This window comes from Gossypium raimondii, chromosome 13, assembly GCF_025698545.1.
Source record: "Gossypium raimondii isolate GPD5lz chromosome 13, ASM2569854v1, whole genome shotgun sequence".
In the NCBI taxonomy this organism is placed as follows: Eukaryota; Viridiplantae; Streptophyta; class Magnoliopsida; order Malvales; family Malvaceae; genus Gossypium; species Gossypium raimondii.
In genome coordinates, this window is record NC_068577.1 from 46,040,741 (window position 1) to 46,169,414 (window position 128,674).

Here is a 128,674-nt window from a genome sequence, read left to right on the forward strand (position 1 = left end):
TTTAAGGACTTTACATTATAAGTTCAATAGCAATTTAGCACTTACACATTAATTAGTCACTTTTACATTTTACGCGATTAAGTCCTTTAATTAAATCGGGCATTCAAACAATAAAATTTTTTAAACAAAAATTTAGCACACACAAATTCACACATAATAAACAAAGAAAATAATTTTCAAATATTTTTTCTGTCTCGGATTCGTGGTCCCGAAACCACTGTCCGACTAGAGTCTAAGCTGGGTTGTTACAACAAGATATTAATATATTAGCTCTTCTAGAGCTTTTGACTAATTTTGTACTATCAAATATTGGAATAATATTTGTTTGTTTTAGTACCAAATAAGATAAATACTTTCTATATATAATGATAGAATTTATTACTACATTCTCATACCCTTCCTTAAAGAATATTAACATAAATAAAATATTTAGGCATATGCCACATATGTGGCCAATAATCTTTCATATCACATTGATAACATAAGTTATCTTTACCCTTTGAAGAGCTATCTTGAGAACTCTCATTGTTCTCTTATTTATTACTATGTTCCTACTTTTAGTGGTCCATGATTATATATTTTATTTTCTTTATGTTTGCATTCACTTCAGGGAATGCAATAAATCTAATAGGATAGACTTCTAAATGCCTCCACTAATTCTTTATTTCATAATCACCATCGCAAAACATGCGTGAATTTCAAATCAAAATCTATCTATTTATGTTGTCATGATTAGTCTCCAATCAAATCCTCAATTACAACAACAATCATAACTTTATATTTTCATTTTTCATAATTGTTGTATACTGCTACATTCACTTCAGGGATTGAAGCAAAAATAGTGGGAAGAATTTTATAGTTTTTCATTAGTAACTTATTATTTTGCTTAGCCACTAGAAGGTATGAGATCGTTTGAAAATACTGTTAAAGTATTTTTCACAATATTGCTACTGCAGGAGCACATTAAATATTTCAATCATATAGTGTAATGTATTCCTTTGGGGAATATATATAATACAAATACATGAGTATCTCATATTATTTTTATATATGGTTTTAATGTAAAACACATGAAGGTTTTATTCAACTTATATCTTCTTGATCTAAAAACAATATTATATTTTACAAAATTTTTCATTACAAGGAGGTAAAATATTAGTTCTTAAATAGTTTTTACAGTTTGATGCAATATTAGCTCTTCAAGAGCATATAATCATTTTATTATATAACCTTAATGAATGATTAATTTATTTTAAATAAAATTTTATTTATTCAAATAAAAATAAAATGAATATGTATAAATGAAACATATATGACACGCAACAAATAATAAATTCATGTCACTAATAAATCATTGTGGTTAGATAATTTTTTTATATATCATAACACAACAAAATACAAAATATTATAATGTCAAATTAAAATAACTTTACAGCTATAACAATTTAAACATAAACATTTTCTAACCTCCACCTCTTATGACATAATTTCATCTCAAAATTTACAATGATATGAAATTATCACAGACAAGGTGAATATCCTAAAGTTCATGACAAGTAAGTATTTTTTACTCACATTCCGCAATAATCATATATCCTAATCAAAATCAAAATTAAACCAATCAATTCTATTAAAATGAAAAAATATTTATCTCCATGTAAAAATCCCAATAACTAAATGCGTGAAGGGTTTTATAAATTCATAGAGATACGTATAGTGAATTATATAAATTGAACTTTTAATAGAAATCAAATCAAATTTCAAAAGAAGTTGATTAGATTGACTTACGTTACCATGGATGAGAAGTAATGATTATAAACATCCTTTGTAATGAAGAGAAAGAGATCATCCCCAAGCAAATATCGAAAAGCAGACTTTGAGAGTGGATTTTATTTCTCGATTTCATATAAATAACGGTATCAAATCTTTCACCATCCTTAAGAACAAAAAGTAAAATAAGTTAATCAAAAAAATGATAACGTATAATGAAAGAAGAATGGAAAATAAAAATCAGATATGAAACATTAAATAAAAGAAACTTCTTGTAAAAACTTTGTATCTTGCCATCAAAGATATTGGAAACCATGGAGGATAAATTTGATCGTCGATAAAACGAACTACCACTTTGAGCAAGATCGTGCTGATAACGTGTTATAAAATAAAGAGGGTTGGAGCGAATAAAGAACAAATAAAATATAAAAGCAATAGAGAATATACTTTATTAATCAAAAGGGATGATTACAATACTTCATCAGCGTCTCTATTTATAGGCATAAGAAGTATAAAAGAAGTAGAGGTCTAATTCTAATAGTTATTTAAATTATATTAAAAATTCATCTTGATCATGATGGACATCCACTTAATAAGATATTCATAACATCCTTATATATAAATTATTAAAAAGGTAAAAGTGTAATAATAAATATAGGAAAAAATTATATATTTTATGTTGAAATATATTTTTTAAAGAATTATGCTTAAATATTTCACCTGACTTAAAAAAATTGAAAATGTTAAAGATAAGTAGCAAAAATTAGATTGAAGCGAAATGGGGGTTGGAATGAGATGGATGCATCCAACATTTATGAATGTGGTAGTGGTTTTCAAAGTTACACATCCATAGTGAAGTGAGACGAGTGGTGGAACAGAACGTGTCAATTGTGGAGTGGTAGTGGATTTAGCAATATCCGCCCCCACCCTGCTCCAATGTCATCCCTAATTGACACTGCTCCATCACCTACACTGTTTCACTATAAATATATAATATTGAAAATCACAACCATTTCTTTAAATGTTGAATGCATTTATTCTCGCCTCACATTGCTTCAATTTAATTTTTGCTACTTATATTTTCAATTTTTTTTAAAGTCAAGTAAATATTTAAACATAATTCTTCAAAAAAATATTAAAACATAAAATATATGTTTTTGTATAATATGTTATTACATTTTTATCCTTTTAATAGTTATATATATATACAAAGATAAAACAATAATTTTATATAATGGAGTAGGGCAATGCGGGGCAAACAATTACCATAATTGTTCTATACTCATTGTGGAAAAAAACCCCACTCCATCCCATCTCGTATTCACTTTTCAAAAAAAAAAATTCTATTCAAAGCAGATCGATTTAGAATTTAACCAATGGTTTGGGTTTGGTCACCCTTAATTAATATATACTGTAATGACCCGGTAGTCACGAGTATCGAAAAGTGTATTTTCGGGTCACCGTTTTTTAGAAAATGGATTCGTAAATATTTAATAAAAATATTTACGAAGTTAGTTGTGTGGTTAATTAGATTTTGATTACGTGAATTTGCTTAATTTAAGAGTAATTAGGTGTAAGGAATAGATTGCATATAGTGAGAAAGTTAAATTATGATTAGAGAAAAGTGAAGGGACTAAATAAATAATTAAACCTCAAATTAACAGGTGTGTGGTATTGATAATGACATGTTAATATTATTATATTAACATACATTTACAAAATTTAGGGATTTGAGTGAAATTAGATAGTTGGATTTAGTCTAAAGTGGAAATTGAATGAAAATATGGAATTAGTATTGAAGAAATAAAATTAGTTTCTGTTTAGGGACTAAATTGGAATTTAGACAAAAGATGAATAAAAATTGAAATATTCAATGTGAAATTGTATTGTATTGATGAATTTCCGTAGCTAACGCTGTACCAGAAACTTCGACTAAGAAAGGAAAAGATAAAGTCAATGAGGAGTAGCTCGAAAATTCTAGTTTATATTTCTATAATCCGAATTTAATTATTAATTGTAGTATTTTTATTTAAATGTTTATGGTAAGTAAATAAGGTAAGTGTTAGAATTTTTTATATTGAATTGAATGTATGTGAAATTGTGATTTATGTGATAATTGAGTATTGGATAATTGTGGCATTAGAAAAGTGAATTGAAACCCTATTAACTGTATTGGGCTGAGTCGGATATAGATGGCATGCCATAGGATTGGAAGAGTCCAGGGATACTTCGACTTTGAGTCGATGAGACACCGAGTGTCAAATTATTACTTCAAATAAATTTGATGAGGTACTATGTACCAATTTACTTCGGCATGGCCGATGAGACACTGAGTGTCAACTTATTACTTCGAATTATCTGATGAAGCACTGGGTGCCAAACTGGTGTGTTTTGGTTGGATCCGTGTATCCGTCCGAGTCCGTGTCATGTTAAAAGGGGTTATTGAATAAAATAGTGTTATGATTGATATTGAGTGGTGATCTGAAATATGGTTAGAGACATATGATTTGTGTATTTATGAATTGAATATGAATGAACAATATTTATGTTCAAATGATTTGTGTTCATATTGTGAAAAGCTATTTGAGATAGCAAATGATAAAAGTTGAATGTGTTATAAATACCTTATTTATGAATTGAATAATTGTATGACTATAGTTATTGTATGTTATATTATTTTACTTTTAAGCATTCGGATTATAGAAATACCACTGATTTTATACTCAGCGTACGGTTTGTTTTCCATGCGCAGGTTAGGTTAAAGTCAGATTGCCGATTCAACATCTATCAACGATCCCGAACTCAAAACGTGTTGATGTATATTTCTTTTTGTGTCGGCATGTACCTAGGATGTCTTATGCTTGTCATTTTGGGAAGTGAATGTAAATGATGTTATAAGATTATATTAGTTACTAATATACATGATTATACGTGTTAAGTTGAGGTTTAATATGGAATTTTAAGTTGATGCATAAGTGAGTGATATAGGTAAATTTGGGTTGAAATTGGTATGAATTTAGAATTGGCTTAAATGGTGTTTTATTTGATTGTTTTGATAATATATGTGAAGTACCTATGAGGGTACATTGGTTAGGAAACTAGGATGATTGTTTTGACATGTTTTAAATGTATTAAATTGTGTTTTAAAATGATTAAACGATTGGTTTTTGAGTTGCTTGGTGTTCAAGGTTGCAAGGAAGGGTAAACTTGATATTTAAGGTTCATTTTGATTCCACACGGCCAAACACACGGGCGTGTGATTGGACCGTGTGAGACAAACAACTAACACATGGGCGTGTGTCTCCTGTTTCTTTGAAAATTTTTGATGTTTTCGGAAAAAAATTCCTGGAGTACCCTATTTAGTCCTGATTTGTTTCTAAGACATATTTTGAGCATCGATGGCTCATAAAAGGGACAATATGATTAAATTATGATTTGTATGCTAGATGATTATATAATGCTTATATTTGATTTGAAAAGTCCAGTAATGTTCCGTAACCCTATTTCGACGATGGATAAGGGTTAGGGGGTGTTATATATACTATTACTAGTTTTTTTACCCGCATTTATTAATTAATTAGTTTAATAATTTCACATGGTATATTTGGTAATATTACTAAAAGTTCATTCCTTTTACAAAATAATAAATTATTACTTTGAGGTGTCTTTTATTTGTTACATTTTATATAAAATCTATAAAGATCAATTTACAATCGAAATAAATCTAGAAGAATAATGACACATGAGGGAGATTTGAACTTGTTTATACTATTATTTAAGTTCTTGAATGAGTTGGTGTCATATATCGTGTCTCAATTAGAAAATTTCCAAAATCTTATTCTTTTTACAAATTATCAAATATTAATTTGAGGTTATTTTTAAATATTTTATATAAAATATAAAAAAATTTGGTTAAATTCTACTATTAGTCCCTATACTTTTCAAAATTTGTAGATTTAGTCCATGTACTTTGATTTGAAATTTGAGCAATTTTAGTCCCTATTCTTTTCAGGTTTTGAAATTTTAGTCTTGACCCAAGTAGTAGCAATAAATTTGTTTGGTTAAATTGAATTACTTGTCATTTACTATGTATGCAATTGTAGATTTAATCCATTTACTACATAACATCCAACATAGCAATGAACTAAATATAAAATCCTTCCAAACTTCATAATGTCTTAGAACACTGAAATTCCTATTAGTAGTATTAAGAAAACGATAAAAGCTTGACCAAGCTCCCGCGACGCCAACCCGTTCAAGTCTGAAAACCACCTGGAATGCAATCAATAACAGAGTGAGTTATAAACTCAATGCATAAAGAAGTTCATTCAAGTGAAATACAATTGAAATATTATGCTCGAACCCCAAGGTTCGATTAAGCAACAAAACTCATTTTAGTTCAGATACAGAGCATTTTAGTTATAGAAGCAGAAGTAGTTTGGTTTTATTTACAGAATAGTTCAAATTCATATGCAAGTTTTCCTACCCCTAACCTCTACACATCATCTTCTGTCATCCCAACACACCATTAAGGGCGTTCAATGCCTATCCAACCCTACACACCATATAGTGTCTGTCTGACACGTTTATAGAGTTGCAGCTTAGGAGCCAAATCAGAATGTGTCAAAGCGCCAGATTCAGAGTTATCCACATTGTGGATTAGCCACTAGTTAGGAGCAGAGTACTTCCTTCTTCACAATATCCCAACCCATATATATGCAGTGTACAAAAATCCATATTTACAGATTGCAGTTCAATAACAAAAATAGCTATCACAGTACACATACAATTATGTTATACATATGTCAATCATAAAGCATTAGAGAGCCCTCATACAATCAAATTCAGATCGTTCATACATAGAGGAGGTTAGGATCAGAGTCGGCCACACACACGGCCTCAAAAAAATGAGATTCAAACCCAATTAATATGCAACATGGCCTAAAAACACGCCCGTGTGGTTCACACGGCCTGGACACACACCCGTGTCACATGCCCGTGTCCCGTTCCCTTGTGGTTCCAAAAAATAAACAGTGAGTTACACTGCTTGGACACATGCCCGTGTCCTTGTCCATGTGTCTCACAGGCTTGGGCACACAGCCATGTCCCTGTTTGTTTGGTCCTAAATCACAAACAGAGAGTTACACAGCCTGAACATACACACGTATATGTTGCCCATGTGAACCCTGCACTAATATGGTCACACACAGCCTAAACACACGCCCGTGTACCTTGCCTGTATGCCCCAAATTGATGAAAAGTGAGTTACACGGCCATCCACATGGCCTGAACACATGCCCGTGTGCCTGGCCGTGTGGCGTCGACTGTTATGTTTTTTGGCAATCGAAATTCGCAAAAAATGGGGTTTTCGACATGTACCTAAAGAGATTTTGAAGTAGAAACAACACAGAGAAATCCTGTAATCTAATTTAACCATTCCACAACCAATTAGTAACTATAACCATGAATCAACATACATTAACACTAAAGCAAACATGTCGAAACCTCGACGTTAACTTTCAATGACGAGCACTTACCGACAATTCGATAATGCTAAATCGACACAACTCGCGAATGACCACTTCCCTCTGTACTCACACCTAAGGAAGCAAAACGACTAATTATCAGAGAGTTTACGACAACAAATTAGAAATTCTCAATTGGCAATGCAACAGAAACTAACAAAACTTCATAGAAATTGAAGGATTCTGACATAACTTACACAGAAATCTTCCAATAAGTTAAGGTTCTCACTAATTCCGCTATTCACTTGCCGAACACAATCAAGAAGAGGAAACGAAAGAGCACAAAGAAAAAGAAAAGAAAAAAATAAAATAAAATAAAATAAAATAAAGAAGAGGAAGAAGAGCATGTCAGGAAAGCCAAAGAATAAATGTTTAAGTTTTTGTCTTTACCACCATCCAGTTTTTCGGCGACAAGAAAAAATTTCTCCTAACGTGTATGATGGGATTCGAACTCGAAACCAAATAGAATACAAACATATGTTTAACTAGTGAACCAACAGGCTTATTTTTTACACAGTTTTACACAAAATTGCACTTAACTACGTAACACATAGATAAGGGTTGTTTAAAAAAAAAACAAAACTTTTAACAATGTAACTCAAACTCCAGACCCTAAACACAAAAGCAGAGCACAAAACCAAAGATACAAAAATCTAATTACTGCAGATTCTCATAATTAACTTCTAAAATTTTGGGGCGTTACATACAAAATCCTTATATTTTTCGAATTCTGAAATTTCAATCTTAACAGAAATGATGGTGTTAATCAATTAACTAAAATTTTAGTGAATAATATGTGAAAATAACAAACTGGCATGGCATTAATCTTATAATTATATGTTTGTCACATCAGATTTTAAAAATAAAACTTAATAAATTTAACAATCATTGTTTGGTTGGGATTGAAAATAAGCTTAGATTTGTTAATAGCTGCGAGGTGGGAAGGTTAAGAGATAGTAAATAGGTTAAGTAAATATATTGTGTGAGTCCAGTGGAGATTGCATAGATCGTGAGCTATAATTGAGTAGAATAAGTGTTAAACTATTTTTAACAGTAAGTAATGTGTATGTTTCTGTGGGAAGCTGAGAATATTGGTGGAGCATTGACGGGTAGGGACAAAGGCAAGTAGAAGGTCACGTAGTTGACGTTGTGGTGAACCAAGGTGAGTATTCTGTGTACTGCACTTGAAAACGAAGTCGCGCATAACAGGAAGTCAAGTAAGACGTGCGAACCCTTTTATTTAATGTATGAACCCTTGCATGTACATACGAGCCCTATTATGTTTTCATGTGAACCCTGTGGTAATTTGATGTGAGCTCTGAGTTGTGATTTGCAAACCATAATTTTAAATTGTGCGAGCCTATATGTGAGTGCGAGCTCAATGTTTAAAGCTTTGTGATATAATTGGTGTGAACTATTATATATATTATATATATAAGTGTTGTGGGTTTTAATTTATATAATAAATATATACATGTTGAAAAAGGGGTTATGCCATATATTATAAATTCAAGCGGTGGTTTTATTATAAATCATATATATTATTTAGCTAAATGGGTACGCATACTTATATAATAGATAATCATGATGTAAAAAGGGTTTTGTGTAATGAATGCATGCGCAGGATTCTTTATAAACAATATATATATCTTTGCACTAAATGGGTTCTTGTATTATTTAATATATAAATGTATACAGATGGTGTGCGAACTTTAAATCTACTATGTTGTGTGTGTACCTATAATATTATGAAAACCCACATTATATGCCAACATATGTCATATGCGAACCCTATTGTTTTATGCTTGATGCTCTGTATACGCGAGCTTAATGCTTTGCGAACTATATTATGACATGTTGTGGTACTGCGAGCTTTGTTAAAAATTAGAGCCTAAAATTGACGTGATCTGTAAATGTGTATTAATGTGATATGTTGGCATTATGAATTTTTGAAACCATTGGATATAGTTGGCATGCCATAGGATTATGAGTGCTCACCCATATTATATGATAGGGCATTGTGCCTCGGTGATTTGAGGAGAAATAACGAGCAATGCACCACCACGGGGATTGCGAAGGTGAGTTTTTCAGAAAGTGTGAGCATTTGTGCTACACTTATATGGCGATTTGAGTGACTCTATGAGTCTTAGTGTGTTTTGGAAGATTCGTTTATCCAATGATTATATTATTTAATTATGTTTTCTTTTCATAAATTTTCAATATATCACTAAACTAAACGAGGTTGATTATATGTGAATTAATGACATGCGTATTGATTGTATGCGAACCACCTACATATAAAACCATTTATGTACGAACTATTATATGTGATCTGTCTGTAAGTGAGTTGTTTAGTATGTGAATTATTGATGTGTTTTCTTATGTTGTACGCATGTGTATTCACTGAGCTCTCCCAAGCTCATCTCCTTATTTTTCCCTTTCAGATAAACAGTTTGCGGGATAGCGAGGAGGGTGGTAGTTCAATGATCCATCGCACAAACTTATTTCTACAGTATGTGCACCGAGCTTATAAAACCTCAAGAAGGTAATGTGGGACATTCTCGAGTTAGAGACTTAGAATGGGACTTAGATAATTTTGGACAATTTATAAATCATTTTTCAAGGGTTGTAAATGGACTTTTTAGACTGTTTAATTTTTGGGACTTTTTAATCTCTGATAATTGATAAAAGTAACATATTCTAATTCCATTCTTAATTCGTTTTTGGATGAATAGTTATGCAAATTGGTGAATTTGATGCTCGTAATCTTTTGAATTCATGTTTCTATACTTAGGTGAGCATTTGGGAACAAAAGGAGCAAGAAACGAGTGAAAATCGGTTAAAAAGAGCATATTTTAGGAGCCACAAGGGCTGGACACATGGCCATGTGCCAAGCCGTGTCGATTTCGTAACCTGCTTCTAAAACATGCGGAAAAACGTAAATTTTAGGCTTTCTGAGCATTCTAAAGTCTATAAATACCAAATAGAAGAAGAGATACGGGATCCATCAAAGAATATTGAAGAAAACAACTTGAAGAAAACTATTGGAGTCAACTCTAAAGCAGATCTCCATCAAGATCGAAGACCTCCTTTTAATTTCTTTTGAAGTTTTTATGAGTTTCTTTATGTCTTGTGGTTATTCTGACTTTGAGATGTTTTTATTCAGAATTACAAACTAATTCTCTAGACACCTAGAGAGGATGAAACCTATGGTGAATTTTATTATTTAATTTCTGTTTTACGCGACAAATACTTTATTCTTATTCTCAGTTATGTGTGGTTATCTCTTGTGTTAATATTTATGAGACATTAATTCATGTTTAATGTGCTTAATTCAGTGGAGGAAAGTCCCTGTTTAAGAGTAGATCTAGCATAATTAAGTGGAGTTGCATGCAATCCTAGAAATAGGACGATATCAATCTACCGGATTAGAGCCAAATCTAATAGGAGAATCCATAGATCAAGTTAATGCGATAATAGGGGTTTTAATTAGAAAGAAATTTCAATTGATCAACCTAGAGTCAGTTGCTCTTACTCTCGAAAGAGATATTAGCATAATTTAGGGATTTCTACAGATCAAGATACCAAGTGAATAAATCGTTTAATTCAGATTCATAATAATAGATGAAGTCTAGGTGGATTCTTTCCTGGGTATTGTGTCTCTCATTGGTTAATATTTGATTATTTTCCTGATTCATTCTATGTTGAGTTCTTAGTTAAATTAGTTTAGTAATTTTAGTTTAAAACCTATCACTCCAAATTGTTGGCTAAATAATAGAAAAGCGGTAATTGCTAATACTTTTAGTGCTCGTGGACATGATATCTTTACTCACCATAGCTATTCTATTTATCGATAGGTGCAATTGCCTTTGTCGTATTTTTAGTTAGTCACGTGAGACACATCAACCTCCGTGTTTGCTTGTTTGGTTGAAACTGCTGCTTGAATCATATGATACTGCTTATATGAACTAATGAGACATTTTGTAGCTAGTAGAGCCTGCCGAAATTTAGGTACACCTTATTCCGCTGATTATATGACTTATTGTTTGATTTAGAAAAGCATACTGTTCAAACTAAATGCTTGTATGAAATACTCTGCATATGTATGGTGAATATAGATGGTTGTTGTGAACTGTAGATGTTTAATGGAGAGTCATCTCGATGGCTAATGTGTCACTCAAAATTTGGATTAGACCGTCCTGGCCAAGTTTAGGGTGTCACATTGGGCATAAATCTAATTTGTGTGTGCCAACACAAGTTTCTTCTGTCGTTGGCGAGGAACCCGAACGCCTACCCTCACTCGAGTCCTCATATAATTTCTAAAACACATAGCAATGGGGTTTACATCATTATCAATAAATAAGCTAAGAAATTTACCAAACTGTCGAGCCATTGCTTTCGAGAACAAACCATGCGATAGATTATGCACGTGTACCCAGAAATCGCAAAAGAACAAATGAACTAACATTAGATTTCCCCCTCAACCATTTTATGAACCAATAGAAAATGGGTATTGAAGGTCCATAGTCCCTCTTCTAAAACACGATCTTTATCAATCTCTTAAAATAATCTAAAAAGAAACCACTTGTAGACATAAAAAAATGTGCTAAAAAGTATATTTTAGAAAAAAACAAGTTTCGTGATATAAAAATATAAATATGTACTTCCTTTAAAGGTAAATTCATTAATTTATTCAATGAATGATGAATGGAACCATACAATTCAGGAAAAAAAATAACAAACACTCGTCATAGATAGTGAAGGATAAGCTCCATCAACATAACAAAGGCTTTAGCCTTAGCATCAATAGAACATCATGACACATTGAAAATTGGCTTTGTCACAACTCAAGCACGACATATCTAGAGTGATTGCAAGTATTTAATACGATAAGGAAATCAACCCCGAATAGTCCAAAACGGCAAGCAAAAATCGACAAAAGAATCGGGCATTCACCAAACTAGAGAGGACGACAATAAAACCATCCCCAAAATCACTTGTAAAACTAAGGTTACATGCATAAGTAAGACTAAAAAACGTGCTACAAGAGTAGACAAAAACTTCTAAAACTGAAAACTTATTAAACAATAGAAAAACAAACAAAAAAATATAAAACTTAAGATAACACGGGTCCAAATCGACTCGTGAAATCATTTATTATTCTGAAATACTCTCAAAACATAAACATATTAAGACGCTGATGAAGAGCCACCCACTTTCTAAGAAAAATTACTGGTGGCCGGTGGAGTTATAGTAAACGATAGAGCTGTCATCTATCCATCACAACTTGTGAAGACAACAAAGATACCTACAAAATAGATATGCAAACTGAAAAGAGAGAAGACATGTGGAGTGAATGAGAAGCAAAAAGAAAGACACGTTTGGTGAGAGGGAGAAAAAGACGGGCAATAGCCAGCCTGGAGGCTAGCACCACCGTTGCAAAACAAAAGATAAGAAGTAAACGGCTTGGAGGAAAAAAAAGATTTTTTTATATAAATATGTACCTAAAATGCTTAAAAATAAAATAAATGTGTTCAAAATATTTTTCGACAAGAAAAAAATGAAATTATTTAATTGCCTCGAACCATTTTTTTAATATGATATGTTTCTGATTTTTTAAGATGCCTAGTAATCTTGGAAACTATTAAATCCAATTTTTTTAGGATAAGGAGAAAATAAAAAATGATTAGTAATAAATAAAAAAACCCTAAAATTTTTTCTCTTTTTTTCTTGAAGCCGTTTGCTTCTTATTTTTTATTTTGCCTCGCGGCGGTGCCAGCCTCCGGGCTGTCTATTACCCGCCTTTTTCTCCCTCTCACCAACCTTTTCTTTCTTTCTTTTTCTCATTCACTCCACATGTCTTCTCTCTTTTTAATTTGCATATCTATTTTGTGGGTATCTTTGTTGCCTTCACAAGTTGTGATGGACAGATGGCGGTGTCTGCCGTTCGCTAAAACTCCATTGACCACCAGTAATTTTTCTTGGAAAGCGAGTGACTCTTCGTCAGCTTCTTAATATGTTTCTATTTTAAGAGTATTTCAGAATAATAAATAATTTTACGAGTTGATTTGGACTCGTGTTGTCTTAAGTTTTATATGCTTTTTGTTTGTTTTTCCATTGTTTAATAAGTTTTCAGTTTTAGAAGTTTTTGTCTGCTCTTGTAACACGTTTTTTTAGTCTTGCTTAATCATGTAACCTTAGTTTTACAAGTGATTTTGGGGATGGTTTTGTTGTCGTCCTCTCTAGTTTGGGGAATGACGATTCTTTTGTTGATTTTTGCTCACTGCTTTGGACCATCCGGGGTTGATTTCCTTATCGTATTAAGTACTTACAATCACTCCAGATATGCCGTGCTTGAGTTGTGACAAAGCCAATTGTCAATGTGTCTTGATGTCCTATTGATGGTAAGAGTAAAAGCTTTGTTGTGTTGATAGAACTTATCATTTATCATCTACTATGAATATTTATTATTTTTTTCAAAAAAAATAGTAATACATGTGTCCCACTTATTATAAAACCAACGTCAAGATAAAATTGATTAGTTCAAATGCTTTAAAATCAATCTTAGGTAAAAGGTGGTTAATTCATTAATAAATTTCTTTGAGGATTAAATTTGGCCAAGTATTTCTTTTTGTGTTAATTGTTTTGCTCTACAAATTCTAGAATAATAAATAAAATCATTGTTGAAAAATGGAAGATTACTTCTCATTTTATGCTTTTATCATGTATGTGTTTGTTAATGTGATATTTCATATATATTTTACAGATTTAAAGAAAAATAAAGATAATATTTCTAAATGATAATAAATTATCAAAATTTCATTGACAGAGTCTTCGATACTTACTTATTACAAATATATATAAAATATAATTCTTGAAATGAAATAAAATTGTCAAAAATAAAATTACATTCTCATATTTCATCAACTTGTCTGAAGAGATACCAACTTTTTGAATGTAAAAAAAATTCATGATTTTGCCGTGGGGAATTATTTTTAAATATTAAAATTAAACTCATTTAATCTGATAAGACTTTGAAGATGGACGTTGTGGATACTTCTAAACTTAGATTTTTATTTTGTTGAATTTGAAAATTTATTAAAATGACGGTATGGAGGCCATATCTTGTGAAAAACAATTTCCATGAATAAATGCTAAAATGTGAACTAGAAATAGTAGAAAGCAAACATGCATGGAAGCCATGAAATGACAAAAGTAGGTGGTGAATCATAAACAATTAAATTGATTTTAAAGAGACGAAAGTCATCAAGAGCTTTTCCTCCAAAATACCCTTTCTTTTTTTTGAACAAATCCGATGTTGGTCAACAATTTGAGTAAACAACTCAATTGCGAGTGAAGTTAACCATTTAAGGCCAAATCTTGGTTATAATTTGCGTCACTCTTGGAATTTATAAATAAAACAAATAGTTAGTGGGAGATTATTTTAGTCCAGGACCTCAACCAAATTAAATTGGATTGATTGATCCGATTGGTCGGATTGAGAATCGGTTAGATCAAGAATTAGTATGAATCAATTAAATCGACTAAAAAGTCAATTAAATTGACGATTGAACCAGTTAAATCGATTTTTTAATTTTTAATAAATCTTTAATCAAATCAATTAAACCGATCGGACCAATGAACTAAATCCTAAAAAATTACTATGAATGATATTTATAAATAATCTTCCAAATGAAACTATGAACAACCAATACTTTAACAAATAACCAACCAAACAAATCCATGGGTTAGAATTCACTTCATCTATTTCGTCATCTTTATATATATATATATATATATGAAAATTACAAAAGATACTTATAATTGGATTAGGAGCAAACTTTAAAAATATAAAATTAATTAAGATAAAATACTTTAATACATCAATCAATGCATAAAATTAATTATTAGTATGTTAAAATTACATCAATTTACAATATTTTAAATACATTAACAAAACTTGAATACATCAAAATATAATAAAAATAACAATTATACTAGTGTTTATATTATTTTTTGTGTATTAAAATTTGTATATAATTTTACATGTTAATAATTCATTTTATGTGTCTTAGATTTTATCAAACTCATGGCCAGGGTGAACAAAAATATATATTTATAAAAATATATTAATAAATGATTATTAGTTGAGTGGAAAGAATTTTCTATATGAATTTGTTGCTTCTAGCTTAATTCTCAAATAATATTTTTCAATTGTTTTATTTGAAGATTGTTTTATATGTAATTATTATTAATTAGTTTCAAGTCATACGTTTCATTATTTTTAAAATACACATTTGTGTTTTATATTTATAATTTCACGCATACGCATATAATAAGATTTCTAATAGATATTTATATGTTTGAGTCCTCCTATGAACGTGTTATAATCTAGCATGCATAGAAATGAATTATTATATAATTTTCAATACAATTTTTTTTAAAAATATGAACATTCTTCCGTATTTCGTTTCTTTTATCATGTGCAAATGATGGAATTACCCTCAACAACATCAAAATCTCATTGCTTAGTTGTCCTCTAAAGAATGAGTTGAAGCACTCCAAAGGTGGGGGATAGCTTTAGATAATGGTCATAGCTTGCTTATCTACCAAATACCACGGTAAAGCTGTAACAACTCCACTTACTTGTGTCTTTATATTAACCCTTTGAGACCCTTCCTTTAATCTCATCTTATAGTTATCCAGCTTGCTATTCTCAACATTCTTGTTTTCGACTTGATATCAAGATCAGTCCATTCCAAGTTGTAACATGGTTGAATATGATCAATACGATGCTAAAGGTAAGCTTCCTCTATGTCTATTAATAACCGAGTCTAAACGTTTGAAGGCTATAGCTTATAGTAGCAATTTTTTGGTGTTGAGGATAGCAGATATTCCCACCGTCCCAACGCCACCTAATCCTAATTGTGTAGCTCCCCAGATGGCATATCAACCTCCAAATCCTATGAGAAAAACCGAGTCCAAAGGCAATGGATTTTGGAGTGGATTGTAATCTCTCTCTCTCAATCTTTTGGATGCGTTAAAGACAAACTTACCAAATAAACTGATAGAGAAAGGATTATAAATAAAGAAATTGGATTTTTAACTTAAGATTTTTGGGTTTATATGCAGTTGTAGCGGCCTGTGTTGTTACTGTTGCCTGGACATGTGCTTCTAAGAAACTGGAGGCTTCACCCTGTTTCTTTTATTTGGTTTCAGTTCAATAGTAACATATTTTATTACCCTATACACCTTGTAATGTAAATAAAGCTTTATGTTTGTATTCTCAAATTTCTACTTCTATATCTTGCTTTACTTACTTCTCATAATGGTATAAAGTACTTACTTTTTCTCAATATATTGTCATTACTAGAATTAAAATTCTACACTTAAATCATTATTCGATTATTGGCAAAATTTAACAATATATACTGAAAAAAACATTTGAGTATCTATGTTTTTTTTTAAATTTACTAATATATGTTGTTTTTGGAGAGAGAAAGGAAAACCTCTCTTACAATAAAAACGCTCCCTGTAGGATGAGTTTTTACTTTACTAAAAATAATTTTTTTTCTTTTTTTTTCTTGTAGATGAAAATTAGAAGTTTGTAAATTTATTTTTTTCCGTGTTTGAGATAAACATTGTTATAGTTTTAAGGTATATTTGAATTTACGGTAGTGTCATGGAGCTGGTTGACCTACAAATTTCATCTACCATGTGAGTAAGGAGCCATCACCCGAGAAGTCGTATCGCGTTGCAACTCAAGGTCGTAGTTGACTGTAATTATACGGTCTCTAGTTGATGTGTTTATGTTGTCAAAGGATGGGGTATAACTGGGGCCCTGGTTGTCAGTGGTTATACGGGCACAACAAAGAGTTTTTCCTCATTAGAGGAAGATGCTTTATAAAACCCATACAGAAGTCAAAGAATAAAAATGTAGTGACACTTTAGTATAATTAAGTAATTCATTTTTCCATTACTACTGAAAGTGGTGACCCCGTTACTATAACCTGTGACAGAATTGGGGTGTAACAGGTTTTAGTAAAAGGGTCACTGCCTTCGGTGGAGATAAACAAAACGAATTACTTGATTATACTGGAAGGCCTCTATGTTTTTTTTGTCTTTGACTTCTATATCCTCCTCTGACGAGAAGAAACTCGTTTTTGTGCCTTCATAACCACCATTAACTAGGGCCCTAGTTATGCTCCATCCTTTGACAGTATAACCTTTGTAAACTTGAAGCATTAGTTACACTTCAACCCCAAACCGTATAATTACTGCCAACTTGGATCTCAAGTTGCAATGTGATCTCAGATTCTCAAGTGATGACTCCATACTCACACGACAGATGAAATTTCTAGGTTACCCAGCTCTAGACATCACCGTGAACCCAAACACAACTTAAAACTATGACTATGTCTCCCTTAAAGCCAAAGAGAAATAAATCTTTAATCTCGAAAATTTTAACACGTAAGAAAAAGAAAAAAATAACTTAAAGGAGACAGAGATATGATGGAGTAGGGGGTGAGAACGGCCATTTATATAGGGGATGGGGCGGGGTAAATTTTTTTTATTTTATCTTGAGAATCTCTGGTTGTAGTGTATGAAATTTATTTTGGGAATCCCAAGTTGCAGTGGGCTCAAAGGCAAAAGAAATCAAGTCAGGGTTAGGGTTGAAACGCCCAAAGAGAAAACGCTCCCTGTAGGGGACATTTTCAACCGACATGGCACTGTAAACTCTTAATGTAGGACACATATTACACTGAGACGTTAGACATGTGGCATGAAAACGTGCCCTATACGAAGCGTTTTCACTACCATGTCAGTTGAAAACGCTATAGAAAGATAGAAATAAAATGACCACAATTTTGGGTATTCACTTAATTTTGCTAGGTATAGGTGCTTTTCTTCTAGTATTCAAGGCTCTTTATATTGGGGGTGTATATGAGACCTGGGCTTTGGGAGGGGGAGATGTAAGAAAAATTACCAACTTGACTCTTAGCCCAAGTGTTATATTTGGTTATTTACTAAAATCGCCCTTTGGAGGTGAATGATGGATTGTTAGTGTGGACGATTTGGAAGATATAATTGGAGGACATGTATGGTTAGGTTCCATTTGTATATTTGGTGGAATCTGGCATATCTTAACCAAACCCTTTGCATGGCCTCGCCGTGCACTTATATGGTTGTTTTCTCTCTGAGCATTTCAACCCTAACCCCAACTTAATTGCTTCTGCCTCTAAGCTCACTGCAACTCGGGATACATGATATTATTGCTGCATTGTTGAAAATGTTATAGCAAAGGAGCGTTTTGTCCCCCACCATTTTCAACTTTAGACACTACAACCCGAGAATCTCGAGATACATGATATTATAGAACATGTTTTTCTTGCCTTACTAAAAATGCCCCATACGAAGAGTGTTTTCTCTCCCACAATTTTTAACTTTAACTGTGTACCTCAAAACCTGTGATACTCAGACAGCATGTGTTGTTACTAGAATCGTTTGATGTGCCTCGGGGTATTATTCTCTATAAAATAAACTCAATACATTCCCTTGAGTTTCCATAAGGATACATAGCATTAGGAGAAGAGGGTTGTCGTGAAAAACTTGAATTTTGACATAGTTTTCCAAGCAAAGGTAATTTATTAAATTACGTGTAGGTCTTTTAATTTGGGTGACGAGAATTATATTTTTACTATTTTCTCCGTTTTAAACATATGGAACAGACTATTTGGTTCAAGATTAGTAGACGAGTCAGAGCTATTATCCATTACAACGGTTGATTAAATGCTAAAAATACATATTTTATGTAATCTAGTTGGCCAATTTATAAAAATGCACCACTGATTTTCTACATTTTATATTGAATTTTATGCAGGGGTGCAATTTGGAGTCAAAAGAGAAAAATGAGAAGCAATTGGGCTAGATTGAAGAAAGGAGCAAAGAAGGCGGGCCAAAGAAGAATTTTTCCAAGATGTAATTAGTTGAAATTCTATGTTGACTTAGTGGGAGATTATGTAGGGATTTTTATATCATGGAATATTTTATTTCTTTGATTTTCTATGGTTAGTGGCTCTTAATTTGGCAAAGCCACTAGTATAAATAGGGGCTACTATGTTCATTCATTCATCAAGTCATTATTCAAGTTTTTAATTACCAAGTTTTTTTTAAAAGTTTTGCATCAAGTTCTTATCAAGCTTTTCATCAAGTCTTTTCATCAAGTGTTTTTCATCAAGTCATTAATCAAGTTTTCATCTTTGGAATACAATTCCTCCTTCCTTCTCACGAAGCTATTTTTTATTTTTGGTTTCTTTTTCTTTCAATTTATTAATTTCTAGTTTGTCACCAACTTAAACCATTTACAATTTTTTTTCGAACTTCCTTTTCATTTCCAGTAGCTAAACCATCCCACTCTAGTACACTACCAAAATTCCAGCCCCCATACTTAAACATGCCACCCATTCTTTTTACCCATTTTAACCTTATTTAATTTATCCAACTCCAATATGCCCCAAACCTTAGTTAACTAAATCCATTTCAGCTTTAGGTCGGAGTTAGCCTCGTCAAAACCCGTAAGTTACGAACCCAAGCAATTTAATTCCTAATTTTCAGTATTTTACTTCTCCGGATTAAGAGTATGACTTCGTCAACTCACAAAGTCAAATCAACACTAAGTCAAAAAAGACGTCGTTTGAGTTAGTGTGGTTAGGCGTACAATTGGAATTCGAAAGGATCCATAACTAATTTACACAAGGAAGAGTTGGTGTTGTGTAAATTAGTTATGGAACGCCCTATAACTAACCTTACCGATCGAACAACAATCAAACGCTCATGATTTAGAACTCCGATGCTTTATGCTCTAGAAGAGCTTTAGCTCAACCAATGTCCTCAACCACGGGACATTTAAATTCTAAGCATTACTTCCTTGACGAACCAAACAAAGAATCCCCACTTGGCACGCCAATGTGTTCACAGAAACCGATTAGACAATCGATCCTTTCTAATTCCAATCAGACGCCTAACCACACTAAATCAAACGACGCCTTTTTTGACTTAGTGTTGATTTGACTTTATGAGTTGACAAAATCATACTCTTAATCCGGAGAAATAATAAGTACTGGAATTTAGGAGTTAAATTGCTCGGGTTCGTAACTCACGGGTTTTGACGAGGCTAACTCCGACCTAAAGCTGAAAATGGATTTAGTTGACTAAGGTTTGGGGCATGTTGATATTGGGCATAGTTGGAGAAGGTTGAATAAATGAAAAAGAAATGGAAGTAAGTGGGTGAGGGTGACGCAAGGATTGGGTGCCAAAGTTGGAAAATAATAGATAGAAAAAATATAAGGTATTAATGTCAGCAACTAAATTTGCAAAAAGGAAAGAAAAAGATTGAATTCAAGAGATATAAGTTTGATTAAAAACTTGATGATTAAATAAACAAAGTAGCCCCCTATTTATACTAGTGGCTTTGCCAAATTAAGAGCCACTAGCCATAGAAAATCAAGGAAATAAAATATTCCATGATATAAAAATCCCTACATGATCTCCCACTAAATTACATCTTGTAAATATTCTGCTTTGGCCCGTCTTCTTTGCTCCTTTCTTCAATCTAGCCCAATTGTTTCTTTTTTCTTCTATTTAGCCCCAAATTGCATCCCTGCACAAAATTCAATATAAACATGGAAAAATTAGTTGTGCACTCTCATAAATTAACCAATTCAATTACATAAAATATGTAATTTTAGCATTTAATCAAATCCCCCTACTTAGTTCATGCTAGTCTTCGAGCATTTTGTATGTATCTACAAAAGGGAAAATTTCCTCCATAATAGGATTTGACCCCCATGGTTTGCACAATTCAACAATTTAGTCCTTACATATTTAGCTAGCCTAAGAAATAAGAATGACCTACCACTCATTTTATTATTTTTGTACTTGGGACACTTTCGAATTTTTTGACGCGAGTCATGATGACAATCCAAGCACCATGTTCCGGTTACTCGATTCGGATGTCTCTAAGCGGATTATTCCACCCTACTCGTGATAGCTTGTTAGCGAAGTGAGTGCAAAGAAATTGGACAGCCACAAGAACCTTTTTACGAGAGATGTGATGACAACCCAAGCACCATATTCCAGTTACTCGGTCCAGTGTACAACCCCAATTTTCACTCTTAACATTCATATCAGAGTAGTATTATTATTATTCCTTTTTTTTTTGCTTTAAGTCAAGGCTATTGAAAAGTTTATACATAAAGATCTAAATAGCTAAGTATGTCAAACCATAAGTGGACCATCCTAATTTATCAAGGAAATTATTTACCTTGCACGAGAAACATGCAAAAAGCGACAACGGATAAGCAAATTAGAATTAATTTATGTTCCCCACCATGGGTAGATTAAGGCGCCTTTGATGGGTGTCGATTCCACCAATATAATCCTACACCTAATTTGTAAATTTAAGCAGTTTAGGGTGTAGGTTCGATCCCTCAGAGACTGGATTTACTGTAAATTATTGCTCTCTTGGCCAGATTTATGTCGGGACAGTTGTCGTGCCCAAAAAATTTAGGGGGATAAAATTTGAAACCTAAAATAAATAGAAAAAATGCGTAAAAAGTAAAAGCTGAAATAATAATAATAATAGTTAAATAAATCAGAAGAAAAATTAATTAAACTTAGCTTAGCTTCAGGCACAAATTTTTCCTCGTCTTTGAAACGATCCTCGAGATTAGATGAACTCCTCTTTTTCAATAAGCTAGTTATAGCTACCAAGGACGCCTCGGACACCAACTCTTCCTTGTGTAAATTAGTTATGGAACGTCCTATAACTAACCCTTACCGATCGAACAATCAACGAAACGTTTGTGATTTAAAACTTCGGTAGCTTTGTATTCTAGAAGAGCCTAGCTCGAACCAATGCCCTCAACTGCGTGGGACATTTAAATCCGGTTACTACTTCCCTTGACGGAACCAAACAACAATCCACACTTGGTACACCAATGTGTTCACAGAAAATCGATTAGGAAATCGATCCTTTCGGAATTCCAACTGTACGTCTAAGCACACTAACTCAAACGACGTCTTTTTTGACTTAGTGTTGATTTGACTTTGTGAGTTGACGAAGTCATACTCTTAATTTTGAGAAGTAATAAATACTGAAAATTAGGAATTAAATTGCTCGAGTTCGTAACTCACGGGTCTTGACGAGGCTAACTCCGACCTAAAGCTGAAATAGATTTAGTTAACTAAGGTTTGGGGCATATTGAAGTTGGATAAATTAAATAAGGTTAAAATGGGTAAAAAGAATGGGTGGCGTGTTTACATATTGGAAGAGGGCGATGTTGGATTTGTTCGAATTGTACTCGGTGCGCCGGGTTTGTGAACGTTAGATTCCCGTGGAATCTGTTCTCCGGAAGCATGAATCATCTTCCTTGTCGAAATTGATGAACCGGCCAAAGGTGGCTGTTGGTGACCTCGGGTTCGTCTTTGCGTTGAATGTGGTTCAGCACCATCATTCGGGGGTCACGGAGTTCTTCTCGAAGGCCCCGGTTGTATTGGTTGATGTGCATGGACGTTTGGTCGAGGGGATGGGCGGTCTTGGTTGTCGGATGAGTTTGGTGGTTCGACAGGGCTATTTGGAGAATGGTCGGTCGAATTAGGTGGCTCATGGGGCTGGTAGACTACGACGATTGGAGTTGGGCTACAGTTTCTTCTAGGACGGCGCGATTGCGGCGATGGAGATGGAGGAGACTCGTCGGAGTCGATGGTGATAAAGGGTGGAACGAAGAAACGGTGTTGAAAGAAAGAGCGGACAAAGGGTGGAGCGGTCGTGGGTGGGGGCCATGTTAGGGTGGTTGGTTTGAAAGAAAGAGGTGGTGGGTGGTGGTTTTGAAGATGGTAAGGAAGGAACTTAGTAAAAAGAAAAAAAAATGGTAGGATTTGAAAAAGGGGTTTTAGTTTATGGCCGGTCAAATGGGGGTAATTGGGTATTTGATTGGCGAAAGTGTTTTATTTGTTTGAGGAGAGTGGTAGTGGAGTTTTAATTTCCTAGGTGAAAAAGTATGATTTGATGGGTGAAAGTTTTTTTTTTAATTTGAAAAGAGGTGGACGGTTGGGGAGAGAGGGAAAGGTTAAAATGGGGGTATGGGGTTCTAGTTTTCTAGGTGAAAAGATGGATGTGATAGGTGAAAGCTTAGGATTTGATAAATTTGGAAAAGGGGTGGACGGTTGGGGGTTTTTTATTATTTTTTATTTTTGATTTTTTTAATTTTTTATTGGGAAAGGTGGTTGGGGTGTTTTTGGGCTTAATTTTTGGGTTTGAATTTGGGTAGGTATGATAGGTTTGGGTTTTGGTTAATGGGTTAGCTTGGGTATTGGATTGGTTTAAATGGTGGGTAGGTGGAGTGGGCCTTGGTTGAAATAAAAAGAATTTTGTGGGCAAACATGGGGAATTTAATTTTGTCTTGGAATGTCTCCCTGCAAAAATAAAATAAAATAAAATAAAAATGAAATAAAATAGTAAAAATAAATAATAATAATAATAAAATTAAAATTAAAATGTGTGTTTTTTATTTCTTGAATTTATTAGCTAAGCTATAAACTCGAGAAATAAATTATTTAAAAACCAAGATTACGAGATTTAGTAAAATAGTCGTGATAAATGCACCAAATAAGTTCCCAGGAAAGAGAGGTGAGTCACAATGGACATTCTTAAGTACCAAGTCTTTCCTTAGATAGAACTGATCCTCGACATGCATTTCCATTTTCCGTTTTACTAAAAATTTTATTTGCATAAAGGGAAAATTTGGGTTGCCTCCCTACAGCGCTTTGTTTAACGTCATTAGCTCAACGACCTGTTATTCAAGTTCTAGGCTCCTCGAGAACAATCTCCTCAACTGCATGAGTTTGAAAATTCTGGTAGAAGGGTTTCAGTAGTTAACCATTCACCTTAAAGCACTTCCGGGTTTCTTCGCTTTGAATTTCCACTGCACCATTTGAGAATAAATTAGTAATAGTAAATGGACCTATCCATTTGGATCGAAGCTTACCAGCGAAAATTTTTAAGGTGGAGTCATATAGGAGAACTTTTTGTCCTATTGAAAACTGCTTCCTAGTGATTAACTTATCATGAAACGCCTTTGTCTTTTCTTTATAAACTCGAGCATTTTCATATGCATCGTTTCTAATTTCCTTGAGTTCCTAGATGTCCAACTTCCGAGACCTTCCTGCAGACTCCATATCCATATTACACTGCTTAACTGCCCAAAAATTCTTTGTGCTCTAATTCGACCGGGAGATGGCACGGTTTACCAAAAATGAGTCGATAAGGAGACATGCCTATTGGTCCCTTGTAAGTTGTCCTATAAGCCCAAAGTTCGTCATTTAGTCTTAAGATCCAGTCCTGTCTGTTAGGTTTAACAGTCTTCTCCAAGATGGACTTGATTTCTCGAGTTGGCACTTCTCCATAAGTGCACTTATGAGCTTATTGCAAAAATGAGTTCCTCTGTCACTGATTAATGCTCGTGGAGCGCCATACCTGGAAAAGATAAAAATTTTAAGAAAGTCAACTACGGTTTTAGCATTATCATTGCGAGTGGCCTTCGCCTCTATCCACTTAGAGACGTAATCAACAGCTAAGAGTATATAAAAATTTTGGAAAGAAGAAACGAAAGGTCCCATAAAATCGATGCCCCACACATCGAAAATTTCGCAAATATGAATGGGAGTAACGGGCATCTCATTTCGACGACTAAGGTTGCCAACTTTTTGGCACTTTTCATAGGGTTTGCAGAATAAGAAGGCATCACGAAATATGTTTGGGCAAAATAGTCCACATTCGAGAATTTTATGTGTGGTGCGTTTGGGTCCAAAGTGTCTTCCACACGCATAAGAGTGACAAAAAGTTAAGATAGACTGTACCTCTATTTCTGCTACACACCGTCAAATTACCTGATCGGAGCAATGCTTCCAAAGGTAAGGATCATCCCAGATGTAATATCGAGCATCCTTTTTTATCTTATATTTTTTAGACCTTGGCAATTCCGAAGGAACAGTACTTGTAACGAGGTAATTTACTATGTCTACGTACCAAGGATGAACCGCATTTGCTGAAAATAGGTTTTCATTTGGGAAGTTGTCTTTCAATGGTGTGTCGTCTACTGGAATCGGTAATCGACTCAGATGGTCGGCTACTAAGTTTTCGCATCTCTTTTTATCTCGGATTTCAAAATCAAATTCTTGTAGGAGTAGAATCCACCTGATCAATCGAGGTTTTGCCTCTTTCTTCCCTATTAAATATTTCAAAGCTACATGATCAGAAAAAATAATCACTTTAGTTCCCAACAGGTAAGATTGAAATTTATCTAAAGCAAACACAACAGCTAATAATTCTTTCTCAGTGGTTGTGTAATTGCTTTGCGCAGCATCCAAAGTCTTCGAAGCGTATTAGATAACTTGAGGCTCTTTCCCTATTCTTTGGCCAAGAACAACTCTCACACTTCGGTCACTTGCATCACACATGATTTCGAACGGGAAGTTCCAATTTAGTGGTTGTACTATGGGAGCAGAGACCAATTTCTGCTTCAACACATCAAATGCGTCTTTACAAGTCTGGTCAAATTCAAATTCTTTATCCTTTTGTAACAGACTGCAAAGCGGTTACGCGATTTTCGAGAAGTCTTTTATGAATCGTCTGTAAAATCCTGCATGGCCAAGAAACGAACGAATTTCCCTCACAAATGTGGGGTAAGGTAATGAGTTAATAATATTCGTTTTTGCCTTATCAACCTCAATTCCTTCTGAAGAAACTATATGACCCAAAATTAATCATTTGTCAATCATGAAGTGGCATTTTTCATAATTTAAAACAAGATTAAATTCTAGGCATCTATGTAATATTTTAGCAAGATTATCGAGACATTCGTTAAAAGAGTTACCGTATACCGTAAAGTCATCCATAAAGACTTCAATAATTTTCCCGATGTAATCAGAGAATATGCTTACCATACATCTTTGAAAAGTGGCCGGAGCATTACAGAGTCCAAACGACATTCGTCTATACGCAAACGTTCTGAAGGGGCATGTGAAAGTTGTTTTGTCTTGATCCTCCGGAGCCACCAGAATTTGGAAAAATCCCGAGTACCCATCGAGAAAACAATAATGAGTCTTACCAGCTAATCGCTCGAGCATTTGATCGATGAAGGGAAGTGGAAAATGGTCTTTCCGAGTAGCTATATTCAGCTTCCTGTAATCGATGCAAACCCTCCATCCATTCTGGACTCGGGTAGGGACCAGCTCTCCTGATGAGTTTTTCACCACTATCACGCCAGTTTTCTTGGGTACGACATGAACCGAGCTAACCCAATCACTGTCGGAGATCAGGTATATCATTCCAGCATCTAACAGTTTCTGGATCTCATTTTTTACTACCTCCATCATGGGTGGATTAAGACGTCTTTGAGCATCTCTCTTTGGTTTCATGTTACCTTCGATGGAAATTTTATGCATACAAGTGGATGGACTTAGGCCTTTAATGTTGGCTATTGTCCAACCAATAGCTTCCTTATAATCCATCAGAACTCAAACTAGACTTTCCTCTTCGTCTTTGGTTAGTTTGTTTGACACTATCACCGGTAATGTGTCTTTCTCTCCCAAAAAGACGTACTTAAGGTGGTCTTGTAATGCTTTGAGCTCTAAGGTTGGTAGCTGCAAAACCGAAGGCAACATTTTAGTTTGGGAAGGTAATAGTTCAAATTGGTTACCTCAATTCGTCAATGATGGTTGCGTCTCCAAGTGCTTGACAATTTCTCGCAATGGATCTTCTATAATTGATAATTCCTCGAGATAATTTAAAACATTCATGTTAATGCTTCTGCAAAGGACAGTTTTCAACTCATCAAAGTCATGATATTCAGAATAAAATTGAGTTAAACAATCCATAATATCGATACTATAAATATTTAATAGTGAGTTAGGATGACTCATAGCTTCGTAGACGTTGAATTTCACGATTTCAGTCCATTGTCAGTGTTCCGCTTTGAACGTCAATTTTTGCGCTTGCGGTACTTAGGAATGGCCTTCCAAGAAAAATATCAGATGAATTAGTTGAGTTATCGTCCTCCATATTAATAATGTAGAAATCTGCCGGGAAAACTAATTCGTTAACTTTAATAATGACGTCTTCAAGCAACCCTTCGGGATAGATGACTGACCTGTTTGCCAACTGGATTATTACTCCTGTCTTTTTCAAAGGACCCGCATTAATCAACTTATAAATAGAATAAGGCATAATATTAATGGAAGCCCCTAAATCACACATGGCTTTCTTCATGCCTACATTACTTATCTCACAGGAAATAGCAAACATACATTGGTCCTTGTATTTGGGCAAAACTTTCTTTTGTAGTACTGCAGAGACATTTTCTCCTACATTTACTCGTTTGTTACCTATTAACCTCCTCTTGCTAGTACACAATTCCTTGAGGAATTTTGCATAACGAGGGATTTGTTTGATAGTGTCGAGCAAAGGAATATTTACCTCCACCTTCCTAAATGTTTCGAGGATTTCTTTTTCCTCCTTCTCTTTCTTATTCTTTGCAAGCCTCCCTAGAAAAGGAAGTGGCATTACGACTGGTTTCTAAATTTTTAATTCCGATTTGACTTTTAAATCAGAGATTTCCTTTTCCATTCCTTGTCTTGCCCATGACTTTTATCTGAAACTGTTTCCAGAACCTTTGCGCTACGAAGAGTTATTGCACTTACATTCTGCCTAGGATTCGGCTCTGTCTGGGAAGGTAATTTACCTTGACATTCCAAACGATTAACTGCCATCGAGAGTTTACTAACTTGATTAGTTAACTCTTGTATTGATGCGTCTGTCCTCTGTTGATATTTTGCAGGATCGAAGGCAAGTCTTTCCACAACAGCTTCTAGAGATGTGCTCGGCTTGGGTTGTTGTTGTAGTGGTTACAAAGATCTCGATTGGTATGATGGATTATATCGGGGATTAGCTCCATAATTTAAGTTGGGATGATCCTTTCACTCGGGATTGTAGGTGTTGGAGAAAGGATCATAGCGTCTTTGCGAAGGTCTTGGAAAACCTTCGATAGCATCAACATGTGCCGTTGAATTATCATTAAGGATTGGGCACAAATCCGTCGAATGTTCAGACATAGTACAAATTCCACACAGTTGGTCAGATTTTTCTTTTCTGTAAGTATAGATTGAACAATATTAGTAAGCTTATCCAATTTATCTTCTAAGGATGAAACGTTTACCCCATTAACCCTTCTTGTCGGTTTTGAATTTGACCGATACTGTTGAGAATTTGCCGCCATGGTGGATATCAAATCTCTTGCCCTTTGAGGAGTCATATTGACAAGTGCCCCTCCACTAGTAGCGTCAATCATCTTCATTTCCATAGGGAGCAAACCCTCGTAGAAATATTGAAGAAGTGATTGTTCAGTCAAACTGTGTTGAGGACAACTTGCACACAATTTTTTGTATCACTCCCAATAGTCATAGAGCGATTCACTATCCAATTGGCGAATTCCCACTATGTCTCTCCTCAGTTCAGCTGCTCGCGATGCTGGAAAGAATCTGTCAAGAAATACACGAGATAAGTCATCCCATGTTGTAATAGAACTGGGGGGTTAAGTAAAATAATCATTCTCTTGCTATATCAATTAAAGAAAAAGGAAAGGCCCGAAGTTTGGTTTCATCTTCGGTTACTCCCTGAGGTTTCATGCTTGAGCAGACCATGTGGAATTCTCTCAAGTGAGTGTGTGGATTTTCGTTCTTCAAGCCTCGAAAAGTGGGCAAAAGGTGAATCAGTCCTGATTTTAACTCGAACAGGGTTCCTCCGATTAGATAGTTGATGCATAACGGTGTTTGCTCATTGGGAGCAGCGGATAGTTGACAAATGGTTCAGTTTGCCATCCCTTTTGGTTCACCGAGGTTGTCTTTTGCTTCTTTTGTTTCAAAAAGTGGTTCAGTCTTAGGTTCAACCACTTCGACTTGTTTTCCACGGTGAATTGCCTCTGCATGTTTAAGAGCTTCTGTCTCTTTTCGTCGTGATCGTGTTAATTTCTCGATCTCTGGATTGTATTCGAGATCTCCGGATGAAGATCTGGTCATGAAGATGATTTAAACAATTGTGAGTGTTGCCAGTCCCTGGCAATGGCGCCAAAACTGATGGTTGTTGAGTCCACCAATATAAACCTACGCGTAGTTTGTAATTTAAGCAGTATAGGAAGTAGGGTCGATCCCTTAGAGACTAGGCTCACGTAAAATGGTTGCTCTTTCTCGACCAGATTTGTGTCTAGGCAGTTGTCGTGCCCAAGAAATTTGGGGGGAGGATAAAAATTCAAAACCTAAAATAAACAGAAAAAAATACGTAAAATATAAAAGCTGAAAACAAATAATAAAAACAGTTAAATAAATCTGAAGAAAAATTAATTAAACTTAGCTCAGCTTCAGGCACGGGTTTTTCCTTGCCTTTGAACCGATCCTCGAAATTAGATGAACTCCTCTTTTCCAATAAGCTAGTTATAGCTACCAAGGATGCCTCGGACACCAACTCTTCCTTATGTAAATTACTTATGGAACGTCCTATAACTAACCCTTACCGATTGAACAACCAACGAAACTTCGTGATTTAGAACTCTAACAGCTTTGCGTTCTAAAATAGCATAGCTCGAACCAATGTCCTCAACCGCATGGGACATTTAAATTCAGTTACTATTTCCCTTGACAGAACCAAACAGCAGTCCCCACTTGGCACGCCAATGTGTTCACAGAAAACCGATTAGACAATCGATCATTTCGGAATTCCAACTGTACGTCTAACCACACTAAATCAAACGACGTCTTTTTTTGACTTAGTGTTGATTTGAATTTGTGAGTTGGAAAAATCATACTCTTAATCTGGAGAAGTAATAAATACTGAAAATTAGGAATTGAATTGCTCGGGTTCGTAACTCACGGATCTTGACGAAGCTAACACCGACCTGAAGCTTAAATGGGTTTAGTTAAATAAGGTTTGGGGCATATTGGAGTTGGTCATATCTTGAGTAAGTTGGATGAAAGAAAAATGTTGAAATGGTAAAAAGTGGGTGGCTTAATATGTGGAATAGTTTTAGGTTACACGGAATGAGAAAAAGGTTTGGAAAAGAAAAATGTAAGTAGTGTAGGTTGGGGACAAGCTAGAAATTAATAAATTGAAAGTAAAGAAACCAAAGACAACAAATAATTTTGAGAGACTGAAGGAAAGATTGCATTCCAAAGATGAAAGCTTGATTGAAAACTTAATTGAAAAACTTGATGATTAAATGAACAAAGTATCCCCCTATTTATACTAGTGGCTTTGCTAAATTAAGAGCCATTAGCCATAGAAAATTAATGAAATAAAATATTCCCATGATATAAAAAATCCCTACATAATCTCCTACTAAGTCAAAATAAAATTTCAGCTTGGAAAAATTCTATTTTGGCCCGCCTTCTTTCTCCTTTCTTCAATCTAGCCCAATTGCTTCTCCTTTTTCTCTTTTGACCCCAAATTGTACACCTATATAAAATTCAATATAAAATGGAGAAAATCGATGGTGCATTCTCGTAAATTAACCAATTAAATTACATAAAATATGTATTTTAGCATTTAATCAAATCCCCCTACTTAGTTCATGCTAGTCCTCGAGCATTTTGTATGTATCTGCAAAAGGAAAAATTTCCTCCATAATAGGACTTGACCCCCATGGTTTGCACAATTTAACAATTTAGTCCTTACATATTATCATCTCAAATAACCTAGCCTAAGAAATAAAAAGGACCTACCCCTCATTTTATTATTTTTGTACTTAGGATATTTTCGAATTTTTTGACGCGAGTCATGATGACAATCCAAGCACCATGTTCTGGTTACTCGATTCTGATGTCTCTAAGCGGGTTATTTCGCCTTACTCGTGATAGCTTGTTAGCGGAGTGAGTGCAAAGAAATTGGACAGCCACACGAACCTTTTTACGCGAAATGTGATGACAACCCAAGCACCATATTCCGGTTACTCGATCCAGTGTACAACCCCAATTTTCACTTTTAACGTTCATATTAGAGGAGTATTATTATTCCTTTTTTTTTGCTTTAAGTCAAGGCTATTGAAAAGTTTATACATAAAGATCTAAATAGCTAATTATGTCAAACCATAAGTGGACCAACCCAATTTATCAAGGAAATTATTTACCTTCTACGAGAAACATGCAAAAAGCGACAACAGATAAGCAAATTAGAATCAATTTATGTTCCCCATGTTGGTATTGGGCATAGTTGGAGAAGGTTGAATAAATGAAAAAGAAATGGAAGTAAGTGGATGAGGGTGACGCAAGGATTGGGTGCCAAAGCTGGAAACTAATAGATGGAAAAAATATAAGGCATCAATGTCAGCAACTAAATTTGCAAAAAGGAAAGAAAAATATTGAATTCAAGAGATATAAGTTTGATTAAAAACTTGATCGAGTTGCGTTCTAGAAGAGCCTAGCTCGAACCAATGTCTTCAACTGCGTGGGACATTTAAATCCAGTTACTATTTCCCTTGACGGAACCAAACAGTAATCCCCAGTTGGCACTCCAATGTGTTTACAGAAAACCGATTAGACAATTGATCCTTTCGGAATTCCAAATGTATGTCTAACCACACTAAATCAAACGAAATCTTTTTGACTTAGTGTTGATTTGACTTTGTGAGTTGACAAAATCATACTCTTAATCCGGAGAAATAATAAGTACTAGAATTTAGGAGTTAAATTGCTCGGGTTCGTAACTCAAGGGTTTTGACGAGGCTAACTCCGACCTAAAGCTGAAAATGGATTTAGTTTACTAAGGTTTGGGGCATGTTGGTATTAGTCATAGTTGGAGAAGGTTGAATAAATGAAAAAGAAATGGAAGTAAGTGGGTGAGGGTGACGCAAGGATTGGGTGCCAAAGTTGGGAACTAATAGATGGAAAAAATATAAGGCATCAATGTCAGCAACTAAATTTGCAAAAAGGAAAGAAAAAGATTGAATTCAAGAGATATAAGTTTGATTAAAAACTTAATGATTAAATGAACAAAGTAGCCCCCTATTTATACTAGTGGCTTTGCCAAATTAAGAGCCACTAGCCATAGAAAATCAAGGAAATAAAATAATATTCCATGATATAAAAATCCCTACATAATCTCCCACTAAATTACATCTTAGAAAAATTCTGCTTTGGCTCGCCTTCTTTACTCCTTTCTTAAATCTAGCCCAATTGTTTCCTTTTTATTCTATTTAGCCCCAAATTGCATCCCTGCACAAAATTCAATATAAACATGGAAAAACCAGTGGTGCACTCTCATAAATTAACCAATTTAATTACATAAAATATGTAATTTTAGCATTTAATCAACAGTCAAATTTGTGAGACCGAAATTGGGCCCATTTTTGTATCAGCTCAATCTGAAGATTCGGCTTTCAACCGGAGCATAACGTTAAAAGAGCTTTGGAAAAAGATTAGGAGCAAAGTGGGGATCCAAAGAAGAATTTTGACCTTTAAATGTAGATATTTGAAAATGAATTTTTGAGATCACAAGGGACAACGAGCTGGAGACGATGATCGAATCCCATTGCTCTATTGAGAATATTGTACTAGAGTTATATGCCCACTTCGTCAATATTAATGAAGGTGGCCTGAGCTTGACTACACTATGTATGCCAAATTCCATGCCAGATCAAGAAGAAGAAAGTCCGACCACACGATTGTGCGGTGAATTCATATCATTACTGGAAAGCTCCTACCAAGACACCCCGAAATCCTCATCAATGGCGAGGCATTCATTGATTTCACCCCTCGATTACAATTTCGGGGGATAACCGGGCATATTTGGTTAACAGGCCTATGACACACCCATACGACATTTTATGAGTGCCTTTGATTTTAACTTCAGCATGCTGATGTTCAACCCCGGTAACACTCACATGGGTACGCCATCAAGACTTTGGTGGGCCCAACATAAGTGATTTTGGGATTGACTTCGAATTTAGAAGAATGAATATCTACTCCAGAAAACCTTTACCGACGAGAGCACATCCAACCCTAGACATGCAACTGGGGTTAATAACGAAGGGAGACTCGTGGACAAAGAGAACAAAGAGGTGTCTAAAACCAGTAATGACCCAATAAAGGAGTCCATAGTGGATGGTGTGAAAATTGCAATAATTTCATAACCAGATATCATTCTTACTGAACCAAAAGACGGTGGTTTTGACGGTGAAGCTTCAAACATTGCTCGATGAGATTACAAACTTTGATTATCTACTGAAATAAGTTGTCTCTCTCGCAGTGTAAACGTTTTTACAGTGCCACTTATCATCAATTTGAACTTAGACAATCAATGAGTAAATATTTGCTTGTCACAATTTTTCTATGTATGCAAAACATTAAATATAGAACCACAAAAGATGTAACAGTGAAATGTGAAATTAACTTTATTTATTTATTCACTGTTCAAATAAATAGAAAAACAGTTACATGTTTACTACAATATGGACACATTTCCCAACACGATCAATTTTAAGATGAATGTGTGCGAGAATTATTCTTTTTCAATGTCACTCGCGAAAGCCTCGATAGTTTTAAAGTTGTCTTCCAACCATCCCATCTCGATCACATGTTCGACACCTTCCCTAGTAGTTACTTGCATGTTGCTCTCCAATTGGCACTCGCTAGTGGCCCCGTAACGACCTCTCCATCAACCGGTGACCGAGTTGTAAACTAACGTCCTCAAGTGTAATTGTACACTCACTATAGAGAAGATAAAATGTGTGTGTCTCCAGTTCCCTTCTTTTGACCAAAGCACTAATAAGTGGGGGATCCAATTTAGTCCCCCAAGCATGTGAGCCACGTATAAGAATCATGTATCTTGCAAGTGTCCAAATGACATGCGATGCACCTTCACTTATATTGTGTATGCTCGTCTCCAAAATCCAATCTTCGACCTCAGTATATAAACATAAAAAATTAATAATGTTAACAGTGTAATAATCAACTATTTAAAATTAAATAATTAAATAATATTTTATGCTTGTCGTCCAAACGAATAAGCTCATTTGCTATTTTACAAATTATAAGGAATAAAATAAAACCGAAGAGAATAAAATTCAAAGAAAGAGTAAAAAATAATTGAGAATTGAGGATTGAGAATTGAGAATTGAGAATTGAGTTGAAAAGAATGAAGTTTGGAGGGGTTTATATAGGAAAATTATGACTATTGGGAGTATTTTAGCCGTTGGAAAAGTTACCATTGGAAGGAAAACATGTCCTACAATGCATGGTTTCAATGATGTGGCAGTGAAAAAGTGCCCTATAGGAGGCGTTTTCATTTCTCTCTCTTAAAAACACGTCCTACATGCCTCCTACAAGGGGCGTTTTCACTACCACATTAGTGAAAACGCGTCCTGTAAGACGAGTTTTCCTTTCTCTCCCCAAAAACAACATATATTGGTAATTTAAAAAAAAAAAGACATAGAAACTTAAATATTTTTTTCAGCATATATTGTTAAATCAGCCAAAAAGAATTGCCTTTTCATATTTGAAAAAAGGTATTTTATTATTTTTATAATTTTGTTAAAAATTATATCTTTTAAAAATTTTAAGTTATAAGTATCAATATATCAAATTCAGGGATCAAAAGTGTATTTAAGCCAAAAATAAAAACAAAAGAAATTAAAGTGCTTAAAAAAATATATGGTACAATTTGACCTAAAATTTCATTTGAAATAATGATATATAGTGCCACACATGACTTATAGTTCCATTGTTAATAGCATTTAAGCGCTCAAATTGATCAAAATGCAATAAACCAATAACAAGAGTTTTTAAAATATGCCAAAGGTTTTTGTACTATTTTGAAATTTAAAATTTAATCTCTATATTTTAATTTCAAGGAATTGAATCTCTATGCTTTTTTATTTGAAAATATTGATCCCTTCGTCTAATTTTTCCATTTGTGGTTGTTATAAAAGATAAAATAACATTTTTAGCCCTTAACATTTATAATTTTTTGTTAATTTGGTCCTTACCCTTTAAAATTTATTATTTTTCCATATTTTGTCAATATGGAAAAATATTTAAAATTTTAAAAATAATTTTTCCATATTTTAGATAAAACATAAAACTATATATATTAAAATAAATATAAAATTATGAAAAAATAAAATTTATCTAAAATTCAAAAATAAATTTAAATATTTAAAAAAAATCAAAATTCAATGTTGTGTAAACTAGACCAAACCGTCCAGTCAAACTAGTTGGGCCCATAATTGACTAGGATATCGATCTAGTGAGAAGTAAAAACCATGAATTGACAAAAATTGGTTAAATCGAATTAAAAAACTAGTTGAATCGGTAGTTGAACCAATTTTTTTTAAAATTTTTAATATTTTATTTTTAATTTTTTAATAATTTATTTACTTTGAACCAATTAAACCGTTTGAACTGAGAACCGATTGGTTTGACCAGTTCAACCACTATTTATGGTTCCAAAAATATTGCCAAAATTTCAAAAAAAAATGTTATTTACTACTTGAATAGTAATAAGAGATATTCATGGTTCGTGTAACCCAACTAGACTGAGTAAATAATTTTTTTTTGAAAACTTGGCAATGTTTTTGAAACCAACAGTACAACCGGTTCAAAGCAAATAAATTATTAAAAAAATAAATATATTAAAATTTTATAAAAATTGGTTAACTTGTCAATTCAACTAGTCCATATTGATTCATAGATCAATCGATTTTTTACCTCTCACTAGACTGATACCCCAATCAATTCTTTATCTATCTGGTCCATTCCGATTTATGTCACATTGAATTTTTGGAATTTTGTATATATTTAAAATGACTTTTATTTTTGAATTTTAAATATTTTTATATTTTCATAATTTTAGTTTTTAAAATACAATTTTTTAATTTTATGTTTTTATTTAAAATATGGAAAATATTAATTTTAAATGTTTTATTTACTTTAAAAGGTAATGATCAAATTGATAAATAACTATAAATATTGAAGGATAAAAATATTATTTTATCTTTTTACAACAGCCACTAATGGAAAAATTAGATGGAGGGACTAAGATTTTTAAATAAAAAAATACAAGGATTCAATGACTCAAAATTAAAGTATAGAGACTAAATTTTAAATTTTATAAGAGTACAGGGACCTTTGACAAATTTAAACATTTTCTTTCTAAAGTCCCCTGCATTAAACGACGTCGTTTCCGTGGAATATACGTGTACGTATATGCGTCTTCTAAACCCTTATGTAAAACCCTAACTCTGGCTCTCATTTTCTTTCCTAGTATCATTCTTCCGTTTCTGTATTTCCATTAGAATAGTAGAAAAATAAAGGATTTGGGGCGTTCTCTCTTTAATTTAATTTTAATGTTCAGCGATAATTTAAAGGAGTGGTTTGAAGGTTTCCCAGATTTAGATAGGATTGAGTTAGAAGAGAGTGTATTTGCCGATATTGAGAACAGTATGGAGATTGGTAAAGAAGATAAATTTGACAAAACCCATGTAAGTGAGCTTGGCTTTAATGGGTCTGAGTCAGATTTTGATGGTTTCAAACCAATTGTTCATGGGTCTGCGCTGGTTGAAGGTGAGCCAGGCCGTACAGTGAAGGTAGAAGAAGATAAGTCAAAACCAGAAAGCAATCTGAATTTATCTATTGAGGAATCAAAAGCAGAAGGATTTGATGGGTTCAAGCCAATTGTTTGTGGGTCTGAGCCAGTTGGAGGGGAGTCAGGCTGCACGCTGAAGGTGGAAGAAGAGTCAAAACCAGAAGGGAATCTGAGTTTACCTATTGAAGAAGTGATTGGAAACGTTAGTTTGGTTGACGGATTAGAGAGTGGGAGTAGTAGTTCAGAGTCTGACAGTGAAAGTTCTTCTTCGTCATCATCTTCTAGTAGTAGCAGTGATGATGATAATGACGAGGATGAGGGGGAGGAGGACGAAGAGGAAGAGAATAAAGAAAAAGTGAAGGTGCAGGCTAAAAATGTGGATGGTGCAGATGAACTTGAAGAAGGTGAGATAATAGGTATTAATGAAGAGGTGGCCGTTGATGGAACTGACAGTGATGATGATGACGACGACGACGACGAGGAGGATGATGAAGAGGACGGAACAGATGAAATCCTTAGTGCGTTAGATATTGAACTTGATGAGGTAGATGATGAGGAGGAAGATGCTGGTGCTTTGAGAGGTCCCATCAAGTCTAAGAATGAAGTTGAGGTAAAATTGTAGCTTTGATTATATCTTTTAGAAGTTCCTTTCGTGCTTCTATTATATTCCTTAGTGTTGTGTATTCATGCCATGTTTGTGTACTTTGTTAGATCATAATCGTGGTATCTTATTTTTATATGAATTTTGATATTTTAGTATTTGTTTATATTCATTTTGAGATATTCATGTGTATTTGTATCATGTTTGTGTGCTTTTTATGTCTAATATTTCCAAGTCAAGCTGTAATGTGCTTCTTTCTGTTGTTTATTGGAGTAGTCTATAATAAGAGATCAAATTATTCTGTACTGAACTTTTGCTTGTTCAAAGATGTTTTGACATGCTTTTGGATGAAAGTTATTGTTTTTTGCTCTGCTGAGATTGCAGATTAAGTTCCACATGATGAAACCATGTCATATCTCTTCAATTTAATTGAGTCTGGCTCGTAGCAGATCTTTGCATCCATGTACTTTGATGTGGTAATCTTATATTAAACCTTGTTTACAAAATTGGCTAACTCTGGCTGTATATTTTTAACTCATCCAAGCTCATGATCATTAGACTTTATTGCACTCTGATTCTTGCTTGATAGAGGTCAGGCATTTCATCGCACTCTAATTCTCTCTTGTCAACCGCAGAAACCTATATCTAGAATTCTCTCTCATGCACTCTTTAGTTCTGAACTATATGATTAAAGTAGTGCGTAATAAATGCTGTTAAATTTGGTAGGTTCTTCCCCAAGTTCCACCACTGGATGTTGAACTGCAACCCCATCATCAGATGCTGCCTGTTGGAGTTGTTTTGTCGGTAAGGGCAAGTTGGAACCTCTGTTGCAAATAACAAAGGCCAAACCTTAAATTTTTATTTGAATTTTGTTAAACAATCACATAGCTATGTTCTCAGAGCTTGGTGATCTTTAATCACGAGGTCTGTCTAATGATGTTCCTTTGACTACTACAGGTGATTAGTACCAAAGTTATTGTTGAAGGAAGAGAACAGCACAACCCTCTGAATGAAGGTTCGATTCTTTGGATTACTGCAGACAGATCTCCATTGGGATTTGTGGATGAAATCTTTGGACCTGTAAAAAACCCATATTATGTTGTACGATATAATTCTGAGAGTGAAGTCCCTGCTGGGATCCATGAAGGCACTTCTATCTCTTTTGTCCCCGAATTTGCTAATCATGTTCTCAATGAAAAGAATCTTCACAAGAAAGGATATGATGCATCCGGTGAGAATGATGAGGAGTTATCAGATGATGCTGAGTTTTCGGATGATGAAAAGGAGGCTGAGTACAGGAGGATGCAAAAAATGACAAAGAGAGCCATGAATGACCAGAGAGTGGGAAACCGGAAAAGCAATAAAAAGAAAAATAAGAGTAAGAATGGATGCCGGAAAACTGATAAGAACTCATCCCAGCAAACATCAACCGGAATGGGTCAGCTTCCACCTAATCAGAATCAACATAATTTCACCACAGTCTCAGCATCTTTGGTTAATCATAATTGTTCATCTTCTGTCATAGGAGAACAAAATTTTGTTGGTGGATCTGGCTTTGTTCCACCATTTTCGGTCATGCCACAGTCTTCTGGTATTATTACACCTTCAAATGGAGTTTGGACTAATGGAGTGCCAGTCCAGCACCCACAAAATGCTATTTTTCCAAACAGGTTTTCTGCTGAAGGTATGTCATTGCTCTCGCAGAATTATCAACAGCAGCCTATTCCTTTGCCAACCCCAGCGATGCCGACCATGATGCCATATCAGCAGCAGCAATTTGATCCTAGTTCGAATACATTTCCTAATCTGGTGTTACCTGGTGGCCAGTCAAACTTATTTGCTGCACTAGCCTCTGCACCTTGGATGGGGATTGCAGGTCAAAATGGAACATTTGGAATGGGCATTCAGGGCCAACAATTCAACAGTGCATTACAAGGTATCTCGACAAATGGACCAACAATGGGTGGGAATTGTAATTTGCAACCTGATGGTGTTCAAGGCAATTTTGAATCATCCCAGAACTTTAACATGGGTGCATCATCCAGTCGTGGAAGAAAACCATATCATCGAGGCCGTGGTCGGTTTACAGGTGGAAGGGGTCATCAGCGATCTTAATGAACTGCAATTAATAAGACTGGGTGGAGACACAAGCCTTCGAGAGTGATTTAGGTAAAACTATATATTTGGATTGTAACTTTTTGTTGAATGTTTGCAGTAGTAATAGATTTAAGGTAATTAGCATTGCACCTTTTTTTTAAGATTAATCAAGTTCCAATTCCCATTTCTTTCATTGTCAAGCCAAAACTCAACACAATATGTAGGCATGTTGAGTATACTCAAACGATATATAACAGGAGAAGAGGAAGGCTGAGGGTAAGAATTATAATCATCCCATTTCTAGCTTCAAGCATATAACAAACTTTAAAATATGCCTCGTCATTTTTAGTACTCAAACCTAATTGAACCAAAAAAATTATATATAAAATATTCAGCCTTTTGTATGCTTTTGCAAATATGGCTCATCATTTTATTACTCAAACATAATTGAATAAAAAAAAATCCATATAAAATAATCATCGTCTTCTTTATGCTTCTGCAGCCAAATAAACTGATTTATTTCTTCATTTTCCTGAAATTAAACATTGGAAATAAATAATAATTCAACACTGAAAGAAGGAAGTTGTTGCAGAAAGGGGAGTAACAAGTAATTAACTACTGAATTTACAAAATTCGGAAGTTCACAACTTGGGACTTGGAAATAATAAAGCAAACCCCTAAGCAATGCCTCCAGTCACAAGCTAATTGATGTATCAGACCTACATATTCATGTCTGAATATCCATCGGCATAGGTGTTAGACATGAGTACTTTCGAGAACATCGAAGAGTCTGTGTATCATACCTGTAACCACTGTTTTACACTACCCAGCACAATTCTATCAACAAAACCCATCAGGTTTTTATTCTTATGCTTGGATCAATATCAGTTTCTCATTCAAAGATTGAAAACTTAAGGTGCTCGACTTAAAGAACTTTGGGATCATCATAAATTCTTGAATCAAACAAAAAAAAAAAAAGGCCAACCCGACCCCCCTGGAACCTAACTACAAATGCAAACTTTTGGTAGGGTTGTTAAAATTCTCCCATATCTTAACCGAATCCTACCAGCTAAAGATGATTTCAGAACCGACCATAATAGATAAGTTAATGTATAGACTACAAAGCAATCGAGCAGATCAGACAAATGCATGTATAACCAGGAATGCTCGAGTCAAATTCAGTAAATTTTTAGATTCAAATGGTTAAATGTATAAAGAAATCAACAAAATAGAGCAGAGTTCAAAAAATAGGCAAGTGTACTTGCCTGTTCTAAGCTGTTATCCTGCTCCCTTACTCAAAGAGTTCATTGCTAGTACATTCTTCTTACATAACTAGAATCATCGATTGCTTCATTATTGGCAGCAAGTTCAGTAAATCCATAAAGCCGCTCACTCAACGATTAGCATTACCCGCATAGTTTGCACGATTCTCAGTCATAGCACCATCAATTACTCGATCAAGTAACACTAGGCTCTCTGTATAATTACAAACATAAGTACGTCTTCCTTGAATTCCAAAATAATCGATTTCATGGCTCTCTGGATCACGGGAAACCAATCTTAGATTGTTGTAAGTTCTCAAGATCAAATCCCCATTTTTCCTAAATCCCAGAACCCTCGGCATTGGCTCCGTCCCCAGTTTTCCTAAACTGTACATCTTAGTCCATGTTTCTACGACACCATACTTCTTCATCACCCATATATCACACTCGGCATGTAAAGACCCCAATTCAATCACAGCAATTGATGACAATTCATCATATGGAATTACATAGATCTCTGACTGATGGGGCAAATTCCTCAATCTCTCAGGCAACATAATCTCTTTAAAAACATCATCCCTCATATCAAAACCCAAAATCAAAAGCTTACAACTATAACTCCCTTCATTATTCACTCTCTCATAAGCAATCCAATGAACAGTTTCATTCACATAAACCATGAAATCATCAGAATAAAGATCATATTTTGGTGGGGCTAATATTTTCCAGCAATTCCTTTTGAGTGAGTAAAGTTCAACCTCAACATACTTGTCTAGCACACCTTTCTTAGTGATTTTCAGAAGTTTATAGTCATTTTGCGCTGAATCAAATCCAAACCCAACGGATATTTTATATGGCAAACTAGACAAACATGGTTTTGGTAGCGTAATAGACTTCCGAATAATTGGGTTGCATAAAATGAAGATGCTATCGAAACTAAACTGAAAGTCCATCAAACAAAGCAACCCATTGCAAGCACCAACAATAGAATGATGGTTATCAAAAGGCATGTACTCTAACTGGGCGTACTTTCTGAATTCTTGGTCATCAGAATGCAGAGAGTATTCCGCTTCATGGCGGCCAGTCATGACAAAGAAGAGATTGTTGTCCTTTGTGCGACGAAGCTTTGACTGATGGCTGACATGGCTGGAAATAAAATATGGGTCCTTGATGAGAGAATTCCAGGCTTTAGAAACACACATGCATTTCCCCAGGGATTTCACAGGTAGTTTACAGAAGATTTCAAGGAAGATTTCTTCAGGGAAATAGTATGGAAACATTGCTAGTTTTGACATCATTTCTGGGTCTGTAACACAAAGCTCTTATTTTCCTTTTTTGTTTTTGTTTGGGCCGAGAGAAAATGAGGGAAAAGGGAAGGAAAAAGGTACCTCTGTTTACGGTTCTTACTCTTAGGTGGATGATGATGGGTTGCTTCACCTCTCTTCTAAGACACCTTCCAAATTGATTCGTGTAAATTACCTACTCCATTTAAGCTTTGCTGGCTTAAATATATTTTATATTAATTTCAGATAATGTAGATTTAATATATATATATATATATATAATATTTCTATTTTTAATTAATGAATTTAATCACTGTTTTGATTATTGGTTGAGTAAAATTTGAAATTATAATATTAAAAATCATTAAATTGGTGAATGGTAATTAAATTCACAATTTATGTATACAAAATTAATAATAAAATTTTATTTAATTGATTTAATTCATACTATTTGAATTAGTATTAAAATTTAAAAATTTAAAAGTAAAATTTATAAAATGAAATCTAAAACTTATGCATAGAATAGGAACTAATACATAATTTAACCTTTTATTAATTATTTATAAGAATTCATATTCAATGAAATTTTATTAAATACCATCAAATTTCATTATTTAATTTTTTGTATTATACTATACAAATTTAATCAAATTTATTTTAATTATTAATAATGTCAATATGTAACACCCCTACCCGTATCCGTCGCCGGAATAGGATACGAGGTATTACCAGATTTTACTGAATAAATTTTTTTTAACTCAATATAACCCGTTTATAAATATCTACTCTTCCCTAAAATTTTAAAACTGAGACCAATCCAACACAACCAATCCATTTCAAAATATTTTCAAGATAGATTTACTGTATTCATAAGATAATCTTATCACATACCAAAACCAAAATTTGTTAGCCATATTAATGGCTAACCATACATTCATTCCATATTAACATCTACTTTACTAGCTTATACATGCCATTGATTTCCAAAATAAAGTTTCTTTATGTACCGAGATCTTGAGGTTGATGGTGTGATGTGTCTCTGACCAAATCCGACCTCCGAGCTCTTAACTCTACAAACAGGTGAAAAAGAAACAGGGTAAGCACTTTGTGCTTAGTAAGCTCATGTAACAGGAATTATACTTACCTAATATTTTTTTATACAATGCAATAAACATTCATACATCCATTCAATACATTATTCCCCTATCATGCACAAACTCAACATTCAAATTAGTCCAATAATTTCCACGTATCAATAATATATATCATGATTGATGAGCTCATCAATTCCATGATTTTCATTTCCTTGTTATTTTTCCATATTTATCCCGTTGAACTACTTGGAATTTCGATGGATTTTCAGGGGTACACCTAAGTGTACAAATTCCGGGTCCGTCAATTCATATTCATGTGCGCACATTTCCATTTCAGAGAGCACACTCATGAACCTCATCCTTACAGTAGGATTACCGGTCGAGCTAAATCACAGTAATATAAACTCATAGAGTATTGTCGGGATTACCAGTCCAGGCTAAATCCCCTGCAACGACAATTACTCTAATGAGCTTGGATCTGAATTACCAGTCCAGGCTAAATTCAGACCCTAATTCAGATTATCCATCTGTGATAAATCCATTTACCACATATTCTTCGGGAGGGCTATATCAGAATAGGATCACCCGTCTGGGCTAGATCCTTTTTACCGTCAATTCCTTTTCAGGATCCATCGAATTTTCCTTTCATTCAACCGAGATTTATTTCCTCTTTTCATCAAGAATATCAATACTTCATCAATTATCATACAATAAACATCCAAATCATATTCACATCAATAACAAACATTTCAAGCATTTAGGAATATAATTCAAGTTACACGAACTTACCTCGATAATTGTTCGTAAACAAAAAATCTACTAATCCCGAACTTTTTCTTTTCCTCGATCTAGCTTCGTATTTGAACTTTCTGGATCCAAATAAATAAATTTAATCATTAATCTAATACATTTCATGTTCATGTGTAAGATTCTCTATAATTCCATTATTATTTATAGTGCATTCAAAGCTGTCTCACTGAGTCACAGTCACTAAATTATTTATATATTGAGCTACAGAACTCCAAATCAAGATCCGTTAATTTTCCATGAAACTAGACTCATATATCTTCTTACCATAAAATTTTCAGAATTTTTGGTGTAGCCAATAAGTACAGTTTATTCTTTAAATTTCCCCTGTTTCACTATTTGACAGTTCCGACCCCTCTTCACTAAAAATTAATTATCTCATTGTACAGAATTTATATGATGTTTTTGTTTGTTTCATCTGAAAATATACTCATTAAGTACTCTAAGCATATAAATTATAACTCATAATTATTTTTGTACAATTTTTAATGATTTTCCAAAGTCAGAACAGGGGAACCCGAATTCATTCTAACCTTGTCTCACAAAACCTATTATATCTCATGATTTACAATTCTATTGATTAAACCGTTTCTTCCATGAGAAACTAGACTCAATAAGATTTAATTTCATATTTTATTCATCCTCTAATTTAATCTCTACAATTTTTGGTGATTTTCCAAAGTTAGACTACTGCTGCTGTCCAAAACTGTTTTTGTGCATGATGTTAATTACTATTTTTCCCTAAACTTTCAATAAATGATAATTTTATCCCTACTCAATTAACCTTTCAATTGAGCTGATTTTTCTCAATTAACACTATATTCCATCACTTTAAACTACTTTATAACCTTTGGAAATCAGAATTTTAGCACTAGACTTTAATTCCAAACCTTTTCACAATTAGGTCCTATAAATCAATTTCTATTGAAATTACCTAATAAAATCATTTCATAAACAAATTAAAGCTTCAATTTCATGCTATTTCATCATGAAATTACAGCACTCAACCATAGTGACTTTCAATTTCATCCATGAAATCAAAAACTAATGAATTTAGTAATAAGACCTAGTTGTAAAAGTCTTAGAAACACAAAAATTATAAGAAAAAGGCAATGATTAACTCACTTGGTGCAAAAATTATGAAAAAATAGCTTGAAGAAACCCTTAGGATGTTTTTGGCTGATGAGAGTGCAGAAAATATGAAGAGAATTCTAGATATTCCACTTTAGTGCTAACTTTTAAAGCAAATTTTTGCAATATTCCAATTTTACCCTTAATTCTTCAATTCTCCTGATTTTTCTCGGCTATTGCCGCCCAAAATATCTCATTTTGGGTTTATCTGCAATTTATGTCCCTCCTCATTTAACAATTGAGCTATTTAATCCTTCTAGTAACTTTTACACATTTTTCAGTTTAGTCCTTTTTACTTAATTGACTACCCAAACATTAAAATTTTCTAACGAAATTTTAATACCATTTTACTAACACTTCATAAATATTTATAAAATATTTTTGACTCAATTTTACGAGATCGAGGTCTCGATACCTTATTTTTACCCAATTTCTTCAATACTTTCTTTTTCTAACTAACCACTAAATCAGTAAAAATTTTCTATCAATATTTTCATACGATTTTCCTATCATACCAATATTCATGCAAAAATATTAAAATAAATTTCTCCTTAAATCGGATTTGTGGTTACGAAACCACTATTCCGATAGCCTTGAATTTGGGCCATTACACAATAGCTGATTTTGTTTAACACATTGATTGGAAATCAAATCATTATAGCACGACTGGATTAAGAACTAGTATAGTTCAGATTAAAGTCAACAAATTGAACTAACTGGACTAAACTTATACATGGTAATTGCACATGGTGGGACTTGGAAACCCATGCATAAAATTGTGAACGGTGAGTCTCAAACTTAAATACCTAAGATGTAGGGCTTTTGCCTTTGCCAATTGAGTCAAGGTTTCATTAGGCCCTAGATTTTTTTTTCAAGTTTATCTTTAAATTTAGTAATTATTTTCACATTAGAGCATGCATTTTTTTTTGGCTAAGTTAACCCCTAAAGTTAACATATCACACTGAGATCTAAACTTAACAAAATATTTTACTTAAATTTGTTTGGGAAAAAGAAAATTGCATCCATTTTAAGTTATAAAATCATATTCTCCCTTAATTTTGTTTTTTAAGTTAATCCTATTTCTGAGTAATTGACAAATCAAACCTAAAAAGAAAAAGAAATTCTATTTTTGCAATGTATCAAACTGGGATTTTCATTAGAATTGGAATATTGGGGTGTCTTGGCTTTTCTTTTATCCTTCCTTTCTCTTTTGAAATTACCCCCAAAGCTGGCAATCAAATTTCAGTTTTTCAACTAAAGGATAGCAATTTTTAAAGCTACACATTTTTGTCTTTTAATTCAATGCTATCAAATAAGAGTCCAATTCAGCATTAAGTTAGATATCTAACCAATATTGACCCAATGAAAAGTGTTCATAGTTAGGTTAGTGAAACAAAAATGTGCTAATAATTGGGTAAGAAGATTATCTTGAAATTTTAAATATATATTTTTAAAAATACTAAAATAAAAAATACATACAAATTCATCAAAAACCCTAAAGAAATTTTTCTTTTTTTCTCCAAGCCGTTTATTTTTTATCTTTCGTTTTGTTTAGTGGTGATGCCAACCTTCGAGCTAGCTATCGCCTGCCTTTTTCCTCCTTCATCAACCCTTTCTTTCTTTCTTCTTCTCATTCACTACATATGTATTCTTTTTTTTTCAGTTTGCAGATCTATTTTGTGAGTATTTTTGATGTCTTCGCAAGTTGTAATGGGTAGATGACAGTGCTTATTGTTCACTGAAATTCCATCGGCCACCAGTAGTTTTTCTTGAAAAGTGGGTAGCTCTTTATCAACTTTTTAATTTTTTTCTATTTTGAGAGTATTTTAGAATAATAGATGATTTCATGCGTCGATTTGGACTCGTGTTGTCTTAAGTTTTATATATTTTTTTGTTTTCTATTGTTTAATAAGTCTCCACAGTTTTAGAATTATTTGTCTACTCTTGTAGCACGTTCTTTAGTCTTACTTATGCATGTAATCTTAATTTTACAAGTGATTTTAGGGATGATTTTGTTGTCGTCCTCTCTAGTTTGGTGAATGCTCGATTCTTTTGTCGATTTTTGCTCACTGCTTTGGACCATCCAAAGTTGATTTTCTTATCGTATCAAGTACTTGCAATCACTCCAGATACGTCGTGCTTGAGTTGTGACAAAGCCAATTGTCAACATGTCATAATGTTCTATTGATGCTGAGGCTAAAGCCTTTGTTGTGTTGATGGAGTTTGTCCTTCACCATCTACGACAAGTGTTTGCTATTTTTTTTCTCTGAATTGTATGATTCCATTAATTGAATAAATTAATAAATTTATCTTTAAAAATTTTATGAATATCTTATTAAGTAGATGTCCATCATGATAAAGATAAAGTTTTGATGTACTTTAAATTCTAATTGTTATTAGAATTAGATCTCTACTTCTTTTATACTTCTTATGCCTATAAATAAAGACTCTGATGAAGCATTGTAAATCATCCCTTTGATTAATAAAGTACATTCTCTATTACTTTTATATTTTCTTTATTTTTATTCTCTCCATCTTTCTTAATTTTATAATACATTATCAAGACGATGATTCTCTATTTTTTCAAAATCTTTCGAAGTTATCCCACAGATCAAATTCTTTTCACCTTAAACTTTCACCTTTACAACTTCATATTCGGGGTATTGAAAGATTCAATCTCAGATTGGATTATGATTTTTATTCTCGATCTTTGATTTATATTACAAGCATGGGTAAAGTATAAATTTGGTTAATTTTTTTATGTAAAAGACATAATCGTTGATTAGATATGTTTGCTATTAATATGGTATGTTTTCTCTATTTTTTTGGTAAATCATTATTTTTGAAGTTTTTTAATTAAGTTATATTATGCATAATATTTAGATGTTTTGATTATTAAATTTTGTTATTAAATATTCTTGAAATTTTAATTATGGTGAAAATTGTTGTTAACCTACTATTGTTGATTAAAGGGAAATTTGATAGGATCTATTGAGTCTTATTAACTTGCTAATGTTGAATGATTGTATGATATCTTTTAAATTGAACTTATAAATATTTTAATAGAGAAAGATAAGATTTTATAACATAAATGTGTATTGAAATTTGGTACAATGCGTATCGGATAATTTTCAAGCATCGTCCATAAAAATTTTGATTATTTATTAAATGATTTTACTATTAGATTATAAATTTTATTACGAAAATAAAGTTATTTTACTACTTGTAATAGTGCTCGTGATAATAGTCAAGGTGATGACGATGATGTTAAAAATCTTCAGGTATATTTTATTATGTTTTATTTATTATATCATATTTATTATAATTGGAGACTAATCATGACAACATGAATGGGTAGATTTTGATTTGAAATCTCACGCATGTTTGCGATGGTGATTATGAAATAAAGAATCTATTGGGATGTCTATAAGTCCGTCCTACTACATTTGTTGCATTCCCTGAAGTGAAAGTAAATATAAAGAAAATAAAAGATATATTCATGAACCACTAAAAGTGGGAACATAGTAATAAATAAAAGAACAATGAGAGTTCTCAAGATAACTTTTCAAATGGTAAAGATAAGTTACGTTATCAATGTGACTTGAAAGATTATTGGTCACATATGTGGTGTATGCCTAAATATTTTGTATCTGTTAATATTCTTTAAGGAAGGATATGAGAATGTAGTAATGAATTTTATCATTACAGATAGAAAATATTTATCTTATTTGGTCTTGAAATAAACAAATATATTCCAATATTTATAGTACAAAATTAGTTGAAAGCTCGGAAGAGCTAATATATCAATATCTAAAAACACAAAGTTTGTGATGGTTAATGAATTAGTTTTAAAAGATATTCATAATAGTTCTCATATTGAGATTGTGAATGAGGAAAATATTATATTTCATATGAATCAAAAGGGATTGGGTTATTTATATTTTGAATTGAACTTGGGACCTCTCGCACTTTATATTTGAAGACTTTGATATATTTCTTGAAGCAAATATTACATATAATTGTTTGAAAATTATATTTATTTATTGACTTAGTGGCATTATAGGCTTCACATTGATTTAGACATTTCTAGTAGTAAATGTCACAATAGTATTTATATGTGGATACAAAATAAAAGAATGACAATATAATTATAGATTGTCAAAATTTGTATTTACATTATTAGTACAATTGAAAAACATGATAAAGTAAACGAAGTTTACTAATACAAATACATTTACTATTTGGCGTGACCGGTTAAACCATCCTGAATCATATGTGATGCGAAAATTAATTGAGAATTTATATGGACATTAATTAAAGAACGAGAAGATTATTTAATTTAAAAAATTCTCATTTGTTGTTTGTTCTCAATGAAAATTGATTCTTAGAAACTTACTAGCTAAAGTTGAAATTTAATGTCTTGCATTTCTGAAATGAATATGGGCTCATTCATTCACCATGTGGATGGTTTTGATATTATATGATTTTGGTAGATGCATCTACAAAATAATCACATGCGTTATCAACTCACAACCTATCATTTGCGAGATTGCTTGTTTAAATGATTAATTTCAGATTATGCAATTAAAACAATTCATTTTGCTAATGTTGGTGACTTTATGTCACAAGCTTTTAATGATTATTGCATGTCAATTGGAATAAAAGTTGAACATCCTGTAGCTCATGTTCACACACAAAATAGTTTAGTTGAATCGTTTATCAAACACCTCCAACTAATAGCTAAACCATTACTTATGAGAACAAAACTTCCTATTTCAACATGAGATTTACATGTTGTAGGCATCAAGCTAATAAATTATACATACTCCCCATTACAATTGATTTTTGGTTAAGATCCAAATATTTCCCATCTTATAATTTTTGAATGTGCGGTATATGTTCCAACTGCTCTAACACAACGCACAAAGATGGGTCATAATAAAAGATTGAGAATGTATATTTATATGAGTCTCCTTATAATATTTTTGAGCTATTAATACAATATTTAGTCATGAAATGAGTTGTCAGTTTTCCCAACATTAAGAGGAGAGGATAAAAAGTTAGATTAATAAAGTACTTGAAATGAATTATCAATATCTAAGATCTTCGTACAAAGTAATGTGAACCAAAAGTTCAACAGATAATTAATTTTACTGCCAAATTCATTAAATCTCACATACCAGCTACAAATGCTCCAATACGAATTGATGTCCTAATAGGGCAAACTATTAGTGCAAAAGAAAGTAATCCATGGTTGAAGCATGAAAGACCGATCGGTTCCAAAGATAAAAATCCTCATAAAAGAAAAGGAGCAAACATTTAATATGGTCATATAGTAGAGGCGGGGGTTCTTGAAGAGACCCATGACATAACTAATTATAAAACTCAAGAAGAGATTTAGGTACCTAAAAGTGAAAATGAAAATGATGAAAATAAAGAGATCTCGATAAGTTATGTCAATACGAGAAAAAGATGGAACCGAAAAAAAAATGTAGTTGTTGACAACAATTTTGCTTATAATGTTACTATTGAAATAATAAAAGAAAATGAGGATCCTGAGCCTAAATCTATTGATCAATGTAAAAATAGAAAAGATTGGACTAAAAATAAAAAGATTGAGTAGTGAAATTTATATGAAAATCCCTGAAGGATTTAAAATCCCAGAAGGATATAGAGTTTCTAGAGAAAATTGCTTCGATCAGATTAAAGAAAAGTTTATATGGACTAAAACAATCTGGACGTATGTGGTTCAATCACCTTAGTGAATATTTGTTAAAAGAAGGTTACAAAAACAATTCAATTTGTCCATGTGTCTTTATAAAAAGGTTTGAATAAGATTTTGTGATAATTGTTGTTTTTATTGATGATCTAAATATTATTGGAACTCCTAAAGAGTTTTTTTTTTGAAAAAACCTGGCCTGCTTTATTAAGTAAATAGAAAACCAATTGTAAATAAAAATGAAACAAATAAAAGGGAAAAAGGCTGAGGCCCAAAGCATAAAATAAAACTCCTAAAACAATAATTAAACAGACCTAACAAACCCTAAAATTAACAGCCATACAAAAAAATGTTTAAATAAAGAATTTGAGATGAAAGATATTAGAAAAACAAAGTTTTATATTGGCTTACAAATAGAGCATTTAAAAAATGAAATTCATGTTCATTAATCAACTTATTGAAAAAGATATTAAAGAAATTTTACATGGATAAAGCACACCTATTAAGTACTCCGATGGTTGTACAATCGTTAGATGTGAATAAAGTTCAATTTCGTCCTTGCGAGAATGATGAAGAGTTTCTTAGTCCTGAAGTACCATATCTAAGTGCCATAAGGGCATTAATGTATCTTGCAAACAACACAAGACCTGATATAACTTTCGCTATAAACTTGTTAGCAAGATTTAGTTCTTCTCCAACACGTAGGCATTGAAATTAAACATGTATTTAGATATCTCAAAGAGACCATTGATATGGGGTTATTTTATTCAAATGATTCAAAATCCCTATTAGTCGGCTATGCTGTTGCTGAATACTTATCACAACCACATAAAGGTCGATCTCAAATATCATATTTATTTACATTTGGGGTTATTGTCATATCATAGCATTCAACAAAGCATACATTACTTGCCACTTCTTCAAATCATGCAGAAATAATTTCAATGCATGAGGCAAGTCGGGAGTGTGTTTGGCTAAGGTTATTGACCCAACATATCCAAAAGGTATGTAATTTGTCTTTACAGGAAAAGATGTCAACTATCTTATATGAAGATGATGCAACATGTATAGCTCAATTGAAGGGTGGTTACAACAAAGGTGATAGAACGAAACATATTTCACCAAAATTATTCTTCACCTATGATCTTGAGAAAAATGTGATATAAATGTTCAACAAATTCATTCTAGTGATAACTTAGCAGATCTTTTTACTAAGGCATTGTCAGCTTCAACATTTGAAAGACTACTACACAAGATTGGAATACGTTGACTCAAAGATGTAATGTAATGTTGCCATCAGGAGGAGTCTAAAAACAAGTTGTACTCTTTTCCTTTAACCAAGGTTTTGTCTCTTTGGGTTTTCCTGGTAAAAGTTTTTAACGAGGCAGCTTGTAATAAAAGATTGTGTGCTCTTTTTCCTTCATTAGGTTTTTTATCCCACAGGGTTTTTCCTAATAAGGTTTTAACAAAGCACATTATCTACCAATGGACATTCAAGGGGGTGTTATGAATACCTTATTAAGTGGATGTCCATCATGATAAAGATAAAGTTTTGATGTACTTTAAATTCTAATAGTTATTACAATTAGATCTCTACTTCTTTTATACTTCTTATGCCTATAAATAGAGACTCTGATGAAACATTGTAAATAATCCATTTGATTAATAAAGTACATTCTCTATTGCTTTTATATTTTCTTTATTCTTTATTTTCTATCTCTCTTTATTTTATAACAAAAAACTATTTTTCCTAAAATATGAAAAAAACCTTAAAATTCAAAACAAGAATAAAATTAAAAATATATAGGTGTTAACACAACAAAATTGACTTGAAAGCGAAACATATGATGTGAGATCTAAATGCAACCAAAATTTTTGTTTTTGTTTTAGTTTTAGACATTTATTATTTATTCATATTTAAAATATAAAATTTTAATATATTTTTCTGTATTTTATTTTTTCAAATTCTATATAATCTTTTTCTAAAACTTTTTATGAGAAGTTTTGATTTTTTTTAATTTTAAAGGGTTTTTCAAGATTTTTTAAATGTTCTGATTTTTTATTTTTCATATTTTTCGAGCAAATTTTTAAAATTTTGAATGGTTACTATCTTTGAATATTTTTAGTGCTATGAATATTTTTGAATTGTTATCTCTAACGGAAAATGATTAGTGATGACTGTTTTGTATTCTTGAAAGTTGAGTAATTGAATTGAAACTTAAGTAGTTGTTTTGTCAACTATCTCAAAATTGAGTAACTATTAGTGTAATTTATTCTTTAAAAAAACTTGAATAGCTTAATCAATTTTTAATAATTCTTCCGATTATATTCTTTAGCTAACTAATTCAATTTTATTTATTCTGAATCAAGGAAAAGTGTTTAAGGTTATGGAGAGCTAATATTGAGAAAATTCACGGTGCATATTGCCAAAAATATTCATACATCAAAGAGTTTACAATCTTGAATTATGAAAATTTATTTTACAAGTCCATGATATTAAATTTCAAATTACTTTTTTTTTTAAAATAAAAAGAGATACAATTAAATTTAAGGGCAATTTACCAATAAAAGCCTTTTTTTTCAAAAATTACCGAAATGGGCCCATTATTTTATTATTTACTAGAATGGTCCTTTTCCGGGAAATCACGTCCACGTCAGCGCGATGTCAGAGTACGCGCCAGGAAATCGCGTCCACGTCAGCAACTCGCGCTGATGTGGACGCGGTTTAGACCACGCGTGAACAGTACGCAACGGTAAAAAATTTGACCGTTGCCCCCCCCAATGGTAAAAAAAAACTATAAATACCCCTACCCATTTTTATTTTTTCACAAACAAATCCTCTCTCATATTTCCTCTCAATTCCTCTCAATTTCCTTCCAAAATTCTCTCAATTTCCTTCAAAAATTCTCTCAAATCCATATTTAATTTCAATTTCCTTTTTTAAAATAATTTTAAATTTTTTTTATATTTTTATAAATCGTAAAAATTTGTACGATTTTATCAATGGCCGCATCATTGACTCGTCTTGATAGGCATCACATATCGGTGGAACAAATGACAATGGTAAGTGTTAAATTTAATTTTTAAATATTATTTAAGAATTTTTTATTTATGCATTTTTAGATAATTATTAATTTATTATTTGTTATAAAAGTCTGAAGATCGGGTATTGGAATGCAATATCCGGAATATGCATGCTCCTCCATCACCGTTGGTAGAGAACTACCTGGGGGAAGCGGGTTTTTGGCAAGTGGCGACGGTGGGCCGGGGATGCAAGTTGGACCCGAAACTGATCAGTGCGTTGATCGAGAGGTGGAGACCCAAGACGCACACATTCCATCTTCCATGTGGATAGTGCACTATCACTCTAGAAGATGTTAGTCTGCAGTTGGGATTGTCGGTGGACGGGCACCCAGTCACCGGGTCTGCCCAATCTAGCAATTGGGAGGCGGTGTGCCACGAGCTTTTGGGCGCTATTCCGGAGAAAATTGAGGGAGGTAAGGTCGAGATGGGCTGGTTACGTGACACATTCCCTGATCCGGATGAAGATTCAACTGAAATTGAAAGAATCCGATATGCTCGGGCATACATTCTTCAAATAATTGGAGGTTATCTGATGCCCGACACATCACGGAGCCGCGTACATCTACAATGGCTGCTAAAACTCGTTGATTTTAGAGCAGCCGTTGAATTGAGTTGAGGGTCTACCGTCTTGGCAACATTATATCGGGAGATGTACGGGGCGACGCGACCGAGGAGAGCAAACATCGGAGGTTGCATGTCACTACTGTAGTCATGGGCACGGTTTCGCTTTCCATTTCTACGTCCTCGAGTGAACCACCCATATACATTCCCACTCATAATGAGGTAAATTTTATTATATTGCATTTTACAATTATTATGTAGATTTTTAAAAATAAAAGTATGCTAAAAATTTATTTAATTAGGTGAAACCATCCGGCAAGTTATGCTCGATTACCGTCCTCTCTTGAAGATATACGACTTCTATTGGACCAACGGTCGGAAGCAGAAGTAAGTATTATTGCAAATAGATATTTCCATACATTCGCTATTCGATTGATATTTAGTATTTAGTATTATGTATATAACTAATATTTCTATCATGTTTATATAGTTTCAATGGACACCATACGAGGATCCGGCAATTCGAGCAGTAATCCCGGAAGAGTTTTTACAAAATCCACAAGCTTGGCACATGAAAGTCGTGTTGGTTAACTACGCAACCGTGGAGCCGCACCAGATAGACAGAGTGCTACGACATTTTGGATGTAGACAACCGATTTCGGTGGATCCTGAGGAGTTTGACGATCAACACAAAGTTGACCTTCGGCAATTGAATACGGATTGGCCGAGATACTGGTCTGAGTACATGGAAATGTGGGAAGATCGATATGAATATCTACCTACTCGGGAACCAATCATCGTTCCGGAGTTATCATGCGTTCCAAAATACATGCCATGGTTTAGGATCCATGGCAAGCCATATTTACTGACGCCAGAGGAAAGGCAGCGGCAAATACGTGTCGAAAGGGTAAGGCGCGGGCCTCTAAATCCAAGACGACAAGACGAAGGCATCCTCTCAACGAGGCCCAAACATTCACCCGGCTCATCATCAGCGGCCATAAGATTACCAGGCCCAACGAGAGCACCGACGCAGTCACCTGACGCAGCAGTTCAACCGATGATACCCACGCAACCACCTTTTCAGATGATGCCAGGTGTGTTTCCTAGCCCTTATATGTACCCTAACCCTTATATGTATCCTTTTCCGAGTCCTATGGCAGGTTGGAGCCAAATGCCCGGTTCAGCTCCATTTCCTGTTATGCCGAGCGGATCGCCGATGTATAGGCGGTGCGCGCGAGGATCGCAAGGGGACCGTCGGGGAGCTCTCCTTTTTACCAATCCCCACCAACGTATGGGTTTCAAACACCGTCGCCGTTCTTGATGCAAACACCTCCACATACACTATTCTTTGAAGGTGGATCATCGTCCCAAGTCCGACAACCAGATGCCGAATCGGAAGAACCAAAATCTCCACTGGAGGAACAACAATCGCCGCTGGAAGCTAGACAAAGGAGGAATCCAGCGTGTAACCGTCGACGGCCGCCATGTGGCACTGAATCCCCCGGGCATAGACATTGATTACCGTAGTTAAATTTATTTGTACAAATATTTAGCTCCATTTTGATATTATTTTATGTAAAAAAATAGAAATTTTTTGAGTTATTTTGATATTATTTGATGTAATAAAATAGAAGTTTATTTGATGTAATAAAAACCTAACCTAATTTAACCCTAAACCCTAACCTAAATTAATTAAAACTCTAACCTTAACCTAATTTAATTAAAACCCTAAACCCTTAATTAAAAACCCTAACCTTAACCTAATTTAATTAAAAACCTAACCTAATTTAATTAAAAACCTAACCTAATTCAAACCCTAAACCTAATTTAATTAAAAACCTAACATTAACCTAATTTAATTAAAACCCTAAACCATTAATTAAAAACCCTAAACTTAACCTAATTTAATTAAAACCCTAATCTAATTTAAACCCTAAACCTTAAACCTAATTTAATTAAAACCCTAACCTTAACCTAATTTAATTAAAACCCTAAACCTTCAATTAAAAACCCTAACCTTAACCTAATTTAATTAAAAACCATAACCTAATTTAATTAAAAACCCTAGCCTAATTTAATTAAAACCTAACCTAATTTAAACCTAAAACCTAAACCCTAATTTAATTAAAGACCCTAACATTAACCTAATTTAATTAAAACCTAACCTTAACCTAATTTAATTAAAACCCTAAACCCTTAATTAAAAACCCTAACCTTAACCTAATTTAATTAAAACCCTAACCTAATTTAATTTCAAACCCAAACCTAATTTAAACCCTAAACCCTAATTTAAACCCTAAACCTTAAACCCTAATTTAATTAAAAACCCAAACCTAATTTAAACCCTAAACCCTAATTTAAACCCTAAACCTTAAACCCTAATTTAATTAAAAACCCTAACCTTAACCTAATTTAATTAAAACCCTAACCTTAACCTAATTTAATTAAAAACCTAGCCTAATTTAATTAAAACCTAACCTAATTTAAATCGTAAACCCTAATTTAATTAAAAACCCTAACCTTAACCTAATTTAATTAAAAACCTAACCTAATTTAAACCCTAAACCTTAAAACCTAATTTAATTAAAACCCTAACCTTAACGTAATATTAGATTTGGAAAAATGTTTTGTTGGTACTAACAAATAATAATTTTACATAATTTGATAATTTTACTAACCATTAATACAATTTTTGACTTAATAATTTTACATTCACATAATGTTAAATTTGGAAAATGTTTTATTGGTACTAACAATTAATAATTGTATATAATTTGATAATTTTACTAACCATTAATACATTTTTTGACGTAATACAATTTATCAATTAATAATCCCAGTCATCAGACGACTCCCCCGGTGTTATTGCAAATGCAATTGGAAGAATTCTCCCACCGCCATCCTGTGCCATTGCAAGCAATAGCCGATGAGTATACCTACCGAACATGAAGGTACCGTCAATTTGTACCAACAGCTTGCAGTATGGAAATGCGTCTCGGCATTGCTTAAAGGTCCAAAACAGGCGTTTGAACACTTGGCATCCACGTAGCAATCGACCGTTGTAGTACGCATGTTCCGTTTCAAGGTCTGTGATGGCACCGGGGACGTATCTCTCTAGCACCTGACACCACTGTCATATTTCATTATATGAGGCGTCCCACCAACTATGCTTCTTCTCCAATGCCTTTTGCTTAGCTATCCAAGCCTTGCGGTAAGAGGGCGTGTACCCCATTTGGCTACGGATATTGGCAATTAACACCGACACTGAAGTCTTAAGATCTGCTTTTATCGTGGGCAGTATCAAGCTAGCTAACATAGCTGAATCCATTTTGGGATGATCTTGTGAAACACCTACAAAGGGAGTACATTAAATAATGCAACATTGCATAATAAAAGTATTATTCAGATACAGTGAATACTGTACCTGCAGCACATGTATGTGGACCTTTGTACTTTTTTATCTCCCACAACCCTGTCCTTTTCCTTAACGAGGCGTAGATTTTCCATGAACATGTGTCGCCTTGCACCGAACACTTCGCCTCAAACTTATCAGATTTTGATTTAACGACGTGGTAGTTAACGCTATTTTTGATGCTATGTTGTTTCAAAGCACCAATAAAACTATCCTTGTTGGTAAACTGATTACCAACTTCAAGTTCGCCGAAATCTACCCCCGAAACTTGTACGATTACACAACCGGTGTGGTAGATCTGGAAACTCTAACGCATCATCTGCAGACAGATCGACATTATGCATGTGGGCTGGAGGTGAGTATGCTTTGAATCGTGGATTTTCTTCCTCATGTGAACTCTTGTCAGCATCTTCAGCTTCTGTTGGAATAGGCTCCGGTTCAGAAAATAAGCTAACTTCTGCACCATCCGGCCCAGGCTCTCAATGAGGATCCACATCCGAGTCATCTTCAAACCCACAATCATCTGCAATGTACGAGGTCCCCTCACCGGTTGACGTCGTAGGGAGTACATCATCCCTTCTTCTAGGCATTTGACAACGTCCCCAATTGGATGTAGATTGTCACCCGCTAGAACTTGATGCCGCTCCTCAGTACGTATTTCTAGCATCAAACATCGAGCCACCGACGTACATGTCCCATCCACCGATAGAGTGTCTTGCAGGGGATGTGCAATTGACACCGCTACCGAACATGGGCTGCTCTGTATTTTGTAACCCGTTGACCGAGTGTCGACCGGGGGTGGTGTATACATCTCGAACACCGGTCGCTGATACATCAGTTGGCGACGTAAATTGTACATATAACTCAATATAAGGTGCTCCACTAGCAAGATGAGTCTGCACCATTGCCTCCAAGCTACGATTACATTTTTATGTCGAACGAGTCATATGTCACCGGATCAATAGAAGAACAAAATTGATACGTGATAGACAAAACTTTCATTGGCGTCGTTCCAAAAATTTTACGCCTAATCCTTTTACGAAGTTCTGTCAAATCTATGTTCTGGTTAAAAACCAGTCGCACTGCATTCTCCGACAAAAAAACAACACCATTCTCGGTGTGGTAAACCTCACCATCGTAGTAAATAACAGCACTAATACGTTCACTCATATTTGAAACTCTAACCTTCTTAGCCTCTCTAAATTGTTTCTATTGTGACTTATGCATTCTGAGAACATTTTCTGCCTAATTTATAGCCTCAGCCCAAACATGCTACTGTAGCAAAAGCGCATCCACGAGGGTGCGATTTCACAAATTCTTCTCAAATAGCATCCTGCTAGAAGCGATTTTATATTATTTGTTCAGAAACGTCAAAAAAATTATTTCTTACATGACCTACTATAGCAAAAGCGCGCTAACGAGGCTGCGATTTCACAAATTCTTCTCAAATAGCATCCTGCTAGAAGCGATTTTATGCTATTTGCTCAGAAACGTCAAAAAAATAATTATTTCTTCCGTGACCTACTGTAGCAAATGCACGTCTACGAGGGCGGGATTTCACAAATTCTTCTCAAATACCATCCTGTTAGAAGCGATTTTATACTATTTTATCAGAAACATCCAGGACCTAAAAACCCTTAAAAGCCTGAACCCTAAACCCTAAAAGCCAAAAAAACCTAACGTGAGAAAAACGGCGAAATCGCGTCCACGTCAGCGCGATGTCAGTGTACGCACCAGGAAATCGTGTCCACGTCAGCGCGAGTTGATGATGTGGCAGCAAATCGCGTCCTTGAGGCGCGATTTGTCGCCACATCATCAAATCACGCCGACGTGGACACGATTCTCAGCATCAGACTCGACATCGCTACCGACGTGACACGATTCATGAGAAAAGGACCATTTCGATAAATAATAAAATAATGGGCCCATTTCAGTAATTTTTGAAAAAAGGGCTTTTATTGGTAAATTGCCCCAAATTTAAATCAGTACTATTCTACGCGTATTGCCTTTTAAATTATTATGTACAATTTTAAGAATTTTATCTTACGGTTGTGCCAAAGAAGAAACACTCAAGTTATTGTTGTAAGCTAATGAGGTCATAGTGTCAACTATACGAGCTGAATCATTCGTATAAATTTGAAAATTTGGTCGAGAAATAAGAGGATTTAAATAAAATACAAAACATGAAAAATAGGCTTCGATAAAATTTAAGGTCTATTTTTATATGGGTCAAGCCTTGGGCAAGATTTTTTTGTCCGAGTTCATCTTACCTTGGCTCGAATATATTATGTTATAAAAAATAAAAAAGTATATTTATATTAAATCATTAATCCAATAACAATTAAACTAATACTCAAATCTAAAAAAAAAACTTACCCAACTAAATAACCCAATCAAAAATATAAATTTTAAAAATTATATTTAATACAATAAAATATTTATTATATTTATTTGTTTTTAATATAATAAAACATTTATTATATTTATGATATTGTTTTTCTAATATAAATATTTTTCAATGTATTTTAAGTGTGGAAAATTTTTATTTTAATGTTTTTAGTGTATTATATTTTAAATAAAATTAATCTAAAAAATCAAATATGGATGAACTGGATTAGATCCCAGTTTACCTTTATGAAATTAAGCCGAACTTGAACAAAAAAATAAATCTACCTTTCGAGCCAAATCAAACCTGAACTTAAAATTGTATTATAAATTTTTAGTCTTTTAGTTTTGTTTGGTTTTGGTTGGATTGGGGCATTCCAGTTCATAAACTTTACCCACTATCATAGACGAACTTTCCCACATTTTCCCTTCTCTTTTCACAAATTAATCTAAATTATTTAAAGCAACAACAACACAAGCAGGTTGCAATCTGCAAATATCATTACATTTTAATAATATGCAAATTAATCTTCATCACATTCTTTGACAAAATCGCTTTTTCTTTTATTATAATAATTTTGTAAAATTTTAAAATTTTGTTTACATAATTTTTTAAATTTTAACTTTTTATTTAATATTAGTATTTATATATTTTAATATTTTGTATTTTCTAAATAATAAAATAAACCAATGGATTAGTTTGAAGTCGAATTTTAATAAAAGTTATGACAATGATTGGGACCCAAATATCTACTTCTATTGACATTATTTTTCATGGACAATATCGTAAATAGTAATCAAAATATTAGTGCATGTAGCTATGGTACGTTTTAGTATCAGAATGTTCGAATCTGATGCTTCATGTTGCCGCATGTGTTAACTGTATCAATTACAAGTACCACAATAATAGATAAATTAATATTTTAAGTATCAAAATAATTTTTCAAAAATAAAATATTAGATTAAAAATAAGGTTTAGTTTGAGGTAGCTTTTAAAATTTATAAATTTATAACATAGAAAATTCGATTATTTACTCCAATAATGTGAAATTTTAATTATCAAAACAGACATACTACAAATTATTTAAAAAAACAAGCAAAATAAACATTGCACAGTCATCATTACAAGTTATATAAAATAATAATTTTTTGGTGTAGCCCATTATATCGAGATAGTATCGGTATGTATTTTTTTTTAAAATACCGCAAGAAATATGAGTATTTTAGGTTTAAAAAAGAAAAAATTAATGGTGCTACCAAAAGTAATTTTTTTTTGGTTGATATTTGTAAAAAACATTTGAAAAGGAAAAAAAAAGGGCAGAAAAATAATTGTTTTACTAAATCTCTATATGGTTACACCACCGACAACAATGGTGAATTTGTCGATGATTTTCAATTCCAAGACCATATTTTGGATTATTTGACCAATGATGGTGGGAGGTATGCTAATTCGACTTTACATCGTCAGAGTCTTTCAATTCCTAGACCATGTTTTACCAATGAAGATGAGAATGAAATGTTTTTTTGGGGGCTTTGTTTTTTGGTTTAAAGAAAAGAAGGGAGGGTGATAGTGGTACAAGAAATATAATTTTCTATTTGAAAAACAGTGATATGGAAAGAAAATTATAAAAGACTATAATGACAATGTCGAGTTTTGTGGGAAAGGAAATTAAGGGTCTGTTTGATTGACGGAATTGATTTTCCGGAAAATCATTTCTAACTTTTCCAGCGTTTGATTGGCGGAAAATATTTTCCATTTGGAAAATGAACTCCAAAACAAGAGAAAATGGGTTACATTTTAAGGAAAATGTCTTACCCTTTCAATTTCTGTAAGACATTTTCCGTGCTCTCCTCTCTATCGCCTCATTCATTCCTTCCTTCATTTTCGGTAGAAAATTGCTTCTGTTTATCGATTTTCCAGTAACTTGTTTTTTTAACACAATTACAAATAATTTATTTAATATTAGTTTTTTTCAATTTATAACGATTAATATTGTAGCTTAATAATTGAGTATTATTATAAATAAATCATTGCAATATATGTAAAAATAATTTAAAATATAAAAATTTATTAATATATATTAATATATGTAAAAATAACTTTTCGGAAAATATTTTCGGAAATCAGTAAAACAATGAGAAAATATTTTCTAGTAAATCATTTTACAGAAAAGTAAAACATTTTTCAGAAATTATTTTACGGAAAACATTTTACTGGCAATCAAACAGACCCTAATTATAAATAGTTTTTCTTAAAGAGCTCAAGAAAAGAGAAAGAGCTAGCGTTACAATTAAAGTGGTGCAATCAAAAAAAAATTTTTATTTAAAAGATATGACAACTGGAGTAGTTTTTTCCTTTTTGTCTGATAAATTTTTAAAAATATTTTCAGATTTTTTTAAAAAGTTTCCTTTCCCATGAAGCTTGCCATAATTAATTTTACGTTCTAAAGGTTGCCCTGTAGCACAATTAAAGGAGAAAGAAAGAATTAATTATTTTACGTTTTCTACAGTTAATTTTACATTTTAAGGGTTGCCTGAGAGAAATAATTAATTATTTTACGTTTTTCATAAAGCTTGTCTGCAATTTATTTATTTTTATTTAAAGAGTTGATAACTGTAGCAATTTTTTCTTTTGTAAGGCAAAATTCTTTTAAAATTAAAATTGTATTTTTTTTAAAAATTTGGCTACACCACATTAATTGGGACTACTAACTCTCTCTTTTCTTGAGCTCTTTTAAAAAAATCTTTTTGCAATTAATTTCCTTTTCAATAAGGGTTAAATATAAAATTATTATTTAAACTTATCCACTTCTTCCAGATTAGTATTTATAGTTTTTTTGTCCCAAATTAGTACCTAAACTCTTTTTTCGTCTACTATATTGGAACCTGACACTAACACCATTAATTTTTTACTGACGTGGTAGCGCTGGTCAATCGCATGTTGCCACGTGACGTCCTATTATACTTATATTTTCTTTTTTATTTCCCCTCCTCTTTCCTTTTTAGTTTCGTTTCTTTTTTTTTTTCTTGTTATGCGTCTACATTTCTTCATTTTCTTTTTTCTTTATTTTGTCAACCCCCCTCAAATTTTCCTAATGTTCATACATCTTCCTTTTTGTTTTTGTTTGCAACGAAGAACGGCGCCAAATTCTTGGGTTTGTTTCCTTGGCTTTTTAAGAACCAAGTTGTTACCACTTTTCACCCCTTCTTCTACCATGTTGAAACTAGTCTCTCTTCTGTTCTCAAACTCCATTCTTCCACTTGATGACGACCCATATACATAGTACAAAAACTCTATTTCTGGAACCTATTAGAACCCAACTATCTTATACCTTAAGTAACATCCACTCAGAAGGACCGTGACTGCTACTGCTTTCCCACAAACTTTCACTTATTTTCGAGATATTGCTCACACAGCTGTAACACTGGCTTGTCGATAGGTCCCTTCTGCATTGACAAAGTCCATTAATTGCATTAGGGTATTCAGTAGAGGTTGCGGTGGAGAAAGCTCTCTGTGATGATTGTGAAACCAAATCTTGCATTAGTATAATCTGCAGCTATAGCAACAAAAGGAAAGGACCCCAAAAAGATTGTGATTAAAATCAAACAGTCCCTCCTTTCATCTGAAATAAAAATAAAAAAAATTTAATATAAAATATTAAGTTATAAATTCCATTTTATTTTTTGTTTTACCAATCCATTTTCAAGAACAATGGAGGATAACATTCAATTCAAATCCCAAATCTTTCACTATAGCACCAATATTTACTTAAACCCATTTCTCGAATCCACCATTTCCCTTCCCATTTTCATTGTTTCTCCTTTGCTTTCACCCAAAACCCAGATCCAAAAACCAATTATTTACGCATGTAATAGTCTGATTTCAGTGGTTTTCAAAACGATGGTTTCTGACAAGGGAGTCGGTAAATATTATTAATTTAATATTTATGAACATTTAGTAAAGTCATATTAAACTTTAGCTAGGAAATTAACTTCTGATGTTGCCTGACAGATCAGTAGCACCATTAAAAAATATATTTTTTTTCTTTTTTAACTCAAAATACTCGTATTTCTTGCAAGTATTTTTAAAAAAATACATATCGATACCGCCTGACACAGTGGCGGTACAAAAAAATATTTTTTTATATAACTTGTAATGATTGGGGGGAATTTGGGGGTGTTGCTTGACACTTCAGTGGCATCGGTTGTGCACTGTTCATTTGGCCTATTTTTGTAAACAATTTGTCGTGTGCCTATTTTGGTAATTAATTTTTTTTCTGCATTATTAGTGTAAAAAAGCCAGAAAAATCGAACTTTAACTCCTTAAAAATCATAAAATTTTAATTTAATTATTTAAAAAAATTATAAAGATATAAGTGAACTTACATTTTAGCTCTTATAAAAATATATAACTTAAGTTCAACCTAGAGGTGCTCATGAGTCAAGCCAGGCCGAGTTTGGATCAGACCCGTGCAAGGCATTTAGACCAATTTTCTAAGCTTGGGTCCAACCCGAAAAATGACTTACTTTTTTACCCAAGCCTAGCCCAATTTAAGAAAGGTAAACCCGAGCTCGACCAACCCACTCATATTTAATTTTTTTTAGATTAGTTTTTATTTAAAATAATTTTTTAAAAAATATAATACACTAAATGTACTAAAAAACGCTAAAATAAAAATTTTCTAATACATTAAAAAGTATTTATATTAAAAAACACTACCATAAATATAATACATATTTTATTATATTAAAAATAAAAATAAAAATAATAAATATTTTATTGTATTAAATATAATTTTTAAAATTTTATATTTCGAATTGGGTAAGCTTTGTTTAGGTTTGGATAATAAATTTAATTGTTATTGGGTTAGTGATTTAATATATATAATTGATATAATATTTTTATGACATAATATATTTGGGTTGGGCTGGATTCGGGACAAAAAATTTTGCCCAAGACTCAATTCATATAAAATGCAGGCCTTAAAATTTACCCAAATCATTTCAAACCTCATATTTTTATCTAAACCTTCCTATTTTTTAAATAAATATTTAGACCTAAACAAGTAGCTTCAACCATTAACAGGTGTAATTCAACCATCCAAAAAAATTTATCACGAAACAGTTATATAAGTTGACAGTCATCTACTTTTGTAAATCAATTGAAAATGTAAAAGAAAAATACTCTCCCAAACACTCCACTCACATCAACAAATATAATATTTTATCAATACATAAAGTTATGATGTTATTCATATTATCAAAATATATCCTTGCTTATAATATGTGTAAAAGATTGTAACACTGATGAATTTTATAAAATTTTAAAATTTTGTGAACATAAAAATATAATGTACAATTTAGGGATAGATCCGATTAACTAACGAACAAGTAATAATAATAGAAGAAATTGAGAATTGAACACACAAATTTAACGTATAAAAACCCCTCCAAAGAGGATAAAAAACCACGGGTAAAGATAATTTTACTATAATGGTAAAAGAACGAAGAGTACAAAGATGGAGATAAAAACTAAACCCCGAAATTCAAAAAAACAAAGAACCCTTAAAACGTAAACACAAAAATTCTCCAAAAGTGTTATTAGTTCTAATCTCTAATGGATGTATTTTATAAGGTTGTAAAAGAACCTATTTATAGGCTAAATTTATAGGTCAAATAATAATAAAATAATCTAGACTAATTAGAGTTTGATTTAAACAAATAAACAAAGTTTAACTGGAAGATTATTTCTCAAATTTGACCGAAATATGTGTCATATTCAACAAATCTCCACATTGACTCATATTTCCACAATGTCATCTTTACCATAGCGCGCCACAGGCCTATCTTGAACTATACAGGGAATTAACTGAGTCGAATCTTTGCTTAGAAACTGGAAGACTTTTAGCCTTCAACTTGTACACTGCCAAATCAAAACTAACCCGGGTTTGATTTTTACGAACATAGTGCCTTAACTTTTCAAAATATGCATCCAAAAGAGAACCTCTCTTTAACGAAACGGTCATACATTTTTCCCTCCTATGACCAAGTTACCTCCGCTCCACACGAATTAACTTCGACTCCGTAACAGACGAAGGACGTCCGATTTCATCGATCACTGTAGAACCTTACAGAATATAAAGACTACCGATTTTTTTACCTTTTAACAAAATGAGAGCTCTACGAGACACCTTAATGTCACTCAACTCGATGTTGATTCTGTAACCTTTCGAGTCTAAAATACTCAAGGAGATGACATTCTTTAGTAACTCAGGTACATACCTGACAGCTAAGAGTGTTCTAATCGTCCCATCGTGCGTCCTAATTTTAACAGTATCAATATCAATTACCTTACTTGATGAATCGTTTCTCATATGCACAACTCCACCTTCAACCGAACTGTATGCGAAGAATCATTCTCTATTAGAACACATGTGGAAATAACATCCCGAATCTAGGATTCACTTGGACGTAAGCTCGGAGCTTTCGCTCATTGACACTAACAAGAAATCATCATCGCTTTCATCGGCCAAATTAGCACCAGCTACATCTTCCTCATTACTCTCAACAACCCTTTTATTTTACAGTTTACAACAATATGCTTTGATGTGACCTAACTTCTTACAATAGCGACACCTTTTGTCTTGCTTCTTTGATCCTACCAAAACGGAAGCTTGCCTATCTGCCTTGCTATCTGAACCAAACTAATTTTCGAGTGTCTTTACTCAACAAATGACCCTTCACATCCTTGAAAGGGAGTTTGTCTTTGCCATAAATCAGGGTCTCCCTAAAAGACTTGTATGAAGGGGGTAAAGAACAGAATAATAACATAGTCTGATCTTCATCATCAATCTGAACCTCAACATTATTAAAATCATTGAAAAGGGTAATAAACTGACTGATGTGATCTCTAAGAAGCTCACATTCATTCTTGCAAAACATAAATAGACGTTGTTTCAACACTAAATGGTTATCTAGAGACTTAGTCGCATAAAGAGTTTCTAACCTTTTTCACAAGGCAGATGAGATCTTCTCCATCAATACCTCTTGCAATACCCTTTTCGTGAGGCACAATTGGATTGCAGACAATTCCTTTTCATCAAGCTCTTCCCATTCTAACTGATTTAGATTCTCGGGCTTTTTCCCGGTAACGACCTTTTTCAGGCTATCTGAACTAAAATTACCATCATCCGAACTTGCCACAGATTGAAATTCGTGACACTATCGAACTTCTCAAAGTCAAATCTTGTTGTTGTCATCTCTGAATGGGCTGATCTACGAAATTTAAACTAGCTCTGATACCACTTGTTGGGGATCTACCAGATTAAGTAACAAACAAGTAAAAATAGCGAAAGAAATTGAGAAATTGAACACACAAATTTAACGTGGAAAAACTCATCCAAAGAGGATAAAAAATCACGGGTAAAGATAATTTTATTATAATGGCAAAAGAATGAAGAGTACAAAGATGGAGATAAAAACTAAACTCCAAAACCCGAAAAATAAAGAACACTCAAAACGTAAACAAAAAAAATCTCCAAAAGTGTTATGAGTTCTAATATCTAATGAGTGTATTTTCTAAGGTTATAAAAGAACCTATTTATAGACTAAATTCATAGGTCAAATAATAAAAAAAATAATCTAGACTAATCGAGTTTGATTGAAATAAATAAACAAAGTTTAACTAAAAGATTATTTCTCAAATTTGATTGAAATAGGAGTCATACTCAACATACAAATTTAATCATTTATGTTTATTTATTTAAAATTATGCTTTGATCATTAAATTTTAAAATTTATTATATAATTATTAACATTATTGGTTAATTATCTTATAGTCATTGATGGTGTAGCAATAAACTAACATTTGAGAAAAAAAAACAAATCCAACAACCCCCATAAATATAAGTCTGTCTTTTCAGTCATATGGGGAACAAACAAACAACTATAAAGAAACAAACAAGAAATAGCAAGGATAAAAACAAAAACCAAAGAAAAGAATAAAAACTCCCTCGGAGCAGAGGAAAATGATTCATCAGCAGAAGGAGACCTTCCATCTTCTCCTCCAAATAGAAATCATCCAAACCTAGAACTTCGATCGTATTCCAGTCAAGAGGTCGCAAGCAATCGTCGAATCAAGTCCCTTCAGGAAGCTGTAATGACCGTCGATCTTTGTCAACCATCTCAACAGTTTTATGAGGTACATCTTCAAACTAAAAATGAGAGTTGCCCAGCTTAAAACCATTTTTAGCAATTGTATGAGCAATAGTATTTGAATCTCGATTTGCATGTTGAAATAAAACATAAATAAAATTAAGGGTCATCACTCTAATATTTTCAATAAAAATTCCAATCACAGATCTATTCGTGATCCCTCTACGAGCCTTCATTATAGTTATTCTAGAGTCCCTCTCAATCACCACCTATGAGAACCCCATTTCCTTAGCAAAGGTTAAGGCTTGAAGACATGCCAAAGCCTCAGACAAAAAAGAATCTACAACGTTACTATTCAGAATCGACCCACTTCCCATAACCAGCCCTAAATTATTTCTGATGACGAAACTTGAGCAAGACTGATGTAGATTTTGTTTAAATGTTGCATCGAAATTAATCTTTACAACCGCGCTTTCAGGGGGTAACCACTTGGACGACATGGATCTCTGCTTTTTAGGTAATCTCTCTTTAATCACTGAACTCTCCATTATAAAGCTCTCAATTTTTGTTCTTATCTCCTGAACTGATTGTTGTTTACCCTCCATCACAAATTGATTGCGAGCATGCCACAACAGCTACATCGTAGTCAGAATTTTACTACAGCCAATAACATCATTCGTCTGAAAAATATAAGCTATCTAATCCCACAAACTATCACAATAAGGATCTGTTACCTAGTGTAAACCCAATTGACCCTATACTTCATTTGCAAGTCCATACTTCAAAATGGCATGCATGGCTGATTTTGGAAACGAGCCATACCTTAGACATAAAGGAGAAGGCACAATTTGCCTATTGTATAGGATATAGGCAGTAGGAATCATATTGTGTAATAGTCTCCAAATAGTGATTTTAATTTTAGAAGGGATGTCTAGGAGCCATAATTTTTTGTAAACTGCACTGTAATCTTGGGAGCTTTCCTCAACCACTACGGATAAAATAGTCGCCGAATCTATCACCCCTCCAAACAATCATGGCTTCGTCAACTGAGCGGGAGAGAGGGATACACTTGATGGCCTCAGCTTCCTCCAAAGTAAACACAGTGGTAATGACTTCCTCTTTCCAACTTGAGTTGTGATCTATTAAGTCTGCTACCATAGAAACTATATTATTAACCACTGTGTTACTAATTCCCCTCGCCTATATAAGAAGCCAACTATCTCTCCATATCAAGTTATTTATACCCAAGCCCACTCTCCAGCCCACACCATCTTCTAAAACCTTTCTAGTTGCAAAAATACCACGCCATACATATGATGGGTTTGTTCCCAAATGAGCAGAGCAGAAGCTTATATGCGAGAAATATTTAGCTTTAAAGATACAGGCAACTAAAGAATCTGGTTTAACTATAAATCGGCAACCCTGCTTCACCAAAATGGTGATATTAAACTTACAGAGGTCACGAAAACCCATTCCCTCTTGATCTTTAGGTTTACTTAATTCAGACCAACTACACCAATGCATACCCTTACGAACAACGTTTTTCTGCTACCAAAACGTATTCATAATTCTTTCTAATTTGTGATAAAGAGTTTTGGGAAGTTAAAAGTAGGACATAGAATAGATAGGCAAAGCCTGTAACACTGACTTAATATAGACCTCTTTCCCTCATTGGGAGAGATAACGATTAGCCCAAATATTAACTTTAATAGGCATCCTGTCACAGAGATGAGAGAAAACTTCTTTTTTACTTCTTCCAACCAGTGTTGGAAGCAATCCCAATGTGTGCGATGTCATGTTTTCTTTTACCTAGTTCATTGTGTAGAGAACTAAAAGCAGTGATTGCACGATTCTAGTGATAGAAAAAAGCTGGAAAGATTGGGTTGCATTGGTGCTCTTGGAAATCCTTATGTATTTCAAAGAATGAAGACGGTATAGGTTTCCGAGATTTATCAAAATCTAACATTGCATTGTTAGCAAAGTAAAGTTGGAGACTGATGGCGAATCCTACTTCCCTAATGGCGAGACTATTTTTTAAAATTTAAAAATTCAAAAAATAAAACTATTTTTAAAATTTTAAAATCATTAAAAATATTTAAAATTATAAATTTTTTAAATTTAAAAAATTAATTAAATGTTAATGTGTTATCTACGTGCAATCCACATGTATGTCACATCAACAAAGTTAACAAACATTAACATTTTCATCCATTTTGATGTGATTTGACAAAAATACAAGTTCAATGGCTAAAAAGACAAAAAAAATTAACGAAAATCTAAAATAACTTTTTATAAAATTGAAGAGTCAAATAAATTACTATGAACTAACTACTTATCACGTTGACTACAATAATAATTTTCAAAAAGGTTAGTATTACTGTAGACTAATTTTCAATAATAATGGATAACATCCTCATTACGTAGGAATCCATTCACTCTATGAGAGGCAATAATAATAAGAAATCTTGGATGACCATTAAAATCGATTTGGAGAAAGCTTATGATTGAGTGCGTTGGGACTTTACCGGTGCCTTGCTTAGAGTTGTTGGTATTTCGGACTTTCTGAGGAAGGTTATTATGTCTGCAATATTGACCTCCACCATATAAGTTCTACAAAATGAGGTTCCAACACAAAAGTTCAGGCCGACTAGGGGGATCTGTTAGGGATGTCCTTTATCCTCGTATTTATTTATTTTGTGTATGGAACAGCTTGGACATAGTTTCCACTCGACAATTTTGAATGGCCAGTGGCATCCTATCAGATTGTTTAGAGTAAGGCTGGAGTTGTCGCATGTTTTCTTTACTGACGATTTGGTTATTTTTAGTAGAACGAATTTGAAGCATGCCCAACTTCTTAAAGAGATTTTGGATTGTTTTTGTGATCTTTTTTTGGTCATCATATTAACGCAAGGAAGACAAATATTTTTTTCTCGAAAGAAGTTGATGAAGCTCTAGGGATGGAATGAGTAGTCTGCTTGGTTTCTAAAGAGTGGAAAATATCGGTTCGTACCTAGGTGTTCCTCTTTTTCACTAGTCACCAATAGCACCCTTAGATTTGTGGTGGATACAGTTCATGGAAAGCTACGTAGTTAGTGTACAAGCCCAATTTAGCCAGGGCTCAGTGCACTCAAAACAGACAAGAAAAGAAACTAAAAATAATAAACTGACCAGCCCAAACAAAACCCACCTAAAACCTACCCAAAACCAAATACCCAAAAGACCCAATTACAAGCCCAAACACCCTGGCCCAACGAGCTAAACTAACCCAAAGACCAATCAGCAATAAAAACCCTAGGTACGTAGCACTTAGGTCTTCTGACTACTGCCACCGCCCTTGTCGCATCACCTCTGCCACCGACCCACCACCCCCACTTGCCCACATGCGCCATCGAGTGCCTGCAAAACAATAAAAGAGACAACAGTAGAAAGAAAAAAGGGAATCGGCTATAAAAGTCGAACCCTCCTGTAATTTTTTCTTCTTCTCCTAGTTTTTGTACGAACATTTTCAGAAATAATAAGGCAAAAAAAATAGACTCAGAGTGATTTCTTCGTTTCTTTTCGAATATAGATCTATTTTATTTTATCTTTTTGATTTTTTTTCGTACGTGTATAAACGAGTAAAAAGGAGAGTTTTTTTTACCTATTTGATGACTCTGGGATACTTGGAGTAGTTGGAGGGCGATTCGGCGAAAAAAGGCGAATATAGACCCAATGCTCCAGTTTTGGCACCACTTAGTCCAGATAAACCACTAATCCTGTATTTAACAGTGTTTGACCACTCCATGGGATGTGTGCTACGTCAGCATGACGAAACTAGGAGGAAGGAAAAAGTGATATACTATCCCAGTAAGAAATTTACTGACTGTGAAATGAGATACTCGCCCATTGAAAAATTATGTTGTGCCTTGGTCTGGACGACACGGAGATTGAGGTAATACATGCTCTATCATACGACTTGGTTAATTTCAAACTTGGACCCTCTAAAGTATATGATGGAGTCAACTGCATTGAATGGGAGGATGGCTAGGTGGTAGATCCTGCTATTCGAGTTTGATGTAGCCTACGTAAATCAGAAGGTTGTCAAAGGGAGCGCGATAGCAGAATTTTTGGCTAGCAGAGCTTTAAAAGACTATGAACCTCTGAATTTTGATTTCCCGAATGAAGATTGGATGTATGTGGCAACTGCTGAAGAGGATTCTCAGGAAAATCATCATTGGAAGCTAAACTTTGACGGAGCTTCAAATGCTGTAGGTAATGGAATTGGGGCAGTCCTTGTGTCCCCTAATGGAGATCATTATCCTTTTACCAGTAAATTGGATTTTAATTGCACCAATAACATGGCTGAATATGAAGCTTGTATTATCGGTATCCGGGCAGCCAAAGAGCGAACAATTAAGATACTAGAAGTATACGGAAGACTCTGCATTCGTAATATACCAGCTCCAAGGGGAATAGGAAACTAGAGAGCCAAAGTTAATCTGCTATCAAAAATTGGTTCTGGAATTGATCAAGGAGTTTGACAGTATCACTTTTCGTTATCTCCCACGAGACGAAAATCAGATGGCTGATGCTTTAGCCACTTTAGCCTCTATGATCCAAGTGAACAAATCAAAAGACATGAAGCCTATTCAAATCAGTATTTATGAGACTCCGACTCCTTGCTATAATATTGAGGAAGAGGAAAACGATGACCATCCATGGTATCAAGACATACTGCGATATATCAAGAATCGTGAGTACCCCGGCCATGCGACAGAGAGTGATAAGAGGACGTTGAGGAGACTGGCCATTGATTATGTCCTAGATTGAGAGATTTTGTATAAGAAAGGAAATGATCAAGTATTGTTGAGATACGTGGATGCTGTGGAGGCCGAGAAAATCTTGGAAGAAGTCCATGAAGGTATTTGTGGAACACATGCCAATGGCTTCACAATGGCCAGACAGATTATAAGATTCGGGTATTATTGGTCCACCATGGAAAAAGATTGCATTAATTATGCCAAGAAATGCCATAAATGCCAAATTTATGGCGATAAAATACACGCACCTCCTTCACATCTTCACGTTATGACTTCTCCATGTGGGGATGGATGTCATCGGTCCAATATCACCGAAGGCTTCTAATGGGCACTATTTTATCTTTGTGGTTATTAACTATTTCACTAAGTGGGCGTAAGCCGCTTCATATGCTAACGTCACAAAGTCAGCAGTAAGTTTTTGAAAAAGAAAATTATATGTCGATATGAGACACCTGAAAGAATTATATCTGACAATGCACTGAATTTAAACAACGGCTTAATAGCAGAAGTTTGTAGTCAGTTCAAGATTAGGCACCATAATTTGTCACCATCTCGCCCAAAAATGAATGGTTCCGTGGAAGCAGCTAACAAAAATATCAAGAAAATTGTAGGAAAAATGACTGAAACCTACAATGACTGGCATGAGAAATTACCTTTTGCTTTCCTCGCATATCGAACATCTATTAGGACTTCTACTGGGGCAATACATTTTTCTCTGGTTTATGGGATGTAGGCAGTTTTACCCATTGAAGTTGAAATCCCTTCTCTCCGAGTTTTAGCCGAACTAAAGTTAGATAAGGGTGAATAGATTCAATCTCGATATGATCAGTTGAACCTGATAGAAGAAAAGATGCTAAAAGCTATTCGTCACGGTCAGATGTATCATAAATGAATGACGCGAGCCTATAACAAGAAGGTTCGTCCCATAGAATTTCATGAAGGGGACCTGGTGTTGAAAAAGGTCCTTCCTCTACAAAAGGACTTTAGAGATAGGTGGATGTCGAATTGGGAATGACCTTATGTTGTAAAAAAGGTCTTTTCTAGAGGAGCTTTAATCTTGAGTGAGATGGATGGTAAAAACCTACCAAATCCGGTAAACTCAGACGTAGATAAGAAATACTTCACCTGAAGAAATAAATGGACCAAAGTGAAAGCCACAAAGGGCGCTTTGAATCCTAAAAAAAAAAGAGGAGAGGCTCAGGTGAAAAATCGCAAAAGGCACTTTGAGACCAAAAGGGATTTCAGTTGAAAACCTGAAAAGGGTGGCTCAAATGCATATCAGAATAGGGCACGAGGTAATCAGAATAGCTCAAATGTCGATCAAACTGGGCCATGTGTTGATCTTGTTGTACTTGAATTAACAGGAATAGGTAGGTGACGTCTTGAGGCATTGACAAAGTATTGTAGATCCCCTAAACACATATCAAATTCAGAATGGTCTTCAAAAAGTTTGTACAGAGAAGCTCATGCTACGATCTCTGATGCACCTGTTTTCATCTTATTCAGTTTGTATCTTAGCAAAATTTACTATCTTGATCAATTTATTCATTTTGAGCTTTGATCTCAATAAAGTTTCATCTTGCTCATTGTACTAATCTTTTTCAAGCATCTTCCACTAAAATAATGATTAATGGACTAATAATATTCAAGTAAAAGAAGTTTTGTATATTACTCTGGAAGTTTCTAAATAATACAGGAACCTAAAACTGGACTATTATTTAGAATGCACTAGGTTTAATGGCTGAAACGTTTAAGTGAAAATGGTCTAAAAGATTAAGACTATATCTTTGGATTTTGTAGCCAGAAACATTTATTATCATGCCAGTGATAAAGCTTCGCTTGCCAGGCAATAAGAAGAGGTTTTTTGGAAAACTTTCCATACTCTTGTATGAGCATGTGGTCGTGACACCCAAAGAGTGGTGTAAACTGCCAATACAAATAAAGAAAAGATAACCCAAAACTCAGGTCTTAGAAGAATAGTTGAACCTCGAGGCTACTGACTGAATGTTTCCTTGGTTTTTGTCAAAGGTACCACTCAAGCAAGAAGACTCTATGATACATCACTGATGAATTTTCAATGAACATTGAATAATGTCGTTAAAGGATAATTCTCATGGCATTTTGTATGCATGCATATACATTTAATGAGGAGATTTTGATTTATTCTGATCATAACATCCATCACTAGGCATAAATCGGCCCATGAAATGGATTCTACAGGTTATGTTCCCTAGAATAGATCGGTGAAACCACAAACCCTATACCATTGAAGTTGTAGTGGAATGGATTGAAGAAGATTGTAGATCTTGTCTTCCTATACTGGCAGTGAAGTAGATCGAAAGCACCGGCCTTATCTCCCTGAGCAGCAGTGGAGTTGGCAGTGTTGTGGATCCTGTCTCCTTAAGCAGTAGTGGAGCAGATAAAAGACGGTGAATCTTAACTTCCCGAGGTAGTAGGGAAACAGATTTAAGCCATCGGTCCTATCTTCTTCAGCAGTAGTGGAATAGGTTGAAAATTGCAGATCCTGTCTCCCTAAGCAGTAATGGGGCAAACTGAAGATGGCAAAGCTCATCTCCCTAAAGTTGTAGCGGAGCAGATTAAAGCCAACGAGTCTTATCTCCCTGAATTTGCAGTGTAGTAGACTGACTAAACCAAGCCTATCTCCCTGAAGTCGTAGTGGAGCGGATTAAAATGATGGATCTGATCTCCCTAAAGTTGCAGTGGAGCAGACTGAAGATAACAAATCTTATTTCCTTGAAGTTACAGTGGAACGAATTAAAGCTATAAATTACCGATCTTATCTCTCTGAAGTTGCAGTAGAGCAGATCATAACAAGTCTAATCTCCCTGAAGTTGCAATGGAGCAGACTAAAACCATGTACTTCGTCCTTCTGAAGTTGCAGCAGAGTGGATTGAAGCTACAAGCTGTATCTTCTTGAAGTGCAGTAGAATGGATTGAAGCAACAAGACAAAGTGGACTGGAAAAAGGCTACTTGAAGAAGAAAGGCACCAGAACAAGTCAAGAATCGACGAGACCGGGCAAAACTGGTATTTCTTAGTCTTTACTCTGTTCCCGTTACACGACAACGAGTAAAGAGGGGCAGCTGTACAAGCCCAATTTAGCCCGGGCCCAGCGCACTCAAAACAGACAAGAAAAGAAACCAAAAATAATAAACAGACCAGCCCAAACAAAACCCACCTAAAACCTACCCAAAGACCAATACCCAACAGACCCAATTATAAGCCCAAACACCCTGGCCCAACGACCTAAACTAACCCAAAGACCAATTAGCAAAAAAAACCCCATGTGCGCCGCACCTAGGTCTTCTGACTATTGCCACCGTCTTTCTTTTATCACCTTTGCCACCGACCCACCACCGCCACTTGCCCACATGCGCCATCGAGTGCCTGCAAAACAATAAAAGAGACAACAACAGAAAGAAAAAGGGGAATTGGCTATAAAAGTCGAACCCTTCTGTAATTTTTTATTCTTCCCCTGGTTTTTGTGCGAACATTTTCAGAAATAATAAGGCAAAAAAAAAAAGACTCAATGTGATTTCTTCGTTTCTTTTCGAATATAGATATATTTTCTTTTATCTTTTTTATTTTTTTCGTACGTGTATAAATGAGTAAAAAAGAGAGTTTTTTTACCTATTTGACGACGCCGGGATACTGGAGTAGTTAGAGGGCGACTCGGTGAAAAAAGGGAAGCTTTTCAGCTTCTCGGCCGCCACATACAGCGGTGCCGGGGCCGATGGCCGAATTTTGGGCTAGTGCCCAGAGGGAGAGAGAGGGCTTGAGAGGTTTTTTGTTGTTTTTTTTCTAGAGGAAGGAAAGAAACGATTTTTTTGGAAATTTTTTGGCTTAAATAGCCGAACAAAACGACGATGTTTTGGTCGGCATCCTTAAACCCCAAAACGATGTCGTTTTGAGCCATCCGACCCGACCCGAACCGCCTAGGATTTGCGTGTTTTTAGACAAAATGGGCTATTTGCGTCCTTAGTCCTTTCGCTTTTGAGGCTGGTTACAATTGGGTCCTATTTTCTTTTTTAATTTTTGCCCAAAATTTTTAGTTTTTTTAATTTGGTCCTTAGACCGTTTTAAAAGAAAAACACCTGGAATGGTGTCGTTTTGAAATTTGGAATAATTTCTCATTTGGTTCCCCTCCTTTCACGCGCGTTACAATTTAATCCTTTGCTTTGTTTCCATTTTCAATTTCGTCCCTAAATTTCTATTTGTTTTTAATTTAATCCTTTTCTATTGTTATTTTATTATTATTAAACTAATTAGGTTATTATTATTACTAAAATTATTATTATTAGTATTAATATTATTATTAATATTATTGTTATTATCATCATAACTTATTATGTAAATTTTAAATATATGTGTCTTATTATGTTATTATTCTATAATTGCTCTCTCTCTATATATACACATATATACATATTTAATATTTACATACATATATACGCTTATATTTTTATATATTTTATAATTTATATATATGTATGTATTTATATGCACATTTTAAATTTTTTATATATGCATACTTACATGTATCCTTTTTTATAAATATATATACATATACTTATACATATTCTTTATATTTTAAAATCTATATTTTTCTTATGCATTTTCTATAGTTTATAATTCGTGTGTACATATATTTTATATATTTTACAATGCATACATGTGCATAATATATATATATATATACGTTTTAATTTTATAAATACACATATATATACACCTTTATATTTTTTTATATTTCATAACTTTATATACATATATATGTATACATACATACTTACATATATTTTTACGTACATAGAGTTTTCATATTTTCATAATTTTATGCACACACGTATATACCTTTTTACATTTTTATTCATTTTATTTATTTATTTATTTCATTTTCATTATTGTTTTGAAAGAATGCTTTAATTTTATTTGCTTGTATACCTTTGCTATGTCGTATGTTATTGATTTTTCCTTTTATTTATCTTACCTTTGTTGCTATTACTCGTATTATTTTACATCATCGCATTCATTTTTGTTTTGTTACGCATATTGACACCGTGTTTCATTTCTTCTATTTCGTGTTAGATTGAAAATCTCGTGTTTAGATTCGAGAAGGTCGTACCCTAACTTACTGGAGTTTTGATTTTCACAATAAATCTAAATACACAAATCTTTTCAAACTCAAGTTTTAAACGATCTCGGGAATTATGAAAAGATCTTGTTCTAACTTACGGGACATGATTCCTTTTTCTAAACCCGAGATAATCGAATATTCTTTCGAATAAGTGAATTTTTCGACATTTATTCTCGAATCAGGATTTCAAGATATTGTATCCTAACTTACGGGATGCGATTCTTTTTCTCGATTAACGTGAAGTATGCCCTATTTCTTTTCAAATATTTTTTGCATTTCGACAAAGGATCGTATCTTCAAAACCTCTTTAGAGTTCTCAAATTTCTGACACTAAGACACTAATTAATCAACTAGGTACCAATTTTGGGCGTTACGAGGGTGCTAATCCTTCCTTGTACGTAACCGACTCCCGAACCCATTTTTTATCTAAATTTCGTGGACCAAAATCATTGTTTTAATAAAATCAAATCGTTTATTAAAAACAACCACTTTCCGAGATGACCTGATCATACTTCATCAAAAAGATTGGTGGCGACTCCCATGTTTGTTTTCATTTTCAAAATCTAAGTCGACCCTGTTTTATTTCAAAAATGGTGTCAACAGTTAGGATGCCACACAGTTGCCTCTAGCTGGGGGAGTCTATTGGATCTGGTGCTTTAAGGGTAGTATTTTCGTCTAAGTACACTTATAATTTTTCGAATAGATTGGTTAATAAAACTATTCATGAATTACATCAATACTTTGTATATTTTCCTCACATGGTTTTTGCACACAAAGCAAAATGGAAGCAAATGTTGCTCATTGGTAGTTTATTGTTTAACTAATATTCAACGATATTACGTGGTTGAATCGTAATATAAAAAGACAATTTGTATTAGTATACAAACCAAGACATGTCCTTAGTTTAATCAGAAATAAGCAAACCAATTGAAAGACTAATATACCATCTATCAAGTCAAATTAGGGAGATACTTTGTCTTGGACATTGAAGCGGATGACTCCCAGAAGATAAAGACATAGATATAACTAACTGGACTGACAATACATCAGACTAGACCCAAGTAGAATAGATCCTGAATTCGTTTATGGATCTATTAACTTGTGACGTTAATAGTGTGACACACCAAAATCTTGAGTGGATGGTAGACTATGTATGCGTGACTCGTACACTTTGATGCAAGTAAAAGTCTGAGTTCTAATAGATAAGGAACCGAAAAATGGTGCATTGGATGTACAACTTCTGCAATATGTAGCACCATTCACAACAGTGGAATTCATAGCTCGATACATGGGTAAATGATATCCTCTCATAGGCATTTCATGGTTGATGAAAAGTAAATGTGGTCACGAGTCGTTCATCTTTGTGATGGATGACTTGATCACTATTTGATGGTGATTGACTTTTCATGAAGGAAGATGTAATGGTTACCATAAGATAAAATAGGATCATATTGGGAGAACGAACATTATCCCAAAGAGATTAAGGATATATTATGAGGGTAACACACTTATGAAAAGGTCATTAGACAATCACTGAATAATTGCTTTCGTAATGGTATGTCGTTAGGGAGAGCTTAGTTACGATACTATAGTGGAATGACTTTGTAACTAAATGAGTTTATAATTAATAGGCGAAAAGCCGAAACTTAATTACAAATCATTTGAGTCCTAATTACATATGTCCAATCGGTTCTTTGCCAATTCGATGAAACTAGAAATAAATTGCATGTTTGAATCAAAATAAACAGAATGAATAGAAACAGAGAAATGGAAAACATTCAAAAATGACTATGGTTTTCTCCCAAATGGAGAAATGGAATCATTTGAAAATGAATGTGAGTTTCTCAAAAAATAGAAATGAAAATGGAAATGAGAAATGATCCATTTGCAAATATATATATATATATATATATATAGATATATATATATATATGGATTACTCGAAATGATCGGAAGGAGGAGTTTATATTTTTAAGCAATTTTAAAGCACGAAAATGAAAATAAATCATTCGGTCATAGTGAAAAGTTGAGTTGTGAAATATTGAATATATTTTCTTGGAATTTTTATCAAGGGTAAAATTATCATATTTTTATCGGGGTAAAATTAGGATTAGAAAATTATTTAATTAGAAAATTAATGTTTATTTTGAAAAATAGAAAAATATGTATTAGGTTAGATTAAATTATAAAGTGCTAGGTTAAAAGTCCATAAAGCATATATAATTGGGCCCAATACATATGAGGGGAAACGCACCCTATTAGCCGCTCATCTTCTCCTAGTTGGACTAGGAAGTTGTTTTTCTATTTGAAATAAACCTCTACAATTCAACAACAGTTCTCCATTCTTTCCCTATAAATAGATGGCACCGGTAGAGCTATTTACATAACTTGGAGAGATTGTTACTCTACCGAAAAATAGAGAGAATTTATTCTCAACTATTGAATATATTTTTCCAAAATAACAATTTTACTGGTTTCTATTAAAAAAGAGGGAATTTTCGTTTTCACCCCAAAGATAAAAGAAAACATTTTCTAATCCTGTGTTTTGATTCAATTGGTTCGAGCCCACACTCGAAGCAATTCGTGGTACGAGAATAATGAAGATGATCGTTTGGTTGAAAGTCAAAAAACGTCAAGGATCCGCTATCCAAAACACATGTATGATTTCGGTTCAAGATTTATTGCTATAAATATCACAAATTGGGTCGATTTTTAAAATTTTAATTTTTCGCTATGCAAGAAAGCCATTTTCAAATCGGATTTTTTCAACAGAGCCACCTTAGCACAATCTGTGCTTCTATCCATTCCAAACTACTTTATGCAGTTTATAATGATATCTAAAGGTATTTTTAAGGAGATCGAGTGTTTGGCTAGATAATTTATCTGGGGATCTACGATGGAAGGAATAAATTAATGTTAGTTAACTGGGATTCAGTTTGTTAGTGTCGTTTTTGTGGAGGTCTTGGGCTTCACTGTTTGGAGGATTAGAACAAATATTTTCTGATGAAATTGAGGTTTAATTTGATTTCGAATGGTAATGCATTATGTCGGATAGTGTTTTGAGGGGTAAGGGTTCATTTCTTTGGAGGGCTCTCTCTAAAGTTTGGCCCTTACTTCGGGACAATCTAGTATGGTCTGTGGGGGATGGTAGATCAACTCGATGTTGGAAGGACCCTTAGGTTGTGAGTTTAGGCCCTCTGATAAGACAAATTCCTTCGTATGTTCACATGGAATCTGATTGCAGGCTTAATGAGATGGAAACGAAAAAAGGTGTTTGGAATCTCGATTTGTTTCATGTGTGGATGTTAGAAGTTATTGTTAAGCACATAGTGAGTATCCTACCTCCTCATCTTTCAGTGGGTCAGGATAGGATTACTTGGAGTCGTACCCCTACCAGATCTTTTTCGGTTAAGAGTGCATATCACATGATTCGAGATAATTCTTGAAATCCTAGAGATGGGTCTTGGAAAACTATATGGAAACTTCAAGGACCACAAAGAGTTTGTCTCTTTATGTGGCTTGTCTTTAAGCAACGACTACTCACAAACATGGAACGAGTTAGGCGTGGAATTGGACAAGATCCTTCTTGTCCAATTTGCGGTCATGGCTCAGAAGACATTCTTTATGTTCTTAGAGATTGCACTGCAGCGAAAGAGGTTTGGTTGCAAGTGGTGCCCGTAAGTCAAAGTAACTGTTTTTTTTCTAGCAATCTTGTTGAATGGCTAGTTTCTAATTTATCTTTTAGATTGGGTTTGCTTCCTGCGAATGTTGATCGGCCTTGCCTTTTTGGCCTAATTGCGTGGCGTCTTTGGAAGAATAAAAATTTATTCATATTCCAAGGCTTGTCTTGGAATGCTTCTAAGATTTTTAAAGTTTTGTTAAGCTGGGCTCAAAATTTTTTGTTTGCACATAAGAATAGCCCACCTGGTAAGCGTATTGGTATTCAAGGTCAATCATTTTTAGGTAACTTTGTTTATTTACATACTGATGGTGCGGTGAATGTAAGTACAGGGTCCGCCTTTGCTGGCGGTGTGTTGCAAGACCAATTTGGGGATTGGATTGTTAGTTTTAATCATGCTTTGGGTGATTGTTCAATTTTTGATGCTAAGTTATGGGGCATTTGGGATGGTTTACTCTTGTTATAAGAGAAAGGGCATGATAGGGCTTTGGTTCAAACTAATTGCTTAGAGGTGGTCAAAGCTATCTAAGAAGGTTACTTTGTGTCGTCGAATTCGGTTTTGCTTTGGCGAATTCAATAGGTGCTATAGAGTAGAAATTTTTGGGTGATAAGGCATGTGCCTATGAAGAGTAATCAAGTCGCCAGTCTTATAGCTAAGATGTCTTCTGATGGGAAAGAGGGTATACAAGTGGTTGAAGATAAGCCTAGGGAGTTAATTGACACTCTTGAAAAAGACAAGGCTTATGGTGCTTTTGTTCATTTTAATTTAATATAGTTATCTCATTTTATTATTTACCAAAAAAAGAGTTATTACTTACACTAAGTAAGTCTAATACATTAACCCTACATACAAAATTTAAAAAATGTTACTTACATGTCTTTGTTACTAAGTTAGGACTTGGTCCATTATTTTCTATCCATTAAAATTTAATACATTCATCACTGCTAATTAAAAGCAATGGTAATTAAATATATATTAAATAATAATGAATACAAAAATATGAGAGTAGAGCCAAACATATGATTCACGTGTCTACGTTTTGAACCTTTCTAAATACTATTTTATTTAATTTTAATAAAAATACAAAAATCAATATAAAAATTTTAAGGTAAACTATATAAATAGTCACTCAATTTTTATAAATTTTCATTTTAAGCACTTAAATTTCTTATCATTTTAGGCACTCCTATTCTTTTCATTTTAATCACTTAATATTTCTATTAACAAAAGTCTAAGTTGGCATTTTATAATTAATAAATAAATTATAAAATTTCTACATAATATTTTAAATTCCATATCATTAAGGGTTTAAAAATATCTCCCATATTCTTCATCTTTATCATTTCAACCACCACTCCGTCACCATACTCACATAACTCATCACTAGCTAAATTGGAGGTGCTCATGGGCCAGGATTAATCGGGTTCAGGTTGAGCTCATGTAAAGAATTTAGACCAATTTTTCGAGTTCGGGATTGATCCAACCCAAAAAATGGGCTTACTTTTTTGCCCAAGTCTAGTCCAATTTAAGAAAGGTAAATCCGGGCCCGACTTGGCCCACCTATATTTAGTTTTTTAGATTATTTTTATTTAAAATATTTTTAAAAAATATAATACATTAAAAATGCTAAAATGAAACTTTTCTAACACATTAAAAATACATTAAAAAGTAGTTATATTAAAAAATATTACCATAAATATAAGAAATGTTTTATTTTATTAAAAAACACAAATAAATATAATAATATTTATTGTATTAAATATAATTTTTTAAAATTTATATTTTGGGTTAGGTTATTTAGTTGAGTAAATTTTTTTTAGATTTTGGGTAATGGTTTAATTGTTATTGGGTTAGTGATTTAATATAAATATATAATTATTATTTAACATATATAATTAATATAATATTTTTTAGACATAATATATTTAGGCCGGGTTAGGCTTGAGCAAAAAATCTTGTCTAAGGCTCAGCCCATATAGAAAATGAGTTTTAAATTTTACCCAAACCTATTTTTTGAGTATCGCATTTGTCCAAACCCTCTCATTTTTGAGCAGACATTTGAACTTGAGTGAACGACCTAACCCATGAGCAGTTTTAAGCGGAACCACTATTTGCCTCAAATATCACCACCATTCCTCACCATACCATCACATCATTACCACCTCTTCTCCACTCTCAAACCCACCGTCAATACCTCATGAACCATGACAACCATCGTAAGCCAACCTAAACATAGCCCCATCAACACCACTATCCATCATTTAACCATCATACCCAAAGCCTTTACAATCCAAATCCTTTTAAAAATTAAACAAGTTCCAAATCAACACTTAAAATAATAATAATAAGTCAGAAAGAGAAAAAAAAGAATTAAAAAAAAAACTCAAAGGAGAAAAATTATAAAGGGCAAAGGAAAAATAAAAAGGAGACTCATCTAATAGAATCTCCTTCCAAATCCAGATGGTGGGTTTTACGCTTAGACTGAGAATAACAACATACCTTAGAATTGAGGCAACTGGACGGTCGGAGAATGAGATAGGAAGACATTACCTCCTAGTTTCAAGGCGAGATTTGAAGAGTTTGTGGTCGATTCACGCAAAACTAATATGAGATTTGAGACAAGAAGGAAGAGAGGAGAGTTTTGGTGTACCTAGTTGCCGGATAAGACCACCGGGACAGGTGGTGGCGACTAGGGGCGAAACTAGGGGTTGATAGGGGCACTGACCCCCCTAAAATAGAAAATTTTTCATTTAAGCTCTTTAAAAATTTTAAAATTTTAAATTAGTAAAGATAAAATTACGCTTTAGTCCCCTAAAAATATAAAAATTTGATTTTATCCTTTAAAATTATAAAGATGTAGGCTATTAAACTGATGAAAATTACATGTTTACTGTCATAAAAAATTATAATTTAATTTTAATCCTTACTAAAAAAATTATCTAATTTCATCCCTAGTGATGACGATAACAAGTTAAAATGCCATTTCTGTTTGACGCGAAGAAAACCCTTTTTTAAGGTGAAATTTCCATGTAGTATAATTTTAAAATTATTTGTTAATTATAAAATACCAGCTTGAACTTCTATTAACAGAAATATAATAGAGTGATCAAAACAGATAGTACCAGAAGTGGCTAAAATGATGGAAAAAGAATTTGGGTTTTCAAGACTAATATGAATTTTTTTTTAAAAATATTCCACTTACTTTTTAGATACGGGTAAACTACTAAAATAGTCACTTTTGTTTGTCTCAAGTTACATTTTAGTCACTTATGTTTGAAATATTATGTTTTAGTCGCTTACGTTATCGTGTTGTAACATTTTAGTCACTGAGCCATTAATTGCCGTTAACAGTGTAACAATAAGCTGATGTGGCACGTTAAATCATCATTTCAAAATTAAATTTTAGGTTAAATTCTACAATTGGTCCCTATATTTTTTTCATTTTGAGCAATTTATTTTTTTCTTTTATATTCTTTTAACTTTTCTTCTTTTTTTTCCATTCTCTTTTGCTTCTCCCTCTGTTTTCCTCCCTTCTTCATTTCTTTTAACGTCGTTTTTTTTTATATTTTCCATTTATTATAACTAGTCCACAAGCATAAGTGGGGAAAACAAATGGAAATTATAGAAAAATTACGTTAAAAGAAATGGAGTAGGGAGGAAAACAGATGGAGAAGCAGAAGAGAATGAAAAATAAAGGAAAAAAGAAAGAAAGTTAAAAGAATATAAAAGAAAAATATTAAATGGTTCAAAACGAAAAAATATGGGGATTAATTGTATAAATTAATCTAAATTTTTTGTTTAAAATGATTATTTAACATGCTACATCACCTTACCGTTACATTGTTAACGGAAATTAACGGCTCAATGACTAAAATGTTAGAACGTGATAACATAAGTTGCTAAAACATAACATTTCAAACATAAATGACTAAAATGTAACTTAAGGTAAATAAATGTGACTATTTTAATAGTTTACCTTTTTGGATACTAATAATAATAAAATCATTGGAGTAATTTGAATTGGATTATAAATTTTAACAAAAATTATGAAAATTTTTTACGTAATCATCCGACTTGCCCCGACCCACACGAAGACGTATGTCAACTGGCTTTACTTTTTATTAAGCATCAGAGCACTCCCCCTTTCCATTAACACTTTTCCACTCACCTGCACCACCAGCACTACCATTCGCCGCCGCAACAACAATGTCATCAGTAGAGTCTCTCATCCTCCAACTCCACGAAATCTCCGCCGTTAAATTTGGCAACTTCAAGCTAAAATCCGGCATCTCTTCCCCTATCTACATAGACCTCCGCCTAATCGTCTCCTACCCTTCCCTCCTCCGCCAAATCTCCCAATCCCTCCTCTCTTCCCTCCCTCCCCAAACACCCTTCAACCTCATCCGCGGCGTTCCTTACACCGCCCTCCCGATCGCCACCTCCATCTCCCTCGACACCTCCATCTCCATGCTCATGCGCCGCAAAGAAGTGAAGGATTACGGTACCGCAAAGTCCATCGAAGGCGTTTACGAAAAGGGTCAAGTTTGTTTGATAGTTGAAGACCTCGTAACATCTGGAGCATCGGTTCTTGAAACCGCTGCGCCGTTACGGGCGTTGGGAATCAAGGTGACGGACGCCGTGGTGGTTATAGATAGAGAACAAGGCGGAAGGCAGACGTTGGAGGAGAATGGGATTAAGCTTCATGCTCTGTTTACTTTAACACAGATGGTTAAGGTTTTGAGAGCGAAAGGGAAGTTGAAGGCGGAGATGGAGACTTTGGTTATGAAGTTTTTGGAAGAGAACAAGGAAGTGGCGGTGCCTAAGGTTGAGAAAGCGAGGGTTAAGAGTTTGGGGTTTGAAGAAAGGGCTAAGTTAGCTAAGAATCCAACTGGGAAAAAGCTCTTTGAGGTTATGGTTAAGAAACACAGTAATCTTTGTTTGGCTGCTGATGTTGGGACTGCTGCTGAGTTGCTTGATATTGCTGAGAAGGTAAATTGGTTTTAGTTTATCAGCGAAGTTTTGAAGTATTCTAGGATGAGAAATTTTTTTGTGTGTGTGAAAGTACAACTTCTTCAGTTTTTTAGGGAAAGTGATGGAAAGTAGGTTTTCTTTTATAGAATTTATACTTTGGAAACTTAGGCAGTGTTACTTACAGCATCATATTTAGCCGTATTTTTGTATCTTAACAATGTCTTTGTACATCAAATTATTATAATCATGGGATTTTGAGTTGTGACTAAGCTTTGATATATCGGGGTTAGAAACAATGTTAAGTTCGGTGTTAATGTTTAAACTTAGACTTGAGTCTTAAAAAGATGTCTGTTAAGTGGATTTTAGTTTGTATTAACTTGTTAGAAAGTCGTTTGCTCCATATTTGAACTTCTATGCAGGTTGGACCAGAAATCTGTTTATTGAAGACTCATGTTGACATATTCCCCGATTTCACTCCAGATTTTGGTTCTAAACTTCGTGCGGTAAGTCTCATCTGCTTATTGAATGTCTTGTGCCTATATTTTCCGAACTATGGCCATTCTTGAGAAATCATTTTGATTTTCTATGGAAGTATAACTTTATCATCCTTGCGTCTATTTTCAGTATTCAGGTTAAACCTAGTGATGAAGAAAGTTATTGATTTTCATTATAGATTATGTCAGATTGTGTGAACCGGTTGTTATTAATAGAGATGTTACTGCTAAGTTAAACTAACAGTGCTGTTTTTGACATTTCAACTGAAGATTGCAGAAAGACATAACTTTATGATCTTCGAAGACCGTAAATTTGCCGATATTGGTAACACAGTGACAATGCAGTATGAAGGGTAATATTCAGTTTCTGCAGCCTAAGTTTCCCTTTTCTTGTAGATGCCTTTGCTCTTGTCTTACTGCTTCTGGCACGTATGCTTTTGCAGTGGTATCTTCCGTATATTGGATTGGGCTGATATTGTTAATGCACACATAATCTCGGGTCCTGGAATTGTTGATGGTCTGAAGTTGAAGGTTGGTTATGATTGCCCAACAGTACTTTTTAGCTAGAATTAACATACAGAGTTAGAACTAATCTTTTCTTGGGGAAATTTTTTAGGGTTTGCCTCGCGGTAGGGGACTGTTGCTACTGGCAGAAATGAGCTCTGCTGGTAACCTTGCTAAGGGAGACTACACGGCTGCTGCAGTAAAAATTGTAGAAGAGCATTCTGATTTTGTCATTGGTTTTATCTCTGTCAATCCGGCATCATGGTCTGGGGCACCGGTAAATCCAGCATTCATTCAGGCAACCCCTGGAGTCCAAATGGTAAAGGGTGGTGATGATCTTGGCCAGCAGTATAACACTCCATATTCTGTAAGTATTTGGTCCTATCATTGCTCGTTCTACAGTTTAACTCTTCCTCTGTAAGGCTATTTTGTATATATGAATTTTCCTTGAAAATTCTTTTAAATGTGCTGTCTAGAAAATGACTAAGGTGAACGAAAATGTCTCTCTTGTCCTGTTGTGTCAAAACCCTGTATTTTTTCCCAAAACGCACTATATATTAGTGTGATGCTGGTTTTTGTCGATTCTAGTGGCGTTTTGCTTACTCTTATCGGCTTTAGTAACCGAAATAAACGATATTCCAGGTCATCTTTGATAGGGGTAGTGACATAATAATTGTGGGGCGCGGAATCATAAAGGCAGCAAACCCTGCAGAGGCAGCTCGCGAATACCGCCTTCAAGGATGGGAAGCATATAAAGCTAAATGCAGTTGAGAGAGATGTTTTAGGTTCTGAACCTGTTGCTTGAAACTGATACACACACTTCCCTAATAACAAACAGTTGAATTTTGTTTAATCAATAAGTTGACATGCTTGGCACGTTAGTATGCGGAATGCAATCCTTGAACCAGAGGTTTTGAGCTAGGAATACCCTTTAATCCTTGTATTCTGAGGCTATATATATATATATATATATTCACATGCATGTATATGTGCATTTTATTTTGGTTTGACTGCCATATTTGTTAAGCCGGACAGACCCTTGCATTATTTTCCAAACATGGATCCGAATGTGTTGTGAAAAATGATTTTATCATATATATAATATATATATAAAGTAAGGTATAGAAGCATTTTGGAAAACAATCATATGCACCAGCTCTTCTTTGGTTCTCAAAGGTTGAGTATTTCTCAAGTCAAGTTGGAGAGCTGGTGTGCAAAGCAAATCAAAGAAAACAAATTTATGTGAAAGTTTAAAATTACAATAATAAGTAGGCACTCTCATTGCTTCAATCTTCATTAATATTTAAATAATAACTAAACTTTTTTATTAATATTTATAGTGATTTTTATATAATAATATATCTTGATTTATTTTTGGAATAAATCAAGTACATTTTGTTGAAAGAAAATGTATTTCAAGCGTACCTTAACATTTTAATTATGTCTTTTTATCATTTTCCAATTTAGGTTTAGTTTAGTTTTGCTTCTCAAAAATGTTTTTGGAGTTAGCATACTAAATAGACAATTTTTGAAGTCAAAAGTGCTTTTAAATCTAAAAGTAAAAACAATTTTTTCTAGCTTCTGCTTTTGGCAAAAGCGTTTAAAACAATTTTTTTTAGCTTCTGCTTTTGGCAAAAGCGTTTTTAGAAACAAAGGATAATTTTAACCCTTACAAAGTGTTTTATATAATATTTATATTAGGTATGTAATTACTTTTTTATTGAAATTTATTTTAAATATATAATATTATATATTAGTTACATTTAATATTTAAAATATAGTTTATATATTCAAATTAAATTTTATAAATATTTAATATTAATTGCTTAAAATATTTAAAATTTATATTTCATATATTAAAATATTAACAACAAATTATAATAAATTATTTTTATATTTTTACTAAAATATCGTAATATTAACTAATTTGAACATTATTTAAATTCATATTTATTACTTTATAACACCATGTCTAAAATGAATTTTTTGTCTCAAAAATACTTTTTGACGGCAATACTAAATACTTAAATCTTAAACTAAACTTTTAAAAGCTTTCTCAAAATCACTTTTCTACTGTACTTTTTAAAACACTTCTTAAAAGCAATGCTAAACTAACCCTTAATTTTATAAAATTTGTATTCTTTTTTAAAAAATGTAAACTTTGATTTCTTAGAGTAACATTACTTATTATTTTAAAGATATTTTATTGATCAAATACTATAATTAAAAAATATTTTAGCAGCAATTATTTTTTAATTTAATGTATGGATTATTATGTTTTAATTTTGAAATTATATTAGTTGTAAAATAAAAAGGTTTTTAGTCAAAATTAGTTTAATAAGAATTAATTATTGAATACAATAATTGTATACAACACATGGTAAGAATATGTTGTTAGTTCTAGTACTTTGATAAAATTTGAGATTTAATCATTGTATTTAAAAAGTTAAAATATAAATCTTACTTTTTATTTAAAAATCAAGTCTAATCATTATCATAATTAATAGTTTAAGTTAGAAGTTGCCAACTTAATATAATAATAAGGTGGTTCTTATACGATGTGATTTATGATTGACGGAAAATAAACATATTAAGTTGACAAGTTTTGACGGAATCTATTAATGAAATAATAATTGAACTAGGGTTTTAAATTGAAAAAGTAAGAGGATTGGTTTTAACTTTTAAAGTATAGAGATTAAATCTCAAATTTTATAGAAATATATGGACTAACAACATATTTTTAACTTATATATTAATTTGTTTTAGCTTTTCTTTTAACATATAGATTCATATATTTGTTTTTTATTAGCAATCAAGGCTATTCAAATTAAACATATTTATTCAATCCCAAATAATCTCATCCCCGCCTCAATTATAAAAATAAAAGACTATTTGAAATTAAATAGTTTAGTCACAATTGCGGTCAACTTAGTAATGGAAGTCTAAGGTTGACTTTTTATTGGCCTAATAATAAATTTAGTCCTCCAATGTTTATACATTCTATCAATTTGATCTTAATCTAAAAACTTTAACAAATTTAACTTTCAATGTTTTCAAAATTTATCATTTTATTTCTAATTCTAAAAATTATAGCATATATTTAAAAATCTTAAAAATATTTTTGTATTTACTTTTCTTTTTACTTTTTATAATTTATATTTAGTTTTCTTGTTAACCATTCTCATTTTCTCATCAACCAAACATGTGAAAAGCTCAAAAATTAAAGCTATTTTTGATTCAATCTCTTTTGATTTAGTCTCCCTTTTTGGTTACATTGTTCATCCCAAATGTTTAATTAAAACCGGAAAAAATCTCAAAATTAACAAATTTATAAATTTAGAAAAATCATTGGGTTGACAACACCAACTTCAATGGCCTTACTCTTGGTTACATAGATAGTACTTGTTTTAGGCTCTAGTGTTTTTGTATTTTATCATTTCTAATTCAGACATTGGAGAGAGATTACAGGTTAAGACCATGCCCTTTGCTATTTCTAACTTCGTCAATTGAATGAAAGAAAGGGCAAAGTGGAATGTATCGTTGAAAGTCATTTTGGTTACAAAAATCTAAAAATAATTTTATCTTTACTTTTTAAGAATTTTAAATATAAAATAATTTTTATAATTAGGACTAAAATAGCAAATCTTGTAAACATTGACAATAAGACCCATGTTAGACTTCTCTTAGACAATTAATAAAATTACGATTAAAATATTTAATTTCAAAATTTAAATAACTAAAAAACAATAATTAATAACCTAGATACAATCAACTGAATAGTTCTTACTCTATATTTTAAACTTCATTGTTTTAAATTTCCTTTTACCTTTAAAAATACCTTTTAAAATCTATAATAAAGGTAACAAAGAAAAATTAATAGGAATGTAATTAAAATGTTTTATTTCAAATAATTAAATAATTAAATTAAAAATTAATAGTTGAGCGTGTTACATATTAATCTTGAATTTGGCCTAAAAATTCTACACGATTTAATCTGATTTTATGTAAAAATATATTCAAATTGGTGAAGGATTATTCCAACTTGTACAATGGATCTCCTTAAAATTTATATGACCAATTCTAAAATAGAGCAAGCTAATGGCCGACCCTTTTTCTCCAGGATTATTTTGTTTAATATCAAGTATCTATGTCCCCATAACATAAATTTTGAATCAGTGAATAAATAAAAGTACGAAGAATCAAATTATATTTATTAAAAAATAAATAAATTAATTTTGTACATTAAATCATCTTTTCGTCAAAAATTACACCCACTTCTATCATTAAGTAATGACATGACTGATGAAGCAAGTAGACAATGACACTTGACATTACAAGTATTTAAAAAATACAAAATAATTTTTTTAATAAAAAAATTAAAGAAGGTATAAAAAAATTATTTTCCAAATTTAAACACTACTTTATAAGAAATTATATAAAGTTATTTTGGGGTTTCCATGGAAAGGGAATTTAATTAAAGGGACTTTAATTTGTGTGGTTTTAAGATAAATGATTCCGTTTTGTGATAAAGCGAAGAAAAGTCACCAGCATTTACCTATATCTTCTCAATGAAATGAAAATGACATCCACATTTGAATATTCTGCTTTCATTTGTTTTTTTTTTTTTATATTCATATTTTTATATATACATTAGATACAAATATTTTAATATGGACTAGAAAGAAAAGTTATCAAATGTTTGCTCGTGCTTATATTTTGTAAAATTTTACATTTAAAGAGCAAAAAAAAAAAAAAAAAAATCAAAGCGTTTAGGCTAGGGTTCAAGGAGAGGAAGTGAGCAACCACATAGAAAGCATGATTATTGATTAATGAACAAGGAAATTCAATAAGGGTATACTATATTTGATGTAAACCAACCATAACCATTATATTCCTAAAACTGCGCATCATCATTAATAATAAGATTCTACAACAAGAAGGATTTCTATACAATATTTCACTGTTATTCCTACAGCAAATTAAATATAATATAGTATATATACATATGTCTATATTATCTATCAGTTTTATTCTTTTTTCTTTTTCTACATCAAACTATATGTATATGTATATGTATAACACTAGATATTAATAAAAATTTAACTATATCTATGGCTCAAGAGTTGAAACTTTGGTTCATCGATCTCTTTCCCTAACAACAAGTAGGTAAAACATACCACTGATGAAAGTTCCCTAAGCTAGTTTAAAATTTGGAATATTTTCTTCAAGGGCATAAAAATGGTAAACCTACTGAATACCCCAGTACCTGAAAATTCAATTTAGAGTGTACCAGTTGAGGCCTGGAAGTTGATATGAAGGTCGAAAAATCCCATCCTCCATTGACCCTACCATTGTTTGTTGTTGCAGGTGAGGGGTTTGAGGAAGCTGGCTAAGCAGGGTTGCAATTGAAATTGAGCCATTTGTGTCTGGTTTTTCCAGGCTTCCATCATTGCTATGATCCCCATGAAACGTCTTGCTTGTTGAAGGACTGGCTGTATCCTCATCGGTCCAGTAAAGCGATGGGACGGTACTTCTTTTGAGAGGGTTAACCATAGACAGGTCTGGCTTTGAGCTTGAACAACATCCTAAGTGAGACATCGAACCATTGTTATTCACCCCATCACTCCCCAGCATTCCATCAAACAGGTTATGTTCATGATTTTCAAGAAATGTTCCACAACTTGTGCCCTTTGTCTGGAACTGAAGACTGCCAATTGACATTGAAGTTGGTACTGGCCCACCCATATCATCCATGGCCTCATCTTTTTCATATCCCAAGGGTCTATTTGTGTTGTTTTTCTTGTAGATTCTACATAGCACCCAATCATCAAGCTAGAACGCAAGAAAATCAGGTTCCAAACAATCAAATTCAGATCAATAGAATAAAACCACTAACTTCATTTAGAACTGATGAAAAACAAAAAGATTACCCTTAGTGAGTTCTTCTTGTATCCCAAGTCACATCCAGGGGGTTTGTTGTTATTCTTATTATCAGGAAGCCTATATTCATGCATGATCCAATTTGTTTTGATCCCTTTAGGAGGCTTCCCTCCATAGAAAACCAGTGCCTTCTTCACACCAACCTTTTGTGTCCCTTTCGAGTTTAATACCGGTTTATCGGTTCCGGTAGCCTTCCAATAACCCGAAGTTGCCGCCCTGTTAGGCCTCGCTCCGTTCGGATACTTTCTGTCTCTAGGACTAAAGAAGTACCATTCACGCTCGCCAAACGTTGCCTTAGCTGCAAACCTCAAACAAATTCACCCAGTACTATTTTAATATACAAAATTGTTAATTTTCGGTCGTATCGCTAAAGATATTTGATAAAATGTTTTACCTGGTAATTCCCATGGATCAAACTTATACAAATCAACTTCTGCAATTATTGCAACCGGTAGAGGGGCTGAGGTAGCCTTTTTCTTGAGATAGTGGACGACTAGCTCTTCATCCGTGGGGTGGAACCTGAACCCTGGTGGGAGGTTCGGCTGCCGCGAGACGGTGGAGGAGTCGTTGCTTTCCATTGCTGCTACTTGTCACGATTAATTCACTGATGAAACCGAGAATATTTTTGGTTTGGATTCTGAAAGTTTACCAGGGAAGAACATCATACAGCTTGTGGTTTTTTTTCTTGAGAGAGAGGCAGCTGAAGAAATGGTTGCATAGTGTTGGCATGAACATTATTATTCTTGTAATAAAAAGGCTTTAATACACCAAACTTGGCATCTGTTTACTGTTTAATCCACCATATCCAATCTCGATACGACACGCCACGAGAAATTAAAAGGGTATTTTCATCCTTTATACTAGGTATTGGTTAGCTGAATCCATGCACAAACTGGTTGATAATTGACATGCAGCGGTTACCAAGTGAAAAATGAAATTGATATATATTCTTGATATTTATAATGATGATGATGATGATGATGACGTGAACTGAGGGCCCACCCAATGGTTGACCGACACGTCTAGTTCCCCAAGTGTGACAGGGATCGACACGTGGGGCATGGAGTATGGCCCACGCGATGCAAGGGATAATATGGAGAGATGAGATAATTGTGGAGGATTGGCAACAAACCTTTTTCTTTTCTTTTTACGCTTTCAGATGTCATGCTTTTGTTGTGCAAAATCCTACCACCAAAAAAGCTATTTTAGATGACTAATCTCTAGCCAGCACCACACCTAAAAAAAAAAAACCAGATCAGCCGTGGCCACTGGCCTTGCCTGTCTTTCTGGTAATTTGGTTGTCACTTGTTCGACTTTTGATCATGTTTTGTCGCGAAGACGAAGATTTATGAACTTAAAAAATTGTCTGCTCCAACATATATATAAATTTTCACAATGTCTAATCAATAAATATAGAGATAATTTTTTCTCTATCTATAATAGTGATTACCTTTTATGTTGGATGATTATTTATGTGTGTAAATTTTTATTCTTTAAAGTTAAAGTATATTTTATATTCCTATTCACTTTGTAGCATTAGAAATTTATCCCTTTATTTTTATTTTTATTTTTAAGAATTTAGTCTTTTTACTTTTAGATTTAAAATTTAAATCTAGTTGCTACCCTTTAAAATTCTTCTATTAAGTCCATTAATGTGACATTTTGAGATTAAAAGAATATATATTCACTTGGTAATCATGTAAAATAAAAGTAATGTTGAAAATACTAATATGAATTAAAAAAAACCTATTCGAACTTGTCATGATAAAATAATTTTTGTTGTTGGAATAGGCTTATTAAGAAAAATGGACATAAACATTTTGATTGAAATAGTTAACAATATTGGCTATTTAGACTAATTAATGACATTACAAAAGTAGAGGGACTAAAATATGTCAAAATTAAAATATATAGATTAAATATCAAGTTTCAACATAAATATAAGGGTCAAAACTAAAATTTGACTATTGTCTTATAATGTAAAAAGAAAAGAAAAGAAAAGAAAAGAGCAAGACAAACCCAAAAGAAATGGGAAGCCACTTATCACCTTAAGATCCTTAAGGCATTCAAATTACATATAAACACGTAACATTTTGATTGAAAAGATAATGATATTAGTTATTTGGACTAATTAATAACATTATAAAAATATAGGGACCGATTAAAAATGAAGTATAAAGATTAAACCTCAAAGTTAAACATAACATAGAGACTAAAACTGAAAACCAATCATTTTAGAAAAATGTAAAAAGAGGAAATCACACACGCGTGTCAACAAAGGGAAGGTCAATGACCTTCCTTTATATATAGTTATAGATTACAACTTATTGTATTGATATATCATTTTATGATTTGTTGATATAAAGTTTGAAAATGAAGGTTATGGAGGTTTGAAAAGGTATGAAGGTATTTGGTCAGAGTTTTAGTTGTATGTAAGTTACGCTTAGAGTCTTCTTGGAATTGATGAGAGTTTATTTAAAGGCAGAGCTTGGTATGGTGTCTCTCTAGGCATGAGTCTTATTGTGTAGAGCCATGGAGTGCAACTAGTAAAGCTTTGGAGTTTTTTACTAAGATGTGATGTGATGCGATGGGGTGTGGTTTTGCCCTTGTTGAGTTAGTGGTAGAGTCTTGAGTGACATTATTAGATGAGATTAAAGGTCTTTGAATGGACCTTGATGTGACCTAATGGCATATTACATGAAAAGCACATGTGAATCTAGTGAGCTCCTTTAAGAGCAAAGCATTCTTAGCCAAAATGATTGACTTGACAAGGTGGTAAGTCTAAGATGATTTAAACCATCAAGCAAACCAAGAAGTTATTTTTTTATGGTAAAAATAAAGTGTAACCCTTCTCAGGTTAACAGATTACAAATAACAATTCCTAATATAAATATCCTTAAATGTTCTCCTATGAGAATGTTTTCAATTTGCACCAGTGGAGTGTAGAACTAAACAAGCCTGAGATTGTCTCTAAAGCTAAGCATTTCCTTGAAGTCAGAAGTAAGATTATCCTTAATGTCTAAAGTGAATGTCCCATTGTCTCTTGGTTTTTTTCACACTTTTCAAGCCTTATGTAAGGCAAGTGGTGCTGAAGTTCTATGCCAACGTGATAAAAAGTATCATGGATAACAAGAGCAAGCTCTTTTAGAAAGTGTATGTGTGTAGAAAGTGGTACAATTTCAATCTTTCACTGATCAGGTAGGTTCTTAACTGCTACTTGAAACCTAGTGGAGATAGAGGAATTATTGAACACAAATATTATTATTATTACTAATAATGTCCATTGTACTTGGCTTGAGAAGGGAAGCATTAGAGCTTCTTCATTGACCACTACATATGTAGCCCTGTATGGAATTATTATAAGAAATTGAGTCCCCAATAATCAAAGAGATGAAGTGGGATAGAGGGCAACAACCCTGATAAAGAAGGTGGTGAAGATGGTGGAATTTGATCTGGGGTAGCTTGTGTTTTATCAGGTGGTAAGTCATGCTGAGAAGTTACATGCTAGACATATTTTATCTTTTCCCTATTTGATTTATCAAGTACTTATTGCACAAAATCTGCGGCTGGTAAGAGCTATTGAGCAATGTGTGAGAGAAATTCCTAAGTTAAAGTTCTCTCTAAAGTGGCTTGTATGTTAGCACAAATCCATCTGAGCAACCTAATGAAGAGCAAGTAGAACCTGATGCAACAACAACTACTATGGAAGCTGAAGTTCCCACTCCCGTTGGAACTTTGAGCAAAATTTTGGATTCAACAGGAGGAGGAATGATCATCTGAATTCCTCTATTGAATCTCATAATCAAGTGATTTTCAGGCTCAAAGTTGAAATCAGAGTAATCCAGCAGATTCGAGAAAGGGAGATTTCTTTGAGTAATTATCTCCATCACTCCTAATCTTTGCACAATTGTTCGCTCAGTCCAGTAATCTTGTACTTCTAATTGGATGGACTAAATTTTAATCCTCATATTATTGAGTATTTGTTTAGCCTTGGTCCAGTCCAAAGAATAATGATTTGTAATAGCCCGATTTTTAGTGGTGCCAAAAAAGACGATTTCAGAACCCTATTTTTGTAAATTGGGTTTGTAATAATTAAAAATAAATATTTACGAAGTTAGTATAGTAACATATTAGAGTTTGGTACGATAATTTTTTTGAATTAATTGTTAATTTAGGTATAGGGACTAAATTGTAAAAGTTTTATCATTGTAGGTTTTAATTGACCAAATACTTAAAGACTTACATAACAATTATTTAAAGGACTAAAGTGACTAATAGAAAATTTTAATTAGTGCATACTGGATGATGATGTGCATGTCATTATACTTAATTAATTTAAGTTTAAAGTATAATAAACTAATGTTTAATTAAGAAAAAACGTGATTAATTAAATTTTAATTATGTATATAAGTAAAGTGAGTGGGAAAAGATGAGAGTTATCATATTTCCCACCGTTTGTTGAGAAGAGAAACAAGAAAACTCCATGGTTGAAGGCTTGAAGCATTCGACCACACATTAGGTAAAATTTCCAAGTTCCCTTCTTATAATTTTTATGTTTTTGAGGTCATGTGAGCTTGATTTAGCTAGCCCATGTACCAATTTGTAAAAGTGTTAATATTTTTGAAAGTTCTCATTGTTGATTTCTTGAAGAAATTGGTGTTAAATTGATAGATTTTAAGCTTAGATTATGAAAAAGGACTAGATTGTAATGTTTAATTGTTGTTTTGTACATAAGGACTAAACTAAATAAATTGTGAAATTGAGGTGAAATTTCGGTAAAATTAGAGAGTGAAGGGTTTATATGAATGTAATCGAGGTAGATTTTCAAATTGAAGCTTAATTTTGAATGTTATGACTATTTCGATTTTAAGGACTAAATTGAATAAAATATAAATCTTTGGGCTTATCGAAAAATGAAACTATATAGGTTCATACATGTCAAGGAATAGTGTATAAATGTTTTGTATTGATGAATTGAATATAATAATTGTATAGATTAAAATTGGACTAAATAAAAATAATCGAGGAAAAGACAAAATTATCGATTAGTCCCTAAAGATTCAATTTGTTTGTTGTTTTGACTAGGTAAGTTCATATAGAACTTGCTGCTTTATTTTATGTTATGCTAAATGTTGTTTTATTTTATTTATGTGTTTAGATTGAAGTGAATCTGGTGAATGACTTATTTGGCTCAAAATGGATTGAACTGAAAATCATGAAAATATTGGCTATTTCCGAAAATGCATGGAGTACCAATAAGAATGTTACATAATTACAGGACTTGTAATGAAATATGTAAATCGATACAGTGTTTGTTAATGATATGTATACGAAAATGATGCCCGTGTAAACTTAGTAAAAGATTAGGATACGTATGATATGCCATTCGGGTTATACACGTAATTGATCAGGTATTTACATGTTATGAGATCTAGAATTTGTTTTAGATTCTCAGGTTATATGTATCGTTGGTTTAGCCTGGATGGGTAACCTTGATATGATGTCATATTGTGTGAGCAATTTCGTTAAATTGTTAGTTTGTGTGAGCAACCATGATATATGTCAGCTTGTCTGAGCAAAATATCTCTGTGTATTCGAGTCCATTTTACAATAGTTCCCTTGGGCGAAATTTTAAGTTAATGGAAATGGAAACTTGGAATGATTTAGAATTGTACTGCATATGTATTTAATTTGAGATGTGTTATGTGAATTCTTGCCCAATGTGCTTATTATGCAAATTGACTAACCTATTTGGTTGTATATGATGATATCTATTAGTTGCATCAATGTATGTCAAGGAAAACCATATTGATGCCAATGAGATTAATATTTTAGCTTGTTGAATTGGTTAAAGTAAGTAATGTAACTTTCATATGAATTTACTAAGCATTTTATATTCTTACCTAGTTGTTTTCCTTTATCCTTGTAGATCGTTACATTTGCGGAACATGTCAAGCCAAATCCATTTGAAGCTCACACTATCCTATCACCAAATCGATAGCTTTTTGGTCATTTTGAGTCAAGATTATGGTGTGTATATAGGGTTAAAGTGTTAATGAAATGATCATTTTCTAATTCATATGATATGGTATGTTTGATGTTGTGGAAAATGTGGAGTGTATGAAAGGTTTGGTATGTAAAATATGGTGTATGGATTAGCTATGCTTGATGTGGTTTAGTACATGATTTTAAACTTAAAAATGTCATGTAGATATGCTATGAATTACATATAGATGAAATGGTAAGTTGAGTGAATAAATGTGCTTATATGCTTAAGTGTTTGTAAGGAAAATGAGATGGCATGATTGAACTTGAATTGGCATTGATAAGATTGGTGTTTGGTTGGTTGGTTTCGATGACATTTGATTGTTTGTATCAAAATGGATAGTTTTGCAATAGGTTGAGCTTATATCGAATTGATTTTGATTAGAAATAGTTAAATGACTTGTTATGTATGGTATGAAATGTATGAGTTTGAAATGTTTTTAGGTGAGCATAATGGTTGGTTTGATTGGAAACTATGAAATAGGTACCAAATGACTCATTTTTACCAAAAACAAAGTCCTCGTCGAACGACCAGTTTTCCTTGTTGCAATGTTGACTGAAAGTATGTGACGTTGCGACGTCGAGTGGCCTAACGCAGTGATGTGACAAGCTATTTGCGACATTATGATGTGGAAGAGATGACATCATGATGTCGGCTCTGAAATTTGTAAAACTTTGCAATTTGGTCATATTTTGAGTTCGGGTTTATAAAAGAGCTTTTGTAAGCTTGATTAAAACCCAATTTTGATTGTTTATCCATAAATGAATGTATTTGACATTGAATTACATGTACTAATGATTATTTTTACTGAGAATGGACTGTAGTTGCTCCGACAATGAATGTGACATCCTGCAGCTTGGATTCAGTGGTTGAGTCAGGTGAGGGGTGTAACAGGATATTTAGCATTTTGATTAGCAAGTGTTTTGAACAAAAAAAGGGGGAGTAGAGTGGAAGCTAGTAGTTGAGTGTATAGTGGAGCTCAAAGCTGTTTGTCTATGCATGGTGATTTTTTTTAATTGATGAATTGTTGACTAAAGGTATTGGGAAATGTACCCATATTGTAGTAAACATGTAATTGTTTTCTATGTATTTGAACGATGAATAATAAAGTTAATTTCACATTTCACTGTTATATCTTTTGTGTTTCTATCTTTCATGTTTCGCATACATAGCAAAATTGTGACAAGCAAATATTAGCTCATTGATTGTCTAAGTTCAAACTGATGATAAGTGGCATTATAAGAATGTTTACATTGCGAGAAAGACCACTAAATTCAGCAGATAATCTAAATGAGTCTGTAATCTCGTAAAAGTATCAAAGTGAGTATTTAATTCAAATAATTAGAAGGATTATTATGTCATTTACAATTCCAATTGGGGAGATGGCTATTGTTGGCTATCGGAGAAGTTGACTCCACGGGTAGAGACATAGATGTATTCATTGAAAAAAAATGATACATTAGACTGGACACAAGATGAATTACTTCTGAATTCGTTTGTGAATTAATTCACTTGTGACATTCATTGTGTGATTTACCTAAATCCTGAGTTAGTCATTGACCATGAGTATGTAAATCATGTGATTTGATATAAGTAGAGGCTTATGCTCTAAAGATGATTGAGCCCATAGTCAGTATGTTGGGTACATGAATTGAGTATGGCACGACTTTACTAGCAACAATGAAATTCATAACTCGATTAGAAAATTAACAATATCCTCTCATTGGCATTATGTGGATTGATAAATATGGAACGTGGCCATGGGTTGCTTGTTCTCAAGCGAGAAATTTATCACAGTCATTTGTTGATAGTGATCATATTAATAATTAAAAAGACACAATGGTGACAATGAGATAAAATAAGATTGTATTGAATGAATGGATTTAACTCAAAGGAATCAAGGATATCATATGAGGGTAACACACATGATGAGATCATTGAACAAAGTAGCTGGATGAATTGTTTTCATAAAGAGTATATAATAAGGAGTTTTCAATCATGGTACTTTATTTGGACTGAATCCATGATTAAGTAAATTACGAATTATTGGAACGATTCATAAAAGATTTTGCACAAGTCTCGAAACCATTAAGCTAGTTTCTTCGAAAAGATGTTTCTTTCAAGTTCAATGAAAAATGCATCAATGCTTTCAATGTTCTAATGCAAAAATTAGTTTCAGCACCCATTATAGTCAGCCTTTATTGGAAAAAGCCTTTTGTGATAATGTGATGCTGTGATCATGCAGTTGGAGTAGTATTGGGACAAAACAAAGACAAGGTTTTTCACGACATTCATTATGCAAGTAAGACACTTAATATAGCTCAATGTAATTACACTACCACGAAGAAAGAAATGTTAGCAGTTGTATTTGCATGTGAGAAATTCAAACTATATTTTATGGTGAACCGAATTTATGTCTATACGGATCACTCAACATTGAAGTGTGTGATGAAGAAAAAAGAATCAAAAGCAAGACTAATGAGATAGGTGTTGCTCTTTCAAGAGCTTGATTTATGGATTTTGGATAGAAAAGGGACATAAAATCAAGTTGCAGATCATTTGTCACAATTGGAATTAGAAACTGAAGGAAAAAGAGAAATGGAAATAAACGAGAACTTCGTTGATGAGCAGTTATTCCGACTCAAAACAATTTCGAAAAGACCTTGGTATGTAGACATTGCCAATTATTTAGCCCAAGGTATTTTCCCAATGGATGTAACATAGGCACAAAAAAAAGAAGGTTAAGTATGATACCAGAAAAAATACATGGGAGGAACCATATGTTTTCCGGCAATATACCGATTAATTAATCCAATATTGTGTAGTTGAAGAAAATGTTTTAAGATATTCTAATGGGATGCCATACATCTTCATCCATAGGCCACTTCGGAAGCAAGAGAATGACACAAAGGTGCTATAATTCAGATTCTATTGGCCTACTATAAACAAAGACACGTATGAATTTGTGCAAAGATGTGATAAATGCCAAAGAAAAGGGAACATTTCGAGAAGGGATGAGATGTCGCAAAATGGGACTTTGAAAGTAGAGATCTTCGACGTTTATGACATATATTGTAACACCCCTAACCCGTATCTGTCGTCGAATAGGGTTACAGAGCATTATCGGAGTTTACATTTCAGAACTATAAAAAATTTTAAAACATTTAATTCATATCATCAATCACAGCAAAACCAATCAATAGCACACATATTGTCCCTTATACGAGCCTTCGAGGCCCTAAAAACACATTAGAAACAAAAAGGGACTAAATCAGAAACATATAAAAATTTTAAGGAAAAGATAAAAATTTACAAACTGCAGGGGTCACACGGCCGTGTCCAGGCCATGTGACTCACACGGCCAAGAGACACAGCCATGTCTTAGGTCGTGTAGGCAATCGAAATAGGGACACACGACCGTGTCCCAGCCTGTGTAACTCACTGACTTAGGTCACACGACCAAACCACACGCCCGTGTGCCAGGCCGTGTAAAACCTGGCTTTTAACTCTTTGAAAACTATAGGGAACACACAACCGTGCTACCTGGCCGTGTGTCACACACGACTGAGACACACGCCCGTGTCTCTGCTTGTGTGGACTAAAATAAACTATTTTACAAGCCATTTTCTCACCCTTTTCAACATGTACCTATAATCTCTTTTGCACATATACATAAGCCCTCAAAAGGCACCAAAATCATGCATAATCAAGCCAAACACATATGGTATAATAACATCCAACCAATATGCCCAAATGCACCTCAAATGACAACATTAAAACATGTATAACCATGTACTCAATTTGGCCAAAATAATTGATTAACTTCTAACTAAGTTTGCATCATTCAACAACATGTAAATCACTTACCAAAACATACCATTTGGTACCAATTGTACCACATAATCATTAGCATCAAAATACATATATGCTTACTATGACAAAACACCAATTCACAACAAGTTATATGTCATATCTAATATGCACATTCAACTACTTTTCTATCTACCATCATTCAACCATAACAAGTCATATATCAACTATTTCAAGGCTACTTATATATACCTTATAATATATATCATTTTACCAACACAAGGCCAAAATGCAAACTAACCAAATGGTCAATTCCACAACAAAAGCACATAGGCTAACATTAGCCAAAATACCTATACATGCCATTATAACCTTAACCAAGACATCAACATCTACCGATATAATCGCTGGATAGTGTGATAAATCTCCGACGAGCTTCCAACCTGATCGAGCTTCCGATAATCTAAAAAATAAAGAAAAACAACTACGTAAGCAATGAATGCTTAGTAAGCTCGTATAAACTTTAATCATATCAATCTATTTCCAATATGAAATTTATACATATCAAGAATAATCATATACCGATACCACACAATCCATGAAACCAAATTCAACAATTGACAAAATGAGTAAATCCACAGCATCACTTATACTTATTATCCCTAGCATAGTAGGATTTTAGACAACTTTAAACTCTTCCAAATTTCTTTATTTTCATTTGCATTTCATTACTGTCCACACTTGTTCCATTTGCATAACACACAAGTCATAAGCATATCATTTAACCATAGCCACAAGCTAATGCATTTAAACATATCCCTTTTCGAATTAATCACATGATAAGCCATTTCATAAGAAATTGCATAATTTAGACCTTACCATTTTTTCATGAGCACAAACATATTTTCATTTGAGCACTTACCATTTCAATGCAACTTATAAGTAAACAGAATACCATTCAACCAACAACTTAGCACTTGCCTAAGCATCAAACAACAACACATGTTAGCTTACTTGAACATATTTAATATAAATTCAACATTTGATAACCTTATTTTCTCATGCCACACCTGAGTTTATTACTCGTCTCCATTTACATAATTTTCATGTATCAACATATCAAAGATATTCATATATGTACATGTGATGATACATATCATTCTCTTACCATTTCTTTATATATATATCATCCATTTCAATATATCAATATATTTTGCACCATTATTTTCGTGTATTTCATATATATATACCTGTATTAGTTCGTATTGAAATCATATTGTCTCGTAACTAAACATTTCCCATTGAATCATTTAGAATATCGTTGGATATTCGAGATAGCTCACACATAGTGTGCTAAACTGTAATATGTCAATTCCTATACATGTATGCTCATACGAGCTATGAATCAGTATGCTCTCGTGAGCTATGAATTGGTAAGCTCATACGAGCTGAGAATCGGTAAGCTCATAAGAGATGTGGTGTGTCCGCAACACATGAAGGACCTCAAACAAATCGGTAACCCTAATGACATGTCATTTGAATCCTACGAATTCCTAAGGTTCAAACGGAACTTAGTAATTGTCGTACGTCGTTGGATTTACGTCGTTTCATAACACAGTAAATTACATAGTAACATATATATGTTTCTTTAATCACAATATAATCACATATTAATATTCAATTTAATCAAAATTATACAGAATACAGTTCATACGAACTTACCTAGCTAAATTGCAGAAATACCAAAGTTTAGGGGCATTTTGGTAATTTTTTATTTTCCTCGATTTTCCACCCGATCTTGATCTAAATTAATAATTTTATCCAATAGATTAATTTAGAAAATAAAATAATTCATTTCATATAATTTAGTCATTTTTGACATTTTTACAAAATTGTCCATAAAGTTTTACTTTTATTCAGTTTAGTCACTGAGCCCAAAACTTGCAAATTAACCATTTTTACCCAGAATTGAGCTTAGCCGAATGTTCATGGTATCCAAAACAGCCCATTTATGCAACAATTTCACATTAAATTCTTGTACTTTTATTAATTTAACAAATTAGTCCCTAATCGAAAAAGTCATCAAAATCACATAACAAAATACTTTTAAATATAAATCAACATTCCAAATTTATCATCTAACATAAAAAATCACAAGATTCATCAATGGAAACTTTCAAAATATTTAACAGTTTCAAAATCGAAGGTATGGGCTAGTTGGACCTAGTTGCAACGATCTCAAAAACATAAAAATAATTAAAAACGGGAAAAAAACGCACCTACATGCACAAGAGAGAGATGGCCGAATTTTGAAGCTAAAAAATGGTGTTTTTCTTCCTTAGACAATCGGCTAGGTGAAGATGGACAAGGTAATGGGATTTTTGTTTTATTTATTTTATCTTTTATTACTTAATTACAATTTTACCCTTACCTATCATTAAAAATAACACAATTTTCAAACCATGCACATCCACTATCACCTTTAATGGTCTATTTACCATACAAGGACTTCCACCTTAAATTTCTATAGCTATTTAATACCTTTAGCTTATAGAACACAACTTTTGCACTTTACGCGATTTAGTCCTTTTTACTTAATTAACTATCGAAACGATAAAATTTTCCAACAAAACTTTAATATCACCTTAATTACACTCCGTAAATATTTATAAAAATATTTACAGCTCGGTTTATAGAAATGAGGTCTCGATACCTCATTTTCTAAAACCACTTAAACTTAATAAATCATTAATAAAACAAAAATCACAATATCAAAAACCTTTTTAAAATCACAATTAATTTGTAAATATTAAATATAATATTTACAAACTTACTTGTCAGATTTGGTGGCCTCGAAACCACTGCTTCTAACACCACTAAAAAACGAGTTGTTACATATATTTTATGGGATTGTTTCCCAATTCCTTTGAAAACCAATATACTCCTCGCAAATGATTATGTCTAAAAGTGGGAAGAAGAAATTTCTCTACCAACTAATGATTTGAAAGCAATAGTGAAATTCTTGGGGAAGAACATATTCACACGATTTGGAACCTCTAGGGCCTTAATTAGTGATGAAGGCATAGAATTAACAGTGTTAGGCATCGAATACAGAATTCAACATATTTTAGAAAAGACAATAAATCCAAGTCGTAAGGATTGGAGCATGCAATTAGATGATGCTCTATGGGCTTACTAATCTGTATACAAAACACCATTGGGTATGTCATAATACAAGCTTGTTTATGGGAAAAACTATCATTTGCCAATAAAGTTAGAAAATAAGGCATATTGGGCAATCAAAGAAATGATTTTGGATCCAACCTTAGCCAATGATATTCTAGCTAAATGAATTAGAAGAGTTCAGATATTTGGCATATAAAAACGCCAAACTTTACAAAAAAAAGGATAAAAAGAGACATGACGCAATGATCAAATCGAAATCCTTCTCACTGAGACAACAAATATTACTTTTCAAATCTAGATTAAAACTTTTCCCAGGAAAACTATGGTCAAGGTGAACAGGACCATTTACGGTAGGTCTCATCTTCCCCTATGGCGCTGTGGAATTCACAGCCAAAGATGGCAGAAACTTCCTAGTGAATGGACAAAGATTGAAACGATATTTGGGAGGTACCTTCAAATTTGAGGTTAAGAAGAAAGCCTTAGAATGTAGCGCTATATCAGAGAGGAAGGGTGAGATATGGGAACTTGAAGAGCATTGGAAATTGACGCTGGACAAGTTTGAAAACATCATATAGATTAAGTTGCACATATTGTATATTATTATTCAGTAGTTAGACTTTAGAAGTTTATTATTAATATTACATGCCAGAATTAGGAGTGAACATGTTCCTGTGTGGAATGAAAGAAATCAAAGCCAATCGAGGGTAAGAACGAACGATCAAAGGACATCAGTGCACCAAGAAAAGGGGGGAGGCAAGTTCGTGTCGCAACACACCGAAGCCATGGCACAACGCGATTGTTTCAAAGTCAAATCCCTAGAAATCAGTCGTTGTGGCACAACATAGGACCTCTATGGTGTGACACGACATCCTCATAGCTAATATGGAAAATTTTAGTCGTCGTGTCACGTCGTGCACATGCTAAGGCATGACACACTGACGATTTTCAGTAGGGTTAGACCCATCATTTGGCTAAAATCCTGTTCGAAGCTCTATTTATACCCACCTCCTTAAACCCTAAAGACACACCATTCAGATGCCCTAAATGAGTTATAACGTCCTTCAGCCACTCATTCATCTTGCATAGCAGCTTTGTTCTTTCGTATTCCCGATCCTCAAACACTATAAGTGATTCATCCTCCATTCTCCTCTTCCTCGAGCCGTCCTTTACTTGTCTTCATTTTTTCTGAACATATAATCTACACCAGTGGAAGATCGATCTTCATTAGCAAAAACCCAAGGTTTTGTACTCTAACTCTGTTTTCAATTAATTTTAACTACTTGAATTGTCACAATTTTTTCAATGGCATCAAGAAAACAACAACGCACTATCCAGGCACCGATCAACTTTGATGATAATCCATTCACCAATTTAGGAGTGGAGAGATTCTATCTCAAATTGAGTGGTCGTTAGTTCATTTAAGAATGTGCATTCAACCCTACCATGTCTGCCTGTGACGAGATCTAGGATTTGGTGCAATGTCACCGCTAGAATAACTTTTGCGCCACATCAACCAAACCAACGTTCAACACAATAGTTTATGAGTTTTATACCGCTTTGAAGGATCAAAAAAATCATATACAACAGGGTGTGACGATTACCGGAGTCACCATTCAGAGAAAAGAAATGTTGATTACGCAACGAGAAATATGCTAATTTTATGATGCCCCATATTATTCCCATGATTGTCTAGAAAATATAAATTTCTGCACATTTGAGAACCCATATATGAAGGGAATAATTAATTATTTGACGGAGGATCATGGGAAGTCGACTCGCAATCCCAACACTGGGGTGCCTTTAAAATTCAACCCAACCATCAATGGTAAAAATATGTATAAAATTTATTTCCACCTGCTACACACAATGCGTTTGACATCACTGCATACAAAACGGTTAGGCTTTTGCGATTGTAAATAAAGTACAAATTAGTATTGGCCATTAGAGCTACGAAGAGATGATGAAATGTTTACGGAGTCACAAACAAAGTATGTATTTCTCGCACTTGAACATAGCATTATGCAGAAGAGCTAAAGTTCCCATGTCTTCTGTCGAACCATTCACGCGATCGACAAGGAGTGTAATTGGGGATAACATGTACGGACAGTTCGTTGAACTCCAAAGGAAGCAAAAATAAGAAGTTGAACAACAAACAGTACACAAGAGGGATCCCCAAAGGCCAAGTAAGAGGAAGACCGAAGCACAGTCATCACGAATGATGGAATTAACAGACATGCCAATCTTTGAATGGAAAACGCGTTGGATGCAAAACATGAGAAATATCCTGATTCGCATTGCGCAAAAAATGGATGGCCGACGGCAATGCCACTACCAGACATGTTTGTGTGATTTCCACCGCCGGAAGAAGAAGACAATGAGGATGAGTTGAAGCGTGATTTTGACTAATTTTGAACAATTTTTAATTTATTTTTAATTTGGGCATTGTACTTAAGTTTTTATTTTTTTGGGTATGATGGTTATTGGTTTATTTTGATTTTTTTAAAAAAACTTTGGTATTTTATATATATTGCATTTTTCTTAGTAGGAACCCCAAGACCAAAAAGAGGAGTAGTCCCAACAATTGAGTTACACATATCACGCCAACCGGGTAACCTCTTTTCTTTATATTTTTATTGCGCAATAGGGACAATGTGCAGAATAAAGTGTGAGGGGGTTACATAGGAAAATTTTAAAATTTTTATTTATTTCTTATAGATTTTTAGTTGTCAATTTTTTTATTGTGTGTTTTGTTTGTGCTTGAGCTTGTAGAAATACAAGTGATTGGCTAGGAGCATATACCTAGGTTGTTTGTTTAAATTGTAAATTTAGCACGAAATCAAATAATTTAGATTGTTTATATTGACTAATTAATTCAGTTTATTAAACGTAAATAGGATAAATAAATGAAATATACCAAGTGATAAATGTAGATAAGAATAGGTAATTATATTTGTAGAAGTATAGGATGTTCAATTAAAAAACAAAACTCAGTAAAATCCATGGTTATTGAAACAGAGGCAAGTATGGCTAATATAACCTTTACAAAAAAAAAGTGACTGAGAAAAATCTCAATTTGGCACAAATAAAAATAAAAAAATCATAAAAGGATTATACAGGAAATATTCTTGCATTAGAGTTTAAAGCATGAACAAAAATAAATTGAGTAGGAAAAGATATATGACTTGTATATACCCTACAAAAATAAATACTATATTCGTATATATATTTTGATGGACACATATTTAATTTTCTTTAACTTGTTTACTCTGTAATTTATTGAACTAATCTATTTAGGTGTAAATAACTGTGATTTGTTTAAATTTCTAGCTAGAGTTACATAATTAGGCAAATTTTCCTAGTGTCGATGTCCCGATCTAATCTTGTGTATCAAGTCGGCTTAAGTACATTGTTTGACTATAGTTTTTATTTTATTTTTGTTTAGTTTGCTTGAGGAAAAGCAAAGACTTAAGTGTGGGGTATTTGACCTGTCGTCAAATGTAGTAGTCAATTTAGGTTATTTCCGCACTTAAAGAGCTTATTTTCTATGCAATTCAGTATTTTATATTACGTTTTCGATATTTAGGACTTAGGATTAAATATTAATAAAATAAGTGTTTTTAGCACATTTTGTAAGTGTTGTGACCCAATAGACCGACACGAACCTTAGGTAGTACTAATTTATATAATTGGGTGTGTAGGATGAAGATTTATAGGCTCAATTGACGTGGAAGCAATGGACGAGTAATGCACAAGCTTCCCGTGATGTCAAAGTATGAAATGAAGGATAAAAGGAAAATTTTGCGTGTCATGTCGTGGCATAGACATTGCATGGCGTGACATAGGTCGATGTGATGCCCAAGAATATCAAGGATATTTTTGTCCACGCAATCAACTTTATACAAAGATGTTGAATGTGCCGAAGACCTAATTTGAGTTGCCAACACTTCTATAAATAAGAAATTAGAGGTTTGATGTAACTAAGTTGTCCTAGATGCACTCAAAAACCCTAATAGTTTAGGAGTAAGATTAGATTAATTTTCTTTCGGCTTTTCATAACTATTTATTTTTTCCTCTTGGAATCAGTTTCAATCCAAGAGTTTATTTATATTAGCCAAGTATTTTAGTTTAATTTCTCTTTTGATTTGATATATTTCTTTATTCCAATCAATTGATTTGCTACTCTATTCTCCATTCTATATCAAATCCACGATTATTCAAATTTATTTTCTTTTTCGATTCAATCGTGTTCTTCACATGATTTATTCAATTGACATCGAGATTATGAATAACATAAGTGGATAAATACCTTGGGGAAGATTAGTGAGTGGATGCGGATGTGATTAATGGAAGATTTAGGATTTCTTGAAAGGGTTAGTTGGTATGATTAAGTGTTCTTAAATCATTAGGATTGACAACCGAAGGAAGTAATCATATGCTAAACGAGGTCAGGAGATAAGTCAAACCGAGTAAATCGTAATTTATCTTGGTTGAGAAAATGAGGTCTAAAAATATGCAAGTATCAACCAATCAATTAGTTAATTAGAGGTTGGGAGGTAATAATTGGTTAATAGGTACCTAATCCACCTTAAAACCCTAACCTGAAGTTAATTACAAACCCTGCAGCCAGTTAATCTTCCTGATTAGTTTTGTGATTTTAGTCTTTTGTTATTTTCCTATTTATTTATTTATTTTAATTATTTAATTTTTCTCAATTATATATTTTTTGATATTTCATAATATAGGAATTATTTAGTACTATTTAGACTTATTATTGTAAAAAGGTTTTCATAGATTTATTCCATCCTCTCTTGGGTATGACTCTCAGAATACTTTTAAGTGTTTTGTTGTACTAAACTATATTACAATTTGACTCATGCAATTTGACTCGAGCTTGAGAAATCAGTAGACTTGTGATGAGTTTTTGGATAGGATCCTGACATTTCTGGGTTGAGATATCTTCATGGTGTTCGAAGATCTATCTCTTAGCTTCAAAACTCACTTTGAATCACTTGATTTTGGGTTCAGGAGCTCAAGTTATGACTGTTTTAGGGAAGACTGCGTGAGTGGAATTTTTGAACGGGATTATGACGAGAATTACGAGTTTCAGGCTTTTAATTCGAGTTTAAATCATATTGGGTTCGGGTTTTGGGCTTAATTTTTATTATTTATGATTCCAATATTGTATCTATCAGTTCTTATTGTTTTATTATTTCGACTTTTTAATAATTATTAAGTAGTTTAAGTTATTCAAGAGTTTTATGTCAACAAGAAAGTTTAGTTTAAAACTACTTATTGTTTAGATTAATTAGAGTTCTAGTATACTTAAGAGTTTTATTTAGATTTATTTAGCTAGCCTATATATAGGCCTTTGCATTGTACACAGTTCATTCAATTGATTATTATTTAAATTCTCTTTGAGTTTTTCTTTTCAAGAATTGTTCTTGAGTTTTCTTTTAGAAGAGTTTTAACAATCTTTTTAGACTATGGGGATCATCTTCAAACTTTTTTTTTGCCAAGTTTTCTTTCTTGGAGGGGAAATTAGAGCCACTTGAAGGGAGTTGTAGATTCTTCTTATTTCCAAGGCTTTTTAGGACTTTTACACTCCATGTTATATATTTTCCATCTATCTTCTTTATTTTCTTCTTTATTGTTCTTTTTGAAGACTAGGTTTGGCAACTTGCATAATAAGGCATTTTCTTACACACACACACGGGCAAGTGGCACGGCAATGTGATCACTATTATTTAAGAAAATTTTGGTCAACATGGCTACAACTTGTCACACGAGTTGGCCACATGCTCATGTGGTACTACAGATTTGGTCATTGGATTTTCCAAATGATCTTAGTCTCTGACATGGCCCAGCCACACGGCCGTGTGAACGTTTATAAGTTTTTGCATTTATGTCCACACGGCTTCAGTGAGATACACGGCCTTGATACAAAACCATGTGACTCCAGCTTTACACGGTTTGATTTTTTCACATGGCCATGGGACCCTGTTTAGTGATTTTTACCTAGTTGTTTAAAAGTTTGCAATTTAGTCCTTATTTGTAATCGAGTCAACATAAGAGCTTTCGTAAGCTCGATTAAAACATGAGATTGTTTGTAAATCATGATGAACATGGATTGTGAATGGTTTTTGTTAATTTATTAATTATTAAAGTTAGAAATACATGTGATTTGTTCTGTTAACCATTGTAGCATCATGTAGCTCAAGTCTAGCGACCAGATTGGGTGAAGGGTGTTACATTTAGTGGTTTTAGAGCTATAGGTTTAGTTGATTCTTGGATTAAATTAAGCTCACAAATGGGTCTAGAAGGTACATGCCAAGGTTGAGTCAAGTCTTGGTCAGAAAATTGGATGCTAATTACTTAATGTTTTTGCTTGTAGCTAAACATGTTTAGTGAATCGAGAAATGATGCTGCGCATGATGCTAATAGTAGCAGTCGCTCTGTTAAAAATGATAATCGAATCAAAATAGAGTCTTGAAATGTGGGTTCATCTAGTACTCGACAGCCTAGTATTGTTAAAAATAGACTTGAAGATTAAGGAGATGAAATTTTATTACGTAATATTGCACATGCTTTTCAACGATTGGTTAGGGCTACTCCCTCGAATACACAAACAACTGTAGTTCGATGAGCTCCAATAAAAAAAACTATGGAAATATGGTGCCACTGAGTTCAAAGAAGTAAAATGAGTTGATCCTTCAACAATCGAGATGTGGTTGGAAGCAACGAATTAAATCTTATGACAACTTGAATGCACTTATTTATGGATTGGGTTTTTTTTTCGTTTGAATTTAAGAAAAAGTATGTAGGTGAACTATACTTGGAAGATCAGAAACAAGAAGTAATGTTATTAAAGTAAGAAAAGCTAAATGTAGTTGATTACAAAAGAGAATTTCTAAGGCTTAGTAAATATGCCTTGAAATTAATTTCGATAGAAGAAGAAAGTTGTAAACGGTTTCTTCGAGGACTATGTGACGAGCTCAAGATTTCGTTGGTTCCATTCATGATAAAAGAATTCTTAGATTTGACGGATCAAACAAAGATGACTAAGCAAGCGATGAGACTTGATAAGAAATTTAAAAATCCCTGGGCTTCTAGAAAAAGGGTCAGAAACTCTAGCTCGCTTCCACTATCTAAACAGGTTAGAGAATCTCGAGAATATTGGAGGCTAGCTTTAAGATATGTAAGACTAGAAAAGAGCCAAGATAGACATTTGACAGTCTCTATGGGTAGTGCGAAAGGCCCTAGCAGAGATGATTATGTTCCGATTTGCATATTATGTGAAAAAAGACAAAAGGTGAACATTGGAAGAAAACGGGGCTTACTTTATATGTGGGTCACTGAACTATTTTGCAAGAGATAGTCCGAGAAATGATATTGATCCACCTGCTTCTACCCAAAGATTTACTCCATTTGTTAGGGGTTGAGAGATTAATCGTGGTGGTTTTAATTGAGAAGAAGACATGAATCATCTGTTCATCAACCAGAGGCCAACGAAACGGGCTTGTGTTGTTCGCACCCATGAGGAGAGCGATGCTACCGATGTTGTAGCATGTATACTTATTTTATTCTCTGCATTAGTTCATGCTTTAATAGACCTTGGTTCTTCTCATTCCTACACAAATCCTGAAATGGTTAAATCTGAGAGTTTGTGACCTGAAATGTCAAAAGTAGCTATGTCAGTATCAAGTCCATTAGGATAGACAATATTAGTTGATCAAGTGTGCAAGTGGTGTCCTTTATAAATTAAGAACGTACTTTTCCCTGTGGATTTGTTGATTATATTATTCGGTGACTTCAATTTGATTCTGGGTATGGATTGGCTGGCTGAGCATGGAGTGATTTTGGACTGCCGAAAGAAGCAATTTTCTGTTCAGAAATAAAATGGCGATATTATGGACGTGAAGGGTGTCGAAACAAATAGTACAACTCAGATTATTTTTTTAGTCAGGGCTAATAAGCTCCCGCATCAAGGTCGTGAAACTTTTCTAGCCTACGTTATTAACTCGAGCTTAAGTGAAGGTCAGATAAATAAAATCTGAATTGTGTGTGAATTTCCTAATAAATTGTCGGGATTGCCACCTGATCAGAAAGTTGAGTTCACAATTGAAGTCTTTTTGGGTATGACTTCGGTATCGACTGCCCCGTATTGAATGGTGCTATCTAAGCTGAAAGAATTAAAAGTGTAGTTGCAAGATTTGCTGGACCGCGACTTTATACATCCTAGTATATCGCCTTGGAGAGCTCTGATTTTATTTGTTAAAAAGAAAGATGGTTTGATATTACCAGATATTATCAGCAAATGTCTTAGAGATTCGTAGCTTCCGTGGTTTGGATGGATATTACTGGAGGTTTGTGAATGACTTTTCAAGGATAGTTGTACCGATGACGAAACTACTAAAAAGGGCATACAATATATCTTGAATGCATAATGTTAGAAGAGTTTCAAAAAGCTGAAAAAGATGTTGATCGAAGCACTAATTTCAATATTGCCAGAATCTAGAAAGAAATTTTTGGTTTTCAATGACGTCTCATTGTATGGTTTGGGTTGTGTTTTGATGCAATATTAAAAAGTGATTGTGTATGCGTCACAACAGTTGAACACACACGAACGCAACTATCCTATGCATGACTTAGAGCTTGTAGTTGTAATTTTTGGTTTAAAGATTTGGGGGCACTACTTATATGGTGAGAGGTGTCATATCTATACCGGTCATAAAAGTCTCAAACACCTCCTGACCCAAAGGGATTTTAATTTGAGACAACGTCTCTAGGCCAAGTTGTTGAAGGATTACGACTGTGTTATTGACTATCACTTTGGAAAAGCTAACTTAGTAGATGACGTGTTGAGCAGGAAAGTTGCAGTTGATCTACGAGCAATGTTTGCTCGGCTCAGTATTAGTAAAGGTAAAATTTTTTTAGCTGATTTGAGAATCAAACCGGTGTTATTTGATCAAATAGTTGAAGCACAACTTGTTGATACCAAGTTATCTAAGAAAAAAGGGAATGATATGATGGGGCTCGATTGAGAATTTTAGCTGAGATGATCATGGTTGTTTGAGATTTTATAATCGAATCTGTGTTTCCAATAATTCTGATTTAAGAGAGTTGATACTTCGTGAGGCTCATGATAACCCATTTCCTGGTGGTATGAAAATGTACCATGATCTATGAGAAACATTCTAGTGGCCTAGTATGAAGAGAGAGATTGTTGAATATGTTGCTAGATATCTGACCAGTTAGTTAGTTAAAGTGGGACATCGGGTTCCTACTGGGTTGGTACAGCCTATCTCGAATTGCGAATGAAAATGGGAGTGGATTACGATGGATTTTGTGTTTGGTCTTTCGTTATCTCTAAGTAAAAATAATATTATTTGGGTGATAGTTGATTGGTTGACTAGTCGGTCCATTTTCTGGCAGTAAAGATGGATTGGTCGCTTCAGATTCTATCTAAAGTTTATATTAATGAGATATTCAGACATCATGGCATTCCTTTATCTATCATCCCTGATAGAGATCCCCATTTAACCTTGAGATTTTGGAAACAATTGCACGAAACTAAATTTCAACACCGCATTCCATCCCCAGTCTGATGGACAATCTAAGCTAGTAATTCAAATTTTAGAAGATATGCTTTGTCACACCCAGTTTTATCTAAGTCAAGAATTTAGGAATAATTAAGGGCTAAATTGAAAGAATTCATAAGTTGGTGACTTCTATTAAAAAATAATGAATAAATTAGTATTTGATTTGGACATCGTTGACTTCTAATTTCATCTCGATTGGATTAAGACCAACTAGTTCTTTAATGGGAGACAATATGATTACCAATTAACAGTTTTTATATGGTTGATAACCGGGAGTGAAGGGTTATAAATAACAGAGAAATGAATTCTCGAGATGAATTCTTCTGAACCCTATTTTGATCTCTTTGTCATCTTCAGTTACTCTGAATAAGAAAAAGATAAGAGAGCTCTGCATGGGGCAATATTCATAGATCGAGTTAAGAGGATAGATAAGCAAGGGTACTAGCAAAATTCTAAGTCTTTTGGTGTTCATAAATTTGAGAAAATGGAGTTAAGAATTTGTATAAATTTTGAGAGGGTTTTTCAACTGGAATATTGAGTTTAACTTATGACCTTGGTTGTAATGCTTAGTTGCCAGGAGAACAGAAGCTCTGGCGTTCGAAAAAGATAAGCTGAGGAGGTAAAGAAGCATCATGTGAGTTTCTATACTCAATTCTTGGAATGTTGTATGGTTGGCATGTATCTTTGTTGATTTCAGAGAGAGTTTTGTGATGTATATTTTTGCTGATTTAGAATGTTATACATGTATACAGTTTTGTAGGTATACGAGTATTCACAAATGTATTTCGATATGCATGAAATGGTTATGATTCTATGCCTAAAAATTAGCGTACTCCATGATAACATGTTTAAGAAACACATGTATTGCATGTTTATAACGGTGGAGTACAGAGGGAAAATTATTGACGGGTTAGATAAAGTTAGGGTTTGACGATGTGGATGATTGGGCGAATGGTTTGGGAAATGAAGTTTCTGTTTACTATAATCCAAAATTTGCTCGGTGAAAACCGTGATATGCGAAGCTCTAGGCCTTACGGAGGGGACGCTATGGTGTTCAAGCATTAATTTTAGAAGTAAGGCTTATTGGATGGACTATAATGGGGTATAATTTGTAAAACCATAGCTCGGCTATGGAAACATAGAGAGTCCGCCAAGACATTAAGCATGGGTATAATGTATAAGACCATAACTTGACTATGGCAACATAGAGAGTTCGTCAGGACATTAAGCATGTGGTATAATGTGTAAGACCATAGCTCGACTATGAAAACATAGAGAGTACACCAGGACATTAAACATGGGGTATAATGTGTAAGACCATAGCGCAACTATGGCAACATAGAGAGTCCGTCAGGACATTAAACCTGGGGTATAACGTGTAAGACTATAGCTCAGCTATGGCAACCTGAAGAGTCTGCTAGGAAATTAAACATGGGGTATGTGTGTAAGACCTTGGCTCGACTATGAAAACATAGAGAGTTTTTCAGGACATTAAACGCTGGGTAGTTCGTCAAGACATTAAATGCTAGGTATTTCGTTGGGACATTAAATGCGGGGTAGCCTGTTGAGACATTAAATGCGGGGTAGCCCACCGAGATAATAAAAATGGGGTACTTTTCTAGGACAATAATCATGAAAAATCACACAAATGAGGAAAAATGGTTAGAAGAAAAATGCAAGTGTTGGTAGGCAATATCTAGCCATCAGGCTTTAGGAATCTGCTGAAAAAGGAAATAGTAATAGAAATGGGAAAAGTCTGTCAAAACGGTAAATATGAAAGCGGGTAAGGCATATTGTGGTAACCTAAAAAGAATCAAATATGGGAATGGCGGGACTGTAATGCCTTGTATATAGGCAAGTGAAAGAGGATTTATCCGAGGATCGCAGATAAAGATCCACCGTTAAGAACCATCAGAAATTGCTTAAATAAACTCTGTATGTTAGAGAGGTCTTGGAAGAGTAACGAGAGATTCACTCACAGTATAAGGCTTCGTTGAAGTAGTAGTTCATTCTGCGAGGTTCAATCGTATGTACTCTGTATAGGGTAATTTTTAAAGAGGGGTTAGCTAGAAAGAGGTACTAATAAGGATTATCCAATTGACAATTAAGTCTGTCAAGACTATTCCTCTTTGAGGAGAATCTATTACGAATATACCCTCTATAGAGTTATAGGAAACCATCATAAAAGGGAGATCGTAAAATCGAATGGTCACTTAGATAACAGTTTGTTGAATATTATAAGCCAAAACGATCTACTATAGATGGACATGTTACAACTTAAAAGCAAGGTATCGCAAATAAGGCGGATTACAAGAGAGTAATCCAAACAACATTTCAACCTGAGCGTACGGTAGAAGTAGAAAAGATGAAATATAGTTAAGCTTGCCCATGTGGCGTGGGTTTTTATGAGTGGCCTTATGAGTGGAATGCCAGTAAATACGATAGAATTAGTATGACATAAGAGAATCAGCTAAAAGGTACCATGTAATGGGAGTTCTATTAAGGATAAAGCGTATCATCAAACTTACATTCAAGGATGATGAAGTGGGTAACAACTCGTCAAGTTTTGAAATTATGGGTTTATGAGTCAAGGTAAGGGTAAACGATTTCAAGACTAGAAATGTATGGGAAAAGGGAAAGAATGTAAAATTGTGCAAGGTAGACGTAAGAATCCGTTAATATGACGAATTATCTAGAAATTGTTAAACCAACTGACTAGTTTTAAGCTTGACCAGGTAACGATCGTTTAGCTATCTATTCACCAATAAAGACATATGGAAGTCGTATCAGATTTTGCCACTCTAGATAGAATGCGAATATCTATGTAAATTAGGGAGTTAGCATGTTTATTTTTTATTTAGTTAATACCTCAACAAGATGATGGCTTAGTTATATATATTAGCAAAGAAACTCACAAATTTCTTTTGAACTTATGGGATTTTGGCCTATGTTTGCAAGACTCGTTGGGTGAATAAGGAACTTGAGGAGAGGCCAAGCCAGACCTTGTAGAACCAATGAACATTGTCAGTAAGATGTCATGCACATAAAAGGGGTACCTTCAAAGGCTTCACCTCGGGGTTAGATTTATTGTATCTAAGTAGTTTACTTATAACTTGAATTATCATGGTAGTCAAATTATGTTTGGTTTAAAGATCCTATTGTAAGAAATATTCGTAATAAAGTATTTTGGTGAATATTCTGATTAAAGTTTGATGTTAGACCAAACCGGTTCAATTGTGACACTCTATACCCGAACTTGACGATCGAGGCGAGTAATGGCATTACAATTTTAGTGGTATCAGAATACAATTTAGTTGGTCCTCTGGACGTCAGAATTGGAAAGAATACCCATTATATGCATGATGTTCTATCTGACTGGGTCCCTTGAGTCCTTATTTTTATTAACTTATTATGTGATATGTGTAAATATATTCACCTAAATTGGCGGACAGAGACGAAAGTAAAAACAAACGATTCAGGAAAACCTACAAATAAAAGATAAGTAAAGTGATTAAAAGGACAAGTAATGAAAAGAAAAAAAATTCATTAAAGAAAAGATACAAAAAATTTAAATATTGTTATCCGCCAAGTGACTTGCCGCCTCAATTAGGGGTGAGCGTTCGATCAAATCGAATGAAAAAATTTCGAGTTAATCGAGTTGACGAATCATATTTTATCATCCTAATTTGATTTGAAATTTTCTCGAATCGAGTCGAGTGAAATGAAATTTCAATCAAATTGAATCGAATATATTTGTTCGAGTTAAATTTTAAAAAATAATTTGGGTCCTTGTAACCACTATTACCCACCGTAATAAAATTTGTCCACTAATTTATTTATTTTATTAACTTTCATCACCTCATAATTTATTTATTAATCTTTTATATACTGGGTTAGCTTCTTTGCTTGTTTAGTTGTTTTAATTATCTTGATTCTTGTCACTATGTATTTTGGAATTAAAAAAAAATATTAAATGTAAAAATGTGATTTTTTAATAAAAATTATTTTAAAGATAAAATGTGAAATTGATACCAATATAAAATTTTAATATAATATTTTATGGCGTCATTAATAATTCAATTTTAATATAAATATCAATATTGGGTATCTATCGTATATTTTTCAAGGGTTTAGAGACTCCCCATTTTGCAACTGTGCCTTTTCATTAGGGCAACCTTCTGAAAGCCAATACCATATTCTAACCTTTTTTTTTTCGTAAACCTTTAAGGGTTTGAATTTAGACTTTCATGCGAGGAGGGAAAATGTAAACCCTTAACTCTGGCGAATAGATTTTCCGGAAGTCTTAGAAGTCGGACACACCATTGTCCGCTAGAATAATTGATCCTCTCAAATTCAACCCTCTTAGCTTCACTTCCATTTTGAAGGTCTCATCCAAGGATTTCCACACCACCCCCATTAAAGATTGAGAGGAAACTGTCGATTTTTTCAATAGAGGGCGGATAAATTGGGAATATAAGGGAGTTTGGGTTGAATCGTGGAATATTATTGACTAGCTTGCTAGAGCGATACCGTGAGGACGGTCTATCGACTGTATGGAGCGGAATCGTTACGATAATATATAGGTCTTTCGAGGCAACACCGTGGAAATATGTATATAGGTGTTTCGAGGTAACACCTAGGTGGAAAGGTTTATTGATTCCTCGAAATCGGGAGTATTGAGGGAACTGCACTCCAGTAGCATAATCGGAAAAAAAGAAAGAGGAAAGATAGGATGAAGAAAATGATAGGAGAAAAAAGTGAAGGATAATAGGTGAGCTGGTCAAGCAAAAGGTCTGTGGAATTATGAACTTCCCTTTTAGAGTTCTGGTTTATTTATAACCAAAAGCGTGCATGGGAAGTTGTGGAAATTTAAAGTATGGTAAGGAATCGTTTAGGTCCACCAATTCATGAAGGACACCTATTGACATTGGATGAAAAAAATCCTTTTAATATTCCTGAGGTGGAGGTATCTATCATCTGTTACCCATTAGCGTACATCCCTAAAGTAAGTAGAGCAAGTTCTTAGTCCATCCAACAACAACCCTTTTCTAGCATGGTTATTAAGCCATTGTTACCATTGGAGTGGAACTCCGGAATCAGAGTGGTAGCTCTAATACTTCGTCTAGGTAGTAGTAAAATACTTCATCAGTGAGCTTAGTCGCCTTGTGACAAGAAAGAATTGACCCACTAGATAGGCAGAGTTAATACATGAACAAGTCTAGGATTTGTGGGAATATCCACCAGAATTAGAATTAAGAAGATGCCACTCAAGTGATGTTCACCTAGAAACTCTATGGATTGGAGTGTATCCAACAACGGAGTGGTTTGATACCTGCAAATGAGCCAATACTTATATTTCGTTAAGTTATGATGGATCCACAAAGCAAACAGAGTGGGTATAAAGTGAATGTATGAAATGATAAACCATGTTGAAGGTTTCGATAAGAATGAAATGTGATTACTTCTGTGAACCATATAATGGTAGAGATGGGGAAGAGTTTCTTTAAGTCCGCCTCTGAGGTTGAGTGTGAAAGAAAATTTTGAGGATGGAAATTTTCTTTTAGGATGGGAGAGTTGTCACACCCAGTTTTCTGTAAGTTTAGAATTTAGGAATAATTGGGGGTTAAATTGAAAAAAGCTATAAGTTGGAGGCTTTTATTGAAAAATTAGGAAAAATTTAATGGTTGATTTGGACATCTTTGAGTTCCAGTTCTGGTTCAATTGGATTAAGGGCAATTGGTTCCTTAGTGGGAGACAAAATTATTACCAATGGCTCATTTTTATAGGGTTGATAACCGGACATGAAGGGCTATAAATAGTAGGGAAATGAATTCATGAGATGAATTTTTCTCAACCCTATTTTGTTCTCTCCGTCATCTTCTTCAGTTACTCTGAAGAATAAGAAGATAAGAGAGCTTTGTATGGGGAAATATTCATGAAGATCGAGTCAAGATAATAGATAAGCAAAGGGACTGGTAAGCTTTTAAGTCTTTCAGTGTTCGTAAATTTGAGAAAATAGAGTTAAGAATTTTCAGAACCTTTGAGGGGGTTCTGCATATTCTGGAAATAGAGTTTTTCAACTGGAATATTGAGCTTAACTTATGACTTTGGTTGTAATGCTTAGCTGCTAGGGGAATGGAAGCTCTAGCGTTTGGAAAAGCTAAGCTGATTGTTAATGCAAATTCTAGACAAAGCATTGATTGTTGATTTTCTTGGTTAAGTTCTAATTTAAGTATGATAGAGTAAGATTGTGCTAGGGGGGAGCTACAATTGATTTTGATGATTAGTTTCCTATGTTGTTTAATTTTGTTAAAAAAATTGCCAAAGAGGGAGATTTTTGAGTCAAGTTGTAATGGAACATTTTGAGTGGCATTCAATTATGGCCACTACCATCCAGCCTTACGATAGTGCAATAAAACTTGCTATATTTGGTGTTGACAATTTATTGAAATAAAATCTTTAGGCTATTAAGTGAGTTGATATTTTGAAGATATGGGAGACTATCTATGGAAACCAATCTGTTGCCTTATAAAGATTGGATTAGAGTAGATTGACTAATTACAACCCTTGAATTATAGAGAACCATTTAGGATTGAGTTAATAATTACATTGAAGTTCGAATCTCCATTGGATCATGTTTATTGGACTTTATTAACTTTTGCTATTTTGTAGTTGCTAAATTTAAGGATTGCATTGTATTCAATCACTAGTATGTTAGCAAACCGAAAATGGTATATATTGCGAGGGTTGTATAGGTTATGTATGAGAGCATATTGAGAGTACTTTATTTGTTCGGTAAGGAATTGATTGTGCGAGTGCAATTGAAGTGTAAACATTTACTGTTTACAATTTAGATTTTCAAGGGAAGAATTTAGAGGTGAGTGTTTCAGTGTTTAGGCACAAATGCGAGTTCCCTATACTTGGGGAATGATAGAGCATGATTTTCTTGTTGTATTGGTGAATAAAGATAACAGAATTACTCAATGAGTTAGGCTTTGCAGACGTAGAGAAACCGAATTGCATAAACAAACCTCGATGTTCTTTGTTTATTTTGTTTACACAATTATCGTAGTGCCAACGATAGTGGCCACCTCAGTTAGGTACTTCCATTCAACTTAGACAATTCAAGCAATTATCAACTTTAGGTTCCAACACATTTAAATACAACATTGAACATAATGGTTTAATTGCTTGAGATTTAATCCGCCGACCTCTGCTTTCTTTTTTTGACACGATGAAATCATGGGAGGCTTATCAAATGCCTTTGATACTGGCTCAAAAATTGTGGGTGAACCAAAAGGTTATTTTCTTCTTTTTTTCTTCAAAGTTCGAAAATAAAATAAAAAGTTGTAAATGCTTTTTCTTTTGTTACATTTTTATAGAAATAGTTAAATATCAATTTTAGTCCCTTTAGTATATTTAATTTTGAAATTTAATTTTTAACATAATTTGGTCTCTATATTTTTATAATATTTTAATTAGTCCAAATAGTTAATATCGTTAACTTTTGGTTAAAACATTACGTGATTATATATAATTTGAATATTCTAATAGTTTTAGAGATTGACACGTAGCTTCCAATTTCATTAGGTTTGCATCACTTTTTTTTACATTATTAGACAATGGTCAATTTTAATTTTGGCCTCTAAACTATGTTGAAACTTGAGATTTAATCTATAGACTTTAATTTTTTACATAATTTAGTTCATCTATTTTGTAATATCATTAGTTAGTTTGAATAGTTAATATTGTTGACTATTTCAATCAAAATGCCAACGTCAATTTTCTCAAGAACACTATTCTAATAGAAAAAATATTTTTATCGTAATGATTTTGAATAAGTTTTTTAAGAAAAATAATAAGTATTTTAACAACATTTTATTGTTATATAACTATCAAGTGAATATTTTTAAAAACATTTCCCACCAAAGAATTTAATTGAAGAATTTTAAAAAGTGATAGCAATTATATCTAATTTTTTAAAATTCAAAAAATAAAAATTATATTCCTAAAAATAAAAATATGAAACTAAACTAATATACGAAGTGTATAGAGATTTAAAGTATATTTTAACCTTAAAATTTTTACTACTAATATCAAACAAAAGATGAGATGAAAATGTTGGTTTGATAATTGACCAAAGGGCTCCATCAAGTGTCACTTCTTGTAGTCCATTTTATTGTAATCAAAGTGGTAAAACCCCAACATTAATCACCAAAGTCACGATCTCAACATCTCCCAATTTTCCTACAGGACCTACACCTAATCTTTCACATTATGACCTATTTAGAAACCATAAGGTGCGAAATAGTAAATAAATAAATAAATAAATAATTTTTATTATAGTAAAAATGTGCTTTTACTATTTTAATTAATTTATATCTTTATAATTTTAAAAAATTAAATCAAAATTTATTAATTTTACTTTTATTAATTAAAATTTTAAAATCTTTCATCATTAGTAACCTTTTTTTCCTTTAAAAAGTGTAAATGCCTGAGTAGTCCGTCCAATTAGCTCATTTTATTGTTTAAAGAAATATTAATTATGTCATTTTATGTTAACATTTATCTATTTTTAAATATATTTAAAAATTATTTTAAATTTAAGTCAAGATTAAAAACCGTCGTCCAAGCCTTCTGGTGGATAAATCCACGTTCATACTTATATATGTATTTTGTTTCATAATTTGTGGTGTGAGATGTTATTTTTAAACAACAAACTTTTAATGCGATATGCGATATACATGATTTTATACATTTATTTTTTTAATTCATTATATATTATATATTTATATAATTTACAAAAAAATATTTTTATTGATTAAATGAGGATTAGTCTAATTAATAATAAAAATAGATTAATTTTGAAAAATAATGGAGAGAATAAAATAATATTTTAAAAGTAATAGGAATTAAAAAATAAGAAAAATTGATAATAAAATAAATAAAACATAAGCATATAAAATACTAATTTACCTATCAATCACAATTATAATTTCTTTCTTCATATTATACTTTCATTTCATTTTCATTTAAAGTAAAAGATAATATATAATAATATCAAGTAAAATAAAATATATTGTTGATATAATTATAATTAATACCAACAATATACTATTTGATAATAATTAATTATATATGTCATATCTATATATAATTTATCTAAGGTATTTTCTTTATTATTTTAATTTATCAAAATACATTTCAATCCATTAATAGTATTGATATTACTTTTGTTACCATCTCATAATAATTCGTAATATATTAATAGAATTATTATTATTATAATGTCAATTTAATCAGTTCAAAATGTTTTCAAATTTTTGCTATTATTATTATTATTATTATTATTATTATTATTATTATTATTATTATTGTTATAGATAAGTTGGCCATACTTTCTATTTTGTGTTAATTATTATTAAGGTTAAAATATGTCATAAGTTTATGTACTCTTTATAAATTTAGAATTTAGTCCCTATATTTTTATATCCAAGAATTTAGTCTTTTATTTTTAGATTTCAAAATTTAGGTCTAGTTGTTAGCACTATTAAATTGTATTATTAAATATGTTTATGTGATATTTTTAAATAAAAACGAGCTTGGTAGCCATATAAATAATAAAATGATGTTGTAATGAACTTGAATTTAACAAAATAATTTTAACAATGTTAACAATTGAACTTAAATTTTAAAATTTAAAAATAAAGTAATTAAATTATTAAAAATAAAAATACAAAGATTAAATTCTAAATTTACAAAAATATAAAACTTATGGTATAATGATTCTTAGGGTATTGAAATTGTATCCACTTAGATAATTTTTCCAATAACATTATTTTTCATCTTATCCTGTTAAAAGTGATTAACCAAGAAAACAGAAACTCATACGTCTTAAACTCATCAATTCCTTATCCCAAAACCCTACAAAATTTTTGGTACATCAAAACCTACACTCTTTCTATATATAGCCTACATTATATATATAGGAATCTAGTTTAATGAAATATGTATGCATTTCTTGATGTATCTAATACGCTTAACTACATATTGCTAGTTACGTATAAATATATTATATACGTTAACTAGTTACGTATAAATATAATATGCGTATTTAATTGTTGAATGAGTTTTAGTTTGATTGGTATCGACATTATTTCCAATGCAAGAGGATGTAGGTTTGAGTGCATTAAAGCACATTGTTCTCCTATTTGAGGGTTATGGAGAAGTTGAGTAGTTCTAGGTATTATATAAAAAAAGAGTAGATATGATAAGTACATATAATGAAATTATTAATGTTAAAAAATATGTATATATATACATATCTAATTCAATTTGTTTCAGCTCAAATTTTTATTTATAAATTTAAATCTATAATTTATTTACAATAGATAAAAAGCATGAATTTGGAAAAACTTTTAAAACTATTTATTTTCCTATCATATTACTAAATTCATATTTAAAAATAATTATAATATTTAGGCCTTCTTTGATAAATTGCTGAAAAATTAAATACAACATTTTCATCGATTTAATTTTTTACATATGTTTGATAATAAAAATAAAAAATTGATGGAATTTTTCTACAAAAAAATATGGAGAATGATAAGTAGATAAAAGCTAATAATCACTTAAATAGAGAATACTTTCAATTAAGTCTATTTTATTTTAATATTATATTATCCTATAAAAACTTAACGTTTAAAAATTTGATTTTTGTTTAGAATAAGATGAAATATTTGTAACGCTCTGAATAATTTAATCTTGTTTCTGTGAATCTTGATAAAATGTGTATTTGCTTTAGTGGCTAAGTGTTTTAGGTATGTGTATGAGGTCTTGGGCTTAAGTCCCACTTTTAGCAAATCTTGTTCTTTTAGACCCTAGCCTTATCTTTGGTGGATTGGGCTATATTTTCTTATTAGTAAACTTATATTAGAATGAGCTTGCTGGTTTGAGTGGTAAGAAGTTAGCTTGCTGGGGGTTTTCCGTTCGAATCCCTGCGTGAATAAGGATGATAATTTTTGTTTCGATTAGCTGAGAGAGTTTGGATGGACTTGAAATTCTGAGTTGGTTGGGTTGTTAGTGGATGTAGTGGGATTGTGTCCAAATTAATCAATTTTATTTTTATCTTTTTATTTTTTTTATTTTTCTCTCTTCCCAAATACCTTTTGACGTTTCTTCTCCAAATTCCTCTTCCAAACGTTTTCTTTTTGACTTCTTCTTTATTTGATTTCTGTTTGCTATACTGTCATTCAATCACTGTGTTTTGGGTCCCCTAATCCCTGTTCGGACTGTGGTAGGTAAGTATTCTTGAAGTTTTGTGCAATTGGGAATCGTTTTCGAGTGTGTTAATGTGGTGAATTCTTGTATAGGTGTTAATCAAAGGGATCGAAACTCATCTTCTATCGTGTAGTGTGTTTGGGCTATCCTAACTGTTTTGGTAAGTGATTGAGCCTTTCGATTGAGTAAAATTTTCAAGTATGTCGATTAGGGTTTTGATAGATTGTTGTTTCGGTACTTGGAATTGATCGATTGAATGGTGTTCTTTTTAGGTTTGAAGGGCTCGGGATTGCTTACACGTAAAAAACAAACCAGGTGTGTACCCCTAACACAAGAAAATAAGGTTTGGCGAAAGTCAAAAATTGGGTCTGTTGACGCCATACGGACGTGTAGCCGACCGTGTGAATGTTGTAGGTGTGGTCGTGCGCGAGACATGACCGTGTAACAGCGATGGTGTGATCGTTTGGGCCACACGGGCTAGGCCAAATTAGGCATATAGGCCACACGGGCGTGTGGGTATTGAGCCAAGCCGTGTGGGCCACACGGGTGTGTGGGCCCAAAATTTTAAAAATTTTACTAAAGTCACACGGGTTGATTCGTTCGATTGTAGGCCTACCGTAGGGTCGGTAAGGGCTAA

The 128,674-nt window shown here is 33.1% G+C and overlaps 5 protein-coding genes and 3 long non-coding RNA genes across 8 annotated transcripts; 5 read left to right on the top strand and 3 right to left on the bottom strand.

Moving 5' to 3' along the window:
• Positions 1-15,915: 15,915 nt before the first annotated feature.
• LOC105781187 (uncharacterized) lies at positions 15,916-16,651 on the top strand. The gene is made up of 3 exons (XR_001129548.2): positions 15,916-16,096; positions 16,187-16,304; positions 16,428-16,651. It is a non-coding gene; the product is annotated as an uncharacterized LOC105781187 (long non-coding RNA).
• Positions 16,652-36,637: 19,986 nt separating this feature from the next.
• On the top strand, positions 36,638-39,872 carry LOC105782919 (H/ACA ribonucleoprotein complex non-core subunit NAF1). The gene is made up of 3 exons (XM_012608015.2): positions 36,638-37,591; positions 38,309-38,386; positions 38,540-39,872. Exons 1-3 carry the CDS (start codon positions 36,743-36,745, stop codon positions 39,695-39,697), a joined length of 2,085 nt encoding a protein of 694 aa, XP_012463469.1. The 5' UTR covers positions 36,638-36,742; the 3' UTR covers positions 39,698-39,872.
• Positions 39,873-39,950: 78 nt separating this feature from the next.
• On the bottom strand, positions 39,951-42,448 carry LOC105782920 (F-box/kelch-repeat protein At3g23880). The gene is made up of 2 exons (XM_012608016.2): positions 40,945-42,448; positions 39,951-40,211 (listed from the first exon to the last, which is right to left on the bottom strand). The coding sequence occupies exon 1, from the start codon at positions 42,237-42,239 to the stop codon at positions 41,073-41,075; it is 1,167 nt and encodes a 388-aa protein (XP_012463470.1). The 5' UTR covers positions 42,240-42,448; the 3' UTR covers positions 39,951-40,211; positions 40,945-41,072.
• A 390-nt stretch (positions 42,449-42,838) lies between these two features.
• On the bottom strand, positions 42,839-45,347 carry LOC128036090 (uncharacterized). The gene is made up of 3 exons (XR_008192956.1): positions 45,251-45,347; positions 44,108-44,187; positions 42,839-43,294 (listed from the first exon to the last, which is right to left on the bottom strand). It is a non-coding gene; the product is annotated as an uncharacterized LOC128036090 (long non-coding RNA).
• A 22,996-nt stretch (positions 45,348-68,343) lies between these two features.
• Positions 68,344-72,124, top strand: LOC105783070 (uncharacterized). The gene is made up of 3 exons (XR_001129984.2): positions 68,344-68,617; positions 69,050-69,088; positions 69,207-72,124. It is a non-coding gene; the product is annotated as an uncharacterized LOC105783070 (long non-coding RNA).
• Positions 72,125-72,740: 616 nt separating this feature from the next.
• LOC105781624 (uncharacterized) lies at positions 72,741-73,380 on the top strand. Its single transcript, XM_012606146.2, has 2 exons — positions 72,741-72,977; positions 73,084-73,380. The coding sequence occupies exons 1-2, from the start codon at positions 72,741-72,743 to the stop codon at positions 73,378-73,380; spliced, it is 534 nt and encodes a 177-aa protein (XP_012461600.2).
• A 12,936-nt stretch (positions 73,381-86,316) lies between these two features.
• Positions 86,317-89,158, top strand: LOC105783069 (uridine 5'-monophosphate synthase). Its single transcript, XM_012608255.2, has 6 exons — positions 86,317-87,196; positions 87,598-87,681; positions 87,943-88,025; positions 88,116-88,203; positions 88,289-88,543; positions 88,819-89,158. The coding sequence occupies exons 1-6, from the start codon at positions 86,414-86,416 to the stop codon at positions 88,945-88,947; spliced, it is 1,422 nt and encodes a 473-aa protein (XP_012463709.1). The 5' UTR covers positions 86,317-86,413; the 3' UTR covers positions 88,948-89,158.
• A 3,813-nt stretch (positions 89,159-92,971) lies between these two features.
• LOC105784096 (NAC transcription factor 56) lies at positions 92,972-95,021 on the bottom strand. Its single transcript, XM_012609890.2, has 3 exons — positions 94,511-95,021; positions 94,107-94,414; positions 92,972-94,008 (listed from the first exon to the last, which is right to left on the bottom strand). The coding sequence occupies exons 1-3, from the start codon at positions 94,692-94,694 to the stop codon at positions 93,451-93,453; spliced, it is 1,050 nt and encodes a 349-aa protein (XP_012465344.1). The 5' UTR covers positions 94,695-95,021; the 3' UTR covers positions 92,972-93,450.
• Between the last annotated feature and the right edge of the window lie 33,653 nt (positions 95,022-128,674).

Coding starts and splice junctions, on each gene's coding strand:
- LOC105782919 (XM_012608015.2), top strand. CDS start 36,743: ATGTTCAGCGATAATTTAAAGGAGTGGTTTGAAGGTTTCCCAGATTTA. Junction 37,592..38,308: donor AGTCTAAGAATGAAGTTGAG/GTAAAATTGTAG, acceptor TAAATTTGGTAG/GTTCTTCCCCAAGTTCCACC. Junction 38,387..38,539: donor CTGTTGGAGTTGTTTTGTCG/GTAAGGGCAAGT, acceptor TGACTACTACAG/GTGATTAGTACCAAAGTTAT.
- LOC105782920 (XM_012608016.2), bottom strand. CDS start 42,239: ATGATGTCAAAACTAGCAATGTTTCCATACTATTTCCCTGAAGAAATC.
- LOC105781624 (XM_012606146.2), top strand. CDS start 72,741: ATGTATGTGGCAACTGCTGAAGAGGATTCTCAGGAAAATCATCATTGG. Junction 72,978..73,083: donor GAACAATTAAGATACTAGAA/GTATACGGAAGA, acceptor GAATTGATCAAG/GAGTTTGACAGTATCACTTT.
- LOC105783069 (XM_012608255.2), top strand. CDS start 86,414: ATGTCATCAGTAGAGTCTCTCATCCTCCAACTCCACGAAATCTCCGCC. Junction 88,026..88,115: donor GTGACAATGCAGTATGAAGG/GTAATATTCAGT, acceptor ATGCTTTTGCAG/TGGTATCTTCCGTATATTGG. Junction 88,544..88,818: donor AGTATAACACTCCATATTCT/GTAAGTATTTGG, acceptor ACGATATTCCAG/GTCATCTTTGATAGGGGTAG.
- LOC105784096 (XM_012609890.2), bottom strand. CDS start 94,694: ATGGAAAGCAACGACTCCTCCACCGTCTCGCGGCAGCCGAACCTCCCA. Junction 94,415..94,510: donor TGATCCATGGGAATTACCAG/GTAAAACATTTT, acceptor TGAGGTTTGCAG/CTAAGGCAACGTTTGGCGAG. Junction 94,009..94,106: donor ACAAGAAGAACTCACTAAGG/GTAATCTTTTTG, acceptor CTTGCGTTCTAG/CTTGATGATTGGGTGCTATG.